A 144,179-nucleotide genomic window follows, 5' to 3' on the forward strand; every position below is an offset into this window, starting at 1 on the left:
ACAAACAAACAAAACAACAACAACAAAAAAAAACAAAAACAAAAATTTCTCCATGTTGACATAAGAGAAATCTACCTCAGTGATAGTTACAGTGCAGAGCCAGGGCCTGAGATCTTCCTGAAGAAAGTCTCAGGTCCACTGCAGACCCACTGAAGCAAACCACTGTGAGCAGAATTCAGCCAGCTTGCCTAGTATGCACCAGGCCCTAGATTCAATACTCAGAACTAAAAAACATTACCAAAAGGACTCATCACCTGACACTGGGTCACCACCTCCAATGTCCAAGCTGGGTGGGGACATCCCCAGTTCCTGTGAACTAGTGAAGGGAAGGTAGGCAAGTAGGACAGACAGACATATACCCAGTACACCAGAAAACCAGACATCACTGCTATTCATCTATGATGTACTACTTTTTTTGGGGGGATGAGGGTAGTCAAGACAGGGTTTCTCTGTGTAACAGTCCTGGGTATTCTGGAACTTGTTCTGTAGCCCAGGCTAGCCTCAAACTCCGAGACCCTCCCGCCTCTGCCTCCCAAGTACTGGGATTAAAGGCGTGCGCCACCACCCATCTTATTTTTAATTTTTTAAAGGAGGGTTGGGAGAGATTTCTTAGTGTGGTACAACCCAAAAATATTTTGAAAGTCTTAAAAACAAGAACAAGAACAAAACAAAACAAACCCATAAAGCAGGATCTTCCCCAGGAAACTAAACAGAAAGGGGTTTGGCTTTTGATTACTTCAACACGCACGTGAAATACAGTATATAGTCCATGCGGTGTACTCATTTTATAATACGGAAAGTTTACAGTGAAAGATTAGGGCACTAGCACCATTTACATTGCATCAAATAAGCGTGCCTACTAGATATTTTGCTGGGTTAAAATTAATGTTTATGCACTATTTTGTGATATGTGGTGTGATATTTTTAAATTCTGAGTTGCAGGGAATTAAACTGAAGGCCTTATGGAAACCCATATTTTACCACTTAGCTGCAAACCCTGACAGATGTGTGTGTGTGTGTGTGTGTGTGTGTGTGTGTGTGTATAAGTCACATACATATGTATGATCTGTTGTTTATGTTTTGTCTATAATATTTGGGGTTACTATACAGCACTTCAATGTACTACATTATTAGTTTAGTTTATATTTATGTTATTTTTATGGTTTATAAGCTCTCAGTGTGTCTTTTCTCTCTATGAAATGACTAAACTGTGATTTTATGTGACAAGCAGAGGTAGTAATATTTGAAACTGCTCTTAAAGGCAACTTGAGAGCCACCCAGCAGGGAAATTCAGCTCAAGTAACAAAGAAACAAAGGACTGGTCCCTGATCTGCAGAGAAAGAGTCACTTAAAAGTAACTTAAAGACTTAACAAGGACCACACTGAGAAGCACCACAGAGCTTAAGTCATTAGGGAATGCAGAGCGATGGCGTGAAGACAATGGAAAGTCTCTCAGAAGAAAAGGAAGTTTTGGTCAACACAGGCAAAGCAATGGCTAAAGGACACATTGGCAAAGAGTGGAGAAGGCATTCCAGGTTTGGAGAATGGCTTTTCTAGGGCCTAAGGAGAAGAACTAGCAAGTCATGTGCTGGGTGCTATCTGCCAATTAACTTGGCTCAAGAGGAAGGTCATGTTAGGGCATAACAAAAATGAGGTTGACAGCAAGCCCAGAATGCTAAACCCAGAACTACAGCAACCAGTAAACAAGGGATCCCAATGCATTCACAAAGAGGCAGTGAGATCATGAAAACTACAATATCCTTTAAAAAACAGTAAATACAGTTGCAGAAATGAAATGCTTGGGCATGGGCAAAGGAAGCCAATTGAAACAGTGTTTATTATTGTTGTTGTTATCATCATCATTATTTCATCATTATTATTATTTTGTTTTGTTTGAGCCAGGGTTTCTCTGTGTAACTCTGTCTGTCCTGGATCTCCCTCTGTAGACCAGGCTGCCCTCCAACTCAGATTTACCTGCCTCTGCCTCCAGAGTTCTGGGACTAAAGGTGTGCGCCACCACCACCCCGCTTGAAGCAAGATTTTTGTGAACAAGATATATAGGAGCTGAAGAGATGGCTCAACAGTTAAGAGCACTAGCTGCTCTTGCAGAGGACCTGGGGTAGGTTCCCATCACCCACATTGCAGCTCACAAATCCCCTGTAATTCTGGAGATCCAACCCTGTTCTAGCCTTTGTGGGCACTAGCACACATACACAGTGAACATATACATGTAAATACACACATATATACATAAAGAGAAATCTTTTATTTTGAATTTATTAGATATTTTGAGACTCTCTCTCTCTCTCTCTCTCTCTCTCTCTCTCTCTCTCTCTCTCTCTCTCTCTTTCTGATGTAGCTCTGGCTGGCCTAGAACTTGATATGTAGACCATGCCGGCCTCAAACTTAGAAGAGATCCTCCTGGCTCTGCCTCCCAAGTGCTGGGAATAAAGGCATATACCACCAAGGCCGGCTAAAGCTTTTTGTTGTCTTTGTTTTTGTCTTTCGAGACACAGTTTCTCTGTGTAACAGCCCTAGCTGTCCTGGAACTCACTCTGTAGCCCAGGCTGGACTCGAACTCACAGAGATCTGTCTGCCTCTGCCTCCTGAGTGGTGGGATTAAAGGCGTGTGCCACCACCACCTGGCCATGCTGAATCTTTTTGAAAAATGAAAAAGATGTAATTGTTTGCACTATTATGTCTTTCTTCGATGTTTTTCTCCTTAATGTTCTTGAACAGCTCTGCCCTATTTACCCAACATCACAGTGGGAGATAATTCTACTGTGAATTATTTATGCTAAAAGTAACTCTTGCCACAGAATTAACTTAGCCTTTCTTGAACAAATTCTTATGACAGTGGAAACTATGATCCTGTTCATTTTGCATTGAGGTGTAAGGCTGTACCACTCAGGCTCAGTCCACTAGAGAAGCCTGGTCCTGCTATATATTTTCACACAGGCCCTGTGCTGTAATGAAGACAACTGTACCTATATTCATGTGTCATTGTCTTTTTTAAAAATTGTGTGTATGTGAATATATATGTGTGTGTGTGTGTGTGTGTGTGTGTGTGTGTGTGTGTAGATGTCCACAGAGGCCAGAAGCAGGTGTCACACCTCACAGACACGGGGTTACAGGTGGCTATGGGCCATCCCACCAGTATGAGCACTAGAAATCAGTGGAATCAAACTTGGCAAAAGATGGCTCAGTGGTTAAGAACACTGGCTGGTCCCCTAGAGGACCTAGGTTCAATTCCCAGCACCCTCATGGCAGCTCACAACCGTCCGTAACTCAAGTTCCAGTGGATCTGACACCGTCATACAGACATACGTGCAGGCAAAACACCAATGCACATAAACAAAAAAACGAACAAACAAAGGAAACACTGCAAAAACAGCAGTCACTCCTAACTGCTGAGCTCTCTCTCCAGCCCGTGAATTGCAACATCTTTAACTGCAGCATGACCATGCTGAAATAGCTCTAAAGATCTTGTGATGTTATGTTGTGGAGCACCAACCCTGTATTAAAATCTACAATCTTAAGAAACCATTTCTAAGAACCTATAATTGCAGGGCCAGGGAGCTCAGGAATCCAGGAGTGAACCGAAAACCAGAACAAAGTTGCCAGATAACAAATCCCGGCCGGAATTTTGCCATAGCTTTGATAGCCCAGAGAGTGATTGATGACAAAGTGAAGCCTGCCAGGGACCAGGAGTTGGAGACAGCAAAGTCCTAAAAAGCAGCTTCTGTGAGTTTAGTGCAGCGTGCTTGACTTTCTGGGGCAAACTGCTAAGTACGGAGAGATAAGATGGAGAGTGAGTAATTGAAATGGGGGGAAGAGTGTAAAGATTTCATTGTAGATAAAACCAAAGAAGATTACTGAGTTTCTTCCCTAGAGACACTTACAGGTCTCACACTTCATTTCTGTCCTCATTCATCTTGTCACTAAGTGGGACTATAAACTACTATGGAGTCACAATGTATGCACATCTACTTTAACTAGCAAGCATTGTGAGGCTCACAAAGAGACGGAGAGAAAGAGGAAGGGAAATGGAGAAAAGGAAGGGATGAGGAAAAGTGTGATCATTTAATTGGCCTCAGAAATAGTCTACTCAATGGAGAAGTGAAAACACTCCCTTTTCATTTCTGGCTTCTTCTCTGAGTGTGATCATTGAGCTCCAGTGCAGCTTTGAACCCAAAGATGCATGTTTTTCATGACTTGACCTCTTGTACATTGGTGTCCAATGGAAGGAACATAAAAATGTTTCTGATAACGAAGGGAAATTGGCTCTGGTGGCCTGAAGGACTTAATCTTTTCAGCTGGCATAGTGGTCTCATGCCTGTAAGAAGGGAGGCTGAAGCAGGGAATTTTCTGGTTCAAAGTCAGCCTAGGCTAGCAAGACTATGAGAGAGAGAGAGAGAGAGAGAGAGAGAGAGAGAGAGAGAGAGAGAGCCCGAGACCTATTTTTTTTTTTTTTTTTTTTTTTTTGAGACAGGGTTTCTCTGTGTAGTTTTGGTGCCTGTCCTGGATCTTGCTGCTGGTCTCAAACTCACAGAGATCCACCTGCCTCTGCCTCCGGATCTGGGATTAAATTCGGAGTACTGTGATTAAAGGCATGTGCAACAGCTGCCCCGTGACTTAACCTATTTTTAATTTGCTAAAGTACAAAAGGAAGTATAAAAGATGATGATAGATATTTAATATCATGAACTAATTAATACATGTTATTTTATTTTATTTGTGTTTGTGTGTGTGTGTGTTTGAGACAGGATTTCTCTAAAGCCCTGGCTGTCCTGGAACTCACTCTGTAGAGCAGGCTAGCTTTGAACTCACAGAGAGCCATCTGCCTCTGCCTCCCAAGTGCTGGGGTTAAAGGAGTGTGCCACCACTACAAAGCCATATTAAAATTTTCTAAAGTGGGGGCCTGGAGAGATGGCCCAGTGGTTAAGAGCACTGACTGCTCTTCCAGAGGACTGGGGTTCAATTCCCAACAGCCACAAGGCAACTCACAGCTGTCTATAACTCCAGTTCCAAGTCTATAACACCCATGGCAAAACACCAATGCATATAAAATTAAAAAAAAATATATTTATTTAAAAAAATTTTTTTTCTAAAGTGATGGCTGTAGATAGTTCAATTGGTAGAATACTTGCTTAGCAGGAATAAAGCCCTAGTTTATCTCAAGTGATACTTAAAACCAGGTGTGGGTGTGCATACTTACAATCCTAGAACTCAGGAGGTGGACACAGGAGGAAGGTCATTTCATCCCTGGCTTCATAATGAATTCAAGGACAGCCTGGGATATGTGAGACTATCCAAACAAAATAAGATACAAAGTTCATAAGTGAGTTTCCAAGTGTGTTTGGGACCATGTGTGTCTTTTGTGTTTTGTGTTGTGCTGTGTGTGTAATGTTGTCAAGATAGGCTATTACTATGTAGCCTACACTGGTCCTCATGCCTTGGGCTTCTTCCTGTGTGCTGAGATAACAGATTGTGCCATCATATCTGGCTAGCTAGTGCTATTAATCAAGGAAACTCCCAGGTCATAATACTCTTAAGTACCACATACATTCTCTTAATTATACATTGCTGTGCTCCAAGCTGATGAAAGTAACAGGCTTTTTGAAAAGTCCAATGCCTTCCTTCATTCAGATTTTTATGTGACTATCTCTGTGAGATAGTTCTACTGATGTCCTGTGTTTTCTACTATTTGTTTTGTGCTTTCCAAGCTGCTTTGTTAGGCGAAGGCAAAACTGGGTACATTTAGGTCATTTGAAATGGTTCATGATTGAATGTAGTGTCACTCGTTCTGTGCAATCGCTCTACCATGGAATGTAGAGTTGTGTCATTGCCCCTCTGGGAACTGGAAATAGGAACTGCGTTTGGAGAGTGAGCATACTGTGTGTACTCAACCATGAAGTGTTTAGTTACTCTATACTCCACTATTGAGACCTCTACATTGGCTAACGCTCCCGCACTTCCCAAGGGTATACAGTATTGAAATCTTGATCTGTTTCTTCCTTGGACTTCATAAGCCTATGGGGAATTCTTACAATAATCTTTTTCCTTCCTTTAATGTAGTAGTTACTTTTTGCTTCTTGCAGTCAAAAATACAAACAATACAATTTACTTTTCATATGCTCTTGGATATTTATTGAACAATTTAACATTTATCTATGTGTGTGTATGTATGTGTGTGCATGAATGCATGCGTGCATGCGTGCGTGCGTGCGTGCGTGCGTGTGTGTGTTTGTGTATATGTGTGTGTGTGTTTGGGGGTGCAGGGTGTTCCCATGCCAGGGAGCACATGTGAAAGTGTAAAGACAACTTGTGGGAGTTGGTTCTCTTCCTTCTACCATGGAAGTCCCAGAGATTGAACTCAGGTCTTCAGGTTTCTACTGAGCCATTTCGCCTGTCTGCTATTGCAAATTTAATTTTGTAAATGCATTGCTGTGTCCCACATTACTCTATCCCTGTTTTGATTTGACAGGTGAAAGAATAGAGCCAACAACTACCTAATGTCGATTTTGGAAGTTGAACAGAACAGGAGAACTCCCATTATATGTTGCAGAAATGGTGTGAGAACTTTGGGACTGCCTGTGTAGGAGCAACCAAGAATGGTTTAGATTTGGGGCAAAGCTGAGCAGTGGACTTTTCAAACAGATTATTTGAGGTCACCAATGCATTATTAAATAAACCTCAAATTTTCACTTCACTCTCAGATTAGTGGGATCTAAAATCTGAGTGACATTATAAATCGTTGTGGGTTTTAGAACTTGAAGGAGGTTAAGTTGCATTATAGAAAATAAAGTTGAATTACAGAAAATAATATATATTTTTTTGAGACAGGGTCTCATATATATAGCCCTGGTTAGCCTGAAACTTACTGTGTAGACCAGGCTAGTCTTGAATTTACCGTGACTGCCTGCCTTGGTCTCCAGAGTGCTAGGATAAAAGGCACATGCCACCATATCTAGCTAGAAAATAAAATTATATATGAACTTTTACCTTCTCCTCTCTTCTCCTTTTCCTCCTCTGATTTGGCTTTGTTGTTCTTGTTTTTGTTGCTCCTTTTGAGATAGAATCTCGTGTAATCCATCGTGATCTCAAACTGCTATGTATCCAGGGCTGGTCTTGAACTAATTCTTCTGCCTCTGCTTCCCCAGTGCTGGGAAGACAGGTCTGCACAACACAGTTGGCTCAAGTTAGAGTCCTTGTACATCTTATTTTGTAGTCTGATTTGCATGGAAGGGAAAGAGAAAATTTTCTAATACTTTAGGTGAAGCTTTATAAAATGCAAATTATTTGACTAGTCATTCCCATTACATTCTTTAGCTAGCCCGTTGGCTATCAAGATTAACTTTAAAATGTTCATCCAGGGGGCTGGAGAGGTGGCTCAGAGGTTAAGAGCACTGACTGCTCTTCCAGAGGTCCTGAGTTCAATTCCCAGCGACCACATGGTGGCTCACAACCATCTATAATGAGATCTGGCGCCCTCTTCTGACCTGCGGTCATATATGCTGTATACATAATAAATAAATAAATCTTTAAAAAAAAAAAAAAAAAGTTCATCCAATCTTATGACATATCTTTGTTATATTAAAAATAAGGATCAGATAGGGGTCTACGTCAATGTTTAACTCTCTCTCTCTCTCTCTCTGTGTGTGTGTGTGTGTACCTACCTGAAAACATCAGAGTTAAGGTGCCTCTGGAAGCTCGAGGCATTGGGTCTTCCTAGAGCTGTAGTAACAGGTAGTTGAGTTGCTCAATGTGAGTGCTGGGAACTAAACTCCGGGGTTCTGGAAGAGCAGTAGGAGCACCTAACCACTGAGCCCTCTCTTCAGCCCCCACCCCCATGCTAATTTTTAAGTACTTCTACACAACAAATCCCCCAAATCTTGATTCTATTTTTAGAGATCAAACCAGAGGCTTGGCCCATATCAGAGTAAGCACTCTATGAAAGAGCTACATCCCCAGTCCTCTATCACAATGATGCCTATATAGTCACAGAGGTGTATGGACATATAAGCCCAGATCTATTGACATCAAAAGGAACTATCCAAAAAACTAAGGGCTGGTGGGATGGCTCAGCAGGTAGGAATGCTTGCTATACAAGCCTGACAGACTAAGTTTGATCCCTGAAACCATGGTGGATGGAGAGGACAAATCCTGAAGTGTTCTCTGACTTTCATATGCTCATGTGCGCACATTCAGACTTACATATGAAAGTAAGTATTGAGAGAATGAAAGAAAGGAAGAAAGAAAGGAAGGAAGGAAGGAAGGAAAGAGGGAGAGAAGGAAAGAGAGAAAAGAGAAAGAAAGAAAGAAAGAAAGAAAGGAAGAAAGGAAGAAAGGAAGAAAGGAAGAAAGAAAGAAAGAAAGAAAGAAAGAAAGAAAGAAAGAAAGAAAGAAAAAGGGAAGAGGGGAGGGAGGGGAGGAGGAAGAAGGAAGGAAAGAGAAGGGAGGGAGGGAGGGAACGAGGAAGAAGGAAAGAAGGAAAGACGAAAGGTTCTCGATGGAGTCTAGGCACAAAAGAGCTTCCTGTATCTCCACATCACCTAAGGCTTTTTAAGTAGTTTTGGACATTCTCATTCGATTCATTCAGTAACTGTCAGTATAATTGGGTTAAGTAAATACTGTCATCAACTCCAGTTGTGTATATTTCCTCTAAATCAATGTTGTCCAATCAAATTTTAATGTGAAGTTGGGCATGGTAGCACCCATCTGTATTCTAGCACATGGGAGGTGGAGGCAGGGGCAGATAGATCACTGCAATTTCAACATCAGCCTGGGGTCCACAGCAAGACAAAAAAACAAAGTCAAAGAAATGTACACACATAATTAAAAAAAAATCGTATTGAATTAAACCCCTACATAATGCATTTGGTCCAATAGAGAAGTGATTATTCCAATATAAAAAGATTACTTTTTTTTTTTTTGAGATAGGGTGGGGCCTAGATTTGCTTTGCAGAGCAGGCTGGTCTCCAGCTCACAGAGATGCACCTGTCTCTGCTTTCTGATTAATGTTGGGATTAAAGGCATATACCACCAAGCCCAGCTCTCTTAGAATAGCTTTAAAAATATAGACAGTCTATATTTAATTAGTTCAGATTGGCTACATTTCTAGTGCTTATTAGCTGTGTTGTTATAAAACAATAAAGCCGAGTAATTGCAAATTTGTATTTTAAAATTTCAAGACTGGTTTTTTAAAAAGATTTTATATGTATGGGTATTTTGCCTGCATAGATATGTGCACCACATAACATGTCTGGTGGGATGGATCCCTTGGAACTAGAGTTACAATTGTGAGCTGCCATGTGGATGATAGAAATTGAACCTGGGTCCTCTAGAGGAGCAGCCAGAACTCTTAACTGTTAAGCTATCTCTTCAGCCCCTTCAAGACTTACTTTTATGATGTTTTGCATGCATGTATGATTTTTTTGTGTGTTTTGTGTTTGTGTATGATGGGGAAAGAACATGCATATAGTAATGGGCTATAATACGAGTTTCAGGGACTGAATTCAGGTCAAGCAAGTAGTTTTTACCCACTGAACTATCTTGCCAGGTTCCCAGAAAGTTTCTAACGAGCTTTCATTTTTAAAACTTTGTCTTCATATACAATATGTTTTGCTGGGCAGCGGTGGCACACACCTTTAATCCCAGCATTCGGGAGGCGGAGCCAGGAGGATCTTGAGTTTGAGGCCAGCCTGGTCTACAGAGTGAGATCCAGGACATGCACCAAACTACACGGAGACACCCTGTCTTGAAAAACCAAAACAAAAATATAGGTTTCATGAAAAATGAAAAACCTTGCTTTGTCAACTAGTATTTCTCAAGTGCTATAGTAACATCTAACGATGCTCTATAATAAATGTTAACTATTTTTTGAGACAGTCTATATAGCCATGGCTGTCCTGGAATTGTACGATTAGGCTAGTCTTGAACCTACAGAGATCCACCAGCCTCTACTTCTACCACAGCCACCCCTAAATGTTCAATTCTTTATTTACTAGAGCTCCTTTATTTATAGGGTGTAACAACTATTTACAGGTTTTTGGTTGCCATGAGTGCATGCATGTATATATATCACCCCATGGAGGAAAAAGGACAGGCAACTTGCCAGGGTACTTATATTTGGCAGTGATCAGCTGTTGTTCCTCGGCCAGTGTTCCTCCCTGTGGGTCACAAAAGTGAAGATGCCTGACCACAGGCCTCACACAGTACACAGAAACTGCTACTCTGGTGGCAGTGGGTCAAACCCAGTGGGAGCAGAAATGGTATATTGCCCCAAGGCACAGAGATAACTTTCAGGAGATTCTGATGGAGTCTAAGATGCCATTCCTTCATAGCTGCTATAAGTAAACTTCTGGAAACAACTCAATTACTTAAGTTGTGTACATTTCTGGAAAACATAACAGATTCAGTTTTCCTTAAGGTCGATTCCTAGACTCTGTCCAAGCTCATAGTACCTGGCACATCGTCTAACCAAAATAAAATGTTTATTATTCAAAAAAAAATTCAATGCTTTTAAAATTCAACACTTTAATAAGAAACAGTTGATACTCTGATAGTCTGTTGCTCAAAGGAAGGAAAGATGAGAAAAAGAAATAGAATGGAATATTTACCATATCTGCTTGTATCAAAAAGAAAAGATATGGGAAGGGAAAAGCAAGTTAGTTACTTTGCAGCTGGTATCCATCCATGCACTTTTATTTTTGTAATCATGTTGATTTTGTAAATAAAAACAAAACAATAATTTTCAAAACCCATTTATTTATGAAATCATTAAGTTGACCTGCATAATTTCAACAAGTAAGAGCTTCATTGAAAAAAAAACAAAAAACAAAACTGTGACATATAATTCATTTGTTTTTAAGAAAAGTCTTATTTACACATTGAGGAACAAAGGTTTCTTTTTGTTTTTTTAATGTAGAACTCAGCAGAACATCCATCAAGCAGTCCTAGCATTCTAAGAACGCTCCAGAAAGGGAAACCCAAAGGGAGCTGCCGTCCTTCTCAATCATACTCAGAGAATCGAATGTGCTGACTGGCTTGTTGAGTCTTGGCCAGTCTAATCTTCTCAGCCTTGGTGATTAACTATCGGGAAAGAAGTAAGAAATTAGAATGTCTTGGACACTCCAAAATGAAAAAAAAAACAAAACAAAAAACAACAAAACAGTCCCAACCATGAAGTCTTACAATATTAGACTGAATGACATTTTTAAAAGCTGGGGGTAGAAAGACAAATGGGATCATTATGTTTTGATCAAATCAGTTTACAGAGAACTGGAGTTTTTTATGAAATAGATCTGAAATCTCTGAAACCCCTCTCCCTCCAATTACAGTGCATAACTCAAAATCTTTCAATTGAAATACCTGTCACTCCTCACTGAAGACTCACAATTTAGCATTATATTGTATACCCTCTGGACTTGCTTATTAATTCCTAAGACGAAATGGTATGAGTGAGATTCGATACCTCTGGGCTGTGTATTACTCAGGTTTGCTTTAAAAACTGCTTACTGGCCAGGAATGCTAATGCTTGCCTTTAGTCCCAGCACTCCAAAGGCAGAGGCAGGTGGATCTCTGTGAGTTCAAGGCCAACCTGAGAAACAGTGGGATCCTGGCTGTCCTGGAACTCGATCAATAGATCAGGCTGGCCTCAAACTCAGAGAGTACTAGGAAAAAAGGCATACGCCACCATGCCCAGCTTATTCATTTATTTTTGAGACCAAGTCTTACAGGGCTTCTCTGTGTAGCCTTGGTGGCTGTCCTGGAACTCACTATGGAGACCAGCCTGGCCTTGAACTCCCAAGTGCTGGGAGTAAAGGCATGTATCACTACACTCAGCTAATGTTACAACTCTTTTGTGCTTATTACATCTCCTAAAAGGTTTAAATTTTGCTTTACAAATGAAAAATTGTGATTTCAAATAATCTACTATTAAGACCTGTCTTTATTAAAGAAAAATGTACTATACTATATATTATATAAAATAAAGTATATATATACTTTAAAGGAAGAAGATTTTTTTGAAACACAGAAGCCAACAGATTGAAACACTCCCAAAGCAGTTGCTGCTGCTTTTCTGCAGTGGGTCTCTGTAACCCCGGGTAGTCTGAAGGTCACTCTTCTGTCTTCTGAGTAGCTGGGATTACAGGTACAAACTATTGTACCAGCTTCCTTAACAGAAAAATTATAGCTTACTTTTATTTTTTCTCTTAAAAATATAGGCTCTAGAGCTAGGGATGTAGCTGAGTTGGTAGAGTTCTTGTCTAGAATATACAAGGGCCCAGGTTTGACATCTAAACACCACATAAGCTTGGGTGGAGGGGCCAAGCTGCAAGTGCAGTACTCAGGTGGTAAGGGCTGGGGGATCAGAACTGCAATGTCTTTCTCAGCTACACAGTGAGCTTGAGGTAAGCATGAAATACCAGAGACCTTGTCTAAATCAATCAGTCCATGAATCAAATCTTGTGTCATTTATGATTGATAGGAGGTCATAACATAATTAAAATAAAACACTCTTTACAAGTGACAAGAGTAAAATTCAAGATTCCCCAGCACATCAATGATGTTGTTCACAAGTAGGAATTCTGCCTTTACTGGGAAACACACCAGAAATTTTCACTGAAAAGGCCATTTTGAAGCTCATGCAAGCTATTGGGAGCTCATAGACTCTAGACTGACAGCTGGGGAGCCTGCATGGGACCACACTAGGCCCTCTAAATATGGGTGACAGTTGCATGGCTTGATGTGTTTGTGGGTCCCCTGGCAATGAGACCAGGACTTACCCGGTACACAAACTTACCAGGTACACAAACTGGCTTTTTAGAGCCCATTCCCTAAGGCAGAATGCCTTACTCAACCATGACGCAAGGGGGAGGGGCTTGTCCCTTCCCTAACTTGGTATGCCAGGCTGTGTTGACTACCCAAGGGAAGTCTTACCCCCTACCAGGGGATGGGGGTAGGATGGGGAAAGTGGGGGAGGGGGAGGAAGGGGGAACAGGGTATGTAAAATTGGTGTGTAAAATGAAAAAAAAAATTAAATAAAAAAACTATCATTACAAAAAAAAAAAGACCATTTTGATTAAAAACAAAGGCAAACATCTTAAAAAAAAAAAAAAAAAAAAACCATGGGTGGTGAGAGATACTTTAGAGGTAAAGGCACTTTCTTCAAAGCCTGATAACCAGAGTTCCATCATTAGGACCCACATGGTAGAGGGTGAGAACTGATTCTAGCAAGCTGTCCTTTAATTACCAAATGCATGCTGTGGTACATGCACATCCACATGAAATCTAAAAATATAATTTAAAAAGTCACAGAATATTTAAACAACTGAAGAGAAGAAATAAAAGCTTTATTTTGGGGCTGAGAGTGGCACTGTAAGGCCTTGGTTTTGATTCCTGACTTATCCTGACTCCCCTTTGGCAGATCCTTCCTTAAGTTCCCAATCCTTTGTGAGCTCATTTCCATGTGCCTCATTTTCACATGTAAATCTCTCTGTAGAGTAAACATACTCTGCACTGATTTACTTTTCTACTTTCAGTCCTAAAACTGAACAGGGATGCGGTCCAGACAATGTGTCCTACCGCATAGCATGAAACGAAGAAGAACTGGGGGGTTTTAAGTGGTTTTCTCCTCCACTCAGGGCGCACCAGTCTCTAGTGTGGAAACTGAGTTGTCGCATCAGGAAGGAATCATGCCAGAAGCACTGAAATTCTGCCCTTGGTTTCCATACATCTACCTCCCATTCCGTTAGCCTAGAAGGCTGTGCTTCTGAACTCTCAAGTGCATGTAAAAGCTACCTGGTTTAGTTTTCTGTGCCGCACTGGTAATGTTTACAGCAAGCTAAGGGAGAATAAGGGGATTTGTTATCCATGACTATTATTCTCCTTGCAGGAAAGGGGCTAACACATTCAGAGAGTATTAGCAAGCTCCAGCAGATAGCTCAGCAGTGGAGCACGCACTTAATCTCTTCCAGCACCAGAAAACAACAACAAGGACAAGTGAGATTGGCAAACAAGTTAGCTGAGGTTCATTTTCTTCAAACAAACTTCCAACACCATTTACTTGGTGTGGAAGATCCATTGCATTTCACTCCATGAAATCCGCTGGCTTCAGCTGTTCCTACCTAGATCATAATAATAACAACCCTGATAATGAAGCATGTGAAAACTGGACAATGAGTAATTTAAATTTTTGTTGTTCTAGTTTAATTTTATAAAATACCCTGGAAATGTTTATTTCTTTGCCTGAGACTAAGATGAATCTTGATAAATTTCTAAAACAAAAAATAAATTGTTGTAATTACTAGTTAAAAAAAGTATAGACAATTTAAACAAAACTTCACACCAATTAGAAGAACAAATATTACTGGTCTGATTACAGTTCATTTATCTGTTCTGGATTACTGACTTTAACATCTGACCATCTCAAACAAGCTTTGAAATTAACACCTCCAAGACTAGAAAGAGCCTTGAGAAAGGAAGGGGGCCTCCCCATCTCAGCAAGATCAGGCTCCATTCAAGAAAAAAAAATTCACAAAGAGCAATAGTAGCAAACATCCCTGTCAATCATCATAAATGCCAAAGGAGCACTGATGAAACATACACCAAGCCAATAAGCACAAAACATTTGAATCAGGGCTTTCAAAGTTCTTAACAGGTTGGTCTAAGCATTTTGCCTAAACAATATTTAAGAGAGTAAAAATCTGTTTTCAAAGAATAAATGGCATTCTTAGTGAGAAATTACATAAATATCATAGAAATAAAATTGTTGAATGAGTTTGTTTTAATTATTTTCGTTTGCTTGTACCACTTACTGATTATCAGAAAAATAATAAGTTTTAATAACAACAATAGTAATAATTCTCATTGTCACTGGGAACCTGATACATCAAGTCTCTCAATCCTATCTGCAAAAAACCATCTAAGGGAATCATGTCCAAACTACAAAACACAGCAGCTCCAAATCAAGACTGAGTCTGTTTAACATGCACTACTGCTTCAAAGCACAGAAAACCCTAAATTACAATTATGGATGCCTGTGAATGAACGATTTTAATTTCAACTATTTTGAAGCCAGGAGAATCTGTATTCTTTCTCAGTCTGAAACAGTACTCTAACAGGAAAGCCAAAGTGAAAAGGTGTCCTCATTTACTGCTGTCAGAAGATGCATTTAACTCTGTCCTTACCTTCTCTGTGCCTCTTTTCTTCTCCCGAGGTTGATTAAGTTTGGCCTGTCTATCTACCAAAATCTTCTGCCAGTACCTCTGCTCGTGATCACCTTAAAAACAAACAATAGCTCTGATCACCGAGTATAAGGATATACATTCTAATCTCACCAGCGGAGAATGTTTGGGAGAAGAAAGCTACTTCCATTAGTCCAATGAAGAACAAATAGAAAAATTACCTACAATAACAACTGTTTATTAAAAAAAAAACAAATTAGGTTTACCAGAAAGGACCTCGAGGTTCCAAGAGTGCTTCTTTCTAATTTCAGTCTGTGCATTCATTACCGCCTGAGCATCCTCGGGAGCTTTGAACCGGGCATGGCATTCAGTATCTCCTTCTAGCAAATCAACGTAAACAACTTCTGAGATTGTGGCCAAAATATCCTACATGGTAAAGTATAAAGACTTAAAATCAACACACAAGATGTCTCACAATAAATGAACGTACCCACAAAGGTTGTCAAATGTATTACATCAATAAGCTGCTCTGTAGTTGATGGGTAAATACATAAAACATTTCTAAAATACACAGAAAAACTCTTAAAAAAAAGATTTGGACAAAAAAGATAAGCAATCTAACAACTCATCAAAAATTACTTTCCCTCACTCTCCTGGAAGTCTATCCTTAAAAGATGAACTTACATGGGGACCAGCTAAAGGCAAGGTTTGTAGAGGGGAATATAAATGACCCTTCCCCCAGCAACCTGGCTGTAGGTTAGTACAAGAAAGACTAAAAAGAAAGGGCTTGAGAAGCTTATTTTCACTCACCTATACAATACCATGTTTGACTTAGAGCACATGGAACCGTCTTTCAACATTTTACAAAAACCAACAGGAATCTTAGGGTTCTTGGGTAGATTTACTGGAACACAGCTGACAGCTCTCAGTTTTCGATAAAATACCTAAGTAACCCTTTCTAAGTAACCCTTTCGATAAGTAACCCCTTCTAAGCAAGCTGAGGTCCCCAACAAGGGGGACAGTTTTACCTATAATGCCCCACTGTGAAGACTAATTAAGAAGATTCTTGCATTCTTAATCTATTTTTTTTCTCACAGCAGGTTCTCTACAGAACATAATGCATTTATGCAGGAATGTTACAGTAAATTCAGTTGTCAAATTTCATTCATTAAAGTCAAAGAAATAAATAGATTTCCAACTGGAAAGAAACTCTTTAGTTTTCTAGACACAGGAACTCAAATTATTTTAATGTAATGACTTTCCAGAGCCATAGAAGGAATTGAGGATCTGAAAATATTATTTCATTGTAGAATAAAAAGTTTATTAGTTAACAGTAAAGGATAATAGAGATTTGCAAGTTTTTGGACGACAGAAACTAGTCTTAACTCACCCTTAGCACACACTATATTGTGATATAAGAACACCCTTAGTGAAATAAAAAGAACTGGAGAGAATTGTACCCGAGAAGTCCCCAAAGGTTTTATCTAGTTAATCAGATGAACTAGGATACATAGTAAGAGATCAATCTGTATTAAGTTGATGAAATTGTGATGTATTCTCTGGTAGTGCTAAGATAGTTTAGAGTACCACAGTTCAAAAGATATTTATTTACTATATTATATCCACTATAAAGTCAGGCTAATCTACTCATGTAAAACTCATATAATGACATATCTGTCTGGTAATCAGTAATAAGAGCACACACAGATTACAGGAAAAAAAAACCAAAAAACTATTTCACTGTATTTTTCAATTAAAAAATGTAATTGGTACAGTTCTATAGAAAACAATGTAACAACATAATGTATAGTATTAAATGTCCTAAGATGCTAAAAAGTAATTTATTTTATACAGTATGAAATAAAGTGGCTAGGCTGGGAAGTAGATACAGGAGAGTATCTGGCCTGGGCCAAATAATGAGTTAAGACAGCCTGTGCTACAACAAAAAACTTGTCTCAGAAAAAAAACAAAAGGAATGATCATTTGGAAATCTTAGTCATGGTTGATGAATATAAATTCATAAATACAGCAGCTGGTTACAACTTTCAAATAATCACTGAGCAAGTATATTATGAAATACATTTTTAAAAACGATGGCACCAAATATCTTTTTAGAACTCTTACAACTGAAAAAACTCTTTCAGAGCATAATACTGAATACATATTATTTCACCAACTGCAATTTAGAGTCTCTGCACTCTTCTTCTCTGAAATACGCAGCAGCCAGCTATTAGTGACTCAGTAAGAAAAGGCAGTCAGACTGTTCGATGTGCCTCTCATTTCCTGAAGAATCAAGAGTTATCAGAGTTACCATGGACTCAAACTCTACAAGCAGTTTATCAGAGAGGTACAAATTCTAACTGGACTTGTTTTGTATTCCATATTATTTTAAAAACGTTTCACACAGGGATCATAAACATTACCCTGACTTGTTTCCTGCCAGGTAGAGGCTCTGTGCTCGTGATCTTCACAATAACTCCGTTCACGAACTGTGGACCTTGTGCACTGGCCTTCTCCTGGGTGCAGCACTCTGGAGGGCCGACTGCTGATGTAGAAGGAAAAGGCCAGAGGTCACTTTCACACCCTTGACATTTAACATGAGGAGCACTATCCTACAACAGCAGTGATTTCTCAGGCTAATTTAAATAGCTTAGAATTGTGCATTTTAAATTAAGACTAATGCATTACACTGCCCATTTGGAAATTAACATGAAATAAAAGCATTATTGTCCTGAACAAAAGAATAAAACTCGAATAAAGGGGAATGGGGTTGGGGAGGCTGTGGCTGGGATGTAAAATAAATAGATAAATTAAATAAATAAATTTCTAACTAAAAAATCTTTACTAATGTTACTATCAATAAGACTAATTCTTTAATATGTTCGTGTTCAGGGTTCATCTTCCACTGAATCTGCAGTCTTTATTGCCACGTCCAAGCACTCATGAGGAAACTCATGGTAATGAAGAGGGTAAGCAGGCTGTTAAAGGTCTACTGTTTAATATCAACACTGCAATTTCTCCTTCTCTTTAACCAGAATCCCCAGGGCATCACGACATTCATGCCATTTAGCGAGCCTCACCTTTTCCACTATTCACTCCAGACTCAGCAGCCGTGGCACAGTCTGTTTCCATTTCTGACTCCAATTTTATCTGAGATATTGTTTTTTTCAGAGAAGCCATGCTGGCTTTTTGCAGTGCCAAGTACTCTTTTTTCAAATCCATCCACTCAGTTCTGTAAAACAAAAAACTGAGCTACTGAAAGAGTGACAAGATGACTCAATGAGAAATCCGAAGTTGAACTAAAGATAGAAATTCCCAGTCTTTCCAACTTTCCTTTCTTTTAAAAGCATACACTTAATTCGTTTTTTAGGCCGTAAATCTATCTAGTAGACATACAAATAAAGTTCTTTTTCATTAACATTCAGGTAAAATGCTTTAATTTTCCAGTTAAGTTCCTAATGTGTTTTTAATATTTTTTAACTGTAAAAGCAAAATTTTGAGTTACTTCCTCAAAGTAACATTCACTAAATTAGGCAACTGTGGGGAAAAGTGAGAGACTAAAATTCAAAGATTTGTTAAATTGCTTCCAATTTGAGAGATAACATTCCTTAGGATTTACTTGAATCAAAAGGAATCTCTAAGAAGAAAAAAAACACCCCATGGAAGCAATTTATTTATTTACATCCATTTACCATGTAGATGGCTCTTCAAACAGCCAGGGCTCCTCCAGAGAGCAGCACAATGCCTCTCGGGGCTCTGTGGGAGTGCTCATTGTTACCCTAATCTATGCCATCAAACAAGCAGATAGGAGATTTTTTTTTAAAGAGAAGGATATCTCGTGGTAATGGTTTTAGCAGTTAACATTGACATCTGTTTACTTCAAAAAAAAGAAAAAAAAAAAATCCAGAGCTACCCAGGATCCCCAGGACCTACTTTCCCTGAGAGCTGATGCATTAAAATAACAAAGGCTCTTGTAATGATTCTCTGAGATAGAAAGCCAAAAGGAATTCAGGAGTTAGGAGTAGTATAAATAGAAGTGTTCGGAAGTCACTGGCTTTCACCCTCCAAGCAGAGAAGGAGATTCTTTGGGGCCAGCTCACAAAGGTAAGCTATCTCTGTGACCTGTGTCGTTTCTTTTCTCTCTGGTTGTGCCTTCTGGGTGGGTTCCCTTCCACTTTAACATGGGAGTGCTTTCTGTGTCACGTAAAAAGAGTAAGTGCTTCCATGTTTTAGTAGAAGTGAATTCAGTGTACACCTGGAGTGGATAAGCTCACAACTACTAAGTATGAAGGAGTCCCCTCTGCTTTAACATGGGGACACCTGCTGTGTTAGACAAAAGTAAGTGCTTCCATGTTTGAGTGGAGGTGTCTCAAACCATTCAGCATGCTCTTCTTCATTTAAAAATGTTGCAGGTTAAGAAGCCGAACTTGGCAACTATAAAGACTGGGTTCCCCATCACTTAAACGTGGATGTACTTGCTTTGGAACTAAGAAAGTAAGTGCTTCCATGTTTTGGTGATGGTGAGTTTTCCTTTTCCATTCTCGGGCCTCTTAAGAATTTCGCTGATACCTGTTGAAGGGGCCTCCTTTCTTTAACATGGAGGCACTTGCTGTAGTTTATAAAAATAAGTGCTCCATGTTTCAGTGTGGTGGCTCCTGCTTATCTTCACTTTCTACTGCAAACGGACTGTAAGCCATCACTGTTGCTAATATGCAACTCTGTTGACTAGAGATTGGAATTGCACTTTAGCAATGGTGATGGACTGACTGCCACGGAGAACGGACAGTACTTACTTGGACAACACTCTCAACGGTATAACCTCTTCTCCCATTTTATGTCTCTCCTTATGTTTCTTCTTATGCTTCCTCTTCACTTTCAGGAGTGAGTCACCTTTTGTGTCTCCAGTCTCCTTCTCCTCTTCTGTAGAGCAGAATTCTAAGTCTAGAAAAAACGTTCTCTTAAGACAAGTTGTGGTTGGGAAACAGCTAAAACGTCTGCACTGTCTAATCCTAACACAGTACCTCTGCTTTCCTTGGAGACTTCAGAAGCAGCCTCACTAAGGCCATCCTTCGGAGCCCTTTTCTTGGCTTTTGGCCTGGGGGGGAGGCAGTCTTCGTCCTCAGCGCTGCTTCTCTCCCTCTTCCCTGTTCTGACTTCAGGTAAGACGGATGCCTCGACCTTGTCTCGTTTCCTCTTTTTCTTTGCAGGCTGCTTTGGAACGTCAGGAGTCTCTGCTTCAGAGCCTTCAGAGGCCGTCCGTGGTCTCTTAGCCTTGCACACACCCGTGCTACCCGTGTCTATACTTGACTCTTTGGCCTGCACACTGTCTTCCTTCTTTAGTCTGCCTTTCTTCTTCTTCTTCTTTTTCTTCTCTTCTGTAACGACAATGTTGGAAAAATTGTATTTTCTCTACGAATTCAGTATGTACCTCCTGTGTCTTAGGTACTCACCAGCTACTCTTAAGGAAGGGATGGGTTTGTTTTTCACTGTCTTGGGAAATATGCCAGGTTTTCTTGGTGCTTCTTCGGGTGGGTTGTTAAGAAACTGAAAAACAGCATCAAAAAAGGATTGCAAAAAAAAAAATGTATTCATACTAATCCCGTGTTTTCCTTTTTCAGGGTCACACAGACGTACCTCAATGGCTTTTGCTGCTTGTTCTTTCGTTTCAAACTCCACAAAGGCAAATCCCTTGGGATCCCCTGTAGACTTGTAATGTGGAATACTTATGTAAACCACATTGCCACATTTCCCAAACACTCTTTCAATCCAGCTATGAGTAACATTTTTGGGGAGTAACTCCTGGATAAATCAAAAGTGACATGAACTCAGTTTAAGCATTCTTTAAATTCCTACATTTTATCAATAAATTAATGGAAACTAGAATCAAATTTGTGTATTTTCTTACCACATACACGGTACGTTCCTCCTCATCCTTTGGTCTCTCACCTAGGGGCTTTTTTCTCCGGATTTTGGTTCCCTCTAAGTCCAACTTAAAAAAAAAAAATTGAGGTTTAAAAGTACAGTTAAAAGTTAATAATTAATTTGGTGTGATTAATTTGTAATGAAAAAACTTTACCTCTACCACAGATGAGCTTTTCAATGCTCTTGCTATTAGCTTCCCATCAGTGGTTAACTTCTTCATTTTGTTAAAAGATACCAGAAGAGAGATGTCCACATCTAGTTGAAATGCAGAAAGAAGGTGGTAAGATGTTAGCTTTTAAAAGTGGTGTGTGTTTGTGTTACTGAGCAATCTCTGCTTGTGATTTTAAATAAAATGCAGACAGGCACTGGCCCCATAAACATGGATATCCATAGGAATTGGACAGTTATGAGGTGTTATGTGAGTGCTTGCAATTGAACCCAGATCCATCTCTCTAGCCCCCCTATAAAACTCAAAGAGAAAAAACAAGACATGGGAGTTTTAAGAGGAAGGAAACTTACATCCATCTCTAGATTTTTCAATTTGCTCGCGAAGAAACCTGTCCTTGTGAAGGTTTGCATCCCCAAACCAGAAGTCTACCTGCTTGGCAATGTCTGCAAGCACCTGTTTAACCCTTGAGCGTTTCTTTTTTTCTTCTTTTCTCTTCTCAGTGCTTTCTTCCATAGTTTTTTTATTTTCAGTTTCCATTCTGTAAGTTAATACAGAAATGTACATATTACCCTTGATAGGGAAGCCACAAACCTTTCTGGACAAGAGGAACTCAGTGGATGTAAATGCCTGAGGCCCTAGGTTAATGTACCCACTGTGTATATTATATATACATGGTATACACAGTATACATCTTCACAAGCATATGTACATATGCATATAATGTATGCCTCTGTTGTCTGAGCCTTCCTGCTGCCAGACTTAAAGCAGAAATAAATGTGTTTCCAAGGAGCAAGACCTTGATGCATCTCACTCAACCAGTCAACTTTTGGCATTGTTAAAGCATGTTATAAAGCTGGTCAAGTACCAATTTTGAAAGTATAGAGAAAGCATAGAAAAAGATGTTGTATACAAGTATACAAGTATACAACATCTGGCAAAACAAAAGGTGACTAACCAGGGGCCTCATAGATTTCATTCCTACCACTCTAGTGGAACTCTATTATTAGAGCTCAGTGTCTGCTTGAGCCCAGTGCTTACCTGACCTCCCAGCAGCACTTACAGTGAGAAATTCCTTCATTGTAGATCTTTTCTTCTTCATAAAGTTTTAAAGAGTTTCCCTTTTCTAGTTTATTCTACTGTGTTTTACCTTAATACGTTGTCTATGACTAGACTCATATCTTGGATCTTGGCCTCTGTTCTTGACTCAAGCTTTCTGAGGGTCCTGCTAATCAGTATTGGGCTATATATATACACCTCACAAACCACATTCTCTCACTAGTTCCAAATTCCAATAGTCAATTGTACTTGACATCTCCATTTGTTCATTTAGAGGGTATCTTAAACTTACCATGATAAAAACAGAATTCTAAATTTATTTTTTAAAGATTTATTTATTGTGTATACAGTGTTCTGTCTGCATATATGCCCGCAAGCCAGAAGAGGGCACCAGATCTCATTACAGATGGTTGTGAACCACCATGTGGTTGCTGGGAATTGAACCCAGGACCTCTGGAAGAACAAGCAGTGCTCTTAACCTCTGAGCCATCTCTCCTGCCCCAAATTCTAAACTTTTAACAGATTTTTACCACATTGAGAAATACCAACTACAAGACAGAGAGTAAGATCAGAAAGTAGTCTCAATTCCTCCCACTGTACAGTCAATTCATTAGCAGTTGTACTAGCACTGGCTTTAAAATATAGCCTGAACATTAACACTTCTCATTCAAATAAACCACTTAACTGCAAGTTATTATCATGTCTCACTTAACTATTCAAGATCTTCCTTAATAGTTTACTTGCTTCTACTACTGCTTTCTTATAATCCATTTTCTACACAGGCTAATAATCACTAAAATATGTAAATCAGGACAATTCTTTGTACAAACACTCCCAAAGACTTAACACATTCAGCACAGAGTCCAAAGACCTTACAGTGGTTTACTAGGTCCTATATAATCTGACCTGGACACATTTCTCCAACTTTATCTTCCACAACTCCTTTCAGCAAGCTTATAACATGTCACCCCTAAGTTCCTTAAATATGCTAAAGCCATTTCTGTCTGCAGGCCTTTGTTCTTTCTGCTGTCTCTTTCCCCAACACCTGTATAGTTTAATATTCACCCAGATCTGTGAATGTCACTGTCTCAGAGAGGCCTTTTCTTTCATCCAACCTAAAATAGTACCCTTGATGTCAAAGTAAACTATACTCCAAACTTTTCTTTCTATGCTCATCACTCTCTGGAATTAAGAGTTGTCTATCTACCCCACTATAATCTAAATATAGAGAGGCAGAGGCTTCAATTTGGTCACTACATATTTGTGAAGTGGTTAGATATATTTAAAAGTACCCAGAGTTGGGCATGGTTGTATACATCTAAATCCCAGCACTCATGAGGTACGGGCAAGTAGACCTCTGTGAGTCTGAAGCCAGCCTTGTCTATATCACGAAAATATGGCATTAAGCATTTCAAATTCTTTTCTAAGGCGGTAAGGTATAACTATAAATATAGACTACAACGATCACACAGCAGGCTCTACTGCTAACTGTTACTTAGAAAGGGCAGACTTCAAACTATACAGTTCTTTTCCATTAAAGCCAACAGTCCAAGGCAGTGGTTCTCAACCTGTGGGTCGAGACCTATTCCAGGTCCCATATCAAACAGAAGTTTACATTACAATTCAGAACAGTAGCAAAATTAGTAATGAAATTGCAACAAAATAGTTTTATGGTTGGTGTCACCACACCATGAGAGACTGCATTAAAGGGTCGCAGCATTAGGAAGGTTGAGAAGCACTGATCTAAACAAGGCATAGTGGAATCTCTATAGCCACACTCTCTACATCTACTAGCTCTAAAGCAGGGTAGACAGAAGAGTAGAAAAACAGAATGTGGGGCTGGAGAGATGGCCTAGCGGTTAAGAGCACTGACTGTTCTTCCACTGGACCCTGGCTCAATTCCCAGCACCCACATGGCATCTCAAGACTGTCTGTAACTCTGGTTCCATGGGACGGACACCCTTACACAGGCAAAACAACAATGCATAATAAATAAATAAATAAAAACAACCACAGAACGCCTTGGTTATCAGTCCACTCTCTTAGCTTAGAGGCCCTCCTTCCTGTTTCTCTCTTTTTTTTTTTTTTTTTAAGATTTATTTATTTATTATGTATACAGAAGAGGGCACCAGATCTCATTACAGATGGTTTTGAACCACCATGTGGGTGCTGGGAATTGAACTCAGGACCTCTGGAAGAGCAGTCGGTGCTCTTAACCTCTAAACCATCTCTCCAGCCCCTTCCTGTTTCTCTTAAGGGTTACTTTTGTAGCTTAGCATATTCCAGCTCAGAATGATAAAATACACCTTTAATTTAGAACACGATACAGATTAAACAGAAAGTCACATAAACTATAGAACAATTTAGCCTCCTTACACTGGGCCTGAAGAGACCAGTTAGTGACATGGCAATACCTAGGTTACAGAGACCCTACACCTTCACCCTCTTTTGTCTGTCTCCCTCATGCTGACAGTCTTCCATATCCTAGGCCAATATCCTACCACTGAACTACTCCTCAGTCCTTGCTATACTCTCAATGCTATTTGTAATTTCCCAGGGTTCTATAATAACATTCCAAAGGCTATTTATCCTTTCCTTCCAAAGCCCATTTACCCTCACTAACACTGTAACCCACAAATTTGATCAAGCAAGCCTGTATGTACTTGGAATAAGTTTCCTCATCTCTGTGGTTCATAAAATGTGGATACAAATCTTATCTATATAATAGAGTTACTGTGAAGATTAATTAGAAAAAATGTAATTTCAACACTTAAAAATGCTGCTGTGGAGAGGTCTTCAGAGATAGCATAGTGGTTAAGAACACTCACTGCTCATGAGGACACAGGTTCAGTTCCTAGAAGTCAAAGCTCACAAGCTCCTATAACTCTAGTTCTAGGGGATCCAAAGCATTCTTCTGACCTCTGTGGGCATGTGGTACACATGCATACATTCAGACACATATATACTTAAGTTAAAAAAAGATTCTCAAAACAAAACCAGCTGCTCTGGAGAACATAATATGTAGCCATGTTATTCTTTACCAACTGGTCACTAAATCCTACCAATTTGATCTTTGAAAAGGCTCTCATCCCCCTTTAGTGTTTTCCACAACTGTCATTAGAATATGATAAGTTTATAGCATGCTCTAGAAGTCATCTATCCTTTACAGAAGGCTATGTGTCACATGCCCATAACATTGATATGGTTTGTGAAGTTTATTTCTCAACTTGCAACATTAGTAATTCCTTATCATTTTTCTTGTGGTGCCCTAAGTATTAAGATACTGCTAAATGGGCGTGGTGACACACAACTTTAATCCTAGCACTCAGGAGGCGGATCTCTGAGTCCAAAGCCAACCTGCTCTTCAGAGCAAGTTCCAGGACAGCTAGAAACACCCTTTACACAAACAAACAAACAAACAAACAAACAAACATGGTCTTGGAACAAAGAATAAAAAAATACTGTGAAATAATGCCAGTCACTTTATATACACTGTTCTAAATCTTTACAATCCTACTATGTAGTTTCTTTCAACTTTTTAAAAGGAGGACAAAAGGTTATGTAATTTAGTCAAACCTAGCTAGGTAAGCAAACCATTGATATGTTTAAATGTTATATTGCCTATCTTTTAGTAGAAGCTTCTACAGTTTGTCATTACTCATACTATAACCTGATCCAGGAATTCTTAATCTGAAGTCCGTGACACTTCAGGTGAGTTTCAAGAAATCTTAGGAATCCATGAGATGGTTAGAAGATAAATTTTAAAGAAAAGGTATAATCATGCTTGTACAAATAAAAAATGAATATGGCAAAACTAAGTGCTACAAATCCATTTAAAGGAGCAAAGACCAGATCAGTATGCCGTAGAAAGTTGAAATGAATGTTAACAGACATTGGTCAGGGCAATAACTAATTACATCTTATTAGGGCAAACACGGTTTCCATCTTTTACGCTTTTCTACAAGTTACAAAGTTGTAACGTTGTTCAAAGACAGTGAATGTCATAGATAATCTGGAAGTGAACTATACTAGATGTAAAATAAAAATTTTTTTTTCCCAATTTCAAAGTCACAGCTTTTGCTTGTAAAATCATATGCAAAATGTTTCCGTGGGTCCATGTAAAATTTCCAAAGAAACTTGGCCATGACATTTTTCAGGTTATGAACAAAAAGAAGTGTACCCAAAAGATTGAGAACCAAAGTTGTGGTCAAGGCAAGACTATTGAAAGGTAGCAAAGCACTTAGTGGCTTGGATCTTTGCTCCGAAGAACCTTCTAGTGTAACTACCCTTTATAAACCCATTCGACTTCCCACCACGGCCCTGCTTCGAAGGACTACTAAATGTAGTCTTCTTGAGGGCTTCCAGTCTCAGCGAACTGTCCACTCTTAATTTTCCTTAGCTCCTCATAAACGCACTCGGAACTTAATACTCATCACTTATTGTTAGCTCCTTCTTAAAACGTATTTTCTATAGGAGGCTAAAAGGACGAACGGTTTGCAAAAGAAAAGACAATTTTAGAATGCGAGTCCTCGCAACTGCTGTCCTTTGGAAGCCGAAGCTCATCCCCAACCTGCCTAGCTCCCACAGCTCCACTCAGCAACTGCACTTCCGCAAGGACACCCTCCCAGAAGCCGGGCGTGCCCCCAAACTCCCAACACTAAGCTCGGCTCGCCCCCTCTGCCCTAAGATTGGAACTGCAAGCGCGGCCAGAGAACTGCGCGTGCGCACAGAGTAGCCAAGCCAACGGACCGGCGATGAGGGGGGCGGGGTGGGTCGGACCACAGCTAGTAGGGTGGACCTCAGGAGACCGGACTCAGAGTTTACACTTCACCGGGTCTGAGCGGCTCTGCAAGAGGCCATCTGCGACTTACTCCGCTCGCGTCCCCAAATCCACGCTCAGCGACTGCCTTCTTCCACGCTTTCTGTCCCCCGAGCCTTCGAGTCGGCGTAAATTCGCGTCATCCGACGAGCGACGCGCTTCGTCTCAGCCCACTGTGGAAAGCAGGGTCCGAGCCGCGGCTTCCGTGTGACGTCACAGGCGACGCCTCTCGGGGGGCGGGATCGAAGGGGGCGGAGCCAGGCGGGGAGCGCGCTTCGATGTGGAATTCCATTGGTGGTTGGCGAACGGCGGCGGCGGCGGGGGGGTGGGTGGAGCCTCAGCGGCACCGTCCCTGGTTGATGACGTCACGCCAGTTCGCGGGAGAAATTCGAAAGTGGATTCTGTGTCAGTGAGGAGGTGAAGACTTTCTTCTAGGGGATGGAGGGCGGCTAGGCCGGGAGACTTGGCACGGTTGGGAGAGTCTGGACACTGAGTCACCTCCACGGAAGCGGCCCACGGGGCGCCGTTAGGATGCTGGGTGAGGCGGTCACCATTAAGCCCCGTCCTCGTCGTTGTTATTTTAGGGGCTGACAAAGGACCGAGGCTCCATTGTTTTATTTAGGGACACAAACCTTTGATTAGTCCAAATTTGGCAAGTGAAAAGTAATGTTTCTTTTAGTTATTTGTACTGGTGGTTTCTTAACAGGATGTGCGTGGTTTGGGCGGTGCTGGGGAGCGAACCTAGGACCTTGGGCTGGCTTGGTGAATGCTGTAGCAGCTTTCCTCATAAAGCAAGGTTATGCCAACGGCTTCCCGCTGTCTTCACGGAAAGCTCTCACTCCTCAGCATAACAGAAGAAAGGTTGTATACATCCGATTACTGGTACTGATGACTCCCGCCTTATTGCTCACCTCGCCCTCTAGCGCTCAACCTGTACTGTGCTAGTAAGGGATCAGGCCGCTGTGCATATTGCTTCCGGTTTGGGAGTCACCATCCCTGAAGAGGGCTTGTTGGGTTCCAGAACCGGACTTTCTAGTTGAATAGATCAAGGATAGGACCTAAAATGTTCATTACTGACTCGTTTTCGTGTAGTGGTCAGGTCATGTCTATGGAACGACTTGAAGATATGTGTACTCACTGTGTGCTTCAGTTCACCATCGATGATTCCAGGTTTCAAAATCTGACTGTATATATATATTCTCCCCCCCCCCCCAGTAACAGGATAGTTACAGTAGCTATGGCAACACTGTTCAAAAAGATTTTTCTTCTTGGGTGTTGTGGCGCATTACCTGTAATATCCCAGCTACTCCAGGGGTCAAGACAAGAGGATTGTACAACAGGCCAGATCCTGTTTCGAACAAACAGAAAGGACTGGGCATGTGGAAGCATTATTACTTAGCTTACACAGGACCCTGTTGTCAGCCCCTAGGGCTGGGTAAAGAAAGGAAAGCAAAGATGTTTCCTTGAAGAGGTATAATATAATGCATATTTGGTCCAATGGTGTTGTGTTACATTGACTAAGGTATATAGTCTGCCCTCTGTAACTGAATTCAGCCAGCTGTAGACTGGAAATATTCAGAAAAAAATTTTCAGTACTGAGCATGCAGATTTTTTTGTTATAATTCTTTTTTGTTTTTTTTTTTTTAAGACAGGGTCTCTCTTAGTTATGTAGTCCTGGCTGTCCTGGAGCTGTCTATGTAGACCAGGCTACCAGGCTGGCCTTGAACACACAGAGACCCACTTGACTCTGCTGCCCTTGCTCTTGAATCAGAGATGTGTGCCAGCTGGGTTTGTGGTGGTGCATGCCTTTAATCCCAGTACTCAGGAGGCAGAGGAAGGAGGATCTCTGTGAGTTGTAGGCCAACCTGGTCTACAGAGTTATTTCTAGGACAGCCAAGGCTACGCAGGGAAACCCACACACACACACACACACACACACACACACACACACACACACACACACAAACAAAAAACCAAAAAAAAAAAAAAAAACCCCTACAAACAAAAAGATGTGTGCCACCAAGCCTGACTGCTTGCTTTGGCTTTTTCTCGCTCCCTTTTTTTTGGGGGTGGGGGGAGTGGGGGCAGGGAGACAGGGTTTCTCTGTGTAACAGCCCTGACTGTTTTGGAGCTTACTCTGGAGACCAGGCTGGACTCGAACTCACAGAAATTTGCCTTCCTCTGCTTCCCGAGTGCTGGGATTAAAGACATGCGCCACCACTGCCCAGCTATCATTTCTTAAACAATACAGTTTAATCACTCACTATTTGCATATTGCTTACAATGCATTAGGTATAACTAATCTAGGGATGATTTAATGTATGTTGGAGAATGTGTACATGCTCCTATATTATAAGCAAAAACTTTGACATTTATGTGAACTCAAGTGGCTACAGATGTTGATATTTGTGGTCCTGAAACTAGTCCCTGGATACGAAGGAACTACTTTAACAGGAAAAATTTAAGACACAAGGGGGCCATCTTGTGGTGACTATAATGCTTTAGAAAAAAAATTGAATTTGGGTTCTAAGGAGCAAAACATGTTGAAGGAAAAAAATCCATTTTCTGATACATATTAAGGCACCTAGAGAGATGTTTACAGATTACTAATAAGTTTATGAATTTTACTTAGTTTTATCTTTATTTTCCAGTATGTTGTGTCCTCCGTGACAGATACACTTTTGTTTCACTTGGTGGCTAGATAGACTGATAATCTTGGAATTCTTTAGTTTCTGTCTCTAGTCAAGATTTATTGAGAAACTTTGTATTTGATACTTATTCTTTTTATCCGGGTTGATTGACCATTTGCTGTTTTTCATTTTAGAGGATATAAACTGTTGAATAAAAACTGATTATTTTCTGGACCTGACTAGCTTATAATTTCAGAAGAAACAATGGAAAGTCAAGAATTTATTGTAAGTCTTAATAATTTTCCTTTTTGTGGGGAGAAGGGCAGGGGACAGGATCTCATGTATGGCAGGCTGGCCTCAAACTCTTGATGAAATTCAGTGTTACCTAGAATTTCTGATCCTCTTGCTTTTTTCTCCCAAGTGCTGGGATTATAGGTGTGCATGCCCACATCCTGTGTCTGTGGTGCTGGGACTCAAAACCAGTCTCCTGCGTACCTGGCAAACACGCTACTAATTGAATTACGTCCTAAGCTCCTAAATCTGACTAATGTTTTCCTTCCTCCTCCCTTCCTTCCCTCTCCTTTAATTTCTTCCTTTCTCTCTCAAATGTCTTGTTAGCATTGCTAGATTCAGCAAAACCAAAAGAAACAGGATATTAAGCTAAATTTGAATCTTAGATAAACAGTAAATAGTTTTCTAGTATAATTGAGTCCCAAATATTGTACTATATTTTATCTGGCAAGCCTATGTCGTCTCCTCCTCCTCCTCATTTGTATATACTATAAAAGTCATTTGTAAATCTTCTTTGGAAGCTTTGGACTAGGAAACAACATTTTTCACTTTAAGACCTGCCAATGGTGACATCCCTATCTATAGTGACACATTATTTGGTCTTAAATATTATTTATGTTAGACATAAAAACAGTGTAAAATACTCATTAAAAAGTGGCTAATATGTTACATTTTAATGTAACATTTACACTTTTAATGGTAAGTAACTAAATTTGACAGGGTCTTTTATTGGCCTGGAGCTAACCAATTAGGTTAGATTGGCTGGGATCCTAGATATCCTCCTGTGTCTGCCTAGAATGCATCACCATGTCCAGCATTTTATGTAGACTCTGGGGCTCAAAGTCAGGTCCTTTGAGGTAAATGCTTTTTAGCTGAGCTGTGTCTCCAAACCCCTGCATCGATAGGCATCTTTTTCCTCTAAATTTCTTTAACATTTGATTTAGTAATAGTCAGCTGGATCTTCACACTGTTTCTGTATTCAATCTGTAATTGAATCTGGCACCACATATAATGCTTAGAAACTCCACTCTTCCACTAATGGAGGGGGAGTCTAAAGACAAAACAGCGTGAAATTGTTCTGACCTCAGATGCTGTGAAGGTTGGGCAGACTGTCCAGTCTTTGGACTGTACTCAGAGAGCTATGTGAATAAGAAGTAATGTGTAACCCAGTAACTGTTTTTCCTTCCCGCTGATGATGTGCCAGCTCACAATTATTTTTAATGCTCAATAACTAAAAGACTCTTTAGGCTTTTACTTGCGCTTTCTTCCTTTGCCTTTTGGTACTACCCAGCTAGTAGACTGTCTTCCTCTCCTTAAAATTGTTTGTTTCCTTTTTTTACGCTGCGGGTTAAAGTCAGGGCCTCCTGATGCTGAGCCTGCCCTCTGTCTGTCATTGAGCTACACCTCCAGACTCTTTCACTGATACTGTTACTGTGGTGATACTTGTGTTATTATTTTGATATGGGATATTTTATTTTGTATGGCCTATAAACTGTACAATTTTAAATGTGTAAATAGCAATGATTTCTTCTGTACTTTTGGAAATAAGGTCCTATATACTCACCAAAAGATGAAGAAGTCAAAAGTGTGGCAAGATGGAGTTCTGAAGATCACTCCCTTAGGCAACAAGGTGAGAGCCAAGCAGTTGACGCAGCGTGGAACAGCTGTCTTCTTGACTTGTCATTGAGCATTAGGATAGCTGTTGATAATAAACTGTTAGTTAGTCCACACGTTGCCATGATGTGAAAAAGAAAATTTCAGATCATTTTTATATGTTTTTTGTATATTATGAAAGTTCAGTGAGCTGGTCATAATGCCTTCAGTCTATCAGTTTAGTTTGCACAACTCACCTGAGAGTTAGGCATTTTGTTTTTATTTTACTGATGATAAAACTGAGGGCTCAGGCACATCTTACCAGGAGTCCCAGCTGAAAATGCAAGAGTCATTCGTGAGCTTAGATATGGCTCCAGGGCCCATTTTCTAGTAAGTTTTTTTTTTTTTTTTTTTTCCAAGACAGGGTTTCTCTGTGTAGCCCTGGCTGTCCTAGAACTCTCTCTGTAAACCAGCCTGGCCTCAAACTCAGAGATGCTCCTGCCTCTGCCACCTGAGTGCTGGGATTAAAGGGGTGTGCCACCACAACCTGCTCTAGCTAAGTCTTTTTTTTTTATATTAACTTATTGCAGAAACTTGGTTGTGAGTTTGTGATATTGTGTGCATACTAATGACAGCCATGAGCTCCTGATCAAACACATGGTCTTACGTGAAGCTATTAAGGCCCTTCACATTCTGTCTTTATTCTACTTCTCTGCCATTGTAAATTGGGGGTTCTCAACTTTCCTAATGCTGTGATCCTTTAATACAAGTCTTCGTGTTGTGGTGACCCACAACCATAAAATTAGTTTTGTTGCTACTTCCTAACTGTAATTTTGCTATTTGCTATTGTTATTAATTGTAATGTAAATCTTTTTGGAGATAGAGGTTTGCCAGAGGGTCAGAACCCCCAGGTTGAGAACCACTCTTGTAAAGCTATTACTGAAGGAAGCTATTCAGTAGGGAAGAGGTTATTTACTGGGTTGTTTTTTTTTTTTTTTTTTTTTTTTTTTTCTGAAACAGGGTTTCTCTGTGTAACAGTTCTGGCTGTCCTGGAACTCGCTTTTTGGACCAGGCTGGCCTTGAACTAACAGATCTGCCTGCCTCTGCCTCCCAAGTGCTGGGATTAAAGGCATGTGCTACCACCGCCTGGCTATTTATTGTATTTAAAAAAAATATTTAATTAATTTGTGAAAATAAAAACTAGTTTTGTGGGCTGGAGAGATGGCTCAGTGGTTAAGAGCACTGACTGCTCTTCCAGAGGATCTGGTTTTAATTCCTAGCACCCACATGGCAGCTCACAACTGTCTGTAACTCCTGTTCCAGGGGATCTGACACCCTTATACAGATATACATGCAAACAAAACACCAATGTACACAAAATACAAATAAATTATTTAAAAAACACTAGCTTTGCCTTAAGCCTGAAAGTTCAATTTATGAAAGCATATTTAGACAGGGTCTTATGATGTAAAACAGGCTGGTCTTGAACTCACAGAGATCCACCTGCCTTTGCCTCCCAAGTGGTAGATTACAGGCATGCACCACCACACCTGGCTTTATTTATTTATTTACTTATTTATTTACTTACTTATTTTGTAAATTTCTAAAGACATTGGAGTTGGAGTTACAGGCACTTATGAGTCACGTGTCATGGGTGCTGAGAATGGAACTCATATCTTCTGGAAGCAAGTATTCTTAACCACTGATCCATCTTTCCAGTCCATGATCTCATTTCTGATTGGCCCCATTCAATATATTCCAGTTCTATTTTCTTCCCAATTCCATTCAAGGATCCTTCTGATAGGTTCTATTCAAGGATCCTTCTGGTAGGTTCCATTCAAGGATCCTTCTGGTAGGAATTACATTTTTTTATTTCTCTTTCTCTATTTTCTTAAGGGTGTTGGGGGTGGTGTGTATATGTGTGCGTGAACGTGTAGAGGCTAGAAATCCACATTGGATGTCTCCTATCCACCTTATATATTTTTTTGAGACAGGTCTTTGACTGAACTCAGAGCTCACCAATTGCTGGACTGGCCTGCTGTCTCCATCTGCCTCTCCTAGGGATACAGGCTCACACTACCACACCAGTCTTTTACATACTGGGGACTGATTTCTCGTCCTTTGCTTGTCAACACGTGCTTTACTGAGCTGGCCCCAGTGCCTGAGTCCCTGAATTTCTTCCTCTGTACCTCAGCTGTCATGCTCAGGGGATGCAGTAACATTGGAAATAGAAAGTATATTTCAAATTCAAGTTACAGAATGATGTGATTCTTTTACTTATATGACAAATTTTGATTTGCTATTGAAGATTCTAAGAAATGCAAAAGAAAAATTTGTAACTTTTATCTTGTTTTGTAACAGGCCATTTTGTATGACGACAAAGGAGCATGTTTGGAAAGTCTATTTCTGAAGTGCCTTGAGGTATTTTAATGTGTTTACATTACTTCCCTTGAAATTTAAACATTTACTTAGATCTTTATGAATGTTGTTGATGGTTTAGTCATAGTACTGATGCTGTCTTCTTGTTCTTACTGTAGTTGTACCTTCTGCTAACAGCCTTTAGTTTTTATGACAATGGTACGAGGTTTGTACATTAGGAATGCAGCACAGAAAGGCTTAGTAGCATGTTGATGATCAAAGAATGGTGGTTGCAGGACATAGTCAAACCTAGGATGTGACTCTAGAATCAGCTCCTGTTAGGTGAGGTTTTGTTGTGTTGGGATGGAGTATGTATTCCACTGCTGAGCTCTGTCTTTAACCTTTACATGGTGGTTGATAGTCTTTGAAATGATTCCCATTTAAGTACTTTCTCAAAAAAATATATATATATATTTTCTTTGTTTTTCTTATATTTGAGGAAGGCATTAGAACTGCTTTGTGTGTCTTCCAGACTCTGAAATACCTCCTGTGTAGCTCATGACCTGTGTCTACTCCTCAACTAGAAACATAGATCAGCATTGTTCAGAAGATTAGAAATTACCTAATATAATTTCATGTGTTAAAATTCATTAACATCACTATGTGGGTATTTTGCCATGAAATCTTGTGTCATTAATAGTGGTTGGTCTTCTAGATTTATGAAAGAGGGTCTAGGAGAGACATTTTCTTAGTAGGTGCTTAATTAATGTAGCTACTGCTATTTTAGCCTAAGTAGTTTCATTACTAAACATTTCATGATAAAGATATATTTTCTAAATTGATAATCTTAGTGTTTGACTCTAGAGTTGGTGACAAATTGATGACTTAAAAAATACTCTTTTTCAGGGCATGTGGTTATGTATGTAATTAAAGTTAATATTTGTGATAATTATGAAATTCTAATTCACATACATTTATAAGGATACAGAATTGGTAACTAATGGCTTTGAGTTTTTAAAATATTGCATTTAGTTGTATGGATTCTAAGTGAATTATGTTAAAGGAAGCTTTCTGCTTGACTTTGTGTTCTTAGCATGTGATAAAGGGTCTCAGCAGCACCACAGTATATGCTGCTGAAGAACACATTAGAGACGTTTTATTGCATTATTATCTTTTTTTGTGTTTTTGATGGTTAACTTGTGCATAATAATGAATAGTTGAAGGATTTAGTTACCGATTGATTTCTTTAGCAACTTTGTTGAATATTTGTTGGATCTTGTTCATTGCTAGTGAGCCTGCTGGAATATATGGAAAATAAAATTACCCAAATGCAATTTTGATGTTTATTCTTTAAAATTAGGTGAAACCTGGCGATGACTTGGAAAGTGAGCGATACTTAATCACAGTTGAGGAGGCTAAGACTGCTGGAAGCCGAGCTGTTAAAACAGATGGTACTAGGGAAGCCCTGGAGTCAGGTCCAAGGTCATTTATATCCTCGAGCCGGTCTCTTGGGTGTCAGCCCTCTGGCTTAAAAAGGAAGGCTACTGTAAGTTTCTGTGTGGAAACTAATATTTAAGTGTATAGTTATAAAGTTATTTTGGAAACTAGTAAATTTTTATGGTGGGTTACTGTTAAAATGGTACGTTTTAGTTTATTTAGGTAACAAAGTAAAAACATGTTAGAAAAGTCTTAATAATAAATGTTTATATTTTAATTTAGCAAAATTTAAATGTTCTTTACCTTGGGCAAGACATACATTTCTTTGTTATTCCTTTTAGCAAATTTATTTCACATTTTCCTTAGAAATAATGGTATAGCTAATGATTGTTTTGATGTGTTTAGGGCTTTCAAAGACCATATAAAGTACCAAAGAGAGTGACTGTTACAGAAAATGGTGAATCAGCTGCCTCGTTTGGTGATTCGGAACCTGGCCCGACATTTCCTTCCCTGTTCTCCAGCACACCTCCTTTGTTTTCTGCTGTTGGTCAGAAAGATATAAGTCATATACCAGCAGACCATGAGAATTCTGTCACCTTCAGGAGCAGAGAGAGATATGACAGGCCTTTTCCACTTGACTCTTCAGCCTTCAGTATTAACTCAGACACACTAAGTAAAGAGGACAACTCTTGCTCTCCCGTCACCTCTGAAACCCAGCATTCAGACTCTTTACTGGCCAGTGAGCCTGTGAGAAGAAATGGTTTGGAATCTCACTGTCCTGGAGTTTCACGAAACCTCAGAAGCAAAGCACAAATATTAGCTCTTCTGAAGTCCAAATCTACCAATGTGAGTAAGGATCTGACCTGTGAGATTACAGGGCGATTTCCTAAAATACAACCACAGGGGTGTTCGAAGATCGCTTCTAAGCCAAAGGAAGAGTCTGCTGAGAGAAAGAACTCAGGGAGTTTACGCTGTGAGCTACAGGCAGAAAATCCCCCAAGAACTACAAGCCGGTGGACCATGTATTTACCGTCCCAGAGGTCGCCTCCCTGTTCTGCTACGGATGAGAATGATACAGAGGACAAACCTGAAGCCCAAGAAAATGTGAACATTTTGAATTCTGAACTTTTGGTAGAAAAAAAGGCAGAGCTCTTTGAAACATGTGCTGAAAAGGGAGAATTGTACAGAGAAGACAAGCCAGTAGACAGTAATTGCCAGTACTGGGAGCATGAAGAAAACTTAGGTGTGCCTTCATTCTGTGAAAACAACAACTTACTGGTTAGCTGCAGCAGTAAAGAAAGTGTGGATTTCTTCTTAAAACCTGACATTCAGAACAATAGCCAAGTACTTTCCAGTCAGAATGACAGTGTGTGTATGGAAGGATTGCTTTGCACTAAAGAAAGTATTCAGGTGGCAGACGCAGACGCAGCACTGGAACAAGAGTATCTGTCCTGTTCATCAGAAATCGAACATAAACAAGCTGAAGTTGAAGCTTCTCTAAGTGACCGCTCTAGGACCTCTGATGACATTGCAGACATAGGTTCTAAAAGTAGAGCTGATAGAGAAAGTCTGGATACTATTCATCCACCTTCACAACCATTTTTGGAAGTTTCTTTTAATTTGAGCAATTTTGAGACCAGTGACACTGATGAGGCATCACAAGAAGACAACAAACTTTCCCCGGATTCAGAGAGAAGGGAAAAGGAAGTTTTGCTTACAGATGATTCATGTGGGGACATAGGCTGCCAAGAAATTGCACAGAAACCCTTGCCACTCCTACCCTCTGCCAGTGGCAGGCCTAAAGAGATCCTTCCTGCTAAGGAGACCCCGTTGTCAGAGTTTTGTGATAGAACCTGTGTGGGTTTTTACTCAGGACCTCATGAAGATGCAGACACCGGAGAAGCAGCATGGGAGCAGTGTGGTGATGCAGGGGGCAGTCTGGACTCATCGCAGGAGTGGAATGAGGAGGTGCCCAGAGATAGCGGAGAAGATGCTGAGAAACCTATCCAAAGAGGTGGAGTTAATGATGGTATTGTTTCGCCCTCAGATAAACCCAAAGGTATAAGTACAGGTCTACATAGTCCTTATTTTTTAAACACAGTCACTAATCCGGCTCCTGAAAAGAGTGACCTGTTCTCAGAAGGTACTCAGCCTCAGCCTTTTATTTTGGGAAGTCACATAGATGAAAATGATGAGCAGATTTTATCATCAGTCTCTAGCAGTGGCATTAGTATCCAGCTATTGAATACCACTCAGGATCACTCTGAATATCGTGGACTAGATGAATCCAACACCCAGGTTTCTAGTTCTTTATTTTACCCTGTGGGAACAAAACACCCTATTTACAAAGACACTGAAGCATACATTCCTGAATCCGAAGATTTAGGAAAGATTAGAAGTTTGCCATGTGATCATTTTGAAATGGAAACTACACAGAGAAGCAAACAATCCTGGGCTACTTCTAGAAATTCTTCAGATCTTTCTGAAATAATAAATAACATGTCCCTTTTAAAGTCACTGTCTGAGCATAGCACAGCTGTAGGAAGCTTGGCACCGAAGTTTAGAAAGCACGCCCTTCAACAAGAAGCTCAGCACATCCGAGACCCGGATGTCAGTCCTGAAGGTTAGAGTCACCTCTCTTACTTTGGTTGTTCCCTTTGTAGCTCAAAAGAAAGGAAGATACTAGCTGTCTGCTGTATTAGAGATTTACATGCGTGGTGGCTGAACGTGGTGGCTTATTCCTGTAATCTCAGCCCTTGGAAAATATAGGCAGTATCAAGAGAATCCAAAGTTACCTTCAACTGTAGAGTGAGTTTGAGGCCAATGTAGGCTATGTAAGACCGTCCCTCAACACAGTGTAACCCATATGTTTGGTAATGACAACTCTAGTATAGAGGATAATATAGTGATGACTAAGTCTCCTTCTACCACAGTTCCTCAGTCCACTTAACATTAACCAGTCTCTAGGGCATCCTTCCTGAGATGCCCCATGTGTATGCAGAACACACATTGACAGGAATAAGCAAGGATATGTTCAGCTTAAGCATACCAATCCAAAACTGTGATGCTTTCCCTTTACATAATTATACATTTATAAGCCTGTGGTACAAGAGTGTCCTCTACTCCATTCTGTCATGTTCTTTACTCCCACAGTGTGAAAGGGCCCTGATTCAGTATACTTTACTCCCTACGTTCTGCAGTGCATACCCAATAGTTGCCAAATTGTCAGAACAGTGTTACTGCCAGCAAAACACTATCAATTTTGTGAAGTTCTTTGTGAGTCACTTGTGAGTAAACGAAGTTGAGCCTCTCAGATTTCATAATCATCCTGCCATTTTCATGAACTCTCCCTACCTTTATCTGTTTATTCTAAATGGGTATTAATCTTATTCTTGATTTATAAACAGTTTTATAATGTATTTGCAATGTTAATCCTTTATGATATCTGTTAAATGTGTGTGTGTTTGGTTTTTTGTTTGTTTGTTTGCTTGTTGGTATTTATAGACAGGGTTTCTTTGTGTAGCTCTGGCTGTCCAAGAACTTGCTCTGTAGGCCAGGCTGGCTTCAAACTCAGAAATCCACCTGCCTCTGCCTTCTGAGTGCTGGGATTAAAGGCATGCGCCACTGCCCAGCTTATGGGTATGTATTTAAAGATTTATTTATTTTACGTGTAAGTACTCTATCTGTGTGTATGACTTTATATCCAAGAAGGGCATCAGATCCCACTATAGATGGTTTATAAATGGTTGTGAGCCACCACGTGGTTGCTGGGAATTGAACTCAGGACTTTTGGAAGAACAGCCAGTGTTGTTAACCACTGAGCCATTTCTCCAGCCTCAATGTGGGTATGTTTTAAGACAGCAGCTTGTTGCATAGTTCCAACTGATCTATAATATATGAAGGTAAATGATGCCCAATGTTAAAATTAATTTTTTTTTTTTTTTCCCCAGACAGGGTTTGTCTGTGTAGCACTGGCTGTCCTGTAACTCACTCTGTAGACCAGACTGGCCTCGAACTCAGAGATCTGCCTGCCTCTGCCTCTCAAGTGCTGGGATTGGTATTTTCTCTGCAGCAGACATCACAGCTGTATCACACTTAAGAACGCTAGCTAGCACTAACTCTAGGGGACTTTAAAATAGTGAAATCATCAATGAAAACAAAGATATACTAACTATACTGAAAACATACTTATGTGTAGAGTATAAAATAAGGCAGAGTGTTGCCTTGTTGGGGATGTGCTCATTCTATGCTGCTGGCCTGTCACTTTGTCAGCCTTACCCTCTGCTTGCTTTTTCACACCTGCTTCTGTAGTAATGCTTAGCTTTGCTTTAGCTCTCAGTTAAGTGTACTTGCCAGGAGGGCCCTTTGCAGAACATTCTGTGTTATATTACATCGCCTTTCTGTAGGACACCCTTTCCTATAGTACTCTGAATTTGTCTGGTCTAATTGTGTGGTTGTCTTCTTTGTCATTCCCTTTTCACTGCTGTGTTCCCAGTGCTGGCTGGGCAGTTTAGTACCTGCTTTAATTCCAACACTGGGAAGCAGATCTCTGCTCTACATAGTGAGCTGCAGGCCAGCACAGAAAACACAGTTCCCAAGCCATAGTCAAATGGATTGGAGATAGGTTTGGATAGACTGGTGCTTCCCCTGACCCATTGGGGTTGTGCATAGCAATACTGTAAAAGTTTTCTTACCTTTCTTGTTCTCAACAATTGGGCAGTACTTCATTTTTAGCATTTGTAATATAGGTGAAAAATATATTCTATTGACTTAGAATATATTAGTTTTCTAAGTTAGGTGCCAAGAATTGCAAGAACATATCCCCACCAAGACATAGTGACCAGTAAGAGATCTGGAGAGATGACTCAGCAGTTACAAAGAATTTGCTGCTTTTGTAGAGGATCCAGATCTGGTTCCCATCATCTTCTCTGGCCTTGGTAGGCACCCAACCTGCTCATGGTGCATATATATATTCATGTAGACAAATACTCCTGCAAAATAAATTTATTTATTTATTTGTTTGAGGCAGGGTGTCTCTATGTATCCTTGGCTGTCCTGGAACTCACTGTAAACAAGGCTGGCCTTGAACCTATAATCCGTCAGGTAGAGGTACTGCTTCCTGAGTGTTGTGATTAAAGGCATGTGCCCACACCTGGTCTTAATTTTCTTTTTTTCAAAGAAAATAACCAGTACTGTTTTTATTTTAAATATATTGAATTTTTGCCTTAATGTACCAGCCTATACAGAATAATACAATGAATCTTTACTCATGTTCCAGATTAAACCCAGTATTAAGACATTCCTTTTTAAAATGTATTACTTCAGTTTTAGAAGTAAATGTATTTTTGGAACCATTTGGTGCATATGATAACTAAGGCTGTTTAATTTTTCCATCCTAGCCAGGAAATCACCTGCCACAGTAGTTTCACATACTCTGCTAGAGCGTCCTCTTGAGCAGTGGCCTTCTCAGCAGGTACATATATCTCTCTCTCTTTAAACTACTGTATGTTTCTTGTATAGAAAATAGTAGTATTTTCATAAGTGTATAGCATATACTTTGATCATACTTTCTCTCTACTGCCTCCTTATGGCCCCATCCTATTATTTATGCATCTCTTGCCATATAGTTGATAAGAATTATCTTTTTTAGGGTTGCTATTGCTGTGATGAAACACTATGACCAAAAGCAAGTTGGGGAGGACAGGGTTTATTTGATTTATACCTCCACATCATAGTTCATTGAAGGAAGTTGGGGTAGGAACTGAAACAGGGCAGGTACCTGTAGGCAGGAGCTGATGCAGAGACCATGGAGGGGTGCTGCTTACTGACTTGCTCTCCATGGCATGCTCACACTTTCTTATAGAACTCAAGACCGTCAAGCCCAAGGGTGACACCACCCGCAATAGGCTGGACTTTTCCTCATCAGTTACTAGTTAAGAAAATGCCCTACAGGCTTTTCTATAGTTCAATATTATTGAGGCTCCCTCCTCTTTGATGACTAGCTTGTATCAAGTTGACAAGACTAGCCAGCATAACTGATCCCTGGTCGACTTGACACATGAATGCATTACTGTTAAGCTATAATTTTTCTTTCTTATTTATCTCCAAGATCATATATTAATATAAACACCACAATATGAATTTTTAAAAACCTAAAAAGTCCCATTGTATTTACCAAGTCAAACACTTTATAATCAATCTTTAAAAAATTCAGTCTTTTTTTTTTTTTAAAGTTCTTTTTTTATATAATTTATATACTTTTATTTTATGTGCATTAGTGTTTTTGCCTCCATGTATGTCTATGTGAGGGTGTTGGGTACCATGGAACTAGAATTACAGACAGTTGTGAGCTGCCATGTGGTCGCTGGGGATTGAACCCAGGTCCTCCTGGAGAGCAGTCAGTGCTCTTAACCACTGAGCCATCTCTCCAGCCCCAAATTCAGTCTTTTTTAAAATCCAAAATCCCCTTAAAAGTTCAAAGTTTTTAAACTGTGAGCTCCTGTGAAATCAATAAAAAGCTAAATACCTTTATAATCAATCTTTTTTAAAAAATTCAGTCTTTTTTAAAATCTAGAATCCCCTTAAAAGTTCAAAGTTTCTTGTTTTTTTTTTTGTTTGTTTGTTTTGTTTTGTTTTTCGAGACAGGGTTTCTCTGTGTAGCTTTGCGCCTTTCCTGGAACTCACTTGGTAGCCCAGGCTGGCCTCGAACTCACAGAGATCCGCCTGGCTCTGCCTCCCGAGTGCTGGGATTAAAGGCGTGCGCCACCACCGCCCGGCTAAAAGTTCAAAGTTTTTAAACTGTGAGCTCCTGTGAAATCAATAAAAAGCTAAATACCTTTATAATCAATCTTTTTTAAAAAATTCAGTCTTTTAAAATCCAGAATCCCCTTAAAAGTTCAAAGTTTTCAAACTGTGAGCTCCTGTGAAATCAATAAAACGTTAAATACTTCCTTACTTCAAGAGGGAAGAACCAGAGCACAGTCACAACCAAAGCAAAGTAAAACAAAACAACAGTATGGATAATTCAACGTCCAATATCTGGGACTCACTCACGATTTGGGCTCCTCCAAGGGACCTGGCTCACTTCTGGGTCTTCACCCTCTGCAGCACATACAGCTTGTCCTCTAGGCTCAGGTCGGTTTCCCTTTACACTTGCTTCTGTCCCTGGAGGCCATCCCATGGTACTGAGTCTTGTAGCAGCTGGGCTGCGCTTTCATCAGCAGTCTCTCCCTTCTCTGCATGGCGCCTTTAATCCTGGCCCTTCAGCTGCTACTGAGGGTGCACCTGCACCAGTGGCCTCTCCTGGCCTCACAGGGCCAAGCCTCAGCTGCTTCATGCCTTCACCACCAGTACCACTTGGGCGACTCTTATACCACCAAGTTCAGCTGCCAACACAAGTTACAACTTTGGCCACCTCTGGAACACAGCTGTGTGCTGACTCTGAGCAACCGCTCTCCAGAAGATTTCACCTCAAGGATGTTGGTTTCTTCTCCAGCTCCAGCTGACCAGACTACACAGATTCTTCACACGAGTGGCCTGGTAGAGTCTTTGCTTCCCTCTGAAACTTCAGAAGCAAAGCCTCCATTGCCTGCCCTGCTCCCAGCATTTACTTTCCATTCTCCTGTGGAGCAGCCTACTGAGGTTCGAACACTCAATGGCTTTTCCAGCCCAAAGTTCCAAAGTCCTTCCACCATCTTCCCCAAAACACAGTAGGCTGGGCCCTTCTTTATCAATTACTAATTAAGAAAATGCCCTACAAGCTTGTTTACAGTCCAATCTTACGGAGGCATTTTCTCAATCGAGGCTCCCTCCTCTCTGATGACTCCAGCAGGTGTCAAGTTGACATAAAACTAGCCAGCACAAGAATGTTTTGTAATTTATAATTGTAGCAGTACAGAAGGTTCCAAACTCTTGATTCATGACTTCCCTCACAAGCAGTTTTTAAAACTCCATTTCTTGGCCCAAACAAATGTGTAACAGTCCATTTGTTAAGCATTGAACAATAAGTATGCATGTCCTAGTATCTTAGCAATTTATTACCAAGTGAGCACAGCTATGAATGAATGCAGTGTATGCCCATCAGGTACTATACAGCATTTTTCTCAACTGAAGCTCTATGTAAAACAGCATTTAGGTTTGATTGTCCTTTTACATGAGCTTTGGGATCTTTATTCCTAAGTAACAGTAGATTCATAGTGTATTTATCCTCTTGTTAATTCATCCATCTATTAGAAATGAATCCTTTAAGGATATTCTTTTGGCCTTTTAAGCTATTTTATTTTCCCATATTCTGGGTGGGCTTTGTTAAAAAACCTCGTGTGGAGTAAAATGCTCAAATCCTCAAGGGGGCAGCAGAGAAAGCCATTTGAGTCCTGAAAGCGGACCACATGGTAGGTGTGAAGTCTCTGAGGGAGTTAGTCTGCATTGCAGTCACACTTCTGAGTAGAAGACTCATATAGAGCTGCAGAGATCCCTCAGTCTCTCTCATAGTTTAGTCTGACAGTGTGCAGGCCTCTCAGGCCAAGCAAAGTGCTTCTTCATTTCTTCTTCCTTTTTATTTTATTGATTGCTTTCTGTATGCCAGACACTGTATTAAATGGTGGGGCTTCTTAGGTGAAGCGAAAAGGTCTGTGCACTCAACAGGCTTATAATACATTAGTGTATAATACTATATGTGTACATTATGAATATATATGTCTTATACTTACCAAGTTCTTATTTTTAATAATTTACCTATAGCCTGTTGAGTTTCAAGGACATCAGGTGAAAGGATCGGCTACTAGTGGTGTTATGGTCAGAGGACACAGCATACAGCTAGGATGCAGTCAGTTTCCAGATAGCGTTGACTATGAAAACTTCATGACACAGACTCCTGTTTGGACACCAGAGTTGCCTAGCACTTGTATGCAAACTAACTTCTTGCAGGTAAAAGTAATTTTTAGAGTTACATTTCCCCAAGTTGCTTTCTGTTTGTCAGTACTAAATTTTGTAAATCCTTATAGAAAAGGAGTCCAAGGGTAAGCTGACAGGAACCATAGTAGCTCTAGACAGACTACCCAAGGCACACCTGCTTTCTGATTTGTTGGCATGTCTGTAATTTCCCGTTTTCTCCCCTTTCAGCCGTACCAGGGTTTGAGGCCTTCTACAGTTAGTGGGGTAAATCAACTCACATAGTCTTTCCTCTAGGGAGTACTTTGGTTTGCTTTTCTCTGTGTCGCCACGTCTGTACTGTTCCTTACTCTTCATAATATTATAATTTGTGGTCACCATTGCTTGAATTACTGAAAAAGAAACTTGCTGTGTGTAATGGCTCTGGACTGTAAATTCCAGCCTTTGAGAGGCTGAAGCAGAAAAATTTCTGTTTGAGGCCAGCCTGGGCTGTATAGTGAGTTCTAGGCAGTCAGGAAAAACAAACAAAAGAGGAAGAAATTTGTGTACTTGTGTCCGTTGCCATATTTCTTTCTTTCTTTTTTTTAGATTTATTTATTATATATATAGTGTTCTGCCTGTATGTTTGCCTGCCTGCCAGAAGAGGGCACCAGATCTCATTATGGCTGGTTGTGAGCCACCATGTGGTTGCTAGGAATTGAACTCAGGACCTCTGGAAGAGCAGCCAGTGCTCTTAATGGCTAAGCCATCTCTCCAGCCCCATTGCCATTTTTCTCATTATTGAGATATGTTAGTTATGGTCATAGGGTGTGGATTCTGAGTTTGTCACAAAATGACTAGCCCTTCCAAGACAGTGTCTCTCTCTCTTTTCTTTTCTTTTTTTTCTTTTTTTGTTTTTTTTTTGTTTTTGTTTTTCGAGGCAGGGTTTCTCTGTGTAGCTTTGCGCCTTTCCTGGGACTCACTTGGTAGTCCAGGCTGGCCTCGAACTCACAGAGATCCGCCTGGCTCTGCCTCCCGAGTGCTGGGATTAAAGGCGTGCGCCACCACCGCCCGGCCCAAGACAGTGTCTCTTAATAAATGTGATGGATTGCTAACATACAGTGTTCTCCAAACTTTAAGATATATTCTCTATTTCATCTCTTCAGCCTGTTTTTTCATTTTTGAGGCAGTGTATCACTCAGTAGGCAGGTTGGTCTGAAACTTACATACAGCCCAAGCTGGCCTCAAGCATTTAATGATTCTCCTACCTCATTCTTCAGACTGCTGGGATTACAGGCATGAGCTAACATGTACACTTTTAATTCCTAACTCTGTAATTTAAAATATTTTTTATGTGGGCTTTTATTCAAGTAGGATAATTTTTCATTGTGGTTTTGATTTGCATTCCCTGTTGACAAGTGATGGTGAACATCATTTCATATATCTGCTAGCCATTTGTGTATTCAATATACAACATTTGTATAATGTTTGAAGAAATCTCTGTTTAGAGTTTAAGGCTAGTCTGGCTAAATAAGAAGTTTTAGGAGCTTTAATAAGGAGTTTTAAGAGAGATGGCTCCAAGGTTAAGAGCACTGGTTGTTCTTCCAGAGGTCTCATGTTCAGTTCCCAGCAACCACATAATGGCTTACACCCATCTATAATAACATCTGGTGCCCTCTTCTGGCGTAGAAGCATACATACCAGAATAGTGTATACATAATAAATAAATAAATCTTAAAAAAAAAAAAGTTTTAGGCCTGGTGGGGCTACCTGGAGAGACATTGTCTCAAAAAAGGAAAAAAAGAAAGATAAAAATTGAGCTATGTGTGGCCATATCCCTGGGGTATATAATGACATTCTTGAAAGAAAGAGTAAGTAGGCCTGCCCCATCATTTACCTTTTATGTCGCTTCAGTTGTGGTGTTGAATCTGAGCCTTGGCTTTGTGATTGTTGATTGCTAGGCAAGCTCTCTACCACCCAGTGATCCCCCAGCACCACTTGCCACTTTCAAATCCGATTGTTCGGGTGCTGAGTTGATCTTCTAGTCTCTTGTCAGATGAATACTCTGCTCGTATTTCTCCCATCCTGTATGTGGTCTCTGTTGATCTCTTCTTTTTCTATGCAGAAAATTTTTAGTTTCTTAGAACCCCTTTAACTAATTTTTCCTTTTATTGCCGCTTGGAGATTGATTGTCATCTCCAGAATGGAGTCCATTATTACTGAGCCCTCCAATAAAAGGAATATAGAAATATGTCCCATTTCGTTAGCTACTTGGAGATCATCGGTGACCTTGGCAAGAGCAGGTGCAGTGAAATAGTGTTTGTAGAGGCCAATTCAGAGAGAATTAAAGAATGAATGAGAGGTAGGAAAGTAGAATTACGGCTAACTCCTAAAAATGTATGCGTTCGTCAACCATTTAACCCCTCCACCACCACCTCCACACAGGGCTGGGAAGCAAATCAGGACTTCATACTTGCTGGGTAAGTGCTCTGCCATTGAGTTGTAGCCCCAGGCAGCAAACAGATATTCTCATGAGCAGCTACCTACTGTCTATTGTACTGTCAAAATAGGCCTGTGAATAAAAGGCAAATTCTTGTCCTCATAATGAAGTGAGACTAATAAACAGATAAATAAATAATGCCTGGAAGGGCTTAAGTGCTCCGAGTAAGCATATAACTATGTAAGGGGTGGCAGTACAGGTGTGTAGATGTAATTCTAAACAGTCTTACTAAATAAGAAACACAGAGCCAAATACTGAGTTAAAAGCCCAAGAGGTCAGGGCACTAGCGAATAGCCTTTAGCTTACCAGCTGCTGCCGTCCTTCCCTTGAGAAAGAGACCTGCTTCCTGTGTGTCTGTATTTTTATTGACTTTCTGTTCTGCCTTCTCATTGGTTCTAAACTCAACCACATGACTTCTTCATCACTGCCTGTCTATACAGACCTCCAGGTCTCAATGGTTGGTACTTGGATTAAAGGCATGTGTCACCAAGCTGGCTGTGTCCTTGAACATACAGACTCTGCTTGCCATGTGATCGGATTAAGGGCATGTGCTACCACTGCCAGACTTCTGCTAAATGGCTTGCTATTTAGCTCTGACCCCCAGGCAACTTTATTTATTAACTTACAAACAAAATCACATTTCCCACAAATAAAATATCACAATACAGGTGGGCTGGGGTTCTGTTCCATGTAGGTAAAGGCAGCCTTCTCTGATAAGGTGACACTGGAGAGAGATGAGAATGCCATGCCAGTATCTGGGAGAAAAGGGATTTGTGGCAGGAGACATACAGTAAGTAGTGAGGAGTGAGTGAGGGACAAGGAAGGTGACAGAAGTGAGGTCACAGAGCAGGCCATGTAAGATGTCACAGAGCAGTCATGTACATTGAAAGAGACTGGGAGTGATTAGAGGGTTTGGATCAGTGAAGAAAAATGATGGAGCTTAATTTTGAGAAACAGCTCTGGCCAGTTGTGGAGAATGTACTAGAGGAACAGGGTGGAATCCTTAAGTATTTCTTCTTTTATGTGTATGGGTGTTTTGCCTGCATGCATGTCTGTGCACTACTTGCATGTCTGGTGCCCAGGGAAGCTAGAAGAGGGTGTTGGATTCCCTGAAACTGATCACTTGTGAGCTGTCATATCAGTGCTAGGAACTGAAGAACACACTGTTTTTAATTGCTAAGCCATTTTTTCAGCCCCTTGTTTTGTTTTTTGAATCAGGGTCTTACAGTGTAGCCCTAGCTGGCCTCACTCACTGTACAGACCAGACCAACCTGGAACTCACAGAGATCTGCCTGCCTCTGTCTCCAGAATGCTGAGATTAAGCGCCTGTGACACTATGCCTGGCAGTTCTTCATTAGTTTGACAAAGCCTAGAGTCACCTGGGAAGAGGGAACCTCCACAGAGGAATTACTCAGATCAGATTGGCCTGTAGTCATGTCTTTGAGGAACTGTCTTGATTGTTGATTGATGTGGGCAAGTGCCATCCCTGAGCAGGTGGTTGTGAGCTGTGTAAGAGCCAGCGAGCCAGGAAGGATTATTTCTGATTCAGTTCCTGCCTGAGTTCTTGGGCCAACTTCCCTCAGTAGTGGACTGTTACCTGAAAGTGTAAGCTGAAGTGTAAACGTTTCCTCTCCTAAGTTGCTTTTTGTCATGGGTTGTCATAGCAACAAAAGGCAAACTAGAGCGGTGTTGAGGTTCTGATCTTGGGGAAAAGCTGCAGCACAACTTAATGCTGTTCTAATGAGATTAGCAGTGAATTATATGGCTGTTCATATCTGAGTATATTTAAAAAGTCCCTGCACTTGGAAGGAACATCTTGAAATGTGTATCAGCTATGCATAACCCTGAGTCCAAAAACATAAGAGAAAACTGCTCAGATCTGGTCGAGTATGCAGGAATATAGTTTTCACAGTTCATACGTGAGATGGGCTTGCGTTGAGCCCCTTAGAATGAAAATTTACCTTCAGAACTAAGTCTTCATAATGGAATCAGTCCAAATCAGAATGCCACCTACTTCACGATAAATCCTAATCTTTTTTGTACTTAAAATTATTGTTTATGTTAGTAAACTTCTCCTAGCCGGTCCTTTTTGGTGAAAATTTTATAGTTCTTTGCTCCCAATATGTTTAGAATAGAGGTTACTAAAATTCAAACTAATAGAAAAGGCTGCAGTAAGAACATTTTAGTTAGTGATTTTCTTTTTTCTGGACAGGTCATTTCACCAGAACAAAAGATCTCTGCGTTGAGCCCCGCACCTACTTTTTCTTTCAACACAAGAAATGAAGACTCTGTGCTTGAGTTCTCTGAGGAGTGTCTGAGAGCAAGGACTTTCCCTGGTGATTTTCATTTTCTCCACTGTTATCTGGGAGAGGGTTACTGGGCCACAAGTGTCAGGGAACCCACTGTCTCTTCCTTAGGCCTTTTCTGTCATGGATACTGTTTCAAATGCATTTTCCTCTCTAGTTCTCACTCCCTCCTCTGCCGTCTCTTCACTCCCTCTGAAACTGTCTCTACTGTGGACGGACTTCTTGCTGCTGAAACGCCAACGCTGGTCTCCCCTTTCTATCCTGCTGTGAAGTGGCTCATAGCAAATACCTCCTCAGCACCATGGTTGACCTTGGCATACCCTCTTTGTCTCTTCTTTTTGCTTTGGGATACTGTCAGTATCAGGAACTCCTCAATGGCTGATGCCATCATTGTTCTCAGACCTCAAGTGTTTACGTCAGTTTTGACTTTTCTTATAAGTCATTTTCTGCTTCTTGAAAAGTATATTGTTTAATAGGATCTCTTTTTCCTGATAATTTCATTAATATGTATTTTTCTTAGTCTGAAGTTAGATTTCATGACAGGCAAAGTTATAGGTGATCGGTGGTTTTTCGGTTATGAGTTGATGATTAGTATGAAAAAGAAAAAAATTTAATGTGAATCAGAAGTTGGGTGTGAGTTGGTTTCATGGTTGTGTCTGGTTGAAGGTAGGGGAAAAAAGGGAGGGTAGGAGATGCGAATGGGGTGGGGATGGGTGTGAGGTAGTATTGTAATATCAACATTCAGGAGACAAGGCGGGAGAATTGCTACTTAAAGGCTAGCTTGGGCTACTTGGGAGCAAAAACAGGATGTGGAAGAGTTTGTATGGGAGGAGTACATCCTCTGAAGCAGGCTTGAATCTTTAGTTCTGTAATGGAGTTTTAATTTTCTATCACTATTGCTTAATTAGGGTGTTGATTTTTTTTTATGGTTACAATAGACATTTATTTAAAGAGAGGCCTCTGCAGAGCACATAATTCTTAAATTGTGATTCAAGTTGAAACTTCATAAAAACATGCTAAGACCAGGCATATCCACAGATCTCAGCTACAAGATCACTTCTTCGTCCATTCTTCTTTCTCTTTTCTTTCCCGAATAACCTCTTTCAGATAGGGTTCAAGGTAGAATTTGTCCTCCTCATATTTTGTCCACTGCTCCTTAGGCAAGATCTGATGCCTCATGGTCAGGTCCAGAGCTCTCTTAATTCGAAACATTCTGTCATTATAAAGATCCTCAGGAAGCCTTCTTATGGCTTCTTTCATATCTTCAGTCTCGTATATTGTATCATCTCGCATTAACCCCAGTTTGTTGAATCCTGCAGCATTATAATACCATTTCGAAAACCATCCAGCCACTTGCTTGACACTGCAACAGCAGGTCGGCCCACCATTTTGACCTGAGAGTCAGGGTGTTGAATTTTAACATAACACTTTATTGAGGAGTATTCGTTGGCTACTTCCAAAGTGATCATCAAAATTTATTTGCTATAAAATAAACTGTCAAATAAAGTAAGACTCCATAATATTTTTAGAAAAAAACTTTAATAATATTTAATTCCTGTGCGGTTTTGCTGATTCATTAATATATCCAATAGATATTTATTGCTTTTTACACTTTCAGCAATGTCTATTTCAATAGCTGCTTCTAGATGGAAGGAATTGTAAAACTCATTCAGACAAAATCTGATATGAGTTCACCATCCCATCTATGTGATTAATTTAACATATAAAGCTAAAAATCTTTTTTGTTGTGAAAGGTATTATAATTCATAAATACAATAATTTAAAGATAGTTACAATGAGGGCTGGATAGATGGCTCAGTGGTTAAAAGTACTGACTGCTCTTCCAGAGGACCCGGGTTCAACTCCCAGCAACCACATGGCAGCTAGCAACTGTCTATAACTCCAGTTCCAGGGGATCTGGCACCCTCACACAGACACGCAGGAAAAACAGCACTGCACATAAGATAAAAATAAAGGAAGAAAAAGATAGTTACAATCACATCATATTAAGTGAGCTATTTGTCTCCAGAAGGTATGTGACCAGATATCAACTCATTCTGTGTTCTTTCTGACTGTGCCATTTGATACACACTGTGATCTCTGGACCTCATCTGTAAAGTGAGAGTGATGCAGCTTTTCTCAGATTCGAATGCTTTGAAAACTTAGATGTTCTGTGAATACAATGAGGAATTAAATTAGATACTTAGTTGCGTAGAAGAAAAGAGAAGGACTTGTATTGTCAGTCTTAATAGAGTCTTCAGATCTGTAAATTAAATTTTGAACCTTTAGATTTTGATCTGAAAGCATTTACTTTGGGAGGGGACAATAAAATTGTGTTATTCTTCTGTTTTTACACAGCAAGTCAGAACTTCTGCCCTTGCCTGTGTCCCCACTGTTTTCTAGAGTCTGGGTAATGACTGGTTACATTTGTATTGATCAGCATTATGTTTTCTTTCAGGATTGAAAAACACTGATTTTCTGGAGAGTAAGGACCGTCAAAGGTTTCCATTTGCAAGTAGAGCCTCGGTTCCCTTCATTACTTTGCCACCTGGTGATGGGCCAGCAGTCTTAGATTCTTGTTCATTTATGACTGATGACGACGCACGAGAGCCTTCTGGTTCGCCTATGTTGGACCTGTGTGAAGAATCGGTCCTTTCATTTGCCCTTGGACCTGAGGACCAGGGTGAGCTTTCTTTCTGTGAAGGGTCTAGAGAAGGGACTCCAGATGTTTCACTGCTTCCTAAGAATTCTGCTCAAAGCAAGTGGCTGAAATATCAGAACACGCTCCAGTGCAACTCAGCTTCTCCAAACAGAATTGACAGCAAAGTGACAGAGGGCCTCTTTGCTGAGGTTGTCTCTGGGATGCAGTGTAGCCACACACGTGAGAGGCAGAGTAATGCTGTGAATGAAAGCTCTGTAGACCCTGTGCACTTGCAGATGATAAAAGGCATGCTCTATCAACAGCAGCAGGACTTTAGCAGTCAAGATTCCGTTTCCAGAAAGAAAGCTCTTCCTCTGGACTCAAAGCACACTTCCAAGACTGAGGAAATTCGAGCTATGTTAGGAAGCTCCGCCAGCTACAACTCCAGAGTCAAAGATTTACAGGTGAGGAAAGTGTTTTTCACCCAGTAGTTACTGTCTGAATTCCAACAGAAGAATAAGCAAATTGTTTGGGAACAGTTTACTTTTTGATCAGATACCTATTTCCCAGTAGTTATGAATATTAAATTACGTGTTTAAAAGTCTGGGGTATATGGTTGGATATATAAAAGGTATTTAATAAATGTTAGCTCTTATTCCTCTTTCTGCCACTCCTTCCAGTACCGACCTCACTGACTGTTTTTATTTTTGACTATCAAATCACTTATAGGATTATTAAGTTAAGGCACATACATCTATTACAAATTTGCTAAAAGTCATTATTATAGTCATAACAGAAATAGAAATATAAAATAATCCATTTGTAGCAAAACATTCGAAATCATATTAAGAGGCCATTGTGTAGCTAGAGTTTTCCTGCCTGGCCCACAGTCAGGACAAATCTCTGACACCCGCCAGTCCCACAGCCACTCAGACCCAACCAAATAAACACAGAGGCTTATATTGCTTACAAACTGTATGGCCGTGGCAGGCTTCTTGCTAACTGTTCTTATATCTTAAATTAATCCATTTCCATTAATCTATACCTTGCCACATGGCTCGTGGCTTACCGGGATCTTCTTATGCGGCTTGTCATGGTGGCGGCTGGCAGTGTCTCTATCTCAGCCTTCCACTTCCCAGAATTCTTCTTCTTGTCCCGCCTATACTTCCTGCCTAGCCAATGGCCAATCAGTGATTTATTTACTGACCAATCAGCAACACACTTGACATACAGACCATCCCACAGCACCATTGAGAAGAGTTAGTCTATTTAAGAGTCAAAAGTTCATGTAAATATTCTGGCTTTATTTGTTTTTTTATTTTAAATCATAAAACATGGATTCTAAAGATCAAAAGTACCATTAGTGTTTTCTTCATTATATATGAAAAAATTTATTGGTAAATGGTGTTTCCTCTCCCTCCCCTCCCAGGAGATAAATGGTTCAGAGCTATGCTTCCCAAGTGGGCAGAAAATAATAACAGCTTATCTTCCTCAAAGGCAAGTTCACATACCAGCTGTTTTCCAGTCTCCCACTCACTATAAGCAGATATTTACATCTTCTATCATAGGTATGGCTCTTATATTTTTATTCTGATGATCATCTAGTGTGATATTAGAACTACAAAAAAGAATAATACGTTATAGACCTCCATAATAAATTCTCCTCTGGAGATTTATTTTACATATGTTTAACTCTAGAACTTATTAGTGACTTTATTCTAATGTCAGATCAAAATTGAACTTTAAAAGTGGGAAATTGCAATATTTTAAAAATAATGTCTTTTTATCTATTAAAATAGAAACAAATGAGCCCATTACACTTAAATGGAAATGTTTAAGTATGATGCATGCTTAAGTCTGAATGTTTTGAGGTGTAAGACTAAAATTTGCCTTTTGAAAGATGGATTGTTATAAGGTGTGGCAGTGTTAGCCCAGCATGTAGGAGACTGCAGGAGATTGAGAGCTTGATCAGTTTGGACCTTGTAACACAAATCCTAATTGGTCTTATAATAAAAACCTGGAACCAAATATCTGGGTAAATGCTGAAAGATTGGAGACAACAAGCCACAGTCACTTCTCACCTCGCCAACTCCTCAGCTGAGAGGGTAAGATCCTGTCTCCATGAATCCTCAGACTGAATGCCCGAGTCCTCAGCTGAAAGGGTACCGAACTCCAGTCTCCTCCTGTCTTATATTCCTTTTTCCACCCAGCCATATTACTTCCTGTCTCAGTGTTCTTAGTGCTGGGATTAAAGGCATGTGACTCCCAAGTACTGGAATTAAAGATGTCTCAGTCTTCTTAGTGCTGGGATTAAAGGCATGTGACTCCCAAGTACTGGAATTAAAGATGTGTGCCACCACTGTCTGACTGTTTCTCTTTTAGACTGGATTAATCTTGTGTAGTCCAGGGTGGCTTTGAACTTATAGAGATCCAGATGGATCTCTGCTTCCCGATTGCTAGGATTAAAGGTGTGTGCCACCACTGCCTGGCTTCTGTGTTTATTCTAGTGGCAGGCTCTGTCCTCTGATCTTAAAGCAAATTTTATTTGTTAGAGTACAAACAAAATATCACCACAGGACCAACATAGTAAGGCTGTCTCAAAAACTAAAGTAAAATAAGGTAAATAATATATGATGTGGTTTCTAAAAGCACAATATTTATATGTATTGAAATGTTACAGTGAGGGGCTAGAGAGATGGCTTAGCTATTAAATGTGCTTTCAGCTCTGGCAGAGGACCTGTGTTCTATTCCATAAGCCCACAGTGAAATGATTCACAACTGTCAGTAACTCTCCTTCAGGGAGTCCACACTCTCTGGCCTCCTTAGGTACTGTAGTCATGTGCACAAACCCACACACACAGGCATACATATATGAACATAATTAAAAATAATCCTTCAAAAAGAATGTTGCTGTGAAATACATTAATATATATAATTAATATGCAACAATAATAAAAAGTGTAGATGACTGTCAGAGGAAGTATAACAGAGTCTGATAGATAAGGGCTTAATACAATAGTATTTTGTCTTGGATGCATTATTGGGTTGGCTGTGAAGCTGGGTTTTTTTGTTTTGTTTTTTGTTCCAATGTGACAAAATTGAGACAATAATATAGTATAAAAGGGATTGTTAGAGAGCTGGCTCAGTGGTTAGAGTACTCAGTGCTTTTACAGAGGGCTCAGATTCAGTTACTGACACCCACATGGAAGTACAACCATCTGTAACTCCAACTTCAGGGGAGCTAACTCCTTTTGACCTCTGTGAGTACTGCACACACTTGGTGTGCTTACATACATTCAGGCACTCACATAAAAAACAAATCTTTAAAATAATAGATGTTATAGTATTTATTGTGTTACAGTTGAGTGTTAAAAGGCTATTTTCAAATTGGCTAGGAAACAGTGCACTTGATACAAATACAAATAATTTTGTGTTTAACTTTTAGCTTTTTTTTTTTTTTTTTTGTAGAGCATCTGAATATATTACTGTTTGGATTGGCACAAAGGTTATACAAAGCCCTTTCCAAAGTTGACATATCCTTTTATACATCATCAAAAGGAGAAACACTGAAAAGTGGAAAAAGTAATTCACCATCCTGCCATCATAATCAACCTGCCAAACTAGTCATGGTTAAAAAAGAAGGCCCAAATAAGGTACTGCTTCTGCTCCCTCCCCACACTTACGTTATGCATAGCTGAGGAACTATGGAAGCTCAGACGTGAGTTTTCTTTCTGGCATAAGTGGTATAATAAACTCTCAGTATTTTTCTAATGAAATGAATGATCTGTGTTCCAGGATATAAAAATAAGAAGTTAATCATCAAAAATTTTAGGAACTTATTGCATAATAGTGGATGGAAACTAATACAGGGAAGAAAATTACGTATATAAGGCGAGAAGAGTGTGCCCAAGCTGTAGTGTCAGCACTGAGAAAGGGATCTGCTTGAGGGTTTAGAAAATGCTGAGATGAGACAGAAGGAAATGAAGGTTGAAAACTTCTGTACCAGCACTAGACAAGGCCAAGGGAATAGAAAAGCATGCTGACCTAATGTGTGTTGTGGGTATCACAGAGAAGGGTTAGGAACACATTGATAGCTTTTACTCGTTTGTAAAACTGCTTTCACCTGTAATAACAATTAAATCATTTCACTATTTGCATGCATCATTAGTTGAATATATAAATTTGACCTTAAAAAATCAAAAGCAGCCAGGCGGTGGTGGCGCACACCTTTAATCCTAGCACTTGGGAGGCAGAGGCAGGTGGATCTCTGTGAGTTTAAGGCCAGCCTGGTCTATGGAGCAAGTTCCAGGATAGCCAGAGCTACACAGAGAAACCTTGTTTCAGAAACAACAACAACAAAAAAGTCAAAAGCAAGAATTCATAAATAATAGCGTAGCTATAGATTGAAATACGTAGCTACTAACAATCCTTGTGTTGTTTTTAAGATTATTTGATTGTATGCTTTGCATGTCCATGCTATGTTGTTTGTTAAAAGGCTTAGGTTGCAGAGTATAAAATGCTTCATTTTGTGAATTGTGAGTGTCTGTGTGTGTGTGTCTGTGTGTGTGCGCATGCGTATATGTAGAAAGAAATGTACAGATATTGCTAGTAATTGTTTCTGGGTAGATTCCAAGTTGTCTAGTGCACACTTAACTGGGGAACAATAAAATTATAATTATTGCTAGTTTTAAAATAAGATTTATTTTTATTTACTGTGCATGTGTGAATGTCTTCATATATATGTGTTTACCACATGTATACCTAGAGCCCATGGAGGCCAGAAGAGAGTGCTGGATCTTTTAGGACTGGAATTATAGGTCATGTGGTTGCTGGAAACCAAATCTGGGTCCTCTGTAGGAGCAGCAAGTACTCTTAATGCTGAGCAAACTCTCCAGCCTCTCAAATAAGGTTCTGTTCTCAGAGTAATATACTCTTTTGATAAAGAGAAAGTAAATGGAAAAGTAGGTACTTTATAATTTTAATGTATTGTTTAAGTTAATAAGTGATTTATTTTTTGGAATACATTAATAACAGGCCGCCTTTATAAAATGCTGGACAAGCATAGTGCAGAAAACAGTAGAAAAATAGAAATAAATTTTTTTACTAAATTCTAATATGCATGCTAGCCAAACACTGAACCTTAAATTCTTTATATCTTCTCCATTAGGGTCGTCTCTTTTATACATGTGATAGGCCCAAAGGTAATCAATGTAAATTTTTCAAATGGCTTGAGGAAGCAACTCCGGGACAGTTATCACAGGATGAGTCTCAGCCCAACATGGTTTTTAATGATGTTAAGAGTATTGGCTCATATTTAAGAAGTCAAAAGATACCTGTCTATGAGGAATGCCAGCTTTTGTTGAGGTATGTTTTATGGTACCATAACATGTTCTGTAATTATATCAGAGAATAGCAACCCTCACAGAATTGCCCACGGGTACTTGGGTTGATCCTAGAGTCTTGCACATGCTATGCCATCATTCTCCTAAGCTACGTTCCAAACCCATCAATGATTTTAAAAGAAATTGAGATGGTGTCTTAGTTAGGGTTGTAGCTAGAGTTTTCCTGACTGGCCCACAGTCAAGGCAAATCTCTTTCACCCGCCAGTCCCACAGCCACTCAGACCCAACCAAGTAAACACAGAGATTTATATTGCTTACAAACTATATGGCTGTGGCAGGCTTCTTGCTAACTGTTCTTACAGCTTAAATTAATCCATTTCTATTAATCTATACCTTGCCACATGGCTCGTGGCTTACCGGTATCTTCACATGTGGCTTGTCATGGTGGTGGCTGGCAGTGTCTTCCTCATCCAGCTTCCTGTTCTCTCAATTCTCCTCTCTGTTAGTCCCGCCTATACTTCCTGCCTGGCCATTGGCCAATCAGTGATTTATTTATTGACCAATCAGCAACACATTTGACATACAGACCATCCCACAGCACTTCCCCTTTTCTTTTCTTAAAAAGGAAGGTTTTAACCTTTACACATCTCCAAAGTCAGCTTGGTATATTTGGGAATTTGGGGGTAGCTTCTCTTACTACTTCCTGCTGGAGGGGGGTGCTGTATCTTATGGAGACACAAAGAATATTTTAGGATTTAGGATTATGGAGTAGTCCATGAGGGTGTATCGTCTGAGCCAGTTGCCTTGAAACGGTTCTGGATGTTAGATCATCTGGGCCATGGTGTTATCAGAGACCTTTCAGGTAGTCTTGGCTGGTCAAAACTGATGTATCTTAATCTGGAACAAATCCATAGCCTTTGGCTTTCTGTGGAAACAAAAGCAGAGCCTCCTTTCCAAAGCAACATATCCTTACATCCAAATTTTGAAGTCAAGGTACCTTTAAAATATACATTTTGGCATAACTCAACAACAGCTTTTGTAATCAAATGTTTTTCTTCAGTTACAAATATCAAAGAGAACATAATCCAGATTCTCTGTGTGGTAGCCATCTTTACGTGGCTTATTTTTTTATATTAGCTTGAGCCTATTGCTTTAAACTGCAGCCTTCTAAGCCTGAAATGGCGCTGGCGCTATGGCTGCTGGCTCCGCCTAATTCAGCTTCCCAACATGGCAGTGGTACGTTTTCCGCCAGCTCTGGGAGCCATCAACTCTCAGAAATAGTGGGTCTATGCTTCTATCAAAGCAGCGTGTAGCCCAGAAACCTCTTTTTTTTGTTTGTTTGTTTTTTTTTTGTTTTGTACTAGCAAAGGCTAAATCCACCACACAGCTTAATGTGCCACTTGCAGAGGCCTCATTCCCGCCATACTGCAGGTCGAGCATTCATGAACACAGAGATTTATATTGCTTACAAACTATATGGCCGTGGCAGGCTTCTTGCTAACTGTTCTTACAGCTTAAATTAATCCATTTCTATTAATCTATACCTTGCCACATGGCTCGTGGCTTACCGGCATCTTCACATGCGGCTTGTCATGGTGGCGGCTGGCAGTGTCTTCCTCACCCAGCTTCCTGTTCTCTCAGTTCTCCTCTCTGTTAGTCCCGCCTATACTTCCTGCCTGGCCACTGGCCAATCAGTGATTTATTTATTGACCAATCAGCAACACATTTGACATACAGACCATCCCACAGCATAGGGTTTCTATTGCTGACAAGAGACACCATGGGAATTCCTGTAGAGGAAAACATTTAATTGGGTGGCTTACAGTTTCAGAGGGTTAGTTCATTATCATCATGGTGGGATATGGCAGCATGCAGGCAGATGTGGTGCTGGAGAAAGAGCTGAGAATGGGAAAGGAACTACATCTTGACCCTGCAGGCAACAGGAAATGGTCTGAGACACCAGGTGTGACTTGAGCATATGAGACTTCAAAGCCTGTCTACACAGTGACGCATTTCCTTCAACAAGGCCATACCTACTCCAACAAAGCCATACTTCCTAGTAGTGCCACTCCCTGAGTTTATGGGGTCGATTACATTCAGACCACCACAGATGGGGAAGTATATATCAAGGAGACAACTTCCAGCTCTATTATTTTAAGTGAAAGTAAGGCTTTAAAGTTATTTTGGTTTTCTCTAAACATCAAATGATATCAACAATATCAGGACAACTGACAAAAGGTAGTTTGTTTTGTTTTCTCCTCCCTCCCTCCCTCCTTCCTTTCTCTTCATGGCTATTCACAAACATAAGGGAAACCCTGTTTATAAAACCACTGTAACAATTCTTTAGCAGTACAGGGATAGGTCGTTTCCAAGCCTGAATTATAGAGCTGATAGGATAAAAGTGGGCTTACTAAACAACTAAACATAATGATAGTTTGCATGGAAATTAATAACTTATTGAAAGCTTACAGATGATAGGGTCTTTCCCAAGGACTTTGTGTATATTATTTCCTCATAACAATAATGTATAAGATGATGGTAATTAAGATTATTTATTATTATGATTTTACAGCTATATAAACTTAGATGGTCTGGCTTTTTCTGTCATTATTATTATTATTATTATTTTGTTTTTTCAAGACAGGGTTTCTCTGTGTAATAGCTCTGGCTTTCCTGGAACTCTCTTTATAGTTCAGGCTGGCCATGGACTTAGAGAGATCTGCCTGCCTCTGCCTCCTAAGTGCTGGGATTAAAGGAATGCACCACCACTGCCCTGCCTTGATTGTTATTAAAGCTGATGACAGATCTGTGAATTATTCTCTCTCTCTCTCTCTCTCTCTCTCTCTCTCTCTCTCTCTCTCTCTTTCTGTTATTTTTAATTTTTGGATTTTTCCTGACAGAGTTTCTCTGTGTAGCTTTGGAGCCTGTCCTGGAACTCACTTAGTGGACCAGGCTTGTCTTGAACTCACAGAGATCTACCTGTTGCTGCCTTCTAAGTGCTGGGATTAAAGGCGTGCGCCACCACTACCCAGCTGATAGAATATATTTATATTTTACAATATCTATGAAAGTAAATAAACATGTACAACTCTAGTTCTTTGCATTACATGCTGCGTTAAAAATTAAAATAATTCTTCCTTAATCAAATTTATTTTAAAAAGATTTTTATCAATCTTTATGCATATGGTATGTGTCTGAATGTATGTGCACTTGTTTGTGTGTACTGTATGTATGTGTTCATGTTTGTGGGTGGGTACTGTATGTATGTGCTCATGTTTGTGGGTGGATACTGTATGTATGTGTGCATGTTTGTGGGTGGGTACTGTATGTATGTGCTCATGTTTGTGGGTGGGTACTGTATGTATGTGTGCATGTTTGTGGGTGGGTACTATATGTATGTGTGCATGTTTGTGGGTGCTTGTGGAGGCCAGAGAGGTTATTGGATCTGTTGGAGCTGGAGTTACAAGTGTTTGTGAGCTGCCAGGTGTGGGTGTGGGAACTGAACTCAGGTCCCTGGAAGAGCAGGAAGTGTTCTTAACCTGAGGAGTCTTTTAACCCCTCAAATTCACTTTTATTTTTTGTTCTTTTTTTATTTTTCAGGAAAGGATATGATTTTCAGAGAAAACAGTATGGTAAACTAAAAAAGTTTGCAACTGTGAATCCTGAATTTTACAGTGGAACAAAAAGTAAGATTTATCTTAAGCTGAGTCGGAAGGAGAGCTCTTCAATTTATAATAAAGGTAGGCAAACCTGCTCATGTTCATGATTGAGTTCCACACAGCTGAGCATCTTGGTTAACATGCAGCTCTGCAAATCCTTTATAGTAAAGAGAATTCCTAAAGTAGAATTTAATAGTGCCATACAGTGAAAGGTGTGGTATAATAGATCATTCCTAAATAGCATACTTTAAATTTTTAGAGTTTTTAATTCCAGCACTCAGGAGACAGTGAATTGAGACCAGCCTGGTCTACAGAGCGAGTTCCAGGACAGCAAGGCTACACAGAGAAACCCTTCTTAAAAAACAAAAACAGGGCTGGAGAGATGGCTCAGAGGTTAAGAGCACAGGCTGCTCTTCCAGAGGTCCAGAGTTCAATTCCCAGCAACCACATGATGGCTCACAACCATCTATAATGAGATCTGGTGCCCTCTTCTGGCATGCAGGCATACATGCAAGCAGAACACTCTATATATAATAAATAAATCTTTAAAAAAAAAAAAAAAACCAAAAACAAAAAAATTTTAGAGTTTTTAAAAAATTTTATTCCAGCTGGGTGGTGGTGGCACACACCTTTAATCCCAGCACTAGGGAGGCAAAGCCAAGCAGATCTCTGAGTTCAAGGCCAGCCTGGTCTACAGAACTAGATCCAGGACAGGCACCAAAACTACACAGAGAAACTCTGTCTCGAAAAAACCAATAATAATAATAATAATTCCAGAAGCTACTTTATTGAAAAGTTACACTACATTCTTGGTATCATATAAATAATAAAGTAATTTAACTCTGTGTGCCACCATGGCCCGACATTCATTCTTTCTTTTTTTCTATTAGTTTTTCAAGACAGGGTTTCCTTGTGTAACATAACAGTCCTGATTGTCCAGAATTCACTCTGTAGACCAGTCTGGCCTCCAACTCACAGAGGCTTGCCTCTGCCTCTGCCTCTGCCTTTGTCTCTGCCTTCTAAGTACTGAGATTAAAGGTGTGCGATTCTTACCCCAGTCCTCACAAAGCTTGGTATGTTGTAAGCATTTTTGTGGTTTTTTTATAGAAATACAAGAAGTTTTTGTGGATATAGTCCTTGAATGGAAATGTTGCATTATATATCATGAGAATGTAACATGCATCTTTATTTTAGAGTTCCAAACTGATTTTTTTTTAATCAAGTGTAGTCCTAGTACAAGAAACCCTGTGGATCAACCTACTCAAGTGGGTGTACAAAGAACTTGTAGTTTTAGTTTGCACCACTCTGTTCACCAGTGATTTCAGAATGGTCTTTATGTTGCAGAGTTCTTTAAGCACCAGCTCAAACCTAGTATTGTTTGCCCAACGTTAACTAGCTATGGGCAGTCAGGGGCTGAGTTGAACCCTTCATTGCGGTGTACATTCTCCTTGCTGGTTTGCTGCTTGCCGCATCTCACAGATGAGGCAGGTTTACCAGATGGACATACGTTCTAAGTTATCTTCTTGGTGGATGGAAACATTTCCCATAGAAATGAGTCATTCCTTGAAATGTATTATCAGGATAAGTATAGCAGGTTTACTGTTACTAATATTTACTTGGTAAGTCATTTTCCAATACTTTTTTTTTTGTGTTTTTATAAGTATGTTTCTTTTAGACATATTCTAGTATAAAAATTTTACTTATATGGCCGGGTGGTGGTGGTGGTGCACGCCTTTAATCCCAGCACTCGGGAGGCAGAAGCAGGCAGATCTCTGTGAGTTTGAGGCCAGCCTGGGCTACAGAGTGAGTTCTAGGAAAGGCGCAAAGCTACACAGAAAAACCCTGTCTCGAAAAAACCAAAGAACAAACAAACAAACAAACAAAAAAACGGAAACAAAACAAAACAAAAAAATTTTACTTCTAGATTATGCTCAATAACTAGATTTATTATGATTGATAAACTTGTATGTTTCTATATTGTATTTTTATTTATTTATTTTACTTTTTCTTATGCTTTTTTCTATTTTATTTTGTTTTTGAGACTATATAGTCTTGGTTGGTCTGGCACTTGATAAGTAAACCAGGCTGACCTTGAATTCAGAGATCCACTTGCCTCTGCTTCTGGAGTGCTGGGATTAAAGATGTGCACCACCATGCCATGCTATGTTCTTTCCCCCTTTTAATTATAAAAGCTAAAAAAATAAAATTTGTGTTGGGGGTTTTTTGCCATGTGGATGCTAGAGATTGAACCAGGGTCATCCGCAGTCAGTGCTCTTAATGTCTGAGCCATTGTTCCAGCCCCACCCTTTTAAAAAAATGATTTGACTAATTTACTTGTGAGTGTGTGTGAGGCAGGTACACACATGCTGTGACATGTGTGTGAAGGTCAGGGGACAGCTTCTCAGGCGTCAGTTCTCCCTACCTTGTCTTACGGCAGGATATTCTTGTTTCTGCTGTTGTGCTGTGTATGTGAGCTTCTGGCCTGCCCTGCCTCTGCTTCCCATCTTACCCCATAGGAATTCTGGGATTATTATCCACCCTACCCAGCCATATACATAGGCTCTGACCATCAAAGTTAGGTCATCAGGCTTGAACAGCAAATGATTCTCTCTCTCTCTCTCTCTCCCTCCTCTCCCCGCTCCTTTTGTTGTTTATTTTATTTTATTTTGAGACAGGGTTTCTCTGTGTAACTCTGGCTGTTTTGGAACTAGCTCTGTAGCCCAGGCTGGCCTTGGACCTAGAGAACCTCCTGCCTCTGCCTCCCGAGTGCTGGGAGTAAAGGCGTGCGCCATCGTGCTCAGCAAGAGTTTGATTTGTAACTACTCTTGAGCCAACTCCTTGTCCCTTTGCCCTTTTCTGTGCTTCTTTAAATCCCTTTCTACCTCGAAAAATGGGTAGTTGACACAAGTACTTAGAAAGCATCCACATGCCTTACCTATTTACCCTGACGCTGCCCCTCACCGTCCCCCAACTGCCTCCCTCCCTCCCAGATGATGTGATCCAGACAAGGGCTCCTCAATGTGCAGGTAAGTTCTGATCCACAAACTTACTAGTTCCTGAGTAGAAGGGAGGAGTTTCTCCAGTTTCATTAAGCTGACGACTGTTGGAGTTCATCAGTAGTTTTATTTGTAACAAGACTTTCTGAATGAAGGAACATTATGTTGAAAGGTTGACAGAACAGGTTGAATGTCCATTATCTGAAAAGCTGGATTCTAAAATGCTGCAAAAGCCACTTTGAGTGCCACCAATAGACAATTCTGTACCGGGAAAATTACTTTGTGTTTGTATCTATATCTCAATTATTAAACATATTGTATAAGGTCTGGGGAGATGGCTCAAGGGGTAAAAGCACCTACTGTGAAAGTATGAGCACCTGAGTTTGTATCCCCAAAGCTCACATAAAAGCCAGGTGCATGGGATGAACATCTGTAATCCCAGCACTACCATGGGGAGATGCGAGGCAGGGACAGGAGAATCCCCAGAAGCTTGGGCCAAATGGCCTGGGGGAAGTAGTGGAAAAAATAGTAAAGAGACTCCACATGGTGGAAAGCAAGACCAACACCCAAGATTGTCCTCTGACTTCCATACAAACAGTGTGGTGCATACACACACACACACACACACACACACACACACACACACACACACACGGATTTACATACACAACACATACATACTTTTTTTAAGATGTATTTTTATTTTATGTATATGTGAGTACCTGCCTGAGTATATGTGTATTCTGTTGTGAGTTTTAGTGGTTTGATATCCAGCATGGTAACAGCAGTCAATCATAATGTATCTTGTACTTGAAATCTGCAAAAGGTGGAGATCTTAAGGGTTCTTACCATGCACACAGAAGTAACCATGTCAGGTGATGGATATGTTAATTAGCGTGATTGTGGGAATCATCACACAAGACATATCAAAATGTGTTGTAACTAGAATTGTAGTGCAGTGGTAGATTGATTGGGTACGTAACATGTACAAGGCACTAGGTTCAATCCCTGCTACCACCCCAAAATGCCATGCTGAATATCCTAACTAGCTGTAGTTTTGATTTGTTTGTTTGTTTTGGTCAAACTTACCTCAGTAAAGCTGGACTTTGAAAATGATTGGCCTTTCAGGTGATCTTTGGGTGATTTCAAAAACCCTAGACTTCAAACTAGATACCTTCATCGCATGCAGTGCCTTCTTTGGGCCGTCTTCGGTCAACGAAGTGGAGCTGCTGCCTTTGAAAGGCTATTTCCCTTCCAATTGGCCCACCAACAGTAAGTGTCGTTTCCACCTAAATTCTGTTCATCCAGATCAACAGACACAGGAGGCGGTGAGGGCGAGAGTGATATGTGTGGGCTTGTTTGATTCAAGCCAGTGAAAAGGACCGGTCTCCAGTTTCTAATAGTGTATGCAGAGTGATCCTGAAAACACGTATTGTTTCTCTCTTGTAACAGAACCCTGACCAAAAGCAGCTTGTGGGAGGAAAGGGTCTGTTTTGGCTTACAGGTTATGGTCCATCACTAAGGGAAGCCACGGCGTGGAGGCAGGAACTAAAGCAGAAATCAGGGAAGAGCACTGCTTACTGGCTTGCTTCCCATGGCGTGTTCAGCCTACTTCGTTATGCAGCCCAGGGTCACCTGCCCAGAGGTGGCACGGCTTACAGTGGGCTGGGCCTTACCACTTGAGTCATAAATCCTGAAAATGCCCCGCAGGTTTGCCTACAGGCTGGTCCGATGGAAGTATTAGTATTTTCTCATTTGGAGTTACCTTTTCCTGGTTTGTGTCAAGTTGACATAAAACTAACACGTGTATGAAAGTTGAATTTGTAAATATTTCTATAGAACTAACAATATAATGAAGTCTTTAGGGGCTTGAGAGATGTATCAGTGGTTAAGAGCAAGTATTGCTCTTGCAGAGGACCCAGGTTTAGTCCCAGCACCCACACAATAGTTAATCATCATCTGAGGGCAGTTAGCAGGATCTGGCACCTGCTTCTGACCTACAAGGGCACTGGGCACACATGGAGTACACATATACATGCATGCAGAAAAAACACTTATCCACATAGAAAAAGAAATCTTGAGCTATCACTTAGTATTTGGTTAAGATTGAATTTTATATACTATATACCTGATTTTTTAAAAATATAAACATTTAAAAAAAAGGACATGAATCCTTTTTCATATAATTTTATTTAGATGAGTTCTAATTTTCTTGGTCTTTGAAGGTATATTTAGTAAACAGTATATCTTTACATTGAGAAGGTTTTAGAGATTTGAGATTCAGCAGAATATAATTTTTATCTTGAGTACCTAAGCTATTTTGAGAAATTCTCTTTTTAGATGCATTTATTTTTATGTGTCTGAGTGTTTTGCCTGCATATATGTCTGTGCCACACATGTATGCCTGGAGTATGCAGCAGTCAGAACATGGCATTGAGACCCCTGGCACTGGCATTACAGATGGTTGTAAGTTGCCATGTGGGTGCTAGGAATCCAACTCTGGCCATCTGGAAGAGAAACAAATACTGAACTGCTGAGCCAGCTCTCTAGCCCCTCTTGAGAAAGTTTTATGAAGACAGACTACTCACTTTATTTTTCTTTTAGTAAGGGAATCTTTAGGCCTGGGCTACATAAGACTTGTCTTCAACAGGAAATTATAAATTCCCTGACATTTAAGGTCCTGAGAAGTCTTGTAGCAGAAGAGACTTTAGTAAGTTACACCCATCTAGTTCTATGAATATGGAGGTTTCTGGAGACTTCTCTATACATTTTAGTCTCTATTTCTGATAGTTAAATTTGGTCCATAGTGAACTAAAGAGATAGCATTTAATGATCCTAGATTTCTAGTATTTCATGTTTTTAACCTTTGATCTCCCACCACCCTCCAACACCCTTCTTTTTGGTTGAGGCAGGATCTTGCTGTGGAGCCCAGCCATGAACTCACAGAAATCCTGCCTCCACTTCTGGAGTGCTAGGATTTTAGGCATGCGTGACTTCCTCTCCCCCCCCCCCTTTATTTTGTTTATTTATTTATTTAATGAGACAGAGTCTTACTATGTAGACCTGGCTGGCTTCAAACTCACAGTGATCCACCTGCTGTTGGGATTAAAGATGTGATCCACTCTACTCAACTGATTATTGTTTTTAACTGAATAAACGTAGTCAACCTGTATGAACCCAACAAGAGCCCAATTAACAATTAATCACTTTTCAGGTGGACATTTTTGTGTTTGTTGCAGATGCTTTCTTAGCAATGTTCGCATTCCAGTTTTCTGTTTTTCATATGTTTAATAAATGACTGAGGAAGAAATACAAGAAAGTTTAAAAACTGCACACTCCTCTCCAGCACAAGCACTATGGAAACTAGAGAGAACCGCCGCTGTCAAGTGGTGCCCCGCCCACACTAGCCCTGTTCTTCATGTACTGTACATTGTTCCAAGTGTGATTGCAGTTACACAGTTCATGAGTGCTCACACTCAAAATGAATGGAAAAGGTAGATGTCTAAGCACCTCTGCATGTTCCGAAAATTTCATTTTATGTCATCTGACTAGTTTGGAGGCTAGCCTCTGAGTTAGAAGGGCATTTAATCAGTTTGTTTGTGTTGGTTTTATTTATATCTAATACTCATTTTCTGTGTTGTCTCTGTAGTAACAGTCCATGCATTATTGGTTTGTAATGCCAGCACAGAGCTGACCACTCTGAAAAACATTGAGGACTACTTTAACCCAGCTACTCTTCCAATAATGCCACACCTGTTAGCAATGTAAGTCATTTTTTATCTTTGGATCATTGGTATTAAATTATGGTGTCCTAGTTTGCTCTTTATTGTTTTCTAGTGCTGTGATAAACACTGTAGTAGAAGCAACTTGGGAGGAAAGAGTTTATTTCATCTTACAGCATATAGTCTATCGTGAAGGGAAGTCAGGGCAGGAACTCAGTGTAGAAACCTGGAGGCAGGAACTGAAGCAGAGACCATGGAGGAACATAGCTTATTGGCTTGCTCAGTCTACTTTCTTTTGCAACCCAGAACCCCCTGCCTAGGGGTAGCACCACTTACAGTTGGCTAGGCCCACCATGATCAATCATTAATCAAGAAAGTGCCCCTCAGATTTTCCCATGGACCTATGTGATGGAGGCATTTTCTTGATTGAAGTTCCCTCTTCCCAGATGACATGAGCTTGTATCAAGTTGACAAAATAATTAACCAGTCCAAATGGTAACTGAAAGTGCAATAACAGAACATTAAATCTATTTTACCAACAAAATTTTAATTAGCTTTTAGATCAGGAGATTGCTATATATTAGAAGTTAAGCATAAAACAGATGTGGCTCAGTGGTGGAGTGCTGTCAGCATGTATGAGGCTCTGGCTTTGATCCCCAGCACCAAAAATAAATAAATAAAATTTGTAAGAGGAAAGAAAAAAATGTAGGTATTACTTCCCTTCCACCTGCTTATTTGTTGTGGTTTGGGCTCATACTGAAACTTAATCCTCTTTATCCCTAGGGGTAACTTTTTAAAGGATCATTATAGTGCGTAATTTCATTCATCTATATGGTTTTTACTGTGTATAGTGTATTCCCTGCATGCATGTATGTGCACCATGTGTGTACGTAGTGTCTGGGGGCCAGAAAGGCTATTGGATCTCCTGGAACTAGCGTTACAACCAGTTGTGAGCTGCCATGTGGGTGCTGGACGAGAACTGAATCCCTGGAAGAGCAGCCAGTGCTCCTCCTTGCCGAGCCTTCTCTCCGGCCGCTTATCTGTATCGTTATGCTGTATATCACTGAACATCAAAAGAATGATTTGATAGGGTAGATGTTGAAACCGTTTTCATTCTAATTACCTGTATCTCACTTTAAATTTCTCTAACACCGAGGCTCTTTTTAAAAAATCAGAAATATGGCTCAGCTACAGCTCATTTTGCCACATCCTTGAGGCCCTAGGTTTCATATTCATTACCACATAAATCAGCTGTGGCAATATATTGTACTCTTACCACTTCTGGTAGAGGTAGAGATAGCAAACACATGCATTCTAGTTCATCTTCAGCTACATAGAGAGTTCCAGGTCAGCCTGGGATACATGAGACCCTGCCTTAATAAATCACCGAATGAATGAATGAATGAAAACAATTGGAAAGTCAATTTATACTTAATATATTAAAATGAGAAAAGTACGTTTTCTTGCACTGGGCATTCAACCCATACATGCTGAACCAGTGCTCCAGCACTGAGCTACAGTCTCAGCGTCTCTCTTCCAGTTTGGGTTCTTATTATCATCTGTCCTGCAGCATTACCCTTTTCTTTGCCACAGTGCCCTAGGTTGTTATTTTTTATTTATTTTTTGAAGCCTTGTAACTTCATTTTTATATATTTTTAAATAACAATAAAGTCCATTTGCCTATTATAATTTTACCTGATGTAGAAGCTATGTTAATTATCTAAGCCAGTGTACTACTTATTAGTGCTGTGATTTTGTGGAAACATTTCAATATTTACTTATCTTTATTTGAGATAATTCCTTTTTATGTGAAGAGTATATAAATTAATATGTAAATTACTAAAATTTATGCCAGCATATAGTAGGTATTCTGTAAATATTAGTTCTCTTGCACCCTCCAGATTGAAGCCTATTCTCCAAAAATGTTCTCTGACGATTGTAAAGTAAAAGCTAAGTTATGAATGAGTCCACTCGCACACTTCAGAAGTCCCTGTTTCTGATGTACTCTCTTTTTACTAGGTCTCGGCCAACTACATTTAACAATAAAAATGTCAGTAAAAGAAAATTTATCCCACCAGCTGTTGCAAATATTAAAACAAAAACTGAACTCCTGAACCTAGGAGCAACCCTGCAGTTAGCTAGTGAATTGATTGACATACACAAGTTGAACAAGGATCAGGCTACAGCACTAATTCAGATAGCTCAAATGATGGCCTCCCAAGAAAGTGATGAAGACACACTGGAGCCCTGCACCCATTCCCTGCCTGTCACAATTATCCATGGTAAGAAAGAGACAGTCGCCGGGCGGTGGTGGCGCACGGCTTTAATCCCAGCACTCGGGAGGCAGAGGCAGGTGGATTTCTGTGAGTTCGAGGCCAGCCTGGGCTACCAAGTGAGTCCCAGGAAAGGCGCAAAGCTACACAGAGAAACCCTGTCTCAAAAAAAAAAAAAAAAAAAAAAAGAAAGAGACAGTCGTGGTAAATGTAAACATTTATAGGTTATTCTGCTTTTTTGTTGTGTTCTAGTGGTAAGAATGTATTGTTTTCATATCCTGGCTCCATCGTTTATTGGCTGTATGTAACAGGGACTATGGGGGTCCTGCTCCTCTCCCAGGGTCCGGCAAGAATCTACAACCAGCTGTTAATCTAATCTTTGATGATATGAAATGAATCTACATACACAAAACTCTTTAGTCCATACACTTTATTCCTCTGAGTCAGTTCTCTCTCTACACAGCTTCTATTCTGCTCTCATGCCTAGCTCCTTTTTTGCCTGATTTCTCTCTACATTTATCTGCTGTCCCCTCTAAATTCTATCTTAATTCTCTCATCTTAGTTCTGCCCCGTCTAGGTTCTCATCCATCTAGTTCTTTCCCATCTCAGCTCCTCTCCATCTCCTTCTTTCTCTTCTTGTTCTTCCTCATCTTGTTCTTCCCCATCTGGCTCTTCCTCATCTTCCATCTCATTCCTCTAGTACTTTCTTTTTTTTTTTTTTTTTTTTTTTTAAGATTTATTTATTTATTATGTATACAGTGCTCTGCTTGCATGTATCCCTGCAGGCCAGAAGAGGGCACCAGATCTCATTACAGATGGTTGTGAGCCACCATGTGGTTGCTGGGAATTGAACTCAGGACCTCTGGAGGAGCAGCCAGTGCTCTTAACCGCTGAGCCATCTCTCCAGCCCCCTCTAGTACTTTCTTCTAGCCCTTCAATCTAGTTCTTCCCCATCTCAGTTCATTCCTCTCCAGTTCTTACCCATCTAGTTCTTCATTCTCTTTTCTCGTTTTCATCTTGCCATCTGAAAATAAAACTGCTTTTTTTTTTTTTTTTAATTACTTTGGCCCTTATCTCTCCAACCTATCTCTGCTCCTGCCATTTCTGGTGAGTGTGCTTGGTTGCTAGGCAACTTGGCTAGGCATCTTCCATCACAGCTAGATGTACCTGTAAGTTGGAACCCTTTAGTTCTGAGTAAATTGTTAAGGGTGGATCTAAAACTAGAGATAAGACTTTGGAAAGGGAGAAAGTTAAGCTGAACTAGCACATCCACCGGCCTTCTCAAACAGATAGTCTGGATGCTTAAGTCTGTTCTTAGAGAATCTCTGAGGTATCTGTGAGGTATCTCAGATAAGATACTTTCATCCATCTGGGGATGGTCCTGGCCAGATGCTGCTAATGATGATAGTGACAGAAAGGCCTGAAATTAGGGATACTGGCCATGTCACTGCACAGAAGGTTATTTAAATATTCCTTTAGTATAGAGTAAATGGTGCCCAATGAATGATGGAAAAGCTGTAATAGCATATGAGAAATTCATAGCAGGAAACAGCTAATAATCAAAAGCCAATATCACCAAGACTCCATGAGCCTCAGCTTGACCTATGGAAGGCCCTTGGCTTCTTTCAGGTATTAGATTGTCATAATCAGCTGAAATCCCATTTCATACATTTTTTTGCAGCTCGCAGCATGTATGATCTTGGATAGGTGACTGACTTCTTAGCTTTGATTTCCTGTTCTGTGAAATGTGGAATAAAAATAGCACATACCTTGTATGGTTGTATGTTTAAATGATTAAATATAAATAGAATGCTTAGAGGAGTGTACAGTGTATGGGGCCCTCAGTAAAGTTGCATTTATTATGTTGACAAGTGCTAGGATTAAGGGTATGTGCCACCATGCCCAGCTTCCACATAGTTTTTCTAAGACATATATTCTTACAAGTTAGTTCAGTTGCTTAAAGTCCTTCAGTGTCTGCCTGCCAGCTTCAAGAGAAATTTCAAAATTTTTAGCTATAGTGGACTTACAATTTATCTTTTTTTGAGACAGTATTGCCTGGCTGGCCTAGAACTCACAGAGAACCACCTGCCTCTGCCTCCCGAGTCTGATTTGTCCTCTTATGGTTTATCCCTTTACCTACCCAAGCCTCCTTTCTTGCCTCTTTGCTGTGTACCTGTGGAAATTTCTGAAAATGCTGTCAACACGCTTAGCTGACTTTCTGTAGAGTGTCAGTGTGGGATTTTGGGAGACTTAGTTCTGCTTCTTCTTTCTTTAAAGGACACTTTCCCATCTCCACCAGGGCAAAGATAGATAGTTTTTCTTCTCTGGTCCCATAACAGTGTTACCCTGTTAGCATAATCTCGTTACCTATTTATCCTGTTTACTGTAGCCTTACTGAAGATGAAAATGTTTTCTTTATCTGTTTATCCTCTTGCATAGCACATAGTGGACACTCTTTTTTAAAATATATTAATTAGTTAAATGAAGGAAGGTAAAATAGAGAAGATATTGCTTGTGCATTCATAAAAAAGTTTTTATGGTATTTTAGGTGTTTTTGGAGCAGGCAAAAGCTATTTGCTGGCTGTGGTGATTTTATTCTTTGTACAGCTGTTTGAAAAGTGTGATGCTGGAACAGTTGGAAATGGAAGGCCATGGAAACTTCTCATTTCTTCTTCCACTAATGTAGCTGTTGACAGAGTGCTTCTTGGGTAAGTATGACAAGTGGATTTAATTAACTGATATTTTAGATTATTGTTGAGAGGGAGTACACTGAATTCCTAGTGTCCATATGTATTCTTGCTGCCTGACAAGAGTGTAAGGCCATTGCTTGTGACCCAAGAGCTATGAAGTAGTAACAGTCTAACTTCTTAAGAAGTAATTGTTCATTTAGCTGACAGTTTATCTTTAACAGTTTGGAATAACCCTATAAAATGCAAGTTCAGCCAAGAACACGTAGGGCTGGAAGTGTGTTGCTGAGGGAGGCAATCTGGTGAGCCCTGAGCATTCCTTTGAAAGGTATTTTTCAGGGTTGCAAGTTGGACTGATGGGATGATGTCTTCCTCTGGAATTAAAAGGATGATTGCCCACTGCTTGTTGCTAAGAGTAGAGGATTTCCAACCTCAGTGCCCCTTAGCTATACAGTTTCGCACGTGCAGGCATCTGCTAACATGCTCTACATCTCCTGGTGGATCCTGGGGTGTAAGCAGAATTTCTCTGTCCCACCCCACTCTCAAATAATCACTCAGAGGCTTAATATAACTTATAAATGCTCGGCCGGTAGCTGAGGCTTATTACTAACTGGCTCTTACATTTAAATTAACCCACAATTCTACCTATGTTTAGCCATGTAGCTTGGTACCTTTTCTCAGTATGACATTCTCATCTTGCTTCCTTGTGTCTGGCTGGTGACTCCTGACTCCACCCTTCTCCTTCCCTACATTCTCAGTTTGGCTTTCCCTCCTAACTTCCTGCCCAGCTACCGGCTGTCAGCTTTTTATTAACCAATGAGAGTAATACATATTCATAGTGTAGAAAAGGATTATTCCACAGCATTGGGTACCAGAGGATTCACACGCAGCATGGTGCTTATGCTATTTCCTGTCATATTTACCTCTGACTCAGAGGGTTGGTTTATTATCATAGACATCGGTTAAATTCCAATCACCAAACCAACAATTATAGGCCATTCTCTTGCTCATACACCTGTATAAACGCATTAACATAGCTGAACAATGTAAGTTATGTCATTGTTTTAATAAGAGGGATACAAAGAAGCCAATAACAATGTAAGTAAATACAAAAAGAATTTTTAACTCCCTCTCTCTCTCTCTCTCTCTCTCTCTCTCTCTCTCTCTCTCTCTCTCTCTTTCTCTCTTTCTGTATGTGTGTGTGTGTGTGTGGTACAAGTGTACACCTTGACATGTGTAGAAGTCAGAGGAGAATGTCATCTCCTACTTTATCACTCCACCTTATTACTTACTTTGAGGCAGACTCTCTTTCTGAGCCTGAATCTAGCCTCTGCCCCTCATAGTACTAGGTTATAGGTGATTGCATGACCATGTCAGGTTTTTGGTTTCTAACGTGGGTGCTAGGGATTTGAGCTCAGGACTCCTGCTTGCATAGCAATACCAAACGCTCTTTTGATTTCTTGGTTTTGCTTGCTTGTTTAATTGCAAAGGAGGACTGGTGAAATGGCTCAACAGGTAAAGGCATTAGCTGCCCAGGTGATGAACGGAGGCACATGTGTGCCCAGATTGGCATGAGTGTGCACACACGGGGACAATAAATAAGTGTATTTGTAAATGCCAAGGAAATACTCAATATTTATCAGTAATTTAGTATTTATCTGAATTTCAACATAAACAACAGCTTTGTTTTTAAAAATTCATGACTCATATAGCTAGTCTTTTTGTTTAATCTCTCTCTGTGTGTGTGCTCTGTGTGTGTGTGTGTGTGTGTGTGTGTGTGTGTGTGTGTGCCACAGCATACATGTGGAGGTCAGAGGACAACTTCAGGTCCAGGGTAGTATCTGATGGCCTCTTCTGGCATTCTCAGACACCAGATACACACATGGTACACATACATACATTCAGGTAGAAAGAAATATTAAAGAAATATTAAAAAAAATAAACTTTCAAAATTTTTTTATTTGCCAGGTGTAATGGCACAAGCCTTTAATTCCGGAACCTGGGAGACAGAGGGAAGTGGATCTATGTAAGCTTCAGTCTAGCCTACATAGTAAGACTCTGCCTAATTTTTTTTAAGTCTTATTATTTGGTATATAAGGCTGATGTGTGTAGGCACACATGCTACATTACGTGTTTCACAGCCAGAGGACAACACTATGAATTCATTTTTTTCCCACTGCCTTTACATAGGTTCAGAGATGGAATTCAGGTTTCCCAGCTTGCATGGCAAGGATCTTTTGCCTAATGAGCCATTTCCCCAACCTTAAAATTAACCCTTCGTCAAATTAATGTGGTTGCTGGAAAATACTTAGGTTAGAGAAATGAATTAGCAGTTGAGAGCATGCACTGCTCTTCTAGAGGACTGGTGTTTGTTTCCTAGCACCCATAACAGATGTCAGCTCCAGGGGATCCAACACCTCTGGTCTCTGTTTGCACACACTCACACTCACACTCACGCATATACCCAATTAAAAAACAAAACTAAAATATTTTGAAGAACGTATATAGATTATATATTTTATATTTCTTCATGGATTATGTTTATATCCATTCACATTTACTTCCTAAACATGGAATTCAATAACATAGCAGTATGTATCGTTTCATGTCTTGCTTTTTAAATTTAATAAAAAATAATAATAAAATAAATACATTTAATAAAAATTTTTTTTTTCTTTTTTATTGAGACAGCATCTCATATACCTCAGAGTTGGCTCAAAGCCACTGTTAACCAAGGACGACCTTCTGCCGCTCCCTGCTAAGTGCTGGGAAGTCAGGCACATGCCACCAGGCCCAGCTATGTCTGATTTCTTTTTTTAAACTTAAAGTTTATTTTGGACTGGAGATGAAGCTCAGTGATAAAGCACTGCCCTAACATATACAACTTACATGCGTGTGCACGCGCGCGCGCACGCGCGCGCGCGCGCACACACACACACACACACACAAGTGTGAGCGCACGTATGCACGTACTGGGTCTTACTCCCTGGCTGTCCTGGAACTCACTTTTTAGACTGGGTTGGCTTTGAACTCAGAGACTCATCTGCCTCTGTTTTCTGAGTGCTGGGATTAAAGGTGTGCAGTACAATGTCCAATGACTTTTTATAATTATATTCAGTGATTTGCTGATACCATTATTCAAGTGAGTTTTAATCAGTAAATTACAAAATTTTACCCAATATAAATTATTTTGTGACAAAAATCCTTAAGTCTTTATATCTATCTCTGAATCTTTGTCTTTTAAGTAACTTAAAAAAAAAAAAACTATGTGTGACAGAGACAAAGAGAGACACAGATATAGAGATCCACCGTGGGTTCTGTGGATCAAACATAACTTGTCTGGCTTGTGCAGCAAGCTCTTCTATCCACCAAGCCAGCTTGCAAGCTCACGAAAATGTCCTAAGCTAGGGTAAAAATAGAAGCATCTTATGCTTCTTGATATATTTTAAAAGATTGTCCATTGGCAGAGTTTTGCTATTGTGCACTCTCATGAGATACCTAAGAGTGAATAAGGACAACATTTTTTTTTTTTTAATCTAAGATAATGGGGAATTACCTGGGACTTAAATGGAAAGAACAAACTAATTGCTTTTACTTTATTTGAGTTTAGATATTTCAAATTGAATTATATAACTCTTAAAATGCAGTTCTGTGCAAAAAATAATAATGAACATGTTTGTGCACATCTATATGTCTAGTCTAGTTCTCAAGAGGCTGAGGCAAGAGCATTGAGAGTTTAAGGATACTCTGGGCTACATAATGTCTTTAAAGAAAAGTTCACGGGGTTGGAGAGATGGCTCAGCAGTTAAGAGCACTGACTGCTCTTCCAGAGGACCTGGAATTCCCAGCACCCACATGGCAGCTCACAACTGTCTGCAACTCTAGAATCCAGTACCCTCACACGGATACACATACATTCAGGCAAAACGTTAATGCATACAAAATAAAAAATAAATTTTATATATATATATATAAAAGAAAAGCTCACATTAAAATAAGTAATACATGAAACTGTGTTTTACACTCTGCTTTGTAACTAAAGAGAATCTCTTTTGTCTTATTTTCTTTAAGGCTTCTCAGTCTTGGATTTGAAAAGTTCATCAGAGTTGGGAGTGTTAGGAAGATTGCCAAGCCAATTTTACCTTACAGGTGAGACTGCTAAATCCTAAAAGTTACAGAATATTCTAAGTAGGAAACTAGGCCCACTCCAACATCTACTCTATCTGTGATCTGCTGGGTCATGGGGGAGGTGGGGGGCAGGGGGCTGCAGATCTCCATGATACAGGACAGCAATGGAATGTCTAGGAAGAGTCCCAGTGAGAACCCAGTGTTGATGGTGTGGCAGAGACCAGGGGCCTTGAACCAGACCAACTGTTCTTTGCAATGAATGCCTGCATGTAAAGATGTATGGAGAAAGGGGTTTACTGTGTGACTCACTGTGTCACACTGCAGCTTTCATGATGAGATTTTTTCCCTTCTTTTTTTTCTCTTAAATTTTATTTTATTCATTTATTCTTTTGGTGGGGAGAGATGGGTAGGATTGGCAGGCATGCTATGAAACACACAAAAATAATAAATAAAAAGAATTAAAGAAAAAAGGACTATGAAAATGTTATGTTTTTTAACCTTAAATTTGGCCTTTGATAGCTTAGTTAAATTAGGAAACCTAAGTAGAAATTCTAACTTAGAGTAAACAAAGTAGGTGTGGTGGTGCCTGCCTTTAATTCTGGCTCTTGGGAGGCAGAAGCTGGTAGATCTCTGAGTTCGAAGTCAGCATTATCTCCATAGCTAATTCCAGGACAGCTAGGACTAGACAGTGAGATCTTGCCTCAGAAAAACAAAAACAAGCCAACAAACATAAAAAAGTCTAATCCATTTTATTCCTTCTGGTGTATAAGAATGTATAAGAAATGAAATGAGCAAGGAATATTCTCTTCTGTTACTCAATTTCAGCTTGCATGCTGGCTCAGAAAATGAAAGTGAACAATTGAAAGAATTGCACGCATTGATGAAGGAAGACCTGACTCCTGCAGAAAGGGTTTATGTGAGAAGAAGTATTGAGCAGCATAAACTGGGGACCAACAGAACCCTGCTGAAGCAGGTGAGGTGGAATTGCGTCAGTCCTTTCTTGATCTGTATGTTCTGCTCAGATTCTTCTTAGTTGTGGGATGGATGATCCTTAATTCAACAAGGTGTATGCCTCCTGTGTCCTTACAGACTTTACCTAGTGCATATTTTGATTGCTGCAAACATTCTTCAAGTTGGTGATGAACATCTTAGTCACCATGCCTGCGGCATTCTTTCTTCTCCCTTTACATAGAGGCTTAAAGACAAAAATGGGGAGCTTTGAGTAAATTCTCGGTATGCTCAGTAAAATTAGTTGTATTCTAGGAGACTGAAAAAAGGTTTTTACTCTGGGTAAAATATCAGAGTGCAAATTTGTCTTTGATGTGCTCCTAGAAAGCCGGGTCTCTCAGGATCTGTCTGTGCCCAAGAATCCCAGTAGCATTCCACTGGCTCCCAGGCATTGGGTGCCAGGTGCCCGGACTGCAACAAGAAGTATTATCTCCTTGGTGAAGGGCATCATGGGTAGGAGAGAAAAATCAGTGGCTTCATCCTATGACAGTGGTGCCTGAGGAACAGAACAGTGGGTGAAGAAAAAGGGAAGTCATTGGCTCCCTTGGACTGCATGGACATTGATCATTTTCTGCAAAGAGATTTTGGTAAACCAGCCTGTCTTGACCTTGTCTTGGTCAGCTGTTGCTAAAATCATGCTGCTGAACAACAGGATCTCGGGACAACTTAGGACTCCATGTCAGCTGCTATGGCTCAGCTTCGACTGTGAGCCAGTCTCGTTCTTTGTGCTATCTGCAAAAGACCTTGTACTTAAAGCAGCACAGGAAAGCAGGCTAGACCTTCAGAGCGTATGCTCATGTCCTGGCCCCTACCATCCTGTTTGCCAAGCCCACATCAGTGAGGCAAGAAAACAACCTCCACCTGCCCCTCTGGTCGTAAGCACTGCTAGTGTGCTGGATGTCATACAAACCTTACAGGGAAAGCAAAATAGAAAGTAATGACCAGTACATGACAGGTCTGCATTTTTGGAGTCCCCAGAATCCTGTCTTTGTTTTTGTTACAGCATCTTTCTTTGTAGCCCTAGCTGACCTGGAACTCAACAGTGTTCCCGTCTCTGCCTTCCTAGTGCTGGGATTAACAACATGAGCTGCCACAGCATCTAGAAGTTCTTAGACTCCTTGAGATTAATTTTCTATAATCAGAGTTGTAGAATTTACTCTATGCTACCTCTCCTCAACCAAATGCTGAATTTGGTTGTTCTCCATGAATACAAATTGTCATTTGTGTAAATTACTCAACTGGCTATAATAACAATATATAAGAATAGCTGCTGCCGGGGTGGGGGGTAGGGGGGGTGCCCCACGCCTTTAATCTCAGCACTTTGGAGGCAGAGATAGGCGGATCTCTGTGACCTTGGGGCCAGCCTGGTCTACAGAGCAAGTTCCAGGACAGCCAGGACTAACTACACAGAGAAACCCTGTCTCAAAAAACAAAACAACAAAAGAATAGCTGCTGATATTTTTTGATAATTTTTAGTTATAACAATCTTTTGCTTATTAGCATTACCTATTCACAAATGAAACTGTGTTTTTTTTTTAAACTGCACTAACTAGTCCAGTCAAGCAGACAGACCTGATGCTCCTCAGTACTCTGACTTTACAATAAAACTTTCAAAGCATGCTTTATAGTTCCTACTTCCTAGTCAGCAACAGAGTGTCTTCTGCTAGTCCACTCTCAGCAGTATAACAATGAATTGAAAGATTAAAAACGGCCTGGCCTGGTGGTGCACGGCTTTAATCCCAGCACTTGAAGGAGGCAGAGTCAGGTGAGTCTCTGTGAGTTGAAGGCCAGCCTGGTCTACAAAGTGAGTCCAGTGCAGCCAGGCAGGGCTACATAGAGAGACACTGTCTCAAATAACAACAACAAGCTAAAAATAATAAAATGCTTAAGGGAAAACCTTCGTTTTTTAATATTTTTAAAAGCTTATTGATTTATAAATTTAAGATTTTTCTTCTAAATTGCTTTTGTTAGATATAGTTTCCAGAAATTAAATAACAAATAGTGTTTCAGAGTTGTACCAAGAGAAGTGTATGAGCTACAGATTGAATATTTTTAAAGTACTAAGTGCTTACACACTGGGATTTATTTATTTATTTATTTATTTTAGTTTGTATATGTGTGTGTGTGTGTGTGTGTGTGACTGTATGTGGAGATGTAGGTACCTGCAGAGAACAAAAGAGAGAGTTGGGTCCCTTGGACCTGGAGTTATAGGGGTTTGTTAGCTGTCCAGTGTGGGTGTTGGGAACTGAACTCAGGTCCGCTGGAGAAACTGCAGGTGCCTAACCTACTGAGTCATCTCGACAGCTCCCAGATTTCTTTTTAAGGTTATACTTTTTTCTTTTGTTGTTTGTTTGTTTTTAAGATTTATTTATCTACTTAAAGATGTGTGCTCTATCTGCATGTACAACTTTATGCCAAAAGAGGGCATCAGATTCCACTAATAGATGATTGTGAGTCACCATGTGGTTGCTGGGAATTGAACTCAGGACCTCTGGAAGAGCAGCCAGTGCTCTTAACTGCTGAGCCATCTCTCCAGTCTGCTTTTGTTGTTTGTGTTTTGAGACAGGGTTTCTCTGTGTAGTTAGTCCTGGCTGTCCTGGAACTTGCTATGCAGGCTGGCCTCAAATTCACAGAAATCCACCTGCTTCTGCCTCCTAAGTGATGGGATTAAAGTCATATACCTCATCTGGTCTTATTTTTTTTTTTTAATTACATTTTTTTTGTGTGCGTGTGTGCGCGTGTGTGCGTGCGTGCGTGCGTGCGTGCGTGCGTGTGTGCATGTGTTTGTGTCAGAAGACCATTTGCAGAGGCTCTCTCCTTCCTCCAGGTTGGTCCTGGGGAGTGAACTCAGACCATCAGGCTTAATGAAAGAATAAAAGTGTAACTGATACAGAGCTATTGTGTATGATAAATGTTAAGAAAATAATGCTTATAATTTTTTCTTAGGCTCTATGGGAGCAACAGTTGAGAACCCTATTTTTGTCAGCTAGGTTTATTGAAAAAATCATTTGGTATTGATGCTCTGAAAACATATATACAAGTAACAATATACATGTAGACTGAGCGGATTGTACGGGTGTATTTAGGAAAACATACATACATAACAAGTAATGAAAAAGAGGCCATGAATTTGAAAGAGAGCATGAGGGGATATATGGAAGGCTTAGAGGTAGGAGAAGGAGGGGGGAAATGATGTAATTATAATCTCAAACCCAAACAATTTTAAAATATTTATTTATGTATTTATGTATTTATTTATTTCACGTATATGGGTGTTTTCTATGAGTGTATATCTGCACATCAGAAGAGGGCATCAGATCCCATGGGACTGCAGTTACAGGTGGTTGTGAGCTACCATGTGGATATTGGGAATTGAACTCAGGCCTCTGACAGAGCAAGCAGCTAGTGCTCTTAACTGCTGAGCCCCCTCTCTAGTCCTAAAAAGAAGTAATTTTTAAAAAGAGGTCATCTGTTTATTTGGACTGCCCTTGCTATGCGGTGCCATTATACTATAGATATTAGGAAGGGAAATGGATATATATACACATATCATTCATACAATATATATGTGTATAACTCACAGATAGTGGACCACGAGCATGTCTAATTTCAAAAATTCATTGATTTTTCTATTGTATATTATATAATAAGTAAATATTAGCCTTTCAAGCTTTGTGCCTTGAACACAATGGTATTTTGATACAATATTTAAGGTTTGTACAATTCAGATACAGTAAAGGGTAAAAGTACATTTGAAGTTTTATTTTATTTGAGTCAAGGACTCATTGTATAGCCCAAGTTGCCCTTGAATTCCTGATTCTCTTGCTTCAACCCCCTGAGTACTGGAATTACAGACATGGCCTGCTTAGACAGCTACCTTCTTAAGTAATCACAGTGTTACAGCGTTCATAGGTTAAGCAAAGGATGGTTTCTTAGCATATTCTGTGTTCTTTGTGGAAAACATGGGTCAGTGTTGATAAAATGTGCATCCTGTTAATTCAGGCTCACCTAGAAGACAAAAGAAGTTATCCTTGAAGCTTCTTGAACCATTCATGCTTTCATATATCCTTTCTGTTGTAATATAGAGTAAGCATGTTCTTGCTAGTGACCTTATAAAGTAGCTCATTTCCTGTAACACCTACTTTATATGTGAGAGTAATGAAAATGTAGCTACAAACTGACAACTGATTTCTAATTAGCAGGAACCAAAGGTTTGGTTAGTCTTCTGACAGCCTTCAAGTTCTCCAGTAAATTCTTGATTTACTTTTAATAGCCATTGGTTAGTGATATTTTTGTTTTTCTGGGCATGGTGACTCACAACCAATATCTCAACACTCAGGAGAGAGGTTGAGGTAGGAGGTTTTGAGGCTAAGCGTGGGCTACATAGTACATTGTAAACTAGCCTGGTCTGCCTTGTCTCAAAACACATTTTTTTTTTTTTAATAAAGGTCCGAGTCGTTGGCATTACCTGTGCAGCCTGCCCATTCCCATGCATGAATGACCTTAAATTCCCTGTGGTTGTTCTGGACGAGTGCAGCCAGATGACAGAACCAGCCTCGCTCCTTCCTATTGCAAGGTAACCCACTCTCTTCTAACCCACTAACTAACACAAGTCAGTTAGTTCAGACCTTTCCTGGGTTCAGTCTCTCAACAAAGACTTGTCAGAATTCTTAGCAATTCAGTTACTAACATTCGCTTTGTAAATAATAAACCTTTGAAGTAAATATATCACAATTTGTGAGCTTATAGTGTAGCTGTTGGAATCACACAGTCCTTAGAGCCTTAAGAGCATTAGTGCTAGGACCCTTAGAGGACTTCCCAGGTGTGTCAGCTGCGTTAGTGGTTCCTACCTCCACTGGGCAGTGTCCTCCAGGTCCCTTTCTTTTGTATGATTTGATGGTTTAGCTTTTAAAAGTATTCTTTAAGTTTATGAAAGAATATGTAGAAAAGTATATTGAAAATGAAAGTTTGTTCCCAGAAATTTTTTTTAAGATTTATTTATTATTATGTATACAGTGTTCTGCCTGCATGTATGCCTGTGCACCAGAAGAGGGCAGCAGATCTCATTACAGATGGTTGTAAACCATCATATGGTTTCTGGGAATTGAACTCTTTGGAAGAGCAGCCAGTGTTCTTAACCACTGAACCATCTCTCCAGCCCGTCCCCAGAAATTTAAGAGTATAAAATATAAACCTTTATAGCCAGTGGAAAATTGTGCTTCTAAAGCATCTTTGGGGCTGGGATATAGTTCAATGGATAAAACATGTATTTAATGTGATTCCTGGGCTTAATCCCCAGGACCATGAAAACTAAAAATAGAAGAGTCCGACACAGTGGGACCAGCAGACCTTGCTCAGTCCCCAGTTGATGAGTCAGTAGAGCACCAGTTGTCAGGGCTTGCCTGGGACTCGGGAGACTCCTGGGCACAAGGTTTTTTAGCTTTTTACTGAAATGGTACTGGGCAATCAGAGTGATTTGGTCACTCTCCAGCAGCCAGGTTTGGAGGGTCACTGAGGCCCTGGGTGGAGCACGGAGGTTAACACAGTTCTGCTGCATTCTAAACACATTGTGGCCTTCATTTGATTCTTAGCAGCCGAGCTCAGAGGTACTACCTCCAGCTTACTGGTAAGAATGTAAAGCAGGAGGGGCTGGGGATTTAGCTCAATGGTAGAGCACTTGCCTAGCAAGCGCAAGGCCCTGGGTTCGGTCCTCAGCTCCGAAGGGGGGAAAAAAAAGAATGTAAAGCAGGGAGAGCTACAGATTAGTTGAGTTGAGGTTTGGATACTGGTTTGTTTGTGAGACTAGGACTTCCCACACTGTCTTGTTCCTACAGATTAGGTAGAGCTGAGGTTTGGATGCAGATTTATTTGTGAAGCTAGGACTTCCCACACTGTCTTGTTCCTACAGATTAGTTGAGTTGAGGTTTGGATACAGATTTGTTTGTGAAGCTAGGACTTCCCACACTGTCTTGTTCCTACTTAGAATGACATTTTGTCCCAAGGGCCTTGTTCATCTCACTTCTTTGGTTTTTTTAAATGTATTTTTATTTTATGTGCATTGGTGTTTTGCCATGGGTGTTGGGTCCTTTGGAACCCAAGCTACAGACAGTTGTGAGCTGCCATGTGGGTGCTGAGAATTGAACCCGGGTCCTCTGAAAAAGCAGTCAGTGCTCTTAACTGCTGAGCCATCTCTCCAGCCCTTATCTCACTTCTACAACGGAGTTCAAGCCAAGGAATTCCAAGACAGCTTCAGAGTTTCTGGGGTCTTGACTTCACTGTTTCTCAAATGTGTTCTGTGAAACACTAACTCTATGTAGAGGTAAGGGGCGCCTAGTACATTTACTGTGGAAAAAATGTATGTTAAGTGAACATGTGTGTGCACATGGGTGCGTGTGTCAGTGTTCCCCCATGTATATTCAAATAGATGTACATGTGGAGGCCAAAGGTTGGCACCTAGTGCATTCCTTTGTGGTTCTTCACAGTCTCTTCTTTTCCTTTTGGAATTTTAAAATTTCATTTATTTATTTTATGTGTATGATATTTTGTTTATATGTCTGTGTATCATGTGCATCCTGGAATTGGAATAGAGTTATGGACAGCTGTGAGCTGCCCTGTGGGTGCTAGGAATCAAAACTTGTCCTCTGCAAAAACAAGTGCACTTAACCACTGAGCCGTCTATCCCGCCGTCTTCACCTTATTTTTTGAGACAGGTTCTCTCACTGAATCCGCAGCTCACCATTTCAACTATCTGGCCAGTGAGTCCCTGGGGTCCTCCTGTCTCTCAGCTCCCAGAACTGGCATTATAGATTTGTACTATAATGTGTTCAGCTTTTATGGCAAGTGCCAGCATATGAGCTCAGGTCTTAGAGCACTTTACCCCCTGAACATCTGTCTAACTCAGTATTCTCTGAGGTAATATTTCAAAACCTTTAAAATGCCTATTAGCACCATTGAACCATGCTAGCTCTTAGGCCACTGTTGACACGTGAATTCTAAGAATACATTTGGGAAAGTGCAATGAATGTTGTTACTATACTCTTTCTCTTTGCTTAGATTAAGTTTCTAAATTGTTTCTTTTTTAGGTTTGAGTCTGAAAAGCTAATTCTCGTTGGGGACCCCAAACAGCTGCCTCCTACAATTCAGGGTTCTGATGCAGCTCATGAAAATGGATTGGAACAAACTCTCTTTGACCGACTTTGCTTAATGGCATGTACTTCTAACTACTTTAAGTTATCATGGATTGTATACTGTGAGGGTGGATAAAGGATGGAGATATGGTACCTTATCCTTGTTCTTAAATACTTTATAATTGGAGTTCTTTGGAAAGTATTCATCTTAAAGACATGTGGAATCCTCTTGTTCTAACCTGCCTTTAAAACAGAAGTATTTCTTAGTGTATATCACCTTCCATTATTCATGAGTGTTCCATTTAAGAGGAACAGTGAAGTGGCATTTCGTCACAGTACCAGCAACCACCACATTTGTCTAGGTACCCAGCAACCACTACATCTATCTAGGTACCCAGCAACCGCTACCTAGTAGTAATGGAGAGAAAAAAAAAGTTTTTTCAGTAAATACTTAAATTTTTATTTATTTTTTGTTAGCATGCCAAAAATGGTTTTCACTGTGACATTTCCCTTATACATACATGTCATTCTCTTTTGATTATATTTGCACGCCCCTTCTCTCCCACCCCTACTGGTCTCCATCATCCCCCAATAGTTTCCCTTCAGCTTTCGTGACATTTGTATTCAATTACTCTCTGTTCTTCTGTTCTGCTCTCTTCTGATAGTCTTTCTGCTTTCATGTCCTGTGTGTGTGTGTGTGTGTGTGTGTGTGTGTGTGTGTGTGTAAAGCGTAGATATATTTAAATGTACATTTCATGTATGAAAAAAGTACAGTGTTTAGCTTTCTGAGTCTGGCTCATTTCATTGACATTCTGATTTCTAGTTCCATCCATTTTCATACAAATTACATTATTTTCTTTCTAAGTTGAATAAAACTATTGTATATATGTACCATCTTTCCTTTACAAATTTGTTTTGTTTTGTTATTCTTGTGTAAGTGTGTGTGAGAGAGAGTGTGTGTGTTTCATGTGCTACAGTACATAATGTGGAGGTCAGAGGACAGCTTTCTGGAGTTGTTCTCTCCTTCCACTGTGGGCCCCAGGGATTGAACTCAGGTCACCAGGCTTGCATGGCAAGCACTTTTCAGCTGAGCCCCAGGTTTTTTTTATGCACTCCTCTATTGGTGAGTAACTAGATTGCTTCTACAGTTTTGCTGTTGTGAATAGTGGAATAAGAAACATGAGTATGCAAATATGTCTGGTTTGCTGACTTAGAATCCTTCAGGTAAAACCCAGAAATGCTATATCTGGGTATAGTTTCATTTTTAAATTTATATATATATATAAAATATATTTATATTTAAAAATTTTTTTTAAGGAACGTCTATACTGATTTCATAGTTGCTGGATCACTTTTCACTCCTACCAACATGAGACCAAAGGGTTTCCTTCTCCACCTGCTTGTTCATTTGTCATCATGTGTCTGCTTTTCTCTTTTTAATTTTATTTCTGAGATCATATTGTTTTTATACATAAGAGTGTTTGCCTATGTACCATGTATGCAGTGCCTGCAGAGGCCAGAAGAGGGCAGTGGATCCCCTGGGACTGGAGTTAGACAGTGACTGAGCTGCCATGTGGGTGCTGGGGACTGAACACTGGTCCTCTGGAAGAGCAGCCAGTGCTCTTAACCTTGGCACCACCTCTCCAGTCCCCATTGTGTGTTTTCTTAATGATAGCGACTGGTTGAAATGGAATCTCAAAAGTTTTCATTTGCATTTCTCTAATGGCTAAGGATGATGAATGCTTATTTTTTGTCTTTTTACATTTATTTATTTTGGGGGCAAAGTAGGGGGCACACATGCTGTGGTACAGATGAAGTCACCAGACAACTTGTGTAAGGTATCTCCTTCTACCATCCGGGTTCTAGGGATCATAATCAGATCTTCAGGCTTGGCAACAAGTACCTTTAACCGCCAAGCCATTTTACTGTCCCAGGATGTTGAACACTTTTCCTCTTGAGAACTGTGTATTCAGTTTGCCCGTTTAGTGATGGGGTTAATGTTTGAGTTTTGGTATTTTGGGAGAGCTCTGGAGATTTCAGATATTACTGCCTGTCAGATGTATAGTTGGCAGATTGCCTTCCATTCACCAGGCTCTCTTCACTCTGGTCATGGTTTATTTTGCTATGTAGAAAACTTTTTAATTTCATGCAGTTCCATTTGTCAATTCTTGTTTATTTTGTGTGTCATTTGTGTCCTTGTCCTTGCCTACATTTCCTCTACTTGTTACAGTTTCAGGTTTTATGTTATGGTCCTTGATCTAGTCTGGATTGGTTTTTGTGCAGGCTGAGAGATACAACTTCAGTTTCATTCTTGCATGGTGTGTTTCCCCAGTGCCGTGCTAAAAAAGCTGTCTTTTTCTGTGCGAGCTCTGATACCTTTGTGGGTTCGTTTCTTGGTGCTTTCTTCTGTTTCACTGGTTCCTGTGTCTGTTTCTGTACCAGTGTCGGCTGTTTTTGTTACAGTGACTCTGTGGTAGTTTGAGATCAGGATTGTGAGGTTCCCAGCGTTGTCAGGGATGGTGATGCCTCCAGAAGTTCCTTTACTGTACAGGATTATTTGGCTATCCTGGGTTTTTTGTTTTTCCATATGAAATTGAGTATTGTTCTTTCCAAGTCTGAAGAATTGTGTTGGGATTTTGATGGGGATTGTGTTGAATCTGTTTATTGCTTTTGGTAAGATTGCCATTTTTACTATGTTGATCCTACCTATCCAAGAGCATGGGAGATCTTTCCATTTTTTTGATATCTTCTTCAATTTCTTTCTTCAAAGACTTAGAGTTCTTGTCTTACAGGTCTTTCACTTGTTTGGTTAGAGTTACCTCAAGATATTTTATGTTATTTGTGGCTATTGTAGTGGGTGATGTTTCTCTGATTTCTTTATCGGCTCATTGATCATTTGTATATAGGAGGGCTACTGATTTTTTGAGTTAATCTTGTATCCTGCCACAGTACTGAAGGTGTTTATCAGCTATAGGAGTTCTCTGGTAGAATTTTTGGGTTCACTTTATGTATACTATCATGTCATCTGCAAATAGGAAAAGTTTGACTTCTTCCTTTCCAATTTATACCCCTGATCTCCTTTTGTTGTCTTATTGCTCTAGGTAGAACTTCGAGTACTATATTGAATAGATATGGGAAGAGTGGACAACCTTGTCTTATTCCTGATTTTAGTGGAGTAGCTTTGAGTTTCTTTCCATTTAATTTGATGTTGGCTGTTGGCTTCCTGTATATTGCCTTTATTATGTTTAGGTATGTTCCTTATATTCCTGATCTCTCCAAGACCTTTATCATGAAGGGGTGTTGGATTTTGTCAAAGGCTTTTTTTAGCATCTAATGAGATGATCATGTGGTTTTTTTCTTTCACTTTGTTATATGGTAGACTACATTGACAGATTTTAGTATGTTGAACCACCCCTTCATCTCTGGGCTGAAGCCTACTTGATCATGGTGGATGATTTTTTGATGTGTTCTTGGATTCGATTTGCCAGTATTTTATTGAGTAATTTTGCATCAATGTTTATGAGGGAGATTGGTCTGTAATTCTCTTTCTTAGTTGGTCTTTGTGTGGTTTGGGTATCAGGGTAACTGTGGCCTCGTAAAAAAGAGTTTGGCAATGTTCTTTTTGTTTTTATGGTGTGGAACAATTTGAGGAGTATTGATATTAGCTCTTCTTTGAAATTGTGGTAGAATTCTGTGCTGAAACCATCTGGCCCTGGGCTTTTTTGGTTGGGAGACTTTTGATGACTGCTTCTATTCCCTTAGGGGTTATAGGTCTATTTAAATTGTTTATCTGGTTTTGATTTAATTTTGGCATGTGGTACCTATCCAGAAAATTGTTCATTTCTTTTACATATTCCAATTTTGTGGAGTACAGGTTTTCAAAATATGATCTAATGATTCTCTGGGTTTCCTCGGTGTCTGTTGTTATGTCCCCCTTATCCAAACTAACCAAAAGGCAGACAGAGAATATCCAAGTTAACAAAATCAGAAAAGAAAATCAAGATCAGATAAACAATAGAAGGGAATTCAGGGCTGGAATCCAAGGCAGGAACCTGGAGGCTGGAGCCAAGAGAGAAGGCAGGGTAAGTTGCTTACTGACTTGTTCATCCTGCTATATTATACATGGGGTGGCACATCTATCTATATCATTAATCAAGAAAATGCCCCACAACTTGCCTATAGGCCAATTTGATAGAGGAATTTTCTCAATTCAGGTTTCTTCTTTCCAGACGATTGTAGCATGTGTCAAGTTGACACAAACTAAGAAACATAATGCCTCATGATTTCTGTTCTTAAGTCTGTTTGTACTATATTGCTTTTCCTCACTGACATATGTTCAGTCATCCTTACAACCGTGGGATGAAACTAGATTTGTTATGGTGTATGATCTCCCTAATGGAGTTGAAGTATTTTGTACGTATTTTATTGGGAATTTTTATAGCTGTGTTCTTCAGGTATATTGGTGTATGGTTCTCTTTTTTGTGGTGGTCTGGTCTGCTTTTAGTATCGAGGTAATGTTTGCTTTGTAGACCAACTTTGTAGAACAATTTTGCCTCCAAATGAAACCTCATACCATTCAGCAGTTACTCCCCACACCCTCCTCCCTCCAGCCCCTGGCAACCAGTAGTCTGCTTGTATGGGTTTATCTGTTTTGTGTTTTTATCTTCATGGAATCCTACAATATGTATCTTATATCTGTCTTTTACTTAGCATAGTTTTAAGGTTTGCCCACTGAGCCATCTCACCAGCCCACACTGTTTTGTTTTGTCTTAAATCATCCAAAATGGCAAATTTGTACTTACTAAATAACAACTTCCCATTCCTCCTTCCCTCCTGTACCTGGTAACCTCTGGTCTTCTTTCTGGAAGGCTTGGTTTGTGATCATCAGTGTTGTCAGAAATCACTGAATATTACGTTGTGTAGCTGTACATAATTTAGTCACCTCTCTACCATTGAAATCCTAGTTATATCTGTTACAAGTAATGGTCCTTGCAGTATTGTTCTACCTGCGGCTTCATCCTAGGTTTTGCATGTGTGCTGATATCAGACTTAGAAACTTCACCAAGTCTGTACCGCTTAGAGTAGCGAGACTTGATGTCTTCATTGTTTTTTATGTTTCTCGTAGAAGATGCTTTGTTCATGAGCACATTAACTCTACACTTACTATATAAGTTTGTTATTGGCAGTCTGTGCACCTACTCAAGATGTTTTAATAACAACCGGAAAGTTTGGCCGATAGTGTGCTCCAGAAGCTTGCTGGAGTGGTGAGACTTGGATGCAAGGACACAGTAGTGAGAGCTGGAGCTGTTTGAATATTCTGAATGAAACAGTGGCTTTAGCAAGGAAGACAGTGAACAGACTATCAGTAACTTTCTGTGCTAGCAGGTGTTGAACGTCGGGCCTGGTGTGAACTAGGCAGCACCATGGCATTGGGCAGCCACCACAGCCCTCTTTTCACTTGGTGTTTTGAGACAGTGTCTGACTAAGTTGGCCTTGAATTCCTTGTGTAGTTCAGATAGAGCTTGGGCTTGTGACCCGCTCACCTCAGCCTCCCTAGAGCTGAGATCACAGGCTTGTACTCCAGGCCTGCCTGATGTTAAAAGGCCTTCATTATTAGGCCATACTCCAGGTAGATTATAAAAGCATAATGTGGTGGGGGAGCGAACATTAAGATTTGGTTTACTCTATATTTCATAATGTGTTTTAAATATTTTATCTGTAGTTTGTTCACTCATTGTTGTAATTTATCTAAGAGCATAAAAACATGATGTAACACTAAAACGTTTTAAATGTGGTTTCTCTTTCTCTAGAAAAAAGGAAATGCTGTGTTTTAACTTTTTGTTTTCCTCCATCTAAATTTCTTAGGGTTACAAACCCATTCTGTTGAGAACCCAGTACCGCTGTCACCCTGTGATCAGTGCCATAGCTAATGATCTGTTTTATGAAGGAAACCTCATGGATGGCATTTCACAGACGGAGAGGAGCCCTGTCCTGGAGTGGCTGCCCACGCTGTGTTTCTATAACGTAACAGGAGCAGAGCAGGTGAGTGATGTCACTGTTGATGGGAATCACTACTTAATTTCCTGGTTTAATGTTGTTGTTGTTTGCGTGGCTTCACTCAGTCTTTCTGTAGCCTTTCTGGGAAGATAATTTCAGATCTGTTTCTTACTCCAGGTCGAAAGCGAGAACAGCTTTCAAAATGTGGCAGAAGCTGCTTTTACACTCAAGCTAATCCAATCACTGCTCATAAGTGGAATAGCGGGCTCCATGATTGGGGTGATAACATTATACAAGTCGCAGATGTACAAGGTGTGTGCTACATAGGATGATATTTATCACATACTAAACATCATAGTCTATATTATAGTATTTGGTGTTACACTAGCAGTAGTTCACTTTGGTGCCTGAGACCTTTGGGACTGTCATTTGTGTACTTACAAAAGAATATTCTGATGTATTTTCTGGCCTGGATTTTTTCTGCATAACTCAATGTAAACCTAACAAGGTTTAATTAAATTCACTTTACAGCTGTTGGGACAAAATGTAAATAAACAGATTAGAGGAAGAAAATGAGGTGTATGCTTTGTGTCTGGGGACAGATGGAATTGAGACTGTTTTTCAAAATGTTCTTGCATTATTACATTTCATTAGTAAATTAAGGATGGATACCAGGTATTAATGTACATAAGAGCCAGTTACTTCTAAGTAGATTTTTATAGTCTTTTCTCTCTTAGTATTTTTTGTTTTTCATTATTAGTTACTTCTCAGTTCAAATTAGTATATAAAAATAAAATCCCTTCAATAGGTTAATCGTCACTCGATTATGCTTCATAAATAAAAATAATACTGTCATTTTTAATTTTAGAAGCTTTCTACCAAAATTCATATAAGTCGTAAGAAAGAAATAAACAATGCTCCTGAATTAGTTTACTCCAAATGGTTGCGTTGTTGACCAGTTGGAGACTGAGTTCTTCATGATCTCTGCACTTCCTGAGCTAGTCCTTTCTCTACAGATATGCCATTTACTCAGTGCTGTGGACATTGGCCATCCCGACAGTAAAGCTGTGCAGGTGTCCACAGTGGATGCCTTTCAGGGCGCTGAAAAGGAAATCATTATTCTGTCCTGTGTGAGGACAAGACAAGTAGGATTCATTGATTCAGAAAAACGAATGAATGTTGCATTGACCAGAGGAAGGAGGCATTTGCTGATTGTGGGAAGTTTATCCTGTTTGAGGAAAAATCGACTATGGGGGCGTGTAATCCAACACTGTGAAGGTAAAATAAAAATGTACTTATTTCAAGCATTTTTAATTAGAACTGACTTTGTGGGGTCAATCCCTGGGCGGTTAGTGTGGTTAGTGAGGAATAGCTGTGACTCATGTCCCCTTGGGAGATGCCCGAGGGCACCTGAACATGGAGGGAGACCCCAGTAAAGAAGTGTTCTTATGTTCTGTATCTTTCAAGGAAGGGAAGGTGGATTGCAACACGCAAGCCAGTGTGAACCACAGCTAGACCATCTTCTTAAAGATTATTTTGAAAAACAAGCAGAAGAAAAACAGAAGAAAAAGGAAAAAGAAAAGTCTAAGGATAAATCTCATTAACAGAAACAACCACCAAGCATGGCCAGGAGTGTTGGATTGGTGTAAATTCAGAATCTTTTTACACTGTGCATTTTTAATAGTTTTCTTTATTCTAAAGCCCCTAATACAAAAAGTTACATTATTTAAATAACATGCCAAATAAGTGCATGTAAAAATTTGCTCTTTAAAAAGGTCTGCATTTTATATTAAGATAGGCAGATGTTTGTGTGATAGACAAATGTCTTGTTTGTGAAAGAAACAAATTTTACAAGAGTCAGGACGGCATTCAGTATGCATAAAAAATACATGATGGTCTCAAAAGCACAGCCCCCCCCCCCCCCAAGTCAAGACTACTAGCAGTTTCTTCTGAACAGGAACATTGGGATTGAAATACGTGAATTGGCCCAGCATTTAAAAACTAAATCCATTAACAATAAAAACTTGTATAAAAAATACAGGAGAGAAGGTGAGGCACAGCACTGTGCCGCATACAGTAGGCGCTGTAAGTCTCCGGGCAGTGGACGGGACGAGTGGACGGGACGAGTGGACGAGCCACTTTGAGCTCCCCTCGGGTCTCCTCCCTGTGCACTTACCCGCACAGTACTTACTGGTGTATATGTAGAATAAATGGGTAATGTACAAAATGGAAAAGTGTACAAACTACAGAAGCTGTATAAGAGAAAACAAATTACCTAGAAATCCACTGTTCAGGGTATCATTAACAAACTGCTCCAGTCTTTCTGTGTTTGTAGTCACTCTGTAAATATATACATGTAAGTTTTAGGCATTGTTAATAAAGGAATGTATTCATAGACAGATGGAAAAAATGGCAAAGTCTTGATCATAATTGATACCAGTGTATTTATTTTTAGCAAATAAAACATTTTAGTGACCAAAGTCATTTAGTGTTTATTTAAGAATTATTTTAGCATTTATTTTAAGAACACAGAAAATTGTTTCCTTAAATTTGCTACCAAGCTTGACAACCCTGAGTTTAGTCCTGGATCCCACATGGTGCACAGCAGGGAGAGCTGACTCCTGCAGCTTATCCTCCGACCACACACGTGCCATGGTCCACAGGGCCCACCCCTCACACATATACTAAATAAATTAATGTAATCAAAAAATGGTAGCTGATATTTACATTAAAAATGATAATTGTCTCTGTGGAACTCCTGTGTGAAAGAAAAAGTAAATCCAACCATAGTTACTCTTTTTTCATTTGTGTGTGGGCGTGTTCATGCTTTTGTGTGTACATGTGTGAGTAGGGCAGGTGACAGCAAGTGTCTGCTATTACTCCATACATTATTCCTTTGAAATACTGTCTCTGGGCTGGAGAGATGGCTTAGCAGTTAAGAGCACTGGCTGCTCTTCCAGAGGTCCTGAGTTCAATTCCCAGCAACCACATGGTGGCTCACAACCATCTGTAATGACATCTGGTGCCCTCTTCTGGCCTGCAGGGACACATGCAGGCAGAACACTGTATACATAATAAATAAATCTTTAAAAAGAAAAGAAAAGGAGAGGAAAAGAAATAAGGTCTCTGAACCTAGAGCTCATGGTTTTTTGACTAGGTTGAATCTCCTGCTACTCTTTGTCTTTCTCAGATCTGAGTGACAGGCATATGGGAGGTCTCCTAACCTGTCGTGTAGGTGCTGGTATCCAAATTCTGGTCTTCATGCTTGCTCAGCAAGTGTTTTTGCCTGCTGAGCTATCTGCAATCCAGGAGTTACTCTTTTTAAGTGCTCTGTGAAGTAAATGATAAGATTCCCCATGTGTCTTTACAATGTATGAGGAATATTTGAAGCAAGTATTATAGAACTGTGCTTTGCCTGTGGGCTGTGTAATATAACAACTAATATTTAAAATGAATTCCTGTGCTTTGCTGTTCAAACCTCCCATTTTTTAAAAAAGATTTATTTATTATGTATATAGTGTTCTGCCTGCATGTATCCCTGCCCGCCAGATGAGGACACCAGATCTCATTACGGATGGTTGTGAGCCACCATGTGGTTGCCAGGAACTGAACTCAGGACCTCTGGAAGAGGAGCCTGTCCTCTTAACCTCTGAGCCATCTTTCCAGCCCCAAACCTCCCATGTTCTTTTTTTCTTAATTTTGAGTCTTGTCTTGGCTAACTCGAGCAAAGGTTTCAAGTGATTTTATTTTCTAAGACAAATAAAGAGCTATGTCTTTTGTTTACTTTAATTTTTAAGGTTTATTTTATTATTTTTATGTATATAATCGTCTTGCCTACATGTATGTGTGTATATCACCAAAACGCCAAGACTTACAAAACGAAGAAACACCAACTCTCAGAGGCAAATCTGTAAGAGACCTTTGTAGAGATTCTGAAAACCAAGAAAGGATGGTATTCGAGTTCAAGCCCTGATTGTGAATAATTGCCAAGATAAATATCTAGTAAAATTATCTTCTAAGAGTAACAGAGAACTTAACAAGCATTTCAAGACAGGCACAAACTAACCAAACTCATGATGGCCAAGCCAGCATTGTAGGAGATATTAAAGGAATCCCACACAGAGGAAGAACATCATAGTCGTGAGAGTACAGAAAATAATAAATTTCATGAGAGGAGTAGATGAACAAAAACGCTAGTGAAGGATAAGAATTGGTTGTGTTCAACTCAGAAAACCCTAATACTAATAAGGAAAGAGAGACAATGAAAGAACAAACACTGATTGAACCAAACAGGGAAACACAAAAGTACAGGAACCAGCCTGTCCCTCTCAACAACTCAGAATGTACACTGTCATTAAAAAGACCTAGCTATTGGGCTGAAAAACAAGATCTAACTACTTGTTGTCTATAAGAAAAACACCTCTCTGGCAGACATGCACAGAGAGTCAAATGATGTTAGTTGGTATACCAAGCCAAAGTTATAATGAACTCTGGTAAGGTAGACCTCAAGCAAAATGGTAAGATAAAAGAATGTCACTGCATTTTACTGACAGGAGTAATTCATCATGAAATAATGGTGTACTCAAGTTCACAAAAGCATAGCAACCACTCTTAGCTATAAAAGGCAGAGCTGTCCAGTTATGGTAATAGTGGGCAACTTCAATATCCCATTCTCATTACTAAGGATGATTCAACACACAAATCAGTACATGTAACACAGACTCATGGGCAGAAACCACATGATCATCTCAATAGAGACAAAAGGGTTTTGACAAAATTCAACATCCCTTTGTGATAAAAATTCCATATGGAAGTAGGAATAGAAGGAATATACCTCTAAACAGACTCATAGGGAAGAGGAGGGTAGGTAATGGGGTGGAATGGAGATAAGGTGGTAATAGTAATAATTTGTATGTGTATGAAATTGTCAAGGAAGAAATTTGATTTTTAAAAGGCTATATTGGCCCGTTGTGGTGACACACACCTTTAATTCTGGTATCCAAGAGGCACAGACAAGCAGATCTCTGCAAATTTGACACCATCCTTTTTACACAGGGAGGAGTTCCAGGCCAGCCAGGGCTACAAAGTGAGACCTGCCCCTCCCTTGAAAAGGCTATATTATGCCAACCTGTAATCTACATTGTATTAAATGGGAGAAAAATTGAGAGCATTCCACAAGAAAACTCTTAGAGCTATATCAGTGATAAAATTTTCTAAGAAGTTCCAGGTTGAAAAAAAAAATCTCATCCACAATAGCTTCAAAAAACAAAGTATCTGGCTGGAGAGATGGCTAAATGGTTAAGAATGCTTGCTGTTCTTGCAAAGGACCCAGGGTTCAATTCCCAACACCCACATGGAGGCCCACCACTTTCTCAGCACCAGGCATGCATGTGGTACACAGACACACATGCAAGCAAAGCACTCGGACACACAAAACATTTTCAAAAGCATAAAATTTCTAGGAATAAACCTTGGGAGCCAGTCTAGATCCAATCAATGGATAAAGAAATGCACACACACACGTACACACACAAAATGTTTTATTCTGCAGTAAAGAATAAAATTATAACATTCCCAGAAAAATGAGAGGACTGGAGATCACCATGTTAAATGAAACAAGCCAGATCCAGAAAGAAACATTTTTTCTATTATATACGGAATGCAGATTTTTAAATAAATGACATGAGAGTTGAAGTGACAAGAGAGTATGTAGGTAGGAGAAGGTGTTTAAGGGGAGATGGGGGGTGGGGCAAGAGAGGGTAATGGGCGAAAGACAAATATGTTTTATTTTGAGGCAGATCTCTACCTATCTGATATGGAAGCCAAAGGGAGACTATTTGGGGAACACAGAAGAAAAGGGGTAATGGGTGAGTGAATGTGAGTAAAGTACAGTGATAAGTATGTATGAGGATGTCATAAAAAAGCCTTATATTGTATACAAACAAAAATTGAGAGAATATAATAGAAGAAAAGGCTCCAGCGTGCTACTCAAAGCAAGGAAGAACAATGCTTAACTGAAGTGTATTAGTAAGCCAAGCTGGTTATTCTTACAATTCTCATGATTTGATAATCAAAAGTGGATTGAGGCAATATGCTTGTTTTATGATTCTCTCCCCTGCAGCCAATCCTGTGTTTGGAAGCATATATTACAAGTTAAATTCTGAAGTTACAAAGCCCAGTTTTAAACTTCAAAATAAAACATAACTTTTGGCATTATTATTTCACGTTTGAGAAAACATGGTTGATTTGAAAATACCAAGGCAAACCCCCGAGGCTGCATGCTCTCAACTACAGTTTAATTTGAAGGCAGCTGTGAAGTAGCTTTATACTAATTAGATTTTTTTATATTAAATAAGAATGAACTGGAAATTGGTGATTTACTTGACAGATAATTGGGCTTTGAAAATTAAATAATTGCTCTAAAAACATTAACTCAGCACTGATTTGAAATGCCTGCTTTGTTATTACTCATGAGCAGAAAGTAAGTTTGGTCCAAGTTGCATTAATATGATTTGATTACACAGTCAAGGAAAAATACTGCCTACCTCTCCCTAATCCTCCATTCTTTCCACCCAGAAACACTAGTTGTATTGATTAGTCTCTAAGTTACTGATTTTCCTTAATTTTCTACTCTCTAATTAAACAAATTTGAGTGGGGATAAATGAGTGTGTGAGAGCATGTGTGTAAAAAATTACGAAGTGGGCAACAGAATAGTCTAGTTCAAGTCTCCACAACACGTGTGTGCAGCTTGTTTTATGGGTCAGCCTAGGCAATGAGGGACTGGTTACATGCTACTCTAACCTCAGCTCCTGGAGGAAGGGTATACTCTCCCTTACAGAGAAACTTTCAAGCATTCTAGAAGTACAAACACTGGGCTCTGACCACTCTTGGAATGTACCCTTCTTCCTCCCCCTCCTCTTACTTCCTCTCCTCCTCCTCCTCCCTCTCCTCCTCCTTCTCCTCCTCTTTCCCCTTTAATATATAATGCCTGGGGACTGGAGAGATGACTCAGAAGTTAAGAGCACTGGCTGATTTTCCAGAGGACCAGGGATCAATTCCCAGCACCCACATGGCATCTCACAGTCTTCTATAGCTCCAGTTCCAAGGTTTCTGACACCCTCTTCTGGCATTTGTGGAGAGTACATATATATGCACGTGGTGCACAGACATACATGCAGGCAAAACACCCATATACTGTAAGATTAATCAATTTTTAAAAATTGCTCTGTGTGTGTGAGAGTGAGAAAGAGAGAGGAGAGAGATCAAATGGCGTCCTTCATTGTTCTTGTGGCTCCTTTTAGGTATTGGAGGACCTATGTGGTATTTTGAATGGATTAAGGATAACCTTGAACACCATGGTGCCATCAAATAGATACAGAATCAGGGAACTGCAAAAATGTAATGAACAGCAAGCAGTCTACTCATAACAATCATCATTTGCTAATAATACCTCATTGTTCAGAGAGGGGGGTGGGGCGGAGAGGTGCATGCCTTTTATCGCAGCATTAGGGAAGCAGAGGCAGGCAGAGTTGGGGGTCTTCAGAGGGAGTACCTGGATGCACAGGGCTACAAAACCCTGTCTCAAAAAACCAGACACACTGGAGAGGCGCACGGACAACGTTTATCTGTGCACACACCGTATGGATTCGCTGAGACGCACAGCTTAGCCCTGTTCACTGTCTGGAGTCGAAATCTTCCTAGTTATTGGGCCCCATCGTCGCTTCTGGTTGGACAGCGAAATTCTCAGAACAGACTTGAGGCCCACGTGCCATTGTTCTCAAGCTTGGCTGCCATCAGAACCCCGAGGGGAAGTGTTGGTCAGTCTATCTCCTTTTTATTCGCCGTCTGAATCGGCAGGCTGGGTCCCGCGCATCTGGGAGCAGCAGGTGGAGACTCCCCGGCAGGGCGTCCGGGGAGGGCGTCGCCCGGGGTGGACGCTGACCGCGAGTTTCCCCGCAGGCCCCGGGAGGCGTCGTCCTGCCAAGTCCCGCCAGGGGGAGCCGCGACCTCGCTGCCCGCCCTGCGCTCCTGCCGCCGTCGCGGGCTGTCGAGGCTCAGGTGTGGCCTGAAGGCCGCAGCAGCCCCCGCCGCCGTCCCGGGCTGCTGGAGCCCCTTCCCCGCCGCTGGGCGCTGGAGGAAGGCCCGGTGTTGTGTTGTAAAAAGCCTTCTCCGCCCCGCACTGCGCCTAGGCGTGAATGAGGGCGGGGTGGGAGGGGCACGCGGGCGAGATGGAGAAAAGAGGCGCTGGCGGCCTGAATACCTCCTTTAAATTACTGCTGACACCTCGGTTCCAGGCCCCTAAAATCTCAATCAACAATCCATTAGAACTCAACAGGAGTAAAACTAAATCCTCGTTTAAGTGTATTTATCCGATCTCCTTTCTCTCTTTCAAATGCTAAATCCATTTCAGCATATGCCCCTTCTTTCTCTCGCCTTTTTCTTAAGACTGGCAGCCCATACCTCTCTTGTAAATATGAGAGATGCTAATCATATGACATATCACGTCTCCGTCGGAGCCGGAATAAAGCCTTCAGATTTGGGATCATTGCCTCCAGACAACAGCTTCATCAGCCGGAAAGTTGGTTTTTTTCTCCTTTCCTTCAACTCTCAATCCCCTCTTTGTCTGGAGGAAAATGCGGCCGACTCGAGCCACCCAGGCCATATGGTTCACTCTGTATTTTTTTAGTTGAATTCTGAATTGTTTCTGTGACTTGCGAAGTTTTTTTGGAAGTGCATATAAAGAGGTAGAAGAGCTACTTGTGCCGGGTGCGCTTGCCCGGCGCGCCGCGGCCGCCCCCTCCCGGCCGGGAGACCCAGCTCCGCCCAGGCCAGCACCAGCAGAAGCATGATCTCAAGATTGTGAGCAACTGCAGAGCCGGGAGACAGCGTGGTTCGCCCCAAGTGCGGACCCGGCGCCCCTCTCCCGACTTGGCACATAGGGTGTGCTGGAGTAACACTGGGGAGAATGAATGAAAGAACAAACCAGCTTTATAGGTGTATATATACCCTGAATTGTTGGGGTGGGGTTAAATATATCTTGGGCACCTCTGAAAATTAATTCTCTTCCCTCCCCTCCTCCTGCCACGCTGTACTGCATTGCACTTGTGCCTTGTCTTCAGAGCACGGACCGTTTTCAGACGCCCGGAGTTTAAACAAAATTCTGTTTGTTTGAATGTAAGCCCCATGCAGCTGTGGAATGGTGCCCATGTTGTGCACCCCAGCGTTGGCCAGGCCGGCCCAGTGCTAGCAAGTCTCGGATGCCCTTAAGAGTATCCTTGAATGTAGGAAGAAGGGAGAAGGCAAGGAAGAAATTAAATAAATATCTCATTCCCCGGAAGCATAGATTAAAGAAATCGTGTCTGCTGAAATTCAAACTTATTTGCTCCAGCCTCACTATACAACACTTAAAGACAAGAAATAACACTCTTGTTTATTTCTAGAAGTGTTTTTAGGTTTTTGTTTTTGTTTTCCGTAACGGGAAAATGAGAGGGGAAAACATCAGCTTTCAAGATCTTCATCCATTTCTCTGCGTAAGTTTTTTGCTTTCCAGGTTGGGGACAGTTCCCGAAGGCAGCAGGCTGCCAAATTTCCTTTCTCTCTAACCCCTAACACAAACCCCAAAGGGCCCTTTCACCGAATCATTCCATTCTACAGAGGTGGTCAAGCTAGCCCCGCTTTTCATGAAATGGAGAAAGAAAAGGGTCCTTGAAGTTTAGAAGATGCCCAAGGAAAGTCCTTGAATGACATCAAAAGAATGAGTTTCCATAGCTGTTGAAGCGCGAGGGCAGTGTATCCGCACAAAGGGGACGGGGCACCAGGACGGGCCCACTGCTCTGTCCCAGGACAATTGGGTCACTGAAATAGGGAATTAATTACCATTGGAGAGTGGGCAGCCCATTCACTACTGGCTGAGTTTTATTAAACGCCAATATAAATAACAAAACAACTCTTGTGGCTGCACTATTCCTACACGCCAAAGGAAGGATTATGCCGAGGATTAACATCTTAAAGTCTATGAGACTTTCTGACTCAGGGCTCGGGGCTGGTAATCGCGTTTGTCTCCTGGTTCAGCGATTAGTGCTCTTTCTTGCACTTTCTCTGGATAGCCAATGTCCCTTTTTGCAGGCACACAGGCTTGGGGAGGAGTTCTCTCCCTAGAAGCACCCCCCCCCCCCAACTTCACATTCAGGCATCGGCCGTTCTTTCTCCTTAACCTGAGTAAAACAAGCAGGAAGCTAGCCTTGACAGGCAGGATCTCTCCCCAGTAAGTTCTTTCCTTCGTGGGGAAGAATTAGGGATGAGAGTCTTCCAGGCTCTGCCTTCCCCAGAGCCAACTAGGCGAAAATGAGTGGAAGACCTAGGCTGGGCCTGTCCCGCACTTACCGGACCCGGTGAGGCAAGCCGGGTCACCAGTGTGTTTGGCTTGGAGGCACCCAGAGCACTCTGTGAGGCTTGGAGCCGCGGTCTCAGACCGGGGAGAAAGTCCTCTGACCTCAGTTGTTCCCAACTGGTTTCTCCTACGCAGAAAGAGGGGCTGGCACTGAGACGAGCTAGCGCAGTCACGCAATGGGGACCCCTCCAGGACTCGGTGGAAACCGCACTCTCCCCTCACAGGATCTAAGGAGGAAAAGAGAGTGAGAATCCCAAGTCTGGCGCTTGAGGGAACCAGGACTTGAAGGTGTGAGTTTACACTACTTCCCGCAGCTCCATGGCTCCAGAGGAGAGCTCTCCGAAAGTGGAAGTCCCTCCTGCCTCCACCACCAAAAACTAACCTTAAAATCGCAGGGTTGGGCCGGGCGGTGGCGGTGCACACCTTTAATTCCAACACTCAAGAGGCAGAGGCAGGCGGATCCCTGAGTTTAAGGCCAGCCTGGTCTACAGAGTGAGTTCTAGGGCAGCCAGGGCTACACAGAAAAACTCTGTCTTTAAAAAAGAAAGAAAGAAAGAAAGAAAGAAAGAAAGAAAGAAAGAAAGAAAGAAAGAAAGAAAGAAAGAAAAGTTGCAGAATTATCTTTACAAAGAAAGCTGATTGTTCTCCCGCCAGTGACCTGAGCTCTGGAAACTGCACCTCTAATTCGCAGGGAAGCACCAGAAATCCTACAGATATAGCATACCGGGATTTGCTAATTTAACTTTCTCGCCATCTTTCCGCCTTTCGGGCAGCTCACTCGGAGGGTTAGGATTAAGGCTACACAGCAGTTTCTTTCTGTAGAGTGTAGACACGCGCCCTCTTGGCGTCGTCCCGGGCTAGCCACGAGCACTCACAAGGAAGGGCTCCCTCCTTCACGCCCGAATAGTCGTCTGTCGAAAGTCTGGACCATTTGTCCTCTCTTGCCACTTGTGAGGTCGAAGTGCTGACCTCCCCACAGAGACACCTACCCTAAACTTTAGGGCTTTGGGCCATCTCAAAGTTCAAGCTTCTCAGAAGGAACAAAGGTTTTCTAAAGATCTCCACCCCTTGACCCCTCCCCTTACTTCGACTTTTTCTCTAGCTACACGCAATCCGCCTCCTTTCTAAGGCTTGGTTGGGGACGAGTTTAAATCACTAGGGCTCCCGTTTCTTGATAACAGCGTGCTTTGAGCTTTTGTTCTCTTAAAGTAGGATTGCACACTGAAAGAGGGACTGAAGATGAACAGTTTGACCCTTTAGGACAGTTCACGCTATGGCCAGGCGCGGCCCTAGGTCGCCAGCCTCGCCCGGGCTATTCATGCGATTCCCGCCCCCTTCACACATTTCAGCCGGGTCTCATCTACACAAACTTTCAGACCACACAAGTGCCTCTTGAATTTATGTAAGTTAAAAGAGTGCTAGAAGGATCTAGCTAAGGATGTTGGTCACGTCTTCGCAAAGCTGAGTACAAATCCAAATTGCTTTTTCGTTCGTTTTCCCAGCAAAACTGAGCACAATCTCGAACAAATAGAAATCTGCTATCCAGATAATTGAACATGGTCAGTTAGTTGGTCTCTGGATTGCACAGTATTGTTAGCTTGTCTTTGGACTTGTTTCTTTTCTTTTTTGAATATTATTTTTATAGTGAGAAACATGTATAGAAGTGTTTTAGTACTAAGAGCTAGCAGAAGGCTGGACCTTGTGGCACAGGACTTTATTCCCAGAACCCAGGAGGCAGAGGCAGGGGGATCTCTGAGAGTTTGAGGCCAGCAGTCTCCATAGTGAGCTCCAGACAAGCCAGGGTTATATGGCAAGACTCTGTCTCAAAAAATTAGGGGGGGGGGGGGAGAGACAGACAGACAGAGAAAGAGAGACTGATAGACAGTGCCAGACACAGAAAACAACTCTTGAGAGCTACCGCACAAATACACATAATTCTTAGTTTCAGAACATTTACATCTGTACTTCACAGCATAATCTAACACACACCCATTGCATAAACCAAGGAGCTTCTTACTCAAAAAGTGAAAAATCTATGAGCCCATGACACCTTGATGTTTAAATGAATTAGGGATTAATAATATCAAAATCTGAATATGCACACAATTCTAAGTTTCTTGACAGTTTTGAAATGCATTTTGCATTCTGTGAAGAAAACCTCCATAATAAGAAATGTGCAGCCAATCCTAAAACTATTTTACCATTTGTCAACATCGGCTCAGACAATTCTGTGTGCATTATTTACATGAACTGCAGACATAGTATGGATTTGTCCTCTTAAAAAAAAATTGTTGCTGGGTGTGGTGGCACACACCTTTAATCCCAGCACTCAGGAGGCAGAGGCAGGGGAATCTCTGTGAGTTCAAGGCCAGCCTGGTCTTGCACAGCGAGTTCCAGGACAGCTGGTGTGGTTACACAGAGAAACCCTGAAATATTTGTTTATACTATTTTATATGTATGAGTGTTTTGCCTGCATGTATGCATATACTCTATGTGTGTGCCCAGTGTCTGTGGAGGCCACAAGTCTGTGGAGGGAAAAAGGTGGGAAGAGGGTGTCAGATCTGGAACTGGAGTTAGGGATAGTTGTGAGCCTCCATGTGGGTGCTGGTTATTGAACCCAGGTTCTCTGCAAGAGTAGCCAAGTACTGTCAAGTGAAGTGCTGAGCCATCTCTCCAGCCCTTTAGGTGTGGACTTGTCAAAGGGAGGCCTGTACATACTCAGGGAATCGTAACACCATAAAAATGATAGCAGCATAAAAAAGTGGGGAGTCAGACACCCCCATGCTGCTAACAAGCAGTGAGAGAATTCCATTGTGTGTTCCACTGGCACTAAGTGTTAGACCCAGCTTGATGTCGTTGTTATTCTGGGCTACACAAGGCTCATCAGCTTTCCCTTTAAAGCTTGTATTTAACTGAATTATGATTATGTTCTGCCAATATTTTGTCTTTAAGTCACCCAGTACACCCTGCTAGGCAAAGAAAAAGGAGAAAAGAAGAAGAAGAAGAAGAAGAAGAAGAAGAAGAAGAAGAAGAAGAAGAAGAAATTTGCCCAAAGAGATGTATTTCTACTGATACCCAAATAAGCCTTCCTTTGTTTTCTGTTGCATTAATTTAGTGGCTTGTCTTGCTGGCAGGCAGCCCCGTGGAGAGGTGGAGCTGTCCCCAGGCGGACACAGCAGGTCCCTCCCATCACTCTGGTATTTGTGTTTAATGGTCTTTGATCATTTCATCAGATCCTACTGTTCCCATCCTTTACTCCACTCAAGTTTATGAACAAACACAAACTCGGCATCCACTCCCACACGTTCCTCCAACTCCCATCCTTCCAGCCAAGGCCAAACCAGCCCTTAGTGGGTTTTCTTTTAGGGGGATTTGAAGAGTGGTTAAGTGTCCGGTGTCAACGGTCGCTACTTATAGAATAGTGATCACGTGCACCTGCAGTCTGTGGAGTAGCCCTACATCTTACACTCTGAATCTATGTTTTGCTTAGATCACATTGCCTTCCGGGATACTCTGCTTCTGAGGGTTCCTAGACAGGGCCAGAGACCCCAAAGAAGACGCTCGGAGAGGGCCAGATGCTGTATGCTGAGGACACAATGTGTCTTTTCATGTCCCGTCACTTCAGTCCTATCTACAAGGGAAATCAAACTGTTCTGAGAGGACCTAGCGGTAACTAGATCAAATAATGCTTTTAAATGTAGGAAACTGGGTTTTAAAGGAAGAAATGAGAACATGTATCAAAAAGCAAATTAAAAACCACTTCCATTTTGACAGAAAAATCTGAAGGTCGGGGAGCTGCAAAGACCTTAATTTCCCTTTTCCTCACCCTCTGCACTCCATCCAGTCTTGCTCGTTAGTACTCTGGGGAAACCGAGCCAACATGCACACTCCCTGGCGCACTCTTCTCGGAAATTCAACTTATTTTCAGTCCCCACGAGAGGAGGAGTGGGACTCCTGCGGATAATCTCTTTCTCTGACTCGGGTAGACTGCTAAAGTCACTCCCGAGACGCTCCTAGTTTAGAGGTCTTTGCGAAAAGTATCTCCAGGGGTGGAGTCCAGTGACACCCGCCACTCGTCCAAGACGGTACTCGGCCCAGGACTCACTTCTGGGATTGTGGTTCTGCGCCTAGGAGAAATCAGTAGAGTGACAAGAGGGGCCTGCGCGGCGTGGGGGTAAGGGCTGACAAGCAATTCGGAGCAATCATCCCCCCCCCCCCCGCGCGCCTCCTGTGGTTGAAAAAGCTGGAGATTCTGGAGGACCGGCCCAGTGTCCTCCCTTCTCAACACCGCCCCCCTTCTCCCAAGTGGAGCAGAGGTCACACAAGAGTCAGCGTGGCCCGTTCGCTCCTAGGAGCAGCCGCCCTCCTGCCTCTGCCACCCACACGGGAAGTCACACTGGTCTAACCTACTGTCGATACCCACTCCCTCTTTCACCAGAAGCCCCCCAAATTATGACAGCGCGTGAAGCCTTACTGTGCAGCAGGCCAAGTGAGTGAGTGCGTTTACGTCTTTAAATGCCTATCAACTGCTCTCCCACCGATCTCCCCTTCTAGGGGACATCTCGGTGAATTCCCACCCCCCTCATAGTCCTATGCGAGTTTCTCTAGAACTCAAACACACCCGCTCGCAAAATGCCTACTGCCTGGCACCCTTATGTACCCCTTTCCTTTCCTAACCAAACGAAGGGGTTTTTAAAAACCGTCTACTGTCTGATACAGCCCCTAAGAGGCTTTGCCTTCTCCGGGATTCTGACCCCATTAACTAATTCCGTGGCTCCCACAGTCCGCGAGGCCAGACTCCAATGGGTGGGACGCGTACGCGCGCATGTCGCGCGCATCCGGGCAGGGGCAGCCCCTGCTGCCTTGAGGACCCGGGAGGGAGCAGTACTCCGGGTGCACCCCCCTCCCCGCTCCATGGGCCCCCAGCGCTCGGGCCCCTAATGAGCTGCTGAAAGGGAGCGGGCTCCGGTGCGCGTGGCTCGCAGGCCTCCCGGAGTCCCGGGAACACTGATTGGCCAGCTGCGCCTCGCGACCTCCTTTCATTAATAAATTAGCGGCACGCTCCAGCCGAGCGCGAGCCACCAATCACAATAGACAGCGGCGGCGACAACGGCCGCAGCTTGAGCCGCTGCCGCCGCCGCAGCTTCGGGAGCTTGGGCTGCAGCCTGGAGCGCCAACAGGAGCTTTAGAACCATTTTATGCTGATTAGATAAAGGGGGGACGGAGGGGAGGGGGTGATGAAGGAGGAGGATGGATGGCCGGGCGAGGGGAGGGAGAGAGGGACTAAAGAAAGGGAAAGAAATGAATGATGATAATACGATGAAAAGAATAAGCTGGGGAGGGAGAGCGGGGGACCAGGGGGAGGAGGAGAGGGCGGGGGAAGGGTAGGTGAGGAGGGGGCCCCGGGGCAGATCTGATTGTTTTCTTGGTGGTATATAAGGGGTTTTAAGGAGAGTCGTGTGCCAGACACGCAGCCACTGAACCACAAGCAGCTCGGCTTTAACTGGAGTGCCTGGGAGTCGCGTGCCAGCAGCCGCACGGCCAGGGACTGACTGACAGACAGACACGCACGAGCACGACAACACACGAGACCCGGGCGGGCTGCCGCGGTCGCCGGGGCTCTTGGCAAAGTCACCCAGCAGAGAGGCCCCCCGCAGAGGTGCGCCTAGGAAGCGCCAAGCCCTCGGCGCTCCAAAGGAGCGAGAGACAACGCTCTTGGTTCCCGGCTGCAGGGACATTCCCGGACACACCAGAGCAGCAGCTGGTACCGGGGACACATCTGGAGCCCAGTAGGTAAGTGTGCGCTCCGCGCCTCTCAACTTCGCAGGCAGTTTCCCCGCACAGGCTGACTTTCGGTCGCCCTAGACGCAGTGGCTTCTGTGACCCAGGGACCCTCCTCCCCAGCTCCATTCTCGCCTTCTTCACGGGTGCACCTTGCAGGGACCCGACAGAGACACGTCTACCGGTCTGTTCTGGTAGTAAATTTCATCTGCCTCTTCCTTTGCAGGATGTTCGTCAAATCCGAGACTCTGGAATTGAAGGAGGAAGAGGAGGTGCTGATGCTGCTGGGCTCGGCTTCCCCGGCCTCGGCGACCCTGACTCCGATGTCCTCCAGCGCGGACGAGGAGGAGGACGAGGAGCTGCGCCGGCCTGGCGCGGCGCTTGGGCAGCGTGGGGCGGAAGCCGGGCAGGGGGTGCAGGGGAGTTCGGCGTCGGGCGCTGGGGGTTGCCGGCCAGCGCGGCTGCTGGGCCTGGTGCACGAGTGCAAGCGGCGCCCCTCGCGCGCTCGGGCGGTCTCCCGAGGAGCCAAGACGGCGGAGACGGTGCAGCGCATCAAGAAGACCCGCAGGCTGAAGGCCAACAACCGCGAGCGCAACCGCATGCACAACCTGAACGCGGCGCTGGACGCGCTGCGAGAAGTGCTGCCCACTTTTCCCGAGGACGCCAAGCTCACGAAGATCGAGACGCTCCGCTTCGCCCACAATTACATCTGGGCGCTCACCGAGACCCTGCGCCTGGCTGACCACTGCGCGGGCGCCGGCGGCCTCCAGGGGGCGCTCTTCTCCGAGGCCGTTCTGTTGAGCCCCGGAGCGGCGCTCAGCGCCCCGGGGGACAGCCCTTCGCCCTCTTCCTCCTCCTGGAGCTGCACCAACAGCCCTGCGTCGTCCTCCGCGTCCTCCAACTCCACGTCCCCATACAGCTGCACTTTATCGCCCGCTAGCCCCGGGTCAGATGTGGACTATTGGCAGCCCCCACCTCCGGATAAGCACCGTTATGCACCTCACCTGCCGGTCGCCAGGGACTGTATCTAGAGGGGCGAGCCTCCCTCTCCAGTCCTCTACCTGGCCCTCCTCTACCCCCTTCTCCCGCCTCCACCTCCCACGCCCCGGACTCCGCTGCACAGAGCAGAGGTAGCCGCAGCAGTCCCTCGGCAGCTGATGCATTCTTGGGCTGTGGGTTAACTTCACACAGACACCGTCTCTGATGTATTGAAGATGTGAGGATTTATGGTCAAAGAGGATTGTGGCGTGTAGGGTTGGGGTGGGGGGTTGGGAGGGGAGACTTCGTGAGACTCTAAAGACAGACACTGAGAAAAGATGCCGGTGCCATAACTAAGGAGTTTGCAGAGCGGACTGGCGCTCCTCCCCTCTCTCTGAGCTGCTGGAGGAGAACTCCAGGGGCAGTTCGTGTGAATCTCACAGAGGGAACGCAACGGGTCCCTGTGATCTTTTCACCTTCGTTTCTACATAGAGATGTTAATGTCAGTCAAAAGAAATGTGTCTTAGCATCTGAATGAATTTACCGGTAATAATATTATCCACACATTTGCAATGGCTGGCATCTGCTCTATTCCCATTGCTGTCTGCAGGCTGTGGGAATTTCACCTGTCAAACCAAACTTTGCTTCTCTGATATGCACTTTGTTCTTTTTCCCAGATTCGTCACAATGCCTATTGTCCCGCCCTTCTCTTTCCTTTTTTTCTCCATTTTGCCATCTGTCTCTTATGATTTATAAGGGGAAAAACTTGTTTTGTTAGAGGGCCAGGTTAGAAGTCATTGTATAATTTGTAGGCTTTTGTAAGGATTGAATACAAGCGTGGAAATTTAGGCTGAACTCTCTATCAAAAGGAAAAACGTGGAGGAAAAGGGAAAAATCAGGAGGGAGGACTGCTTCATGCATTATTTATCTCGACCTTTTAGGGGAGAAGGAACTCCCCCATCCTTTCAAGAGATTAAAAATAAATCAACAGCCTGAAATCCTAAGCAGACACGGGGCATTACCAGGATCAGCCACACACGTGTTCCCTTCTATTTATTTTGAAGAAAATTTTCATGGGAAAAGTATGTATTTTTTTGTATATTCTACAGAGTTTATTCTAGTATGTATTTACATCTTGAAGAACAAGAAAATTGTTTTGTGATTAAGCTATAAATAAAGTATATAATTTTCATAAATTTGTATTGAGTTATTTATTTTTTTGCTGATGTGGTCTTTAATGCAGAACGAGTTGTATTTTACTAAAGTTCTTGGCATGTTGAATTGAGTATATTTGTATTTCTTGGGTAATGTTTGGAGTTTCACTAAAAAATTACAAAATATGGAATCAAATTTGAAACACCAATACTGAGATAAGAGTGTAATTCATCAAAACCCAAATTTTGCCTTAAGAAATCACTTCTTAAAGGCAGGCAGATCTCTGTGAGTTCAGAGCCAGCATGGTCTACAGAGTGAGTTCCAGAACAACCAGGGCTACACTCTGAGACCCTGTCTTCAAATAAATGAATCATTCACTTCCCAAGCTGGGGAGGTAGTTTAGTGGTAGAGCACTTGCCCTGCATGCCAAAGTCCTGATGTCTAAATAAATAAATACGTGTTTAGTCAAGGAAAAGAATAAGGGGGGGGTCTTAAATAATAATTACATCATAAAAGGCTCAGTGTTCAGAAAAACTTTTATTTTAATAGTGGTTGGGTCAGCGTGGTGATGCACACCTTTAATCCCAGCATTTGAGAGACAAAGGCAGGGGATCGCTGTGAATTGTAGGCCAGCCTGGTCTACAGAGTAAGTTCCAGGACACAGCCGGGGCTATATAGAGAGACAGACTGTGTGTCTGTTAATAAAAAGTAAGAAAAAGAAAAAGAAAAGAAATTTCTTGGTAGAATGTGCAATTTTTTTTCCCTGTTAACTTCTTTTGGACTCACCTTTCATCTTTAAACTGTAGGAACTGTGTATTATCCCCAAGGACTCCCCCTTCCAGTTCTAACTTGCGGAACATAACAATATATTTTTAGTTTGTTATGGGTGGCTGATTTTGTACTAGCCACTTTGACAAGCTGGTTGGCTTCCAAAGGTGAAGTTCTAGAGAAAAGGAGACATTCAGAGTTGGTTCAAATACAAAGAGCACACTGAAGGAAATAGCTCTGCCTTCTAATCTTTGTTAGAGCCATTTGAAGAGGAGGCAAAAGTGACGTCACTTACAATTCATTCTCCAACACTTTGATGGCTGAAAAATGACCAAGTAAAAGTTGACCACATTCAAGAATCAAGTCCCAGGTGAACAGATGCACACAACAAAAATAAAATCATGTAATTAAAAAAAAGTTGTTCATGTACTTTCTTCCTATCAATGTCACATTTGATTTTGTCCTGACTAAACCCTCAGTTCCTTTGCATCAAGAAATAACTGCTTCTTCTGGGGTTTCTGTCTGAAATTCTCCACAAATAGGGAATTTTTGGTGCTTTACACCTTTGAAAATTTTAATTTTTTATATTTATTTTATATGTAAGGTTGTTTTTTTTTTTGGTTTTTTTTTTTTTTTTTTTTTTTTTTTTTTTGCCTGTGTGTTTGTCAGGGCACAAGGTTATGCAGTGCCAGGAGAGGCCAGAAGAGAGAGTTACCACCATGAGATTGCTGGGAACTGAATCTAGATCATCTGGAAGAGCAACTGGTGCTCTTAAAAGCCACCTTCCCAGCTCCAGTGCTTAATATCTTTCATAATTACATTTTAATCAAAGGAAGAACCAACCCAAAGATTTGTTCAGCTTTCATACTGGACAAAAAAAGGGTCTGCTGGATCCCCCCCCTTCTTGTGATCAGCTAGGAATTGAACCCAGGGTGTCATGGATGCTAGGCAAGCACTCTATCAATGAGCTGTTCTTCTGCCTCAAAAACAATTACTTGTAGTTTAGATACCCTTGTTCATGGGGTGATGATATGTTTTGGGGACAAAGTGGTATTTTTCTTATTTGTACTGAAATGTGATTTTAATTGTATGTTAATAAATAAAGTTGCCTGGGGGTCAGAGCTATTAGAGCCATAGCAAAAGCTGGGTGTTGGTGGTGCACGCCTTTAATCCCAACACTTGGTAGGCAGAGCTAGGTAGATCTCTGTGTGTTCAAGGATACAGCCAGCATTGGAGACACATGCCTTCAATCTCAATACCAACCATAGAAGACCTGGAGGTCTATACAGACAGGCAGTGACGAGGCAGTCATGTGTTTGGTTTACAACCAATGAGAAGGCAGAACAGAAAGTCTATATAAAGACAAACAGACAGGAAGTAGGTCTCTTTCGGAGAGGTCTCTTGGCTGAAGAGGATAGCTGCAGCAGGCGGGTAAGGCTCTTAGCTCTGATCTCTTGGCTTTCGTCTTTGCATCGGCTCTGTGTTTCTTATTTAATAAGACGGTTGGTTACATCTACGCTTATTCATGTTTGTTCCTTTAGTACTTAAAACGCTACCCAGCTAGCAGAGGGTGGCAGTGAGATCGACGACGACAAGGTTTTGATGCCAAGTGTGTCATCCTGTGGATGATGATTACAGTCCTACATCACATCTCCTTTGGAAAACCCCTGAAGAAACAGCAGTTGAGAGCCAGGTCTTCTAAGGCCTTAAGCAGTAGAGGGCACAGCCATGATAGCTTTGAATAATGGTTACATGGTTGATGACTCACCGCCAGGCATCTGGTAGCTTCCCCTCTCCACTTTCTCCAGGCCCAGAGGTTTGCCTACTTCCTGAAGGTGGGGGCTTGCAGGTAGTCCACACATAAGCATCATGTGCTACAGCCAGGGGTTCTGGCTTCGCGCCCCAGAGCCCTAAGGCAGCTCTTTCTTCCCCATTTAACAGCAGGTTATCATACACCGAATTTGGTGTAGTTGTTTTTATGGTGCCCAATCATCTTCAGTAGTTAAAAACGCTGTTCTCAGGGTAGTAATGACGGCTCAGCACAGAGCATGCTTGCTGTATAGTAGGACCTGCGTTTGATCCCTAGCGCCCAAGTTAAAAAAGCCAGGCCTGGCAGTTCTGCTGTAATCCCAGCGCTAGAGAGGCAGAGACAAGCAGATTCCTGACGTTTACTGCCGGGTCAGCTAAACCCAATCTGTGAGCTCAGGTTCAGCGATACCCATTTTTTTCTTTCGAGATTATTATTTAACGGCAGCTTTTCTCTCTTCCCTTTCTTCTCTCCACCTCCCCCCCCCGCACCATGTACTCCTCCCTGCTGTTCTCCTCCAAATTAATGGCCTCTTAAAAAATTGCTATCGCATGATACAAAACAACAAAAGGTGAGCAGGGATGAGGGAGAGTCCTGATGGTGACTTCTAGCTTACACACACACACACACACACACACACACACACACACACACACACACTGCTGGTCTTCCTGGCTCACTTAGTCCTGGGGGTTCTCCATGACTAACTGTCGCTCCCAAAGCTAGTGGGCTGAGTCCTTTCAAAGCCCAGTAAGGATGAACACAGGCAGAGGCACCAGAGCTTCCCCATTCTCCCTGCTCCACACGGTGAGGTCTTGGTGAGCTGGGTCTGTCTGCACTACGGTCTGGGTGATTCCGGACTATGTCATTCCAGCTCGGCAGGCTCTAATCAAGACAGGTTTCAAACAGCGCTGCCGAGATGCTCTTGGGGGGGGGGGGGACAGGTCACTGCGCTGCGCTGCTGTTCCCAGATCTTTCTAGCAATGGGGCTTAGTTTCGGTTGGTCCAGTCCTCGAGGGACAGTCGGAGGTTTGACATTGGATGCATTATTGGTTGTAATGTATAAAACTATCTGAGGCTGAGAAGTGAGGAGAAAAAGCAGGACCTGGCCCAGAGAAACGTCTGAGTTCAGAGGAGCAGCTGGGGCTTGTGGGCGGTTCCAGGCTCTGTTGGAGGAGAGGGTCGTCGGTGGCCTTGGCCGCTAGGGCTGGGTCGTCAGCACAGCTCGGGAGGCCTTCACGCCCACGCTGGCCTCCGCAGAGCCACTGGACGGTCGCGGTCGCAGGTGCTGAGGCTGCGGAAGGCCTTGGTCCGCAGAGCAGGCTGGGAGCTGTGGCGCCCCTCAACCCCGAGCATCTCCTGCATCCCGCAGCCGTGGGCGGGTGGTGACTTCTGGGCGCCGACACCTGGAACCCGTTAAAAGCTCCTTCTCAGGCGGGTCCAGGACCTCCCCCCACCCGCCTAAGGCTCCCAGGCAAGCTTTGAATGTATTAATTAAATAAAGCAGGCTGCCCTTGAATCGGCCAGTGGTGGGAGCTCCCAGGAGCGTGAAAGTCCTGGCCTGCGAATCAGCAAAAGAAATGTGTGAAAGGAGAATTAGTGAAATTAGGTTAGGCCAATAAAACGTGAGGGCCGCAGCACCCCTCCCTTCCTGCTCCCCAAGCCTGGGGCTAGAAGGGCTCTCTGGTCTGATCTATTGTTTCCCGCCCTGGCAGGGGGTTCATTGTGTGATAAATAATTCCCCCTCCGTTTTCTTTTATTCTTACTAAAAATGGGTATTTGCATAATCAGTGCTTTGAAGTGGCCAGAAATCAGAGGTTTGGTGTCCCCCCAAGTCTGCTATTGGGAGTGAAGCAACAAAGCTCGATCCAGATCTCTCTTTCATTTCGCTGCGAGCGTGTGGGGCAGACTGTCACTAACAGCAACGTTAAGCCGCTGCCTCCCTTTTTAAAAGGATCTACTTTAATGATTAAACTTAAGGAATGTCCAAAGTGTGTGCGTGTGTGAGAGATGAACGCTCTCACTCACCCCTCTCCGGCTTCTGCCTTTGGAGTTCATTGTCCGCCGAAGTTTGTTTTCCAAGGCTCTTGAGGTGGGGGCGGGGTGAGCCCGGATTCGGGCCGTCCCACGTGGCTTGGAGAGGGTCCCCACAGGGGTCCCCAGGGATCATGGGAGGCACGGTCTGCTGTAGAGTATCTTTCTACACCCCCTCCCCGCTTGGCTTTTGATTTTCCCAGTTTCTTTTCTCCAAGCCAAGATGGACCGTGTTCATCTAATGGAGGATCCGGATCAAAGTAGAGAGATTCAGTCCCGGGGTACAATCTGAAGGTGTGTGTGTGGGGGGGGGGGGGCGCAGACTGGGGCCAGTTTTAGCGGGTACTCTTCCCGGGATAGAAGAGACCCAGTCATGCGGAAAGCAGAACGCCAAAGCCGGTGTGTCGAGCTATTATTATTCCCACTGCAAGGTGGCCGGGTGGGAAAGTTTCCTGATGGTGCATGCTCTGTAATAAATGACTTTTCCTCCTCCCAATACCAAGGTCCGGGGGCGGGGAGGTGGAGACGGGTGTGCCTGCGATCTCTTAACTTTTTAGGGTTGGATTATTGATGCGAAGCTCCTAGGCCCAGGCCCAGGCTCAGCTTGCGTACAACCACCATCTCTCCGCAAGCGCAAATGGATGTCGGGAAGCAGCCTGACTCTGGGAACACCCTCACCGCCAGGGCCGAGTTCTTCTCCTAGCCTGCTCTTCACCTCCCGGGTCATTCTCCAGGTGACCCACTAGCTTTGGATCTCAAAGCTTCAGCGGTGGTCCGCTCACCTGCGCTCGACGTACCCTCTGATTTTTTTCTTTTTACTTTCCAAGGCTGTAGCTGTGTTAAGTGTTTGGCTTTCATTGTATCTACTGTTAAAAGAAACAAAACAAAGTCGATACACGTTAGGAGAAAGAAAGACGACAGGGTTCCTCGATTGATTCTCCCGGATGGAAGCTTGTCCTCAAGAACTGGCTTAGGGTATTGAGACTGCTGGTACCCGGCGGACACTACACAGAGTACACCCAACTCCAGAAATGAAGACCCAAGAGTTAACGCCATTTCTAGACACACGCCCCGAGGGGAAGCTGTTCCCACTGTAGGTGGCCTTTGAAAAAGGACTAGAGATCTCTCTGGTGGATTCCATTCCCCCGTTGTCCACAATGCCCCTCCTTTTCTAAGGAAGCCACCATCTCCCGTTTGCCCCCCCCCCCCCCGCCCCTCTTCACCTTGCCCACTTGCCCTCATACCATCATTTCCATTTTCGGTGCCCTTTGCTCCCTACCTGGAAGCATGCCTGGAGACGTTAAACAGTGGAGAACCCAGATCTCGCGATTGCATTTGATGTAGGAACGAACGAAAGCGTGAAACTCCATAGAAAATGGAAGCAGGAATCTTGAAAGTGAGAGCTGAGAGCCGGTTTCCATGGCAGCAGCTTGCAGTAAAGCTTAATTCTATGTGACAAAGAGGTCATCTTCCCTTTCAAACGTGTTTATGATCCTTTTGTGTATTGTATTTTGGCATAAAAGCTTGTGTGCCCTGACAGGGCTCGGCAGGCCTCTCTGTGACTCTCAAGGGGGTTTATTGCCTCCTTGGCATAAGAATAGCAGAAAGAAGCCAAACCAGTGTCGTTGTGACAAAGGAGGGATGCTATAGCTTGCCATTATTTCCCCCTGTAATACATAAATCTCACTATGCATCGAAGCAATTAAAAATGAAGAATTATTTTTGTTTGCGTTTTCCACAGCCTATTGCATTGACTGAAATACCCATGCAAACCAACCTGAGAAGAAAGATACAATGGAAGGCCATAATCCATTTATTTCTTGCTTTATTTTCACCAATCATTTTGGAAAACAAGCCAAACACGGTAAAAAGCTTTAAACATGCCTAGGAAGCTTTGTAGCAGGATGGCTAAGCACCAACTGGAGAAGAATGTTGTATTAATGCATTTGTGCTTCTCCTATCCCAAAGTACCCAGAATATGGCCACAAAGTGTTTTCAAAAATCAAATTTATCTCAATCAGTCCTATTTATCTACTCTCAACGTTTTCCATGCCTCTAGCTTGGAGGCAGATAAGGAAGACACAGTGTACGTTCCTCTGTTCAAACCCAGTTTCTCTTGATTTAGGAGGGAGTGACTTGAGATTCTGTCTGTGTAACAATAGACGCGTGCACAGCAAAGATTTCCAGTGGCGCCCTTGACAGCACCTGCAATGGAGCCCCATCATTTCATTAGATACAGAATGCTTCACCAGACACCTTCAGCGACCGGGAAACTGACTTTTAGTATTCTGTATGAAAATAATTTGAAATGGGTTTCCATGCTCCATGGCTGCATGCTCAGGTACTTTAGATTGTTATGGTCTTCAGCATTGGGGGGACGGGGATTTCTTTTCTAGATTGCCCAAGTGTTTCTTTTTCAGGACATAGCTGTTATGTGCTCCAGATGAAGCTGGACTGCACAGGGCAGATGGCAGTTGTGCCTCCCTGACCTACACAGTGCTCAGCGCTTTGTGGCTAACTCCCAAGCATTAAGACAGCGATAACCACAAGCGCTGGAAAAGCAGGCTGGTGCAAAATGGCTAGTCATAGTTTGCTAGGTAAATGGTGTTTCTTTATCTTACCAAATAGTAGGCATCATAGTACATTTCTTTTTTTTTTCAATAGTGTCCTTTCCTTATCTCAGCAACAAGATATGTGAATGAGTGAAAAGTGAGTGAAACCCTGCCCAGGGCCATCCTGATATTGACCTCACCACTTTTTGGTTAGCATTTATTCCTTGGGCTTCTCACTCACTCCTTTTATTTGTAATGCATCTTCAAATTCTAGACAATCTTTTTTTTTTTTCAAATCCAAGAAGATTAGGATCTCAAAAGAGCATTAAAGCTGTGCCCGGTGACATGGCACACACCTATAATTCCAACACGGGCAGAGAACTCTTGATTTTGAGACCAGCCTGGGCTAAATAGTGAGGCCCTATCTCAGAAAAACTAAATCACAACAAAAAACGCAAGACAAAGTATCATTAAACAAAGTGGTATATACCACTCAGATGTATCTGAGCCTTATAGAATCTATAGTATCAGATGACTCACCTAGTTTCCTTCCATGTATTTAAAAATTATTATTATTATTATTGTTGTTGTGTCTGTATGCATGGTATGTATGTGTGGGCACATGTACCACAGTGCACGTGTGGTAGTCAGTTTTTGGAGTCGTTTCTTCCTTTCTAGTCTTGTGTGGATGCCATTGGGTTTCAACTTAGGCCAGCAGGCTTGTGTGGCAAGCACCCTTTACCCACTGAGCCATCTGGCTGGCTCATCATTTCATTAAAAAAAAAAAATCTTGGGCTGGAGATTTGAGTCAATGATTAAGAACACATGTTGCTCTTGCTGAGGACCTAGGTTCAGTTCCCAGCAGTTCCCAATGGTCTACAACTCCATCTCCAGGGGATCCAATTCCCTCTTCTGGCCTCTGTGAATACTATGCACATATGTAGAACACATGCATACTTGCAGACAAATACTCATACACATAAAATAGAAATAAACAAATCAACAGTTTTTGAGTGCATGGTATAATTCACTAGTGCTGTGTGTATCACATTATTATAAAGATGGTACAATTTTTACAGATTTCTAGAATAATTTTTTCATTCAGAAAACCCGAACTTTGTACCTACAGGACCATAACTCCCCACTTCTCCTTCCCCTCAGCTCCTGGCCACTGTTATTCTACTTTATGCTCCTATGAGTTTGATAGCATAGTGTATTTCATATAACAAAAATGATTTCACTTTCCAAGCACGAAAGGCTCTGTTTTTTCTCTCTCTCATTTTACTAAACTTCACATTTTTATCTTACTGGTGTACGTATAAAATCCCACCCCTCACCATATCCAGTACTTCTGATCAATTGCATGGAGCTGTTCTCCCCTTTGCACAGTGGCTCATCAAGGGCCATTTTGCAGAAGTGCTCCCATTGCCTGGGCCCTTGCCCCTCCTTAGTGACAGTATCTACTCCCAAAAGAGTCCTATAGGTAGTGTCTTAGTGTTTCTATTGCTGTGATGCTGTGAAGAGACACCATGACCACGACAACTCTTATAAAGGGATATAAGATTATAAACACTTAACTGGGGTGGTTAACTTACAGTTTCAGAGGTTCAGTCCATTATCATCATGGTGGGGAGCCTGGTGGCATGTAGGCAGACATGGTGCTGGAGGAGTAGCTGAGAGTCCTACATCTTGCAGGCAACAGGAAGTCAACTGAGACACTGGGCAGTATCCTGAGCATAGGAAACCTCAAAGCCGGCTCCCACAATGACACACCTCCTCCAACAAGGTCACACATACTCCAACAAAGCCACACCCCCAACAGTGTCACTCCCTATGAGATTGTGGGGGTCAATTATATTCAAACTACCACAGGTCGTTATGGTTTTATCTCATTTGTTCTAGAAAAGGCCCAAGACAGTCCTATAGGGCTGGAGGGTCATTTGAAGAGTAGATGGATCTTGGGACACATGGATAAAAGTCACTGAGATAATGAAGCCTAAAAGGGACAGTATGGTTAACTGCTGCTAAACTAACTTAGAGTGTGTGCTGAGGCTTTCTTTGTTTGGTTTTGATGTTGTTTGTTTGTTTCGTTTTCCCATTTGGGGGAAGCCAGAGTTCATGAACTCAAGAGGCCCAGTTCACAGTCTTCTTAGTTATTGAGTGACTCTGTGGCTGGTAGGCCTAAGATTAGACCAAATCTTGACAATCAGAACAGGGTTCCCGAAGGCTCAAGCCAGAAGATTGTCAATTTTTCCATGAAACAGAGAAGTTTTGCTAAACAAAAGCTGACATCTTAATTTATTTTCAGAAAGACTTTTGTGTGTTTGAGTGTTGCAGATTGAACGTAGGCTTTTGCACATGCTAAGCACATACTGCACCACTGAGCTACAATGTCAGACTCTATTTTCAAAAAGCTTTTAGTTTTCAAAGAGCTCATATTGGTGATCAAACTAGCCTCAAAAACACAGAGATTTGACTGCTTCTTCTTTTGGAGTGCTGGGATTAAAGACATGCCCCATCTTTTTTTTTTTTTTTTTTTTTTTTTGCATGTCCCATCTTACATGACCTCCTTAACAAGCTTTTTATGGCTATCTCTTTAAAAGTGAAAGCCAGGGACTAGAGGAAAGACCCAGTAGGCAAATGCCCGACTTGCATAAGCCTGGAGACCTGAGTTCAATCCCTGGAATCCACGTAAAGCAAGAAGGAGAAAACGGACATTACGAAGTTGCTGTACATACATGCATCCACATGCTAAGAGTGACGATAAACACAAATTTAATAAAATAAAAGGTAAAAGCTTGAGGAAGGAGACCAAAAGTGTCCTTCAAGCTACGTTAAGGTTTGTCACTGACATCTGACTTGCCATGGACCACTTATCTTTGAAGAGAAGCCGAGTATTTCAGTGGTGGGGGCTGGGGCGCGGAGGTGTCTCTTTAAGCTGATTCCAGGTGTGGGGGGCATGATTTCTCTCATTCACAGACTCACCCTCATCCTGCCTCCTCTCTCCCTGGCTCCCTGATCTTCACAGGTGTTTCTTGATTTAGGCAACATGGCTCTGTAAGCCCATCACATAGTCATTTAAAATTGCTCTTCTTGGGGGAAACAGATTAAGTCTCGGCTCTTCATGAATAGCTCTGCTCCTTTTTAATAAGGAAGAGCTAGACTGGACGAGTGCCGACGGCATATTTACCTTCATGAGCTAAAAGGGGAAAAAAAAGTTAATTACTGCTCCGAGCAAGTTAGTCTGGCTGTCCTGAGCTGTCTTTTATTAGTTATCCCCTTCATTAATTTCCCTCACTGGATTTGCTGCTAATAGCTGCCTGGTCCAGTCATCTCAAAGCTGCATCTGTGCCATTGAGCTGAAAAGTAGGAGCCTGGCCAAAGGGGGATGGAGATGGGGTGAGGGGACTCTATTTACAGATCAGCTCTGATTAACATGACGGGCTGGTGTGCTGAAGAGGGGAGAGGGTGGCCTCAGAGCCTAGGGCTGGAGAGCAGAGGGAAGGCCGTGAAATCTGAAAGTCCCAGAGGAAAAGGCTTTCGGATTCTCCCTTCTCCTCCCTCTCAGAGTTCCTTGAGCATTAGCTTAGAATTATGGGCTGATACAGTGTGCTACCTTCACTAGAAGTTGTAAAAACATTTATCTTTTGTTAAGGAAACTTATTTTTCTTGTGTCTCCCTTTAATAGCTTACAACCTCCTAAAAGACATTAATTCAGTCATAGGCAATGTATAGAAGGATATTGAGTTTTCATTCTTGACCCGCATCAGAGGTATGTTGTTTTGGTTATACCCAACTGTATTTACTTTTCATATATTATCATTGACAAGCATACTCTCATACTGACTTAGTTTGGACTGTCTCTCCTCATGAGAATGTAAACTTCAGGAGGACAAGTTTGTGTTTATTCATGTGTGGGTTGTTTAACGCTGCTAGCTCCAGCATTAACATAAATGCCCCCACAGAGTAGAGGTTCGAGAAATGTGTGTCAGAGCTGGGTGCAGTGGCACTGGCCTGAAGTCCAGCTACTCAGCAGGATGAAGTGTGAAGACTGCTTAAGGTCATAAGTTGGAGACCAACTCAAAACAAATAAAAACACTAAAGATGTTTAAAAATGAAAATTATTTGAGGTAAAGTCAACGAATGAAGAGGTATTTCCACAAAGAATAGTTTTACTTCCTTGTTTATGTACCTAATAGTTTAGTAACCAGTGAACTTTGTTTTTGCTATGAAGCAAATAATTAAAGCATTGGCCTCCATTTGTAACACAGGCAGGCACAATAGCAGGTCTGCTGATACATTCATTTCCCCTGCCTTATGTAGTAGTTCATCTTTTCAAGGTGCGCCTAGACTCTTCAAGGACTGAAAAAGCCTGCTTTCAGTGATACTGTAAGATAGTGGATGCAGTAGGAGTCAGGGGTTCAGAATATAGTATCTGTAAATATAATTGCGTGAATAGCAAAGAGAAAATGGAAACATTTTCCTACCTTCATTGTGACACACTTGAGCCTGAATTTGCATTGTGTTGTTATGATCAAACAGATGACATTTCAGTACTCTGTTATGCCCAAGTTTTTATGTCTATCAGCTCAGGTTCTGATCTCCCTTCTAACATATATTAACTTTGTCTTATTAAAAACAAAAAACTAACTTACCTTATTTCTTTTTTTTTCAAAAAAGTTTATTCTTTGAGAATTTCACACATATATACAGTAAAATATGATCATATCCATCCCTCATTTTCCACTTCTAGCTCCCTGCTTTCCTGTATCACCCAACAGGTCCCCCTCCAACTTTGTGTCCTTTTCTCTTCCCTCCTCCTCCTTCTCCTCCCCCTTCCCCTCCCCCTCCTCCTCCTCCTCCTCCTCCTCCTCCTCCTCCTCCTCCTCCTCCTCCTCCATCTTCTTTCACATCACCTACTCGGTCACTAGGTTCAACTGGTGCTATTTGTGTGTGCATAGGTATGGAGCCTTCCACTGGATGAGGGGCAACACCCCCAAAGAAGAAGGATCCTCCCCGCTAGCAGCCAGTAGCGCCTCAGTTATAGTGAGGCCTCATGAGCTCCTCTTCCCCACTGACGCTGGCATTTTTGCTGTCTTGATCTTATGCAGCCCTTGTGCAAGCAATCATAAAAAACACTGAGTTCATGACTGCAACAGTAACGTCCTGTCTAGAGAGAAGACAGCATTTCATGACACCCCTCCCCACCCTATATTTTTTCCCACCTCTTCTTCCCTGATGTTCCCCGAGCCTCAGCAGTGTGTGTGTGTGTGTGTGTGTGTGTGTGTGTGTGTGTGTGTGAAAGATGTCCCCCTTAAAGCTGAGTATTCAGTTACTTGCTCTCAGCACCATGACCACTTATGAGTCTCCATGTTGACTACTGTCCACTGCAAAAAGAAGCTTCTCTGACAGAGATTAACAGCAGCCCAGGCGTATGGACATCGGTATTTAGAAGGCAGTTTGACAACGTGACCATTTAGCAAGAAAAGACCCATAGGTTCTACCCTAGGGCCTACCACTTTTCCGGCCATAGGCTTTGGACTAGGTTTGCTACTACATCCCTAGTACTCCAGGGATGGGTTTTATCCTTCAGAATAGGCCTCATTACAATCAGAAAGCAATTGTTATCCTATAATAGTCATGCCACTACTGAACCACTGGGCTCATCCTCCCTGGAAGGTTAGTATTGTAGCACTCAGGGTTCAGTTCTTGGTAAGATCAGTGACATCTTTTCCCTTCCATCAGCCTGCATACCTCCAGGAACCGTGAAAGCCAGCCAGCAGGGAAGATGATTGTGGGTGGTTTGAGACTGACTCTCCACATTCTGTAGTTAAACTATGTGGTACCTTCAATGAGAGTCTTACCGTGTTGTTTTGATGGGCGACCAAGGCCAGTGATTTAGCCTGTGTTGTTGGGGAGAGCTCCAGGGCCTCCCGGACCAAAGACTCACAGGGAGGTAGCCCATGTCCAGCACTGTGAGTTTTGTGTCATGATCGGTGTGTGCTGATTGCTTCATCTTTGTCAGCTTGACACGAACTGGAGTCACCTGGGAAGACGGACATCAGTTAAGCGATTGCCTCCATCCGATTGGCCTGTAGGCCAGTCTGTGGGCACATTAATGATTGGTGTGTGTGTGTGTGATTGATGTGTGAGAGCCCAAGCCTACTGTGGGTGGTGCCTTCCTGGGTCATACAAGGTAGCTAACTGAGCAAGCTATGGGGAGCAAACCAGGAGGCAGTGTTCTTTTCTGCTTAAGTTTCTGCCTACAATTCTTCTCCCATCTTCCCTCAAGGATGGACTCTAAGCTGTGGACTGAAATAAACCCTGCCCAAGTTGCTTTTGGTAGCGGTGCGTACGGCAGCAATAAAAACAAGCTAGGGCATCATCTCTTCTGGGAGTAGCAGCACTGCCCACCTACAAAGGAGACTTCTGATTATCACCGCACCCCCCCCCAAACTTTACTTATTTTTATGTGTGCTGTGGATGATTGATTGACAAATAAAACACTGATTGGCCAGTAGCCAGGCAGGAAGTATAGGCAGGACTAGCAGAGAGGAGGATTGGGAGAACAGGAAGGCAGAGTGGGGGGAGACGCCAGCCTGCCATCCAGGGACCTTCATGTAAAGGCAGCAAAAGGTAAAGCCACGGAACACGTGGTGACATATAGATGAACAGAAATGGGTTAATTTAAGATAGAAGAACTAGATAAAAAGAAGCCTGCCACGGCCGTACAGTTTGTAAGCAATATAAGTCTCTGTGTGTTTACTCGGTTGGGTCTGAGAGGCTGCGGGTGAGAGAGATTTGTCCTGACCGTGGACCAGGCAGGACTGGAAAAACCTTCAGCTACCTATGTGCATGAGTGCTTTGCTTGCATGTATGTATGTGTACCATGTGCATGCCCAGAGTCCTCAGAGGTCAGAAGAGGGAGTTGTATCCTCATCATGTGGGTGCTGGGAGCCAAACCCAGTTACCCTGTAAGCCATCTTTCCAGCTCCACCCCAACTACATTTTGAAGTTAGATTTTTAACTAGTGGGATTCCATAAGACTTTATCATGCATCCTCAGTTTTGCTTTAATCCTCCTGTGCCTCCTCCTCTCCATCCCTCGAACCCCACCCCTGCTTAAACCTTTAACCTCCAGTAATTTTCTCTTTTTTTAAATTTTGTTTTTATTTCTTTTATTTGTGTGAGGGTTTTGCCTGCATGTTTTTATGTGTGTTATGCGCATGCCCGGTGCCAGCGGAGGCCAGAAGAGGGCAGCATCAGATCCCCTGGAACTGGAGTGACAGACGGTTGTAGAGCCACCATGTGGGTGCTGGGAATTGAACCCAGGTCCTCTGGAAGAGCAGCCAGTGCTCTTAACCTTGGGGCCATCTCTCCAGCCTCTCCGTTCTTCTCTCATATCACTGTGTTCTACTGCCCTTTCTAATTGTATTTTTTAAACTGGGTTGTGAAATAGTGGTTTCCACATGACTTCCCTCCTCTCCCTCCCCCCACCCTCCCGTCTTCCTCCCTGCTTAAGCATTTCCTCCCCCAGAACTCCCTAGTTGTGTCTACTTTACCTGCAGTCCGCTTCCCTTAGTGAACCTCACTATGACTCCTTTCTTTACAAGCATTTTCTCCCGCTTGTTGCTGTGCTGCGACGTTTTTCTTTCTGAGATGAGCTGGGCAGTGATTACACTGGATTGGCTAAGGGAACAGTCCTACACTGTACAGCATCATTTTGTTCAGAGATAGACCACACATACCACAGTAGTTCCATAAAGTTTATACCAGGGAACCTAGCTTTGGTGGCACACGCCTTTAATCTCAGAACTCTGGAGACAGAGGCAGGTGGATCCCTGCAAGTTCAAGGCCAGCCTGGTCTACATAGTGAGTTCCAGGCCAGCCAGAACTTCATAGTGAGACCTTATTTCAAAACAAAAGTATAACAGTGCTGAAATTTCCTATAGCCTAGCCTAGTGGTGTCTAGTTTAGGGTCAATGATATTTCACTTACATGGATTTTTTTTTAAATAAAAAAGCCTCACAAGGACCCCCAGATACAAGCATTTTCTTCTCTTTTATAGAGGAAGGCAATGACCTTTAAATAGTCATCCTAATGGCTGAACTGTAGCTATTTTAAAATTAATAGCTGTCATTCATTTGATACTTTTCAACCCTAAACATGTATTGTTCTTGTGTTGTGATGAAGCAATCCTAACGCAAACTTTATCTTAAATGGTTTTTGTTTTGTTTGTTTGTTTTGTTTTGTTTTAATTTTTTTTTCCAGATAGGGTTTCTCTGTGTAGCTTTGGTGCCTGTCCTGGATCTCGCTCTGTAGACCAGGCTGGCCTCGAACTCACAGAGATCCGCCTGGCTGAGTGCTGGGATTAAAGGCCTGTGCCACCACCGCCAAGCCTTGAATGTTTTCTTTAAGAGCAATTAACTGGAATTAGCTGCATTAATGATGCTGTGCAATCTGCACTCTGTCCACTTCCAGAGCTCGCTTAGCATCCCAGATTTTGTGCCCACCAAACCACAGCCCTACACCACTCCTGACTCCTGGAAACATGTTTTCTCCACAAAATTGCCCACTTTAGGGAGCTCGTAGGAGTGAAATTATATCCTGCTTTCTCTTTCCTGTCTTGCCTCTTTCAGTTAGTTAATGTTTCCAAGATTATTCATACGTTGAGTGAGATGGCTCCGTTCATAAAAGTGTCTGCCTCCAAGCCTGACTACCTGAGGTTGATCTATGAACCCTTCTGACTCTCACCTGTGTGCCATGACATTCGTGCTGCACACACACACACACACACACACACACACACACACACACACTTATTCTTTTATTTTGGTTTGCTGTGTGTTTGATACATTCAATCACTCAGAACAGAAGACATGTCTGTTGCAAGTCATTCTCCAGAACACGTGGGAAAAGTTCAGTTATTTTCATCAGGTATAATTTGTTTGTTTTTGAGACAGCATCTCACTGTGTCGCCCTGGCTGTCCTTGAACTCTCTGTGTAGAGCAGGCTGGCCTCGAACTCACAGAGATCCACCTGCATCTACCTTCTCAGTGCTGAGATGAAACATGTGTACCACCACACTAGTAACAGGTGATTTTCACTGTTTAATTAACAAATTCAGTGCATGACAAAGTCTGACACTGCCGCAGGGAACTATTTTGTCCATTTTGGTTGCTGGGAAGGCAAAGGGAAGAAGCCAAGGAGGAAAGCCACTGAAGATGGATATTAAGTGGACCTGGCTTTGAAATTCACCCACAGATGAATGGCTTAGGTCAATGCCTTCCCTGTGCTGCTGCAGTGAGATGTGCTGGGGAAGCTAACACTGCATTAGGAGTCAGCAGATGGAACTTGGACTCCGAGTCTATGTGCAGATCTGAATGGTGATTGGCTCTCATCTGACTTTCAAGACCCAGATAGTGAGTTCAGTAAACTCTGACTTATTTTCTGTCCCATTCAGTCACCCTCCCCTTGATCAACCAAATAGTATTTACCAGGGACCCATTTTGTGCCAGCTATATTTTGAAAGCCAAGGAGTCTCAGAATGGGCAACATGATTCTTGCTTTCATGCCTGAGAGACTCGTCAAGGCCCCTGGGGATTACAGAAATGCAGTTTTCTTTAGGATGAACGACACAGGGAAAGTGGCCAGCACATTCTGGACTGGGCAGGATGTGATGTTTTAGAAAATATGTATAAAATTTCTGAATGTTTGGAAGAATGCGAGTGGATGCCTGGGGCAATTGTGGAGACTTGGATTTGTCACTGAAGAGATGTGATTTAAGCCACAGGTGTGGATCGTAATACCTAAGGAAAGTGTATAGAATGAACAGTGTATTCGAGAAACACCCCGTGTGAATGCCAGCAGCTAAGAAATAAAAGAGTATGAAGACCCTGGAACGGAGAACTAGATAGGCTAAGGAAGCCCAGGAAAGGGTCATCAGGAAGGTGTCCAGGAGCAGGACGTGGCCCACAATGTAGATGCCACCTGAGAACCCAAGGTGGAAGGAGAGAATTAACTCCTGAAAGCTGTCTCGTGACCCCTACACATGCCACAGGGTGCATGCCTACACACACCACACTAGTAAGTAAAACATTTACAAGATCGAATTTTCAATAAAAATTTCCTAGATAGCCATCCCAACTGCCAGGCATGTTTCCCTCCTCACGTTATGAATCCTTGTCATTTTCTTCCACATAGTAAAGTCTGACCCAACTTCTCTGCTGTCTGTTCCCGTTTGTCCCTAAACAGAAGCACACTGTCTGTCTGAATAATGCCTTTAATGATAGTTCAATTTTTTGAATAGTTTTCATTTTTTTCTTCCTTAGGCCTCAAGATTTTTATTTTAGATTTATATATTTAGTATTTTCAGATGAAACTTAATGATTTGTCAGATTTTAAGAGAAAATTTAATGCTGTTTTAATAAGAACTATGGATTGGAAAGTCAAATATAAAGTATTGAAGGCTGATCTAAAGTGGCCAAAGCTAATGAGGGAACATTTGGGCTCCATCTAAAGATGAAATATGGATACAAGCATGACTTGTTTGGGGTCCCCAGTGTGCTGGGGAGACTCAGCTTCTCTCTTCTAACTTGAGTATAGCTGCCTTTCTGCCACACTTGCTCTTTGTGGCTTTTAGATTGTTTACACCAGGAGGTCCCAGTTAAGAGACATAAATAGTCTTCCCTAGCGGTTGAGGGCCTCGCTCTGCAGCTCTGGCTTAAGGCATGTACCACTGTGCCTGGTGATTCTTGTGGTTCCCCATTCTGCTCAGGAACCTGAAACCAATGGTCAAAGTAGGACCTCTGTAAGCCGGTTAGAGTCATTCCAGTGACTCAGGATGATGTCCGGGGATACTGCAGTTAGCCTTCAGTTATCAGTTATCTGTTGTCCTCTACCGCAGAGGACGTCTACTGATGACTGGGCCTTTCTGAGAAACACCAGATGCAGTTGCCAGCTGATTAATCCAAAGACCCGCCCACTCCCGGAGGCTATCTTGACTAATGTAGCGACCCAAAGGGCGGCTCTTTTGCCTCATACTGAGTTGACTCTGAAGACTCATGCAGCTGAGACACATTGAAGCCACACTGCCATCTCATTGGCTCATCGGGCTCCGGTTCTGTATGTCTCATAGCCTTAGGGGTGTGACTCCTGAGGCACGCTCCCCTGAACCTTCTGCAGGCCTCTGTTGCGGAATCAGTAACAAGTCCACAAAAGCATGTTTGAACCAGAGGAGCCAGTGCCTTCCACGGGTGCCCTCCCTCTTCTCTTATTCTGTTGAAAACTGTCAACTCATCCCTCCTTGGATCTGTCATCAGGAACTAGCATTTGTGATCTGGCTGGGGAACTCCAATGCCAGCTTGTGTTAGCTTATTCTAGGGAGCCTGGCAGAGCTTCCAGAGAGACTAAAAAAATTCACTTCATAGGTTTCAGGATTTCTTAAATTTTGCTCAAGAGCAGTAAATGACCCATCAGATTTTCAGCTGTTCTTGCAGACAATGGCAATACATTTGGTAATGCCCATGAGGTGAAATCAGAGGCTTAGGCGCCGGAGAGATAACTCAACAGTTATGATCTCCAGGGGGATCTGAGATCCCTGGCCTCTGTGGGCACCAAAACTCAGGTGTACATATTCACACATAAACACACACACACACACAAATTTTAAAAATAAATCTTTCATTAAAAAGAAGAGTGACTTCACAAGCATTGTTTATTTAAACAATGGGAAAACTTATGGATATGCATAATTCTCGCTTTCATTATTCACTGACAGGAAACTGAAGGCAAGGAAAGTGAGTGACCTTGAAGAGTCACACAGAGGGATGGTGGTGTTGGTGGGAGCCCAGGGTGCGGGTGGAACTTTCAAGATGGGTGGTAATCCAGACCTACTTGGTGCTTAACCAGATACTTCTTAAAGTTTGGCATTCATTTTTTCCTGTTAATTTTCATCAGGTCTCTGAGCTGGAAGGATCTTATCAGCTTACATCACTAATGAATAGGTATTGAGACATCTCAAAGAACACTGAGTGGCCTTTCCTTTCTTTCCTCCATATAGAGAAACATACGTGACAACTTTAAGTCAGGGCTTCTTCAACTTGTGGCCCCTTTCCACTTTATATAGCTAGATGACCCTAGCGATATAAAATGAGTATATAAATAAAACATTTAGGGAAATAAATCATAAAGAACTTCATTTGAAAACAATTCTTTCATATACATATAATTTTACCATTTATTAAATACAGATAGAGATTTGTATAATAATGAAGTGGCTGTGCTTTGTAATTTCTATATAAGGAATTAAATCTTGGCTGACTATTTGACATCTCAGGACATAGATCTCTTTTTTTTTTTTTTTTCTTTCTTTTCTTTTTTTCTTTCTTTCTCTCTTTTCTCTTTTTTTTTTAAAGACAGGGTATCTCTGTGTATCCCTAGCTGTCCTGGAACTCACTATGTAGACCAGGCTGGCCTCAAACTAAAGTTGATACATATTTTGATTCACAATCACTGATATTGAGAGTATGGCTTTACAGAAACACAGAACAAAGTGGCAGCAGTATATCTAGAGCCATTTGTAAAAGTGTTAGGAATTCTATCCCAACCCCAAGTCCAAATTCTAGCCTTTTCTGACTGCTAGAGTGGCAGCTGTGTTTCTCTTATGACTTCCTACATTCCGAGTAGAATAAGAATGAGAAATGTAAACTCCAAAGACAAAGAGGAGAAAATCAGTGAGAGCGTCTTTGCTTTTGTTGATGGTAAATCACCAAGGGGAAAATTCACCAGCTCCTGCTGTGGAGTCCCAGGTTGTCTTCTGGTCTTGGATTTGCATGTGAGACCACTGCTGTGACTGTCGAGCATGTATTCTAACTAATGATCCTTAAAGGTGTCTATGTTCCCTGCAACTGAAAACTTTCTAGGATCAGAGCCCCACTCACATTGTATGGAAGGCAATACAAAAATGGCGCTCTGAACATTCTCATCACATTGTACGGAAGGCAATATGAAAATGGTGCTCTGAACATTCTCATCACATTGTACGGAAGGCAATACAAAAATGGCGCTCTGAACATTCTTATCTTTTAGTTACTCAAAGTAACGCAGTGGCTTCTGCTAAGAGATTTCAAGGATGTCATTAAAGTTTCAAACCAGGTGACACTGAGATCTAGACATTATCCAAGTGGATCTAACTCAGCCAGATGACACCTTCTAAAAACAGAGATTTGCTCTGACTAGATATTATTCAGTGTACTGTTGCTGGCTTGGAAGGCAGAGGGGCTTCAGGCAGCTGAGAGCGATCCCTGGCTAACAACCAAGAAGAAATGGAGACTTCCATTCTGCAAGTGTAAGGGACAGAATTCTGCCAGTAACAGAAATGGGTTTGGAAGAAGACTCCATGCTTGTGAGAGCATTGCCACCTGCATATAAATTTTAACCTTCTTAGACCCATGAGCAGAGACCTCACTCACAATATCCTAATCTCTAATCTATAGACCTGTGAAATCATGAGCTGATATAGTGTTAATTTGATGTGCATCGATAAATGGCCAACACACGCTGCTTCCAATCTAATAGATCTCTCTGACGCTATACAGTGCTTTGGCCTTGATGGCAAAAGACTTTGTGATCGTACATTATCAGAACCAGATGCTTTTTGGAAAACCATGTTTATAGAATCCAGATGGAAAGTCATGATGTTAAGTGGGGTACAGAGATGGAATAATAGGAACCTGGAGGAAAGGTCATGAAACAAAATGTGAATGAACGGCACTAACAACACGGAAAGGGGGTGTTACCAATAAACAAGAATGGAAACAACTCACATGCACAGAGTGAATACTAGCTAAGTGGGAATGGACACTAGTGCAGACCACTGTGGTTCTGCTGGTTGAGGGGATGAAAATATGATGCACAAACAGTAGCCACAATGACAAAACGACCACTAAGCCTGGAGCATCCATTCTGGGCTAAGTGGTATTCTAGAAACTTCTAGGTGCTCTTTCTGGTTCTTACAGTTCATCTTCTCCTTAGTCACTAGGCAACAGGCATGAAGAAAAATCCCAAGTTAATCAGGAAAGAGAGAGGAAATAAGGACACCATTTTGGCATCTGAAATGTAAGCACCCCTTTTAGCTTCATCGTGGTCTTTAGATGCTTTGTGTGTTAAGTAGGAGACACATTTTTAAACTCATGAAACATGAGGAAAGCTATGCTTGATGGTTACTAAATATTTAAAAAATAACTGATGCTTGGACACTTGCTTTGCAAGTGTGCTGACCTGCGTTTGATCCCCTGCACCCACCTAAACAGGTTTAGTGGTCTGTCTGGAGTCTAGCACAGAGACAGACCGCTAGATCCAGAGGGCTACTGGACAGAGACAGGGGATTTACAGAGCTAGTTGGCTAGCTGGACTAGCTGAACCACTGAATTCTGGGGCATCCAGTGTGAAGATTGTACTCCATATGCACTTGCACACTTGTGCACATACACCCACACATGTGTGTGTTCTAAATGCCAACACATAGGCACATATACAATACATATGTGACTTCATGTGTTGAATACACACACATATATGTTGAATACACACACATACATGCATGCCACAAGCAAATACACACACAGAATTAAAAAAAAAAAACACTTGGGCATGATTAATCTCAGCACTCAGGAGGCAGAGGCAGGTGGATCTCTGGGAGTTCAAGATCAGCCTGGTGTACATAAGAAGTTCCAGTCCAGCCAGGGCTATACAATGAGACCCTGTCTCCACCCCTCTCCCCATATATATATATATATATATATATATATATATAAAATATATATATATATATATATGTGTGTGTGTGTGTGTGTGTGTGTGTGTGTGTGTGCATTTCATCGGAAGCATGGCACAAAAGAATACACAGAATACAGTTTAGGAGACTATTATTTGTCCTAGAAGATTGGGGTTCAGTACATTTTGGCTACACAGCAGTAGAGTACTCCTAGAGATAATGACATCCCATCTCCAGAGTGGCAGAACAGATGTCCCTCAAGTCTCCCGGGTGTGTGGCTTGCAGTTCCATGAACAAGGACACAAACCCGCGGTGGCACAACACTAGTATCACTACTTTCCCTGCTCTTGATCCTTGGGCCACAGATGACTTAATTTTAGTGAAATAAAACACTAGAAACTCCCACAGACCAGAAGAGGGACAAATCTCTGTAAGTGATGGCGCATGGGTTCAAGCATTTTTGTTTTTTTAAAAGCCCAGACAAAACCCAACGAACCACCCCCCCACCTCCCCCACACCACCCCACATCCCCCACACCACCCCACATCCCCCGCCCTGTCTATGCAGGAGCCAATCCCTTTTCCACAGTCATTATCATTCAGATGAGTCTTCTCTGAAACAAAGATGTGGGCTTGGACACAGCTTCTTCAGACTCCGAGAATGCCTTTCTTATTTGGATTTACAAATAAAGAGGGCCCTCTGGATCTAATTAAGAGAGTTTCACCTGCCATCATTTATTCATTCACCTCACAAACATTCATGAAGCACGTGCTGTGTTCAAGGCGTAATGCTAAATACTGGTTACACTGAGAGTTGGCCCACAATGGACCAATCATAAACTCATACTCTTAATTAATCTTGTGATTTTTAATGATTTAATTCTTTCAGCCACCGAGGCCTTATTAACAAGGAAGTGCCAGGCTAGGCACAGGGGTTGCCAAGATGAACTCACGTCCCCTAGTTTTATGTGCTCATAATCTAGTGAGTGTGTGTGTGTGTGTGGGGGGGGACAAATAACTAATTATTGTGCAATTTAAGTCTCATTGGAAAGGTCTACAGTGGCTTAAAGGAGGGAGAAAAGGAGAGGAGAGGAGAGGAGAGGAGAGGAGAGAAGAGAGAGAGAGAGAGAGAGAGAGAGAGAGAAAGAGAGATATTTACAAGGAAACATTGCTCCTAGGGGAGTCACAGAAGGTCTCCTTGAAGAGAGTCTTGGAGAACAAGACAGTTTTCCAGGCTGATGCAAGCACAGGGAGACAGTTTGGAGAGAGCAGGTCTGCTTGCCTGGGAGAACAGGATTCTACCTGGAGGTCAAGTTGGAGCGCTACAGAACCAAATGCTTGAGAACATTTAGGGAGAGCCAGGGGCTCTTGCCGATATTAGAATAGCTTTTAAAACAATCCTCTTACTAATTCTGTGAAAATTTCATACAAGGTATTTTGATCATATTCACTTCGTTCTCCCAGTTCTTCCCAGATCCTCCCCAACTTCGGCACCCACACAGCTTCATGTTCTATCCTCTTCTCTGTCACTTTAAGAACAAAAACAAAACAAAACAACAATGAACCCCACACAGACCGGCTTGTATTATCTGACTACTTGGGGACATGGGGGTCTGACCTGGAGTACAATACATCTACTAGGTGTCAGATCATTAAAGAAAAGTGACTTTCCTTCTCCCGGCAGCTATTAAATGCCTACAGCTCCGCAGCTAGAGTTGGAACTTCCTACCGACTTCTCTCTTCTCTGCTGGGATTCTGCCTGGTGCATGCTGTCACAATCACTGTGAGTTCATATTGGCATCTTCCCTGTTGTGCCTGGAAAACGCCGTTTTCTTGAAGTCACCTGCCATCTCTGACTCTCACACCCCTTCTCACAGATCCCCGAGCCTTGAAGAGAGGGGGTGTGACAGCAACACACCATTTAGAGCTGAGCGTTTCTGACACTTATTCTTTGCATGTTGTCCAGTTTCGGGTCTCTGTGTTAATCACCATCTACTGCATGAAGAAGCTTCTCTGATGAGGGTTTGGAGATGCACTGTTCTAGGGGTATAGCAATTAGTCATTAGGAGTCATTTGGCAGAATAATATCAGTGGGCTTTCTCACAGGGCCCATGCCCTATCTAGCATCAGGTTCCTGGCCTAATTGACAGTGTCAAGTCTCATCTCGTGGAAGAGCCTGAAATCCAATCGAAAAAGTGATTGGTTACTCCCATAACATTTGTGCCACAATTGCTAAAGTGGGCCGATTTTTCCCAGGGATGTTGTTATTGTAATTCTCAGGATTCATAGCTGGGCGATATAAATGATTATCTGGTAACATGCACTGCACGTTCTAGCACTGTGAAAGTTAGCTGGTGGGAAGAAGCATCCAGGTAAGGCCCAGCTTCGTTTCTCCATGTTCTATGACTCAAGTGTGTGGTTTATTCAGCAATAACATCTTCCTGTCAGGTTCTGGAGGGTAATCAAGAGCATTGGTAAAAGGCTGCAATGTTTGTGGTCTATGGGAACCTACTCACAAACAACTGAAAAAGAAGTAACCCATTCCTGGTACCGAGGTTTTTATTTAGTAGTGACTATGGGATATCTAGTTAGGTTATTGTCCTCCATTATAGGGTAACTCCACTTAAACTTTCTTTCTACATGTATCTATGTCTATTTTAGGAATCTTCTACAGTGGTAGGTTTCCATGTGGCTTTTCAAAAGGCCTTTAGTATTAGTTATGCCTCCCCATATTTCCTCCTCTACCCTCTCCTCCCACCCCACATAATTTAATCCATTCCCTTCTGTTTTTAATATTTTATTTCCCCTTCTTTGAAAGATCCCCCATATCTTCTGGCCCCTTGCTATGGACATTTCAAAGGAAACATACATGTCTAAAGTTAAAAATCTAGCATCCGCATAGGAGAGAAAATGAGAAAATTGATTTTTAAAAAAAATCTGGATTACCGTACTCAGAATGATTGTTTCTGGTTCCATCAATTAACCTACAAATTCCATTTTTTTCTTAACAGTTAAATAATCATTCCATTATTTGAATGTGCCATTTTTTTCATTATCCATTTATTAGTTGATAGACATTTAGGCTGTTTCCATTACCTGGCTATTGTGACAGGTAATGGAACACCAATGAACATGGATGAGCAGATATCTCTGTAATATGATACAGAGTCCTTTGGGTATATGCCCCAGAGTAGCAGAGCTGGACCTTGTAGATCTATTTTCTGCTTTTGGAGGAACTTCCACATTGATTTCCACAGGGGCTATACCAGTTTACATTCCCACCAGCAGTGATTAAGTGTCCCCCTACCCAATCATTGACAGCTTTGGCAATCTTCTCTTTTGTTTTGATCTTGGCTATTCTGATTGGGGTAAGAAACCTCGAAGTATAGCCAGGCATGGTGGTGCATTCCTTTAATCTCAGCAAGCAGGAGTCAGAAGTGGCGAATCACCCTAATCCTAACCCTAACCCTATCTGAATTCCCGGACAGCCAAGGCTACACAGAGAAACTCTATCTTGAAAAATAAAAACAAACAAACCAACAAAAAACAAACTTCAAGTGTTTGAATTTGCATTTCCTTGAAGAGTAAGGATGTTGAAACTTCTGTTTAGTTCCATGCTCTGTTTTTCAGTAGGGCATTTGGGTTTTGTTGTTATTGTTTTGATCCTTAGGTTTTTTGAGTTCTTTCTGTCAGATGTTTAGCTGGTAAAGCTTTTTCCCCCATTCCATAGGATGCTTCTACATTTGACATAAAGTGTTCTCTGTGATACTAAAATGATTTAGCTTCATTGTGGTCCCATCTGTCAGTTGTCGATCTTAATGTGTTTGCTACCAGGATCTTATTCAGAAGGGCCTTTCCTGTGTCAATGAGTTCAAGCTTATTCCCCAATTTCTCTACTTTCAGATTCAGGGTTTCAGGTGTTATGCTGAGGTCCTTGATCCATTTTCAGTTGAGTTTATGCAAGCCAGAGATAAGAATCTAGTTTCTTCCTTTTATATGTAGCTCTTTTATCAGTCCCATTTGTTGAAGAGGCTGTCTTTTCTCTAGTGTGTAATTTTGGTCTCTTGGTCAAACGTCAGTTATCTGTAAGTGTATGGACTTGTGGCCTGGTCCTCAACTCTATTCCAACGATCACTGTATCTTATCTTTTAAATGCCTCTACTAGGCTATTTTTATTATTATAGCTCTGCAGTGTAACCTAAAGTCTGGAATGGTGATATGCCCACCAGTTCATTGTTCAGGGTTGTTTGAGCTATCCTGGGCATTTTGATCCTCCTGCCTCAGTCCAGAGTATCTGGGACTCCAGCTGTGCAGTACCACACCCGAGGAGTTAAGTAATCTTGGGAAAGTGAATTTAACAAAACTACGTTGGGGAAAGAGGTAGGTAATACTGACATCAAAATGCCACTCTTGGGGCTTAAGGTGTAGGTCAGTGGTAAGGTATTTGCAAGGTATACACCAAGTTCTAGGTTCACATCATCAGTTGCATCAAAACAAAAGAAAAACAACACTTGGTCCTTTTCTGAATACCAACCAAAATGTGACACTGTGCAAAGCCCTTCACAGACATTACTTCTGACTCTTAAAGCAGTGTCCCCAAGGTGGATCTTTTTAAAAAACAAACAAACAAAATTTATATGTGGGGACACCAAGGCTTCAAGTGGTCAAGAGGACTTAACTGGGACCAATTTGCTTATGAGTGACAGATTTAGATGCATTTTTATCTAATTTTCTAGACACCGCCCTCCACGGAGGCCTGAAAGTGTCTATAAGCAGCCACTTATCAAATGGACTCGATCACTGACCAAAGTTTGCCAGCCACTGCCCAGAAGGGAAGGACCGGGAAGGATATGTAACTCCAGGAATTATTGCAGAGTGCAAGTATTTGTTTACTAATTTCTTTTTTTCTTTTCTTTTTTTTTTAGTCTCAGGGAAGGAGAAAAAGAAAAGTTATAGAAAATGGGTGTGGGAACAAGGCAGAAATAGTGAAGGCAGGGTACCATTCCACAGCCCTGCCATCTCATGCAGAGGAACCAGCTGGCTCTCTAATTAAAGCCTGTGTTTATTGAGGCAAGAGTAAAACACTGTGCTTAGTGATGTCCGTGTCAACTGATTCACATCAAGAGGGATAGTTATATCATCAGATCTTCACTAATTTATTCCCTTAGAAGACATGCCCAGCAAGGAAGATGTAGTCAAAAGAATATTACATGAAAATCTAAAACCAGTCAGTAATGGGGTGTTCCTAAATTTTTGAAGTGAGACAGCGCCATCATCACTTTGCAGTGGCCGTGGGGTTGAAGCCCTGCAGTCCCCCATGGTTCATAGCTAAGCCTCTGGAACGTCATAGCACCCAGGGAGATCAATGCATCAGAAGCTCTGCTGTGAGCACAGCATCTCATCTATTATCCTGGGGGTCTATTCTAGAAACCATCTTTTGGGTGTGTCTTTTCATTTGTTTCTTTTTTTTTTTTTTTTTTTTTAAGATTTATTTATTTAGCCGGGCGGTGGTGGCGCACTCTTTTAATCCCAGCACTCGGGAGGCAGAGCCAGGCAGATCTCCGTGAGTTCAAGGCCAGCCTGGGCTACCAAGTGAGTTCCAGGAAAGGCGCAAAGCTACACAGAGAAACCCTGTCTCGAAAAACCAAAAAAAACAAAACAAAAAAAAAAGATTTATTTATTTATTATGTATACAGTATTCTGCCTGTATGTATCTCTGCAGGCCCAAAGAGGGCACCAGATCTCATTACAGATGGTTGTGAGCCACCATGTGGTTGCTGGGAATTGAACTCAGGACCTTTGGAAGAACAGCCAGTGCTCTTAACCTCTGAGCCATCTCTCCAGCCCCCTTCATTTGTTTCTTAAGTCCCATCTGCTAAGAAGGATGACAAGGGTTGCTCCTTAATACTGAAGAAAATGCACTCAAAGGAAATTTGCCCACTGAGAAACAGCCATTCCCAGTAGTTTAAAACAGTTTGAAAAAAAAAACTTAGGCTCAGCAGTTGAGAACATAGACTGGTTTTGCAGAGGAACTGGGCTGCTTACGACCACCTGGTAAGTCCAGCTCCCAAGAATCCTGCATTTTCTGCTGGCCTCACTGGGCACTTGCATTCATGGGCCCATACCCACCTCCCAACATACACATAATCAAAAATGAAACAATAAATATTAAAAAATCTTATCAGTTTGAATCTAGACTTAGTTTTCTCTGACTTTCTTAGTCTTAGCACTTTTGATAAGAAATATGATTTTGGTATGGTTGTGACTAAGGAAATGACTCTAATTATTTTGCAGGGTCAAAAGGGAAATGCTTCAGTAATATGGAGTATGTACTTCATCTTTCCAACAGAAGACATTGTAATAAATAAGCAACCCTCATCCAGCTCTGCTTTAGCAATTGCATGACGTTGGCATGACCAAGTCAGAATAATATTTACGGAAAACATCATTTTCTTGATTACTGAAATGGCTATTAAGATGAGTGGCTATAAAGACATTACCTTTCCTTTTTCCTTTTTCAATTTTGTCTTTTAAGCATTTGAGATGCAAACTGGTTGGAAGATGTTTGTAATTGGACCCTTTGGGGCAAATCTTCAAATATGATTGAAGAGATAAAGGTCAATACATACCAAAGGGGCTGGAGAGATGGCTCAGAAGTTAAGAACACTAGCTGTTCTTCCTGAAGTCCTGAGTTCAATTCCCAGCAACCACATGGTGGCTCACAACCATCTATAATGAAATCTGGTGCTCTTCTGGCATGCAGACATACATACAGAACAGTGTATATATAATAAATAATAAAAAAATTAAAAAATACATACCAAAGCACCAGTGTGCTCAGTTCATCCCAAGTTGCATTTTAATCAAACTTTTAAAAACATTGAATGAAAAAGTCTTTTGATATCTTGGGCAATTTAGAATTGTCTGTCCTCTGGTCATCAGTTGTGATTTAGCAACTATACTTAAAAAAGTTGTTGACCCAAGTAGGTTGGACCTTAAACAACAGTGTTTCTGATCACCTTGCATATCCCTTCTCCCGACTAGGAGCCAAGTATTGAGTGCAGTAAAAGCTTATCCTTGGCAAGGCAGAGCACTATAGACTGCAGTGTGATTCACCCTTGTGCCTAGTTACATCCCAAGATGCTTAGGAAAACTTTTCTGTTGGTTGACAGGTATCCCAGCTTAATTCAGACAGGAAAACGAGGCACTGTGGAATGGAGAGAAGACGGAGGATGGGCTCAGGTCTCTCTCATAGCTGATGTTGCCAGTCAGCAGAGCTGGGGAGCTCTGACTAGCCAGCCCAGTTTCAGTCTGTCCTAGTTGGTGTTGGTCTGTAAGTCCTGAGCACTTGCAATTGTTTTTGTCAGGACGAAAGGCAGTTTTGAGTCTTTGCACATGTTACATGGTGAGAACTTCCAGGCTTTCCTGCTCTGAGCCTTTATGTTTTTTCCCCATTGACAGATCTTGTTAACTTGTCTAGGCTGAGGCTGAGGCTGGCGCTAGGATGCTTGTGTGTGGGCCCAGCCAGGCTCTCTGCATGAGCTTGCCCTGGAGGCTGGGGAAGGATACAGCTGGCCAGAGGCTCCTGGCCCTCATCTTCCATCCTCTCTGCTGCAGGTGGCTGGGTGACTGCCGTCCAGCCCAAGGGAACACAGCCCACGATCCAGGTGCTGAGTCCAGAGAGAATGTTCCCTATTGAAATCATGTTGGGAACATGGCCCCTCAAAGCCAGTCGCTGTGTGTTCTTCTGTTTCGTAGAAAAGACCATGGCAAATGTCTAACAAAAGTGCTTAAACGGTCCCTTTCATTTTTGGTGATTTGTAGAGGGAAAGGAGTTTAGATCTCATGACTGTCTTTAACAAAGAAAATACGTGAAGTCCAATGTTGACTCTTGTTGTATGTGTGTATACACCGTATATATTTCACAGAATAGAGATTAAAACAGATGAAAATCACAAATTAGGATATTCTTTGACTTGAAATCTCTATGAATATAAAAACTGTGCTTTAAAAATATAGTAATGAAGAAAATTTTAATAATGGTGTTGCCTGAAATGATGAAATCCGAAAGAAAACACAGAATTCTTTTTAATCAGTATTATTTATGGTAAGGTTTAAATGTAGGATGTAAATTAAACTTGAGAAGTCTTTCTAGTTAAAAATATTTCCTTGGCAAGGAATGGCTGTTTCCTACGTTGTATATTTTAACTGCTACAACTGTTTCACGTGATATGAAACATTTTAATACTTAATTTGTCTTCCTGCTTTTGAAAAATTTCCCTAAGAACAAGAGTAACAGTTACGTACTTGACTGTGTGAAAGTAAATCTTTGTGTAACAGCAGTTATTTGCCTCTGCCTTGTGAAATAAAGGTTATAGCCTTGTCTTTCAATATGAGCTTATGGCTATAAGAGATTTATTGAAAATTTGATTACTGTGTGGCTAGGACAATAGAGCAGCAGCCTTGATAACTGGACACTGTGGCTGACCGATCTGCAACTTCCTCTGATGAAGCCCACTGCCTGGGGGCCAACGGCTGCTCATTTATTTCACCAAATTTAAATCAATGCTGGAGGCAATCAGACAATAAATCGTGTGTCCATCTCTGGTAATCAAGTTGGCATCTTCAACAGCGAAGACTTGTACAAAGATTTCACAGCTCCCTTTTCAGGCTGGATTCCTCTTTGTGCTAGCTCATGCAGGGGATAAAAACGGTGCTTAGCTGTAAAATAACATTCTCTTTCTGTTCTCTTAGTACATTCCCTGCCTTACCATCTAGTAGTCGAGACTAGGGTTTTCAGCTCCTGTGAGACTGCCACTTAACTGCTTGAGGGGGATTCTTTTGTCTGGGCTTTGGAACAAGATAACCGACTTAATCTTCCTAGAAACACGTGAGTCGCCATGTATCATTTTAATCTGTAAAACACTAGGGCTGAGTAGTGTCACATGCTGATTTTACTTTTCTATGAGAAAGTGACTCCCTGGCTCAATGATGGATTGCTTGTTCCCTTTAAACAACAGTCAAGATGGTGAATGCCCTGGGGTGATAGACAAGAGTGTGCAGTGGGAACCGGGGCAAAGCTGATGGCCCAGTTCAAGTTCACCTGACAAAGCTGGTGCAGTTTGCAAGCAGCATTGGCGAGAGGATTATTCACACTTGCATTATATTTCTGAATGCATTTTCTCTCCCGTGCAGCTGCAGAGCTCCGGCACACTGGAGGCTTATGCACCATAATAAAGAGATTTCTTTTCTCTCTCATTCTCTCCTTTTTTTTTTTTTTTAACATGTTACACCTAGTTTCCACAGAACTGTTCAGGCTGAGGACGTCTGTATATCCAAACAATACAGAAAAAACACCGTTTTCAGAACAATGGCCCCATTAAAGTCAGTAATGCTAAAGTCAGTAGTGCCAGCCTGGTATTTCTCATCTCTAAAGGGGTAAAGACTAAATATTCTTAAGTTGAACTTAACTCCTGAAACTCAACTTTTAAAACAGATTTTTACACACTCAGTAAGTGTGAGAATAAGATCAAAATTAGTTCACATTAGAAAAATGATAACGGAGTTTTCAGAACATTCTCAATGTATCTCAACCAAGAGATACATTAAAGAATGGAGAAGGAATCTGGAAAGCATTGAATACTCTAGTAAACTGTATAAATTAAGGGTTGGACTGAGGAAACTCTGAATTTTAATTCCTCACCACCTGGCTGCCGAGTAACTTTCTGAAGTCTAGGGGCTCAGACACTTTCCCATTGCTTCTTATCTTTCTAGCAAGAAGGAGGGAGCAATAAGAAGTTATTGAACATGAGAGTCTCACACACTCATCTCCAGCAGCTCCCTCCTTCCTTTCTTTAGTTTTTCACCCTCTTATTAAAACATTGGCCATTTAAGAAGACACTGTAATAAAAATGTGCTACACTGCAGGCCTGGCGAGACATTTAGCCATGTCCCTTAGGCCCCCGTGATCCCAACCTGCCCTTTCCTCTTCCCCATGCTTATTCCAGGATGTGTCTGCGTGGACAACACAGGGTGGGAGTGATGGTGTAACTTCTGGGGTGAGGTGTGATAGGCACCATGGTTTCTGCCTGTCTGGATGCTGGATTTCTCACTCTGCCTGAATCAAACTGTCAGGTTCTATGGAGGAGGAGAAACAGAGGCCTCTGACCCCATGGCTGTGGGAGAGACAGTGGATGCACAGAAAATAATGGACTTCATTATGACATTTTCTTTAAAAATTTTAAAAATAATTTTATCATTATTGTATGTATGTGCGTGTGAGGGATGAGAATGGGGCAGTGTGTGTGGAGGTTAATGGACATATTTTATGAATTGGCTCTTTCCTTTCACCTTTTTGTAGGCTCTGGGTTTTGAACTCAGGCCACAGACTTGCATAGCAAGTGCTTTTATCTGCTGAGCCACCTTGCAGGTATACTCATATTTCCCCTCACTTTCGTTTCCCATCACTTCTCTCCCCAAGTAGTGCCTCTTCGGCTTCCATGCCACACATATGTGTTTAAATCTAGATTGTAATGTGACCAAATATACAATATTCCATCCTTTCCACTCTACTACTCTTGTGCTGTAGGAATCCACACCAGAAAGATGTGGGCTACCATGCTGATTAAGTCAGCTAAAGTATAGGAGTCCTTTGCTAACTGGCAACCTAGAAAGGGCTCATGAATCAAAGTATCTTGGTGTTGAAACTCAGGGATACAGTGTTTTTAAAGGAAAACTCACAAAGAGCATAACTCATGGCAACGTTAGATGGGGGCCCAAATAGCCTTGGTTTCTGGCAGGGCGCAGTAATTATTTCAGACATACTATGACAATTTTTTTTAAAGATTTATTTATTGTGTGTTATGTATACAGTTTTCTGTCTGCGCGCCAGATCTCATTACAGATGGTTGTGAGCCACCATGTGGTTGCTGGGAACTGAACTCAGGACCTCTGGAAGAGCAGCCAGTGCTCTTAACCGCTGAGCATTCTCTCCAGCCCCCATGACAATTATTTTTGACTTATACTTTCTTCAGTTATTTTAATTTACATGAATTAGTTAGGTTAATACACTGGGGCCACCGTCAAGGTCATGGGAATCTCAAATGTGTTGCCAAGGCAGCTGTAACTGTTGGTGGGTAGAGGGCAGAGAATTGTCCAAGCAGCTACAGAGTCAAGACAAGACGGTAGTCACTTCACTGGGACTTTCCTGGGGAAATGTAAGCAGATGTCTGTTCACCCCAGACAGCACCAATGACAAACCAAAGCAATTATCCCACTCAATTTAGCTTAGTGAATCAGTGAATTTTTTTGGTTACTTCCAGGAGCATGGGTGACTCAAAGCCAGCTACTGTCACCAAAAAGCCCACCCCAGCATGGGTGATGATTCATGAAAGCGGTGTCCTTAGACCTAGCTCCCTGAGAGCTACTCTGGTCTGGTCAGAGAATATCCTTCCCAGCAATGTTAACTGCTTATGCAACCCTGGGAAGGGCCTTGTGAGCTTCTAAGTTTTAAAGCTTCCAAACACCTTACATTTATTTACTTTCCGAACTCTTTACATGGGGATAGCATGCAGATTTGTCTAAGTTCAGCTTATTTTGCTTAACACTTTCCTGTGATGACACACTTTCATTGTTATGGTTGGATAATAGTCCATTTTGTATGGATAACATGTTTTCTTTACTTATCGTGGGCATCTGGGCTAGGATCTTCTGCCCTGGTGCGTGTGTGTGTGTGTGTGTGTGTGTGTGTGTGTGTGTGTGTGTGTAATGGTATTTGCTCCGCCCATGACCTTGGGCAATATGGCCAGAAGGAGGTGGTGCTTCTTGCCGTCATACATACTGTATGTGACCTCTTAAAAGGAAAGGGAGAGGGGTCATGAGGCCCCTTCTCCTTGGTTCCTGCTTCCTGATGTGAGCGGACTGCCGGGTGGATGACTTCAGCTGTTTACTCGGTTCTGTATTCGTGAGTGTATTTCCTCAATTTATATCCTAATAAATTCCCTAATACTCCTTAAGTAGACTCCCATGGATATTTTGCTTATGTGTGTGTGTTTGTGTGTGTTTGATCATGTTTGTGTTTATGTGGAGGCCAGAGATCTAGTCATCTTCCTCTCTCCTACCCCATCTTATTTTTTGATACAGGGTCTCACACTCAACCCAGAGCTTTAACAATTTGGCCAAGTTCACTTGCCAGTGAGTGACCTGAACTCACAGGAATAAAGGATTTGAGGAGGAGGACCAGGGATGAGAAAATAAAACAAACCAAAAGCTGAAACCAGCTAAGCAAGTTTATTAAGAAGTACAGTATCTCAATGAGACAGAGTCAGCAGAAAGCTATCTAAGCAATGTTGGAAAGAAAAACACAGGGATACCTCAGCTACCACTGCTTTAGGACTGATGACCACAGGCCTTCAGTGGGGAGAGTTGGACTCCCAGAAACCACAGCTTTGACTCCTTTAGGGTTCTGGTCCCAGCCCTAAGAGTAGACCTTGCCATGTCTGCCCCTGGGCAAGAATACAGAACCAACATTCCCTCTGTCTTTCATCAGGGCTTCTGAGAAAGCCTTGCGTAGTCCTAGCTTCCAACCTCTTCCAGCCATTATTGCATATCTCAACTGTACCAGCTTGAAATAGCATGTGTTGATTGTCTTGTGGTTCTTTTAGGGCAGGAGACTGGACATAGAGTGGGTAGTCCTGTGCTCAGTGTCTCACAGGGCTACAGTCAAGACAGTGACCAGGCTATATGCTCATCTATCTGCAGCATGACCAGGGAAGAATCCATTTCTAAGCTTGCCAGTTTCTTCTCAAATTCCTTTAAGTAAAGAAAATAATAAATAGTATATTGGAGTCTGATAGCATTTTCTCCCAGTGAATTTCGAGGAATAGATTTTACTTTCTACTTTAAGAGTCACATTTTCCAAATATTCTATAATAAGCATATATGTGTCCCATCCCAAAGTAATATTGAGTAACTCAAAGCTAGGCATGGTGGTATATGCCCTGCAATCCTGCCACCTGAGAAACCGAAGCAGGTGGTATTGGGAGCTGGACTGACCCAAGACTTTCTCAGAGCCCCTGATAGAAGGACGAAGGAAACAGTAGCTCTACGTCCTTGTCCAGGAGCGGACAGGCCAGTCTAGTAGGAGCTGGGAAGACAGCAGTCCTGAGAGCGATGTGGACTGCAGAGGTCCAGCTCAAGCGGTTTCAGCACAAAACAGTAT

At 41.7% G+C, this 144,179-nt stretch overlaps 3 protein-coding genes and 1 pseudogene across 8 annotated transcripts; 2 read left to right on the top strand and 2 right to left on the bottom strand.

The window, feature by feature from the left end:
* Positions 1-10,750: 10,750 nt before the first annotated feature.
* Larp7 (La ribonucleoprotein 7, transcriptional regulator) lies at positions 10,751-46,554 on the bottom strand. Of its 5 annotated transcripts, none has more exons than XM_059266214.1 (14): positions 46,232-46,554; positions 31,643-31,777; positions 21,633-21,820; positions 21,268-21,368; positions 21,097-21,180; positions 20,826-20,990; positions 20,642-20,735; positions 20,213-20,566; positions 19,985-20,132; positions 18,272-18,423; positions 17,615-17,733; positions 15,458-15,617; positions 15,195-15,286; positions 10,751-11,094 (listed from the first exon to the last, which is right to left on the bottom strand). In XM_059266214.1, the coding sequence occupies exons 3-14, from the start codon at positions 21,817-21,819 to the stop codon at positions 11,014-11,016; spliced, it is 1,737 nt and encodes a 578-aa protein (XP_059122197.1). In that variant the 5' UTR covers position 21,820; positions 31,643-31,777; positions 46,232-46,554; the 3' UTR covers positions 10,751-11,013. The 5 variants fall into 5 exon arrangements, with proteins under 5 accessions (XP_059122197.1, XP_059122193.1, XP_059122194.1 ...); XM_059266210.1 differs by having other exon boundaries at positions 17,615-17,736; positions 46,232-46,552; XM_059266211.1 differs by lacking the exon at positions 46,232-46,554 and adding an exon at positions 33,260-33,371 and having other exon boundaries at positions 17,615-17,736.
* Zgrf1 (zinc finger GRF-type containing 1) lies at positions 27,544-93,200 on the top strand. Of its 2 annotated transcripts, XM_059266208.1 has the most exons (26): positions 27,544-27,820; positions 29,982-30,072; positions 31,628-31,708; positions 34,033-34,092; positions 35,390-35,575; positions 35,872-38,089; positions 40,866-40,939; positions 44,206-44,391; positions 49,047-49,170; positions 51,599-52,245; positions 53,211-53,349; positions 55,250-55,434; positions 56,949-57,145; positions 60,724-60,863; positions 64,907-65,050; positions 67,428-67,542; positions 69,520-69,782; positions 72,322-72,481; positions 76,532-76,609; positions 77,414-77,561; positions 82,045-82,172; positions 84,679-84,802; positions 90,589-90,765; positions 90,898-91,032; positions 91,737-91,998; positions 92,188-93,200. In XM_059266208.1, exons 2-26 carry the CDS (start codon positions 30,052-30,054, stop codon positions 92,322-92,324), a joined length of 6,129 nt encoding a protein of 2,042 aa, XP_059122191.1. In that variant the 5' UTR covers positions 27,544-27,820; positions 29,982-30,051; the 3' UTR covers positions 92,325-93,200. The 2 variants fall into 2 exon arrangements, with proteins under 2 accessions (XP_059122191.1, XP_059122192.1); XM_059266209.1 differs by lacking the exons at positions 76,532-76,609; positions 77,414-77,561; positions 82,045-82,172; ... (3 more) ...; positions 91,737-91,998; positions 92,188-93,200 and adding an exon at positions 74,429-74,520.
* LOC131913542 (cytochrome b-c1 complex subunit 7-like) lies at positions 50,101-50,528 on the bottom strand (annotated as a pseudogene).
* A 12,978-nt stretch (positions 93,201-106,178) lies between the features above and the next one.
* On the top strand, positions 106,179-109,066 carry Neurog2 (neurogenin 2). The gene is made up of 2 exons (XM_059265005.1): positions 106,179-106,904; positions 107,119-109,066. The coding sequence occupies exon 2, from the start codon at positions 107,120-107,122 to the stop codon at positions 107,921-107,923; it is 804 nt and encodes a 267-aa protein (XP_059120988.1). The 5' UTR covers positions 106,179-106,904; position 107,119; the 3' UTR covers positions 107,924-109,066.
* The last annotated feature ends 35,113 nt before the right edge of the window (positions 109,067-144,179 follow it).

Source organism: Peromyscus eremicus, chromosome 6, assembly GCF_949786415.1.
Source record: "Peromyscus eremicus chromosome 6, PerEre_H2_v1, whole genome shotgun sequence".
NCBI lineage: Eukaryota > Metazoa > Chordata > Mammalia > Rodentia > Cricetidae > Peromyscus > Peromyscus eremicus.

Bases quoted from the DNA above. Each gene is read 5' to 3' on its own strand.
- Larp7 (XM_059266210.1), bottom strand. From the start codon at position 21,819: ATGGAAACTGAAAATAAAAAAACTATGGAAGAAAGCACTGAGAAGAGA. The intron at 21,181-21,267 runs GTAAAGTTTTTT...TTTTTTTTTAAG, and splicing joins AAAGCTCATCTGTGGTAGAG to TTGGACTTAGAGGGAACCAA. The intron at 20,133-20,212 runs GTACTGTGTTAG...CGTTTTTTCTAG, and splicing joins AGTCTCCAAGGAAAGCAGAG to ACTTAGAATTCTGCTCTACA.
- Zgrf1 (XM_059266208.1), top strand. From the start codon at position 30,052: ATGGAAAGTCAAGAATTTATT. The intron at 53,350-55,249 runs GTATGGCTCTTA...TTTTTTTTGTAG, and splicing joins ATTTACATCTTCTATCATAG to AGCATCTGAATATATTACTG. The intron at 60,864-64,906 runs GTAGGCAAACCT...TTGGCCTTTCAG, and splicing joins CTCTTCAATTTATAATAAAG to GTGATCTTTGGGTGATTTCA.
- Neurog2 (XM_059265005.1), top strand. From the start codon at position 107,120: ATGTTCGTCAAATCCGAGACTCTGGAATTGAAGGAGGAAGAGGAGGTG.